Source organism: Myotis myotis, unplaced genomic scaffold (assembly GCF_014108235.1).
Source record: "Myotis myotis isolate mMyoMyo1 unplaced genomic scaffold, mMyoMyo1.p scaffold_m19_p_19, whole genome shotgun sequence".
In the NCBI taxonomy this organism is placed as follows: Eukaryota; Metazoa; Chordata; class Mammalia; order Chiroptera; family Vespertilionidae; genus Myotis; species Myotis myotis.
The window spans coordinates 27576931-27720115 of NW_023416323.1; the positions used below are offsets into that span (position 1 = coordinate 27576931).

Genomic DNA, 143185 nt, shown 5'->3' on the forward strand with positions numbered 1-143185 from the left:
CTGAACCTCTGATAAAAGACTCTTGTTTTTGTTTGTTTTGCTTGTTCTGTTCCTACCCTGACTCTGAACCTAGATTTTGCATTTCTGCCTACCTTCTCCAAAGGCCCGTGGTGCCCCTTTACAAACATGTTTAGCTCAAGCTGCGTTCTCCCAGCTGCATGAATGCTGATCAGTCAGACTCTACCCTGCCCTAATTTGTTCATTATAATAGGGGAGGCAACAACATAAACAGATAATTATAATATCGGAGAAAGGCCATGTTAAAGGTGATGAGAGAGTACCCAAGAGGGGCACGAAGCCTCTTTGGAGGGAAGAAAATGACACAGGATCCTGCTCTGGAAGAGGTGATTCCTAAGCCAGAACTAGCCACCAGGGTACCAGGTACAACCTCCAAAGGAGCCAAAGTCATCTTGCATTTGAAATTAAATTTTCATGTAATTTTATCTCGCTAATCCTCATTCTATGGGAAGTCCAATGTCTTCCTCCAGATTTTCCCAAATTCCTAGGTGGTAGTGGCTTGTAGTCCAGTTCCTACTGTACATTTTTTTTTTTGGTTTGTTTATTAATCCTGACCCTAGGTTATTCCCCTCTCCCCCCACGGCTTTTCAGAGAGAGTGAAAGGGAGGGGGAGAGACAGAGAGAAACATCACTGGTTGCCCCCAGAACGTGCTCCACACGGGGCCAGGAATCAAACCTACAACCTGACCAGTATCAAACTCACAGTCCATGGGCTCTAACAATGAGCCAAACCAGCTAAGGCCCTACTGTACATTTGATGTCAGGGTCATTGAATTTCCTTTAGCCTGTCCCTTCCCACTAGTCTGTACCAATCCAACTGTGGCACATGGTACTACACAAGTACTTGGCACTTGGTTTGTGTGAACCACTTTTGCAGGGTCTTGGTATGAATACCTGGAATTTTGGAGAAATAGGGGTTTCACATCACCATATTCTTGCCCTTTCTCAGTTTTCTGTAACTTCTTTTTTAAAAAATTAAATATATTTTTTTTGATTTCAGAAAGGAAGGGAAAGGGAGAGATAGAAACATCAATGATGAGAGAGAATCATTGACTGGCTGCCTCCTGCACGCCCCCTACTAGGGATCGAGCCTGCATCCTGGGCATGTACCCTGACCTGGAATCGAACCGTGATAGGTCAACACTCAACCACTGAGCAACACTGGCCGCGCTGTAACTTCTTGCCTTTTTTTTTTTTTGCAGCCCTTCCCTTAGACTCCTCCCCCAGCAACAGGGTTTTCTACCCTCTCCATTGCTTCAGCCTGCCTCCGTATACCCAATGTGCATGTCCATTGTACTTTAGTGTTCTCTCTTCTAGCAGAGGCTTTTAAATTTCAGTATTTTCCTCCTTCCTCTTCCACTTGTTTCTGAAGAGATATCTTTCCTCATCACCTCCCAACAGGGTAGGGTCATCCCACAAATAGCTATTACACACCAACTGTGTGCCTTGCTCTGTTTCAGAGGCATTAGGGATACAGCAGGAAACAAAGAGGTCCCTTGCCCCTCACAAGGTCAGTATTGTTTCTACTATTTCCCTCTATTTTTCCAAGGAAGTAAAACATAGTTAATAGATATCTGCTCAATGAAAGTTTTCATCTCTCCTTACTCCAGTTCATCAACCCACTGCTCCCGTTTAGTGTCCACTCCTGCTGCTAGAACTTGGGAAGGCTATTTTTAAAGCTAACATTTATTGTGCTCTTTTCACTAGCTTTTCAAAGTGCTTTATATTCATTCTTTTATTTAATCCTCACAAAAATCCAATTAATAATATTATTTTTGTTTTACGAATGAATAAACAGGAGCTTAAAGCCTTTCATTTTCTTGCCCCATAACTGGTCTATACCTATGGAAATCCTACCCTCCCTTCATACCCAATCCTGAATCACGTGATCTTTCCCACTGTGAAATTCTACATCGCTCTAGCCTAATTTACTATCTACATTAAATATATTTTTCTGACTGTTGATTATAAGCTCTTAAGGGTTCATCTTCAGATCCATTCTGTTGCTTGCAAAATAAAACATCAGTGTGTGTGTGTGTGTGTGTGTGTGTATATATATATATATATATATATATATATATATATATATATATAATCTCTTTGAATTTAAATTAAATAATCAGAGCAAATGGCGTATCCAAAAAAGAAGTTAAAGGTCACTTAAATTATCTATATCTACTGGAAAATTCAGAATAGTGTCCTGGATAAAACCAGAATTTTGAAATAATTTTGAATACTATGTAATAACTGTATGGTGTGAAGCAACATGGCCCTGGACTATTTGGGGCTAATCTGCACTAATGTAGGAATAAAATAATATTGCAGAAGTTACAGAACTAAAAACAGGAATTAGCCAAAGGCAGTGGTTATCTGTACATGTGTCTAGTTTTCTTCTTTTTGTCCTATGACAGTGAAGCTGTGACAAAATGTTTTGTCAAGAAGAGTCACCAAGATCTCCCATAGAATTCCACTAAAGGTGAGGGCTACAGAGATTACAGGTGTCTGGTCTATTTCCTTTGATAAAGCTAAAGTCTCTCTCTTTCTCCTTCATACCACATAATCAATATTTATTTTATGTATCTATAGATAGATAGGTACATAGAAATAGATAGCACCAATGCTTAGTATAGGTGAAGATATGAGAAAATAAAAATAAAACAAGAAAAGACAGAGTTAGATACTGGAACAGAAGCGTGTAAAAGGAAGTGGAAGAATACGGACAGAGGACTTTAATAAAGAAAATATAGTTAATTTTTACTGAGCCTATTACTCATTTATAAAACTCCACAACTTTGTCTCATTGATTTTCACTGGTCATTGGGTCACCTATTTGCTGGCTGGTGTTTTGATTCCTTTTTTAAAATATTTCTTTATTCAGCTGTTTTGAACCTCTGTAATTTTGTGTTATGTGTTGCATGAATCAAATGCCAGATTGAGCAATGTTTTCATTATGAAAATGTGCTTAAAACAGTCTCGAAAAGGTTATAAATTGTATATGGTCAGACATCAACATGTCTCAACCATAAAGATGATGACCACTCTGAGGGGTACTCAGAACTTTCCAGCAACAGTTTTCAGATTACTCGGCCTTCAGAGTGATGGATAGTTTCCATGTGTCCCTCCAGATCTACTCTGCATCTGTCTCCACTATGCTCTATGTTAAGGAAGCTGACCTCTATCGACTGTATCAGCTCTCCCCTTACCTCTGGCTTCTAGTTGGTTGAGCTAAAGGGGATCAGTGGGAGGGTGAAGCTCTGCTCCCTTTGTGTAGGTCACTTGAGGGTCACTTTGATTGAAAGTCACAATTCCTTCCAAGATGTCCTCTACACAACTCTCTTCCTTCTCACCTATAAGCCTATGGGGTGGTGACAGCTTCCCTGTTTTGTTACTACCTCCAGGACACTGTACTCTCCCTTGCTATTACCTGCACCACTGCCTATACCTTTATAAGTGGGTGCTTTAGTATACCCTCCTTGAATTCTTACTCTGATATGAAAGCTGTTTCTTGCTGGGATCCTGACTGAAATACTGAGGTACTTATCTAAAATGAATTCTTACTAACTTTCTACTTGGTCCTCTATTTCAATCAGAACAGTCTGATTGCTTATATATCTAACCCAACTCATATTATTGTTTCTTTCTCGAAAGCCTTCAGATTTTTCCCTTCCAATCCAGGTTTATCAATATCTTATGACCCAAGTAAAAAGTCACTACCTTCTCATTACCTAATTCCAAAGAAAAATTACCATCACTATTCAAATGCTACTACTCAAGACACTTGAGCCCATCATCACTAGACACCTATATCTTTAGTTGTTTTTTATACGGATGAATGTTTGCATTTGTTCTCTCCAATGAGACTTTAAGTTCCAAAGACTCCATCTCTTACTCTTAGATTCATAAATTAATTCACTAAAGAGTTTTTATATCAACTGTGTACCAGACACTGTTCTTGGATTCAGGAACAGAGCAGTGAATACAACAGACAAAAATCGCTTCCTTCCTGAGCTTACACTCTATAGGAAATAACAAATGATATAAAGATAAATAGAGATTTTAGTATATTAGAAAATAAGGCTAAGGAGAAAAAATAAATCAGAGAAAACAGAAAAATCTCTGGTGGGGCAGTACTGAAATTGTAGGGAGGGTGGTCAGGGAAGATGTCCCTGAGATTATTGCTAAATAGAGGACAACCATGAAGATAGTCAGAGGATGAGCCATGTAGATAGTCAGGCACAGGAAATAGCCGATGCAAAGATTCTGTGGCAGGGCCATCCTGTTCAATGATCAGAAGGAGGTCTGAGTGAATAGTGGAAGATGAGGTCAGAGAGGCATCAGGTCTTAGTGGTATTCACATAGTAGTTGTTCAACAAATTCAGACCATTTTGAAATTGGGGGGAAATGGTTTGAAAGAATGATCAGGATGAGGAAAACCAAAGTGATGAAAAAAACCCCCCAGAAGATATCATAAACAATCATTGGGATAGAGATCTCTTCTATTCCTGTTTTAAAGCTTCATTTACTTCAAGCACCTGTCCCTCCTGCTGTCTCCTTTCTCTACCAGTGTGAAAGGTGAAAGCACACTAGAGTATGGATTATCAGTAAAACACCCCATGATATATTTTTAAAATAACAGTTTCTATCAAAGTAGAATACTCAGAAGAAAAATACCAACCCAACAGAAAAATAGGTAAAGTGCATGACCAGAATCTTTTTTTTTCCAAATAAAAAAAATCTTGACTAAAAGAATAGTAGGTATAAAGCCCAAAGATTGAAGCGTGCTTGGCATACTTAAGAAAGAGCAGGGAGGCTGGTGTACTAGTAGCTGAAGTGCAGTGAGTAAGGAGAAGAGCAGTAAAAATGAGTTCAGAGAGGTAGCCAGGGGCTATATCATGTTGGGCCATGTAGAGCCAGGCAGGCCATGTAAGGACTTATATTTTATTCCAAGAGTGATGAGGAATCATAGAAGGATTTTGAGCTGATAATGACATCTGCTTCTCATTATAAAAGGCCAACTCTGGCTACTGTGTGGGGGAAAAGAGCATAGGGGAGGCAAACAGAGATGCCAGTTAGGAGGTATTATAGTATCTAGGTGAGAAATGATGGTGGCTTGACCGAGGATGGTAGCAATGGAGATGGTAGGGAGAATCAGAATCAGGATACATTTTGTTGGTGAATTAAAACTTGCTGATAAATTAGAAGTAGGTGTGAATGAGAGGAGTCAAGGGTGACAGATTTTTGGCCCCATTTACTAAGGTAGGGAGTACTTATTACACTTGTAATTTGACAACAACTTGTGTGATTTTTAGACTCAATGATTTTCACAACTAGGGGTAATTTTGCCTCCCCTCCCCACAGGGACTTTTAACAGTGTCTGGAGAAATTTTTGGTTGCCTGCTCAGGCTACTATAACAAAATACCGTAGACTGGGTAGCTTAAACAACATAAATTTATTTCTCACAGGAGGTTGGGAGGTCCAAGATCAAGGTACTAGCAGATTTGGTGTCTGGTGAGGACCTATTTCCTAGCTGGTAGAGAGTCAATTTCTTATCATGTACTCACATGAGCATAACTTGGTATGTGTTCATGGAGAGATATCATTCTTTTATACTTTTTATAAGGGCACCAATCCCATCATGAGGGTCCTGTCTTAATGACCTAATTTAAACCTAAATACCCTTAAAGGTCCCACCTCCAAATATGCTCACCTTGGGGGGTGGGCACAAATATTCAGCCCATAATAGATGCTCTGCTGGCATCTACTAGGTGGAGGTCAGGGATGCTGCTAAATATCCTACAATGCATAGGGTAGCCCCCTACAATAAAGAATTATCTATCTGCATGTTAGTCTATATTTCTGTACATAGTATTCATTATGTACACTTTTGAACCATGTACTAGTATGTTTTATCTCAACTAAATTGTCATACCTCGATAAAGTGTTCCTTGTGTTGCACAATTCTTGTATCTCTTACAGCACATATGCAGTACCTTTTGTATAGAATGAGCTTAACTGATATGTATTGTCTGATTATATCAATGAAAATAAAGTCATATTTTTTAAAGGTAAATTAGGTATAATAAAGGATCAGTGTTGTGAAACTCAGAATCCTTGAAGCACATCAACGAGTGCTTGATGTGATTCATAAATTTACAAGTCTTCATCTTCCTAATTTTTTTCAGTATTACAAACAAACAAAAATAAATCAAGATCCAATTTTTTCCTGTTTAAATTTCTAGTTTTCCTTCAGCATTGTTTTTATTTATTTAATTGTGCTAGTCTTATATTTCAGGTATATTAGGTAGAAAGACCTCTGAGGGCTAGCTTATGATACTGCCCACTCTCTGTAACAATTTTTCTAAGGAAAACTGGCTCAAAATCACTTCAAAATAAAATTTTGGGACACCATGTCTTTGAAAACAAGCTTCCTGTACACAATCTGTATTCATAGTGTCGAGCTCAATGCAAATGTGAATGCTGGTTGACTCAAATGTAAAATGAGGAGTAAATCTTTTATAGACACATTCCTTCTTAGTAAAGGTGCATGTGAAATATGTCTATTCCTAAATCATTCCTAAGTCAGGCAGGATGTGAATGCCATAGTGCTTTAAGCTTCCTCTCGTTCGCAGCTGCCCACACAGCCCCTCCTGGTCTGAGGAGCACATTCTCAGTAATCACTACACTCTGCCAGTGTACATGGATTTCAGCCTGCGTTTTGTTTCATTACGACAGCATCTTGTTTCAATAAAGGCTGGCTCTCAGGCTTCTTGTGGCTTTTATTCCAAGCTGAGGATGCATGCTTACAAGCTGCCTGTCTCTTTGCGTTTAGCTGGAAGTGTTCACAGCCCCTCCCCCACCAGCCTTTCCACTGTTTCTTGCTACTACTTTTATTCAATTCAACACTTGAGGGGACTGCAGATGAAATGCCTCTGAATCTAAATTGCCAGCAATGGAAATAACAAGCTATTTTGACTTCCCCTTCTTCCACCCACACTTTTTGAATCGGAGTCTGGGAGCACACAGCTGCTCTATCTCTGTCTCTTGGGCTTAGTGGTATAGCGGCTTTTCTAGGCTGGAAAATAAAAGTACAATCTCAAACTAAAAGCCATTAGGAAAAATATTTGGTGAGAGAAAGAAAGAAATGGGTATGCATAAGCTTATAGGGCAGATACAAATGCGGCAAAATACATGCTGTAGAGCAAGAAATCAGAATTCACACCACACAGCGAAGTTGTCACCTTGGAGATTATACACTAACTCCACCAGCACTAATCGCGGCTAAAGCATTTTTGAAATTTCTCTTATAGAATTGCTCTCAGTGTCAGCATACAAGATATATGAGAAAACAAGACTCTTAACACCTCATTTTTAAAGATCCTAGACAGTATTACTCAGTTTAGTCACTCACCATGTTAAAAGGCTTCTCTATGAATGGATTTTTACCAAATGATATATTATCAAATTCTCCGTCAAAGAAGAGAAACTTAACATTGATGAAATTAAAACATGTGATGCAGAGGCTAATGAAAAAGCCTACTGTGTGCCAGTGGGTAGTAGCCACAGAAAGTAGCAGTATTCCCATTTTTGAGTGAAGAAAACTGGCTTATCAGAGGTTCAGTGACTTGTCCAGGTTCACACAGCCAATACATGGGTAAGGGGATTTACCCGTTTATCTATTTTCCTGCTCAGAAATGCAGGAAAATACCACCTCTATCTCCAAGGACTCCTGGGAGCAGAACTACTCCTCTAGGGAAGGCTTCTAGAGTGCCAAGGAGAACCCAGCAACTCCAGTACCAAGGCTCCAGAAATGGCTGCCTAGGTGGGCATGGCTTCAATGTCAAGGTGGTGCCAGAGACCCAAGAGCTCCTTTACCAGGTACAGAGGCAGAAAGAGCAACAGATGAAGCAGCAGACACCTCTGCCCAAGGGACCCAATAACTATGACTAGTATAAAAAAGTCCAGGACCCTAGTTATACCCTTTCAGGTAGGATGCCTCCTTCCCCATCTCAGGATGCTAGGCTGAAAAACAGAGACCCTTTTATTCCTGAACAGGAGAATGAATGTTTCATGCCATATAATAAAGGGCACTTTCCTAGGGGGAAAATGTGTGTGTGTGTTGAGTGTGAGTGTTTGTGTGTGTGGTGGTATTTTAAAGTCTTTGTCCAACAAGGCTATTAAATCAATATTATTTAAAATTAAAATTTATGTTCAAAATTTTATTTCTTATTTTCTTAGCTATTTTTTGCTTGCAAGGTTTTCTGAGGAGGGCCTTTTTTAACTGTTTCTTTTCTTCTCTCTTTTCCCAACCTCCTTCCTGTCTAATAGTTTGTAGTTAACTTCAGAAAACTCCTCAGGGCCCCAAGTCCAAAACGAACACTTAAATTTGGGGTTGAGGACCCCTGTATCACAGTCATATTGGAAACATGAGTCACTGAGCCAGTGAGAAGATTCGTTTATTTTCGGGTTCTGAGATTGTCTGCCCACCTTAGCCCCTGTTTCAGAAATCCAGCTTGGCTCCTGCTTCCCACCCCCTTCCTCACCTCTAGGGGCTGGCCTCCCAGTCAGCGTTTCCATATCCAGAGCCCTCCATTCATGGTTTCATCCCTTCTCACCACTCACTAATTTGAGTTTTTGTTTCATTTCTTGGCCTCAGAGGTATTTATTTCATTTATGAATGCAAACATATCTCTTATGTTTTCTTTTGATAACTAATTGTTGCTTTGATAACTAATTGTAGGGGGGGAGGTATGGGATTGTTCAAAATATGAACCCATAGAGCCATCATGACCAGAATTTTCCCCACAAACTTGTCTTCAGAGAATTCCTTCAGGCATCTCAAATTTAACATGTCTATGATTAAATTCATTATCTTTTCTCACCAAAACTTGCTTCTCTATATTTACTGTATCTTGATGAATGGTATACCTCCAATTAGAAGGGAAGCTTCATTCTTGATTCTTCCCTCTCCCTCCCTCATCATTTCAAACCTGTCACCCAAATCTATAGATGCCATTTCAACAGCAACTCCTGAATCCATTGATCCTATCTGACTCCACTTTAGTTTAGGAATTTATCATCCCTCTCTTCTGAGTGTCACTATATTCTCCTTGCCACCAATGTCTTTCCATTTAAGTTCATCTTTCAACTGTTTCCATATTTATTTAAACAAACAAACAAACAAACACCCCTAAATCTCTTTAAAAACTTCAACTGTCTATTAACCTAGAGAATAAAGTTCAAAATTGTTAGGAGGAGTGATGGTGGAAGGGTAGGTGGGGGCAGAATGTATGACGATGGGATATACTGCGTGGCTGAAGTATAGTGTTTAGAATGAATGAGAAATGGTATGTATGTTTATTCTATCTATATACATAAAAGCCTAAGCAACCATTACCACCAAATGACTGGAACAACCGGTCGACCAATCGCTATGACGCGCACTGACCACCAGGGGGAAGACACTCAACACAGGAGCTGCCCCCTGGTGGTCAGTGTGCTCCCACAGCCAACCTCCCACGGTCGGCCAACCGCCTGCAGTCCCTCCCCTTGGCTAGCCAACCTCCCACAACCCCCACCCCCTGTCTCTCCCCCAAGCCAGCAGGCCCCTATTGGCCTGCTGCCTGCCTGCGGCAGTGGTGGCACAGTGGTGAGGGAAGGAGGAGGGGGGAGGCTGGGAAGCGGGCCTGCGGCCTGCCCAGAGACCATTGCCTCCTCTCCTGACCCCGCTGAGGCCTTTGGGCCCCAATCGGTCCGGCCCCGGATCCTAGGGACCCTACCTGTGCACAAATTTCGGGCCTCTAATTCCTATATCATAGCAAAAAGTATCCTTATGAATGGAGAGATGTAACTGTCTATGGATGGTGTGCTTGTTACTCTGGTTATTCCCAGATGCGTCTTTGTTCTTCTCCTCTAGTTCGATGCCTGAGAGGCTGCCCTTTATTGGCTGCATCATCTGGACTTCCTTGTGCACTGGAAGCACCAGCAGGAGATGGGAGGATAGGAGGAGATCTGGGTATTTATTCCTCCAACTCCATCCTTGTTTGCTATTGTTCTGGTTCTGTTTTCCCACCTAACAATGCTTCTTCTATGCTTAGCTCTCTAGGAGCATTCTTCCCTTTGCCCCTTCAGGCTTAGAGGTGGGTGGTAATGACTCCCATTCTAATTAGTCACTGAGTACCTCATCATTCCTTCTTTTCTTTTCTTTTTTAAAATAAATTTTTATTGATTTCAGAGAAGAAGGGAGAGGGAGAGAGAGAGAGATAGAAACATCAATGATGAGAGAGAATCATTGACCAGCGGCCTCCTGCATGACCCTGACTAGAGAACGAGCCCAAAACCTGGGCATATGCCCTAACTGAGAATGAAACTGACCTTCTGGTTCATAGGTCAACATTCAACCACTGAGCCAAACCAGCCATGCCTCACCATTCCTTCTTGATTCCTTTAACTCTGCCCAAACCTCTATATCACATATCTATTACATTATTTTTAGATAAACCCATTTCCTGCTATCCTTGATAAAGATGGTAAGTGTGAAATATATTTCACTGAGAAATAAGCAAACATTCATTTAAACAAAAACAAGAAGAAACAAATATTCTCAAAAACACAATATCTTACATTTTTAGGAGTAAAGATTATCGTCTACTTTAATAAGCATTCAGACATTACAGTCCAGGAGTAAGGATATGGATTTATTGCTCTAAATCTAGCTCTGAAAGAAAAATTGGTGGGTCACTATTTAAATAATCTGACATTTCTTATAGTCTTGCTGCCTTTCCAAATGGGTGGCTATAAAATTTGGGAAGTTATTTAAAAATAGTCCATTTTAGAAGCAATATAATTGCGCCTGCTTAATTGATCATATCTCAGCCTTTTTAATTGACAACATGCCTATCCATGAGTCATAATTAATAAATTCACAGTGCTGAAAGTATGACACAACACACCAGCACGCTGGGAAAAAAACCAGTCCCTGCTCATTTTTTCATCTAGACAGAGAGGCCCTTCTGACATATGCTTTTTCTTCTCTAACCTCCTTTCCAAAGTCAGGGCACATTCTGCTTCTCCCATAGTGGTTTAAAAATGACACATTGGGACGTCTCTACAGGCTGAAGTATGAGCCAATTTCTAGGAACTGAAAAACATTGCCAAAAAAGAAAGAAAGAAAGAAAAAAGAAAGACACAGAGAGCAGTAGCGCTACAAATTCAAATTATCTCTGGATACTGTCACTGGAAAATAATGACTTGCATTCTGTGCAGCAACCAGGAAGCAATGTTGTGTGACTTTTCCCTACTCAGCCCCCATTCCTCACAATCCCCTTCTGCCAACAACCCAAATTTCATTCACATCTAACGCTGGAAAAAGTATGCGGTGACGAGATGGGGGGGAGTAAGTATTGGAATCATGTTCTTTGTTGGGTAAATCTGCAAGCTCTAGCTGTTTCCATTTGAATGGCATTTCATTTTGCCCCGCTCCGTGTTTGCTGATGGTTTATGCTGTCTAGCAAAGCTTTGATTAAACATTCTAATTTCAGCTAAGCTTTTTCTTTTCTGCAGGGCAAGCCCTTGTCCTGAAAGCATAGAAATGTGGTCAAAAGGAAAACAACAGAGTTGGGGAATTGAAGGGAAGGAGTTAGGAAACTTATAGGAATTACAAGTTTGGTGAATTTAGCCAGCATAATGCTATATTCATCAGGCATCTATTTGGATACCTGTTTTACTAATTTCTTACACTCCATGATTCATATATGCAAAACACTAAAATCTTCACCTATAAAAGCTATTTTTCATATTATTTATATTTTCCCACTAGACACAAAGGTATTCTGTGTTGGCTCAAAATAAGGATGCCTTTGCCTACCAGTTTTCTTTTTATTTGCTTCATGTGGGCAGAAAAACAGAACTTGCTTACTTCTCCACAATATAATTTCTGACTTTGCTTTAAATATGATACATGTTTAGCCAGGTCCTCCCAATTCATTAACTATTATCACTTAATTTTAAATCTTTTTTAGATACATTTTTATTGATTTCAGAGAGGAATAAGAGAGGGAGAGATAGATAGAAACATCAATGATGAGAAAGAATCATTGATTGGCTGCCTCCTGCACATTCTACACTGGGGAGGGAGCCTGCAATGTGGGCATATGCCTGACCAGGAATCGAACAATGACCTCCTGGTTCATATAGATACACGCTCAACCACCGAGCCATGCCGGCCGGGCTATTATCACTTAATTTTAAATGATTATAAGAAATCTGAAAAAGCTAACTATTTAGCAGCATATGTGTATGTGTTAGTAGTATTTATGGGTATATACATACATCTATATCTCCACAATTATTTATAACGTTGATATATAAGCACATTTACCATATTGTTCATTATGGAAAAAATAGAGGCCCAGTGCATGAAATTCATGCACTGGTAGGGTCCCCAGAGGCTGTCAGCTGCTGGCCGGGGCCTCCCTTCCCCAGCTGCTGGTCAGGGCTTCCTTCATTCTGCACTGCCCCCTGGTGGTCAGTGCATGTCATAGCGAGTGATCAAACTCCTGGTTGGTCGAACTCCTGAAGGGACACTTTGCATATTAGGCTTTTATATATATATAGAAGGCTAGAAGCCCAGTGTACAAATTCGTGCACAGGTGGGATCCGGCTGGCCTGCCCTGATCAGGACCAATCAGGCTGGGCTGGCCAGGGGGAGGGGACACGTAAGGTTGGCTGGCTGGCCCCACCCCCTGGTCAAACTCCTGGCTGAGGGGACAATTTGCATATTAGCCTTTTATTATACAGGATATACAGAATAATTCAACAAACATTTTTGTACTTACTGTTAAAGTTTGAGGTATCATTATGTTATATCCCTCATCCTCTCTATCCAAGTTCTGAGTTAATTGAGAGAGACAAAAAATTCAGGTGAATAGAAATAAAATCTGCTGTGTAATCAATAAGTCTTTGTTGGAGGATATGGCCTGGGTGATGCAGTAATACACAACACACCTTCCCTTCCAAATCCTAAAAACCAAATAAGAGAGACAAAGAGGAAGATAAGGCTCTAAATAGTGGCTTATTTCTCATGAGTTTGGAAAAGACGGCTTGGATGCAGAGCAATAATAGGCTTAGGCACCTGTACCCAGGTGGACACTTTCCCCTGGTCTTCAACATTAACACTTATTTTGTAGCCAACAGCAGACCAGAGCACGATGTCTCTGCAGAAGAGATCCCAGGAAGATGAGGGTGGGGCTAAGTTGGGAATGTACAGTTCCTTTCTAAACACATCAATGAAATGTGTTTGAAGAGTGCATGTCCTCTCCTTCTGAGAGAGAACAAAGGGGTGTGGCGAAAAGTGAAGCTTGTTTATGGGAAAATTCTTCCTCTGGGAAACCAGAGAAGCAGAGGGAAATTGTTACCCACTCAGCACTCAGCTTAAAAAAAAAAAATCTTATCATCTTGTCATATTTTATTCACCTTTTTTATTGATACCGTTGAAGCCCTCTGTGTAGCCTTCCATGATCTCATTCATTTCTCCCTCCCTCTCCACTGGTGACCACTATAGTGCCTCATCTTATTAGATAGTAGAGGGTTGGTGCACAAATTCGTGCACAGGTGGGGTCCATTGGCCTGGCCAGCGATCAGGCCGATCGGGACAGGCCAGCCAGGGGAGGGACCATGAGAGATTGGCTGGCTGTGGGAAGTTAGCTGTGGGAGCACACCAACCACCAGGGGGCAGCTCCTGCATTGAGCATGTGCCCCCTGGTGGTCAGTGCGCATCATAGCTACCAGCTGGTCGTCAGGGTGTAACGGTTCCCTAAGCTTTTATATATATAGATAAATAGATTTTAAGTTCAGCTTGTTCTTTTTTTTTTTTTCTTAAATATATTTTATTGATTTTTTACAGAGAGGAAGGGAGAGAGATAGAGAGTTAGAAACATCGATGAGAGAGAAACATCGATCAGCTGCCTCCTGCACATCTCCCACTGGGGATGTGCCCGCAACCCAGGCACATGCCCCTGACCGGAATCGAACCTGGGACCCTTCAGTCTGCAGGCCGACGCTCTATCCACTGAGCCAAACCGGTCTCAGCTTTTTTTTATTTTTTATTTTTTTATTTTTATTTTTATTTTTTATTTTTTTTTCAGCTTGTCCTTTTATGGTTGTGTAGTGAGCTTTGTAGTTGTGCTATCTTTCTTGAATCTTACCTAATAATAGACAAACATGTAAATTAACCGTCCCTCCACTACACTCACCAGCCAATCAGGAGAGTATGCAAATTAACCCAACAAAGATGGTGGTTAATTTGTATACATAGGTGCGAAGCGAAGACTGAAGACGGCTCTGGCCGGAGCAGTGAAGACTGAAGGCTCCGGTTGGAGCAAAGGCCTGGGTCCCGGGTGCCGGAGGAAAACTGGTGCTGGCAGCCAGGGGAAGGGAAGGCCTATTGCACGAATCTCTTCATGCAATGGGCCTCTAGTGTTAGTATAAATGAGAATAAAATTCTATTTTTTTTTTTATTATTTCTCCCCAACACCATTATATTCTGGCATTATTTTTTTCTGTTGCGGTAACTGTTGGAAGTCTAAATTATCTTTCCTTTTTAATGTAATCTATCTTTTCTCTGTAGTAGCTTTTAAGGTTCTTGATCCATTATAATGTGACTTGATGTGATTTTATATTTATTTATCCTGTTCACTATTTAAAGTGCAATTTAAATGTGAAGGCCATTGACTTTTGAATTCTTGGAATTTGTAGATGATCCCCTCTTCAAATATAGTATTATCCTTCTTTCCATCTACTCATTTCCTGTGGATGAATTTTTAGATGTGGCTTAGAGCCTCTCAATATATCCTCTATATCTTAACTATTTTTATTTGTGTGTTATTTCTTTGTCTTCCTGTGAATTTCTCACCACTGTCCCCCATCTGGCTAATTATTTCTTTGGCAGGCATAAAGTAGCTTTTACTTCATTTATTCAGTTTTTTAAATTTTCATGTATAAGTATTAATATGTTATTCTAGTTCTAATGCAGAATAAATTTTAAAAGATAATCATTCTAGGGTCATTATTCTGAGTTTGAGGAGAAATGTGCATTCCAGGATGCATGGATAGAGCTCATCTCTTATAATGCATCGATTATATTGTAAGATGCAACTGGGTAGGTATGTCATATCTTACCTAATAAGCCCTGTATTGTTTATTCCTACGATACATTATAAGAATAATGTACTTATAATGCTAATAACTTTGGCTATTATTTTTCTTTAATGGTCTTAGTTCACAGCTCTCTAAGGAGATGAGAGGTATTTTGTGATTGTTGAAAAAGAACAGCAACAAAACAATTGTATTATCAAAATAATATATGCAAGGATGTCTGGAGTCAGTTTTCATGATTCAATACATTAAGGAGGGATGGATAATGAGTACATTTTATATATTTCAAATACAAACAAAAGACAGCTAAATAGGCACTCTACTGAATTTCTCCCAAACAAATGACTTCAAAAGCCATCCAAAACATGTAATTCTTTTTTAAAAGGGGAAATGTACAGGAAATGGTAAGAGATTATAATCAAAGATCTTTAATGGAGAATATCTGGCATTGTAATATAGTACTTACTATGAAAGTTACAATGGTGAATTTAAAGTAAGTTTAAGTTAATGATTATTCCACATTGGGTGATTAAATGAGGTTGGTTTGAAATGGTAAAGCTTATGATTAGCTCATTTTAATTTATTAATTCTTTTTCATCTGAACTGATTAGCTATGGAAATGTTTTCCTTTCCCCTTAGGAATAGGCAAACATTTATTAAAAGAGAAGAAAAAGCTAATAGTCATAAACCTTCTAATTAATATAGCATCTGCACTACCTCTTCAAATATAATATTCCAGAAAAACAATTAGAAAATGAGTAAGACAACATAAAATTCCTCTGGATTCTTGTAGACCAGCGATTTTCAACTGGTGTGCCACAAGAATTTTTAAAACATACAATACCTGACTATTTAGTCAGGGATGCTGACTTTTTTTCCCTTAGAGCAGCGATTCTCAATCTGTGGGTTGCGACCCCTTTGGGGGTCAAACAACCCTTTCACAGGGGTCGCCTAAGACCATCGGAAAACAGATATATAATTACATATTTTTTTGTGACTAATCACTATGCTTTAATTATGTTCAATTTGTAACAATGAAATTGGGGGTCACCACAACATGAGGAACTGTATTAGAGGGTCGCAGCATTAGGAAGGTTGAGAACCACTGCCTTAGAGTATCAAATAAAAAATAACAGCAGCAAATATAAAAATAGCCATCTGGTGTGAATGAATCAAAATTATACTTATTTTTTTTTGTCAGATCAACAAAAAACATATTTTTTGGTGTGCTGCAGAATGTTAGTAATTAGTTTATGTGTACCATGAGATGAAAAAGGTTGAAAATTGCTGTTATGGACCATCAACAAGTTGCTCAGGCTTTAGCATTTGACATTATTAATCAGCTATCTCTTTAAATAAAGATCTCTTCCTCCTGCCACCTATTGTTTTTTTTTTTTAATTTTTAGTTCTTTCTACTCAGTTTGCTGTCTCTTTCATGTTCTCATTCAAAGTATTAACCTGTTCTCAAGAATTCAAATATTGTTTCTTTCTGATAAGCATCTGCTTAATTAGTCCTGATACTATTCTAAAAATGTCCATTTCAGAAGTCCGATGTGCTATCCATTCTATATTTCTGTCTACCAAACAGTCATATTCAGTTATTCATGAGAAATTCAATTATAATATGTTTAAAGTTTATTCCAAAGGAATGCTTATGGAAGACCTAACTCTATCTTGGTCACTGTCCTGGGTGCTGGGCCTATAAAAATCATGTGGCATAAGGAACTTAGATATAATGGGGGAGAGAGACCCATGAACAAGTAGTTAGGGATACAGTGTGATGAAGGCTGAGAATAGAGAAATGTGCACAGTGTGCTCTGGGTGCCCAATGAAGTAGGCTAATCCCCTAAGATTCCTCCTTTCTTACTTTTACTCATTGGCGCTCAAAACACTACAATCATCTTTAACTCACTTTTTCTATATTCCATATTATTAAGTTAGTTACCAAATCCCATTTGTGATTCTTCCAAAACTCTCATAGAAATACTTTCCCCCTCTATCCTCTACTCCTTGCTGTCCCCATTGCCACTGCTCTAGTCCAGTCTCTCTCAATTTCCCATTAACTTGACTCCCTGTTTAAATCTCTCCTGATAAAAATTTTCCAGTATTAAGATGCACTTTCATCAATTAATTGTATTTCTTATTGAACCAAGGTTTACTACCTAATAGCTATAAGCCTTACTCAAGTTGTTGAACTTCTCTAAGCCTCTTTTCCTCATCTGCACAATAGACTGCATCTCAAAGTTTAGTTTTCAAAACTAGGTGTAAGTATGAAAAAACAGTGCTTAGCACATAGTAAATGTAGCTCGGTACACCTATGACATTGTAATAAATTTATAACCTTTTTACTTTGTAGTTTTTTTTACCTTCTCTCCCCATATTAAACCATATGCTCCTTGAAGGCAGGGATTAAATGTTATTTGTCTTCAGAAATGACTTGTGAACCACTTTTTCCTTGGCCTATGATTTGTCATCCAATAGGAGTTGACAGACTCCTGTTTGATTCACAGTTGATGGGGACAAAAAGCACCAGAGCTCAATTAAAATGAGACTTGAAAGATACTGGGTATCACTAAAATCTATGGAATTATGTATTAAATGGTCCCCAAAGAATCAGCTATTTCAAAAATTAAAAATTATTACAAAGAACTTAATACATCATGTTATATCATATATCACACACCATAAAAATGTCAGGAGTAGCTTTATTGTACATTACTGTATTTCTTGATGGTGATCTATCTGAACAAAGTAGGCTTGCTGAATTTAAACATGGGTAATAAAGCTCACACTCTAAAAAATGCTTAAAATATGAAAGAGAACTGGGGTGGTGGTGGAGAATTACTTGGGAGAATGCAGTTAGGGGATTTTTGAATCTCAACAGTTTACAATTCCTTTCACAGCCCATAAATGATTTAACAGTAATACAGAGTGCCCAGAAGTAAATATTTCCATTTCTGTCACTGTACAACTTATAATAAGTAACCAGATCCAATGGTGAATGATTATATTGTTATGATACATGCTGATCTTATCTTTTTTTCTTTTTTGTTTTGGTTAGACTTCTAATGCCTTGGAGCCTTGACAAATCATTAAGCAAGTCACATCAGCTGATGCTGGCTTGAACAGCTGCAATGTAACTTGCAAAGGCCAATTCATCAAAACTCTTAGGATCACACAAACAAGGGAAAAATACCAAGGGACCTCCCCTTTATCTTTCTGGCTATTGGTGTTCCATGGGAAGGGAAGAAAACAACATGAACAGGATTTAAATGCTCTGTTTTGACAGGTTATTAAGATTCCAACCATAACCTGTCTGCTCCTGATCAAGCCAAGTCCAGACACGTAGTAGACTATCTCTAAAGCAGTTACACATACATAGAAAACAAAAAATGTTGGAAAAGAAGAAAAAGTAGAAAAATCAGGCCAACATGAATAATTTGGTAGAGTTGTGGGGATTTGAAACCAAGACACATGCTAGTGTCACAGGGTGTATCAGTGTAGTTGACTGGCACAAAATTTCCTGCACAGAATTTAGATTCTGGTGGCTTAAACGCTGTCAATCTCATCTTGTTCTACTATGTAATCGATAGTTCCAACTGAGACCTCAATGGGAGGCCTGGTTCTTATCCTCTGAAATTAGAGCTCACCATATGTATGAGATTTCTCCCATGGGGCCAGCTCTGATACAGGCAGTGGGGCACCAACTCTGACTTGTCTAAGGTTCTTTAGAAATATTCTTCTAATACTACTAGTTTCACTGTGGTGGCACAGGCTTGGGTTCTTGTTTCACACCCTTCTCCCCAAGGCTGAATTTAACATTCCTCACTCTCATGAAAAAAGATTTCTATTGGACAATTAGATGGCTAGTATGTCTTCTACCACATTTTGTTCAAAGTAGACTCATAGGAGCAGGTGTGAACCCTTTTCTTCTATACCCTGGATGTTGTGGTGGGGTTGAATCTACTATAGTACTTGTTCAGGGATGCTGATCTTCAAAAGCATTTGACAACTGTTATTAGGCACTCCACCTTAAATTTCCTTAATCCATCTTGTAGCACAATTAGAAATCTCTTGAAAGTGACACAAGGAAGTGCTTTGTTGAATGGAAAGGGAGCCAATCAAGTTGCTTTCCCTTTCAGAAAAGTGGCTTTTCTAAGAGTTTGACAGGATTTGGAGAAGAGGTATGAGTGGAGTGATTTTTTTCCATATTAGGATTAAGTGATTTTTCCCACATTAGCATTTGCAAGTTATAAAGCTCCAACAGAACAAACATATTGTACATACTGAAAATTTCCTAAACCACATGGAGCAGAAATTGAATTTTCAACCTATTTTTTATATGTAAACTATTTGGTTGTCAGGTTTCTGTTTTGTTTTACTTTGGTCTTTTCTTTTGAGAGTTAGATTTAGACCACCCTGAAGGCAAGGGTTAAAACATTTTCCCTCCTCTCCAGGGAATGAAGATGAGGCAGTTTTGCTTCTACAAAGTTCTTACTTGTCCTTAAGGAAGAAGAAACCAGTTCACTGTTGTGGAAATTTAGTTGTTCAAGGCTCTATTTCTGACTGTTTTTCTGTTCTTTAAGAACTATTGTGAAAGAAAAGAAGAGAACTTCTGGAGAGAAAAGAGAGATAAAGAAAGGAAGCAGTAAAAAGTAAAAAGTAAAAAGGTTAAAGAAAGGTAAACCACCCCCAAAGACCCCAAACCAGGAGAGTGGTTTGAGGATGGGCCACTGCCCAGGAGTTGCCAGGGGAAGGTCGAAGACAGGCCCCACAGAGGCACACTGCAAACTCCCAGAACTCCCTTGGATCAGAATCTTGTCTTCAAATTGTCCAGTTTCTAGCTTGAACTTGCTGGATGACCAGCTAGTCACCTGGGGAATGGGCCCAATGCCTCACTGGTGCTATAGTCTTTGTTCTGACACAATTTGCCTACTTCATGAGGACATCTCTGTATAGTAGCCCCCCAGGACACTGGGTACGCAGAATGGGGCAGAGTGGAGGAAAAGTCTTGGATATTAAATATTAGAAATGGACCTATTCACTAAACCCGTTTTCTTTTACTCAATCATATAATTAAGGATTCAAAAAACAGTTAAGAGTAAGCTAGATAAATAGATCAATATAAGGAGCCCAAAGACAGACCCAAGCATATATGGGAACTTGGTATTTGAAAGAAGTGAGTTCACAAATCTTTGAGTGGAAGAATAGATTATTCAATAAATGGGTTTGGACAACTGTCCATTCCTATGGGGAAAAATAGATTTCTTACCTCAACATCCACAGAGTATTTCCCAAATGGACTAATGAACTAAAGGAAAAAACAAATTCAAATTACTAGGCTTACTTTAAGGTAAGAAAGGCTTTCTTAAATAAAACAAACAAAAAAATTGAAAATCATCAAAATTTCTAGAAAACAATTTTTTTAAAGTTGCTAAATCCGTTATAGAATAGAAGATATTTCCACCCTGAATGAAAAGATAAAGGCTTGGTACTAGAGCATGTGTATATTTTTATCTCCTATACATCAATGAGTGGAGAAAACAAGCCACTAATAGAACAATGGCAAAGGAAATAGAACAGCAGCTCACAGAAGAATAAGTCTGCTTATCTAATAAGCATATTCCAAAAAATGTTTTCACTGGTTAAACAATAATGTGATACCATTCTAATCCTGATGGTCAGAAATTTAAATGTCAGACAATGTCAAATATGGGTAAGAAAGTGGGGACTCCGTGTATCTCTGGTGAGAGTGTAAATTGGTACAACCACTTTGGAATGCACATGGCAATACCAAAAACATTTGGAAATGCACATCCATATAATAAGCTATTCCTTTTTAGAATATATGTCTGAGAGAAACTTTCATGTATGTTTAGAAGGAGACATGTACATGTACGTTTATTGTAACATTGATTGATACTAGACATTTGAAAATAATCCAAGAATCCAAAAAGGAAAAAATTGTATGATGAAATTTTATATTGCAATGACAAAGAGGTCAGGCCACTGCCTATGGATATGTCTAAAAACTAATATTAAGAAGCAAGAAGCAAAATAAGAGAGTATATTACATATGCAATATTTTAAAACATACCAAATAATTTATGCATTGCTTATGGATTGCATATGAATGTATGTTGAGATCTGAAAGAAGAATCTGAAGTACAGACTTGAAGAAAATTGTGGTAGTTGCCTCAGGAGAGTGAGAAAAAGAGAACTAGCGGGATGGTAGTTATGGAGACTTTAGTTTTATGCTTAATATTTTCTTTTTTAATGTGGAATATAAGTAATTGCTATATTATTCTATGTACTTTTCTGTATTTCAACATTTCTTACCCTAGAGCCTAATATGCTACTTTGAGAGAGGTTCGCTTTGACTTCCCGACGTGTTGATGCAGACCTGTAAAGGAAGAGGAAACATGGAGTGCAAAGTAAATGTGAGACGCTCTAAAGATGCCACTCCAACTATTTTATAGTAAAACTAGAGGCCCAATGCATGAAATTCATGCAAGAGTAGACCTTCCTTCCCCCAGCTGCTGGCACCAGCTTTCCGCTGGCACCCGGGACCCAGGCTTCCCCCTCAGCCCTGGCTTCGTCCAGAAGGTCATCTGGAAGGACATCTGGTCTAATTAGCATATTATGCTTTTATTATTATAGATGGTTTCTTAAGCAATTTTTTTTTTTGAGAATAGTTTTACTCTTGCCATTCTGTTATGTGAATAGAACAATGAAATTAAAGAGACTCTGTTCTGAAGGAGGACCTGAGAGATCATTATAAAATAATTTTACAGATGAGAAAACAAAAGCCCAGAGACCTGCTGAGGGTAATTCTACTTGTTAGTAATCAAGTCAGGACAAAAACTCCTAGACCACACTGGAATGTTACATAAACCGTCTTTTCCGAACTATCATCTTTATTCATCTTTCCTCCCTCCTACCCTCCTACCCCCCCTCACCCTGATAGAATTCTACTCCTCCTCTATTACTATACTTATTACAGTTGGGTTGGTGTTATTTATTTATGTCTATTTTTCTTACTAGAACATGAACTTTTACTCCTAGAAGTCCAAGGCAACTTCTGATTTATCTTTATAGTTTTGCACATAGTAGGTAATCGATAAATAGTTGTTAAATATTCTAACTTGGTTATTATATTTATGGTATTACCAGCTTGGTATAAAGGACAATATATTTAAAGGAATTTAGCACTTAGATTTGTTATAACTCTAATAATAAAGCAACAGAACTATTTAATATCGAATCTTCATTTTAGAGATCACTCGATTCAGGGAGCTGAGCCATAACATCTCTGCCATGTTTTTTGATATATACATTACAGGAAAGACGTGTCTCAAGCAGCTGAACTTGCCTTATCACCCTAATGGTGTGTGACTCAATGGAGCACAGGCAGGCTTTCTTAGAGGGGTGAACATGAGTGACCCTAGTTCTCCTAGAATCATCTTAATCTTGTATTTCTTAACATTCAGCCCCTGCAGCTGATGCATGTTTAAAAGATTTTCACTCACACTGTTTTGCCAAAGTGATAGATTTTATTCACCAGCTGGAATTTTCATGTGTTCTGTAGCTTCCTACAGCTTTCCACTGGGCTTGGTTCTCTCTGCTTCCCTCTATTAGTAATGACTCTGGAATAATGGGAAAGGGCTCAAATTCAAGCTGTACAGCAATTTAAATATCACTCTTTATAGTTTTCTCTCTCACATTTCTACACCATCCTGTCTGCTAATATTAACACCACAGCTTGAGGCAGGCGCAGACCAATTTGCCTTTATGGATTCTTTGACCCCTAAATGTCCTTGCTCTGTTTCTAAGCCATTCCAACACAAGCCTGGTGTTTGCACTACAAGCCTATATCTACTTATATCCTATATATAAGCAAGTAAACAGAGCAACCTTTTCTTTATTCCTCATATAAAGCAGACTGTACAAATTATAAATATACATAGATCTCTGCTTTCTTTTAGTAATTCACAAAAAATCTACATATTTAGAAAACATGTGAAGTAAAAGATTGGATTTTTTTATTGAATGACAACATCAGGCTCTGGGAATGAACTTGATACAACTTATTGAAATCACTGTGGTTGACATATATGAAAAAAATTGAACTCCTAGTGAGGTCTTTATGAAATCAGTTATGTTTTTAACATTGTGTAAATATTACTTTTGTTGAAGGGATTACCAGGGAACAGTAAAAAGAAGAACATTTTAAACTGGATACCTTCTTCTACCTTCTCAGCACCAAATGAATGACTAATTAAATCTGTTATATGAAAACGTCATAGCAGATGATGCTTCCCATTAACAAGTACATAATCCTATATAATAAAGAGCTAATATGCTAATTAGACAGAACAGCAGAACGACTGCTGTCAGGAACTTCCGGACGAAGCCGAAGCCCTGAAGGCAGAGCCCCTTGCACGAATTTCATGCATCGGGCCTCTAGTGAAATAATAAACACGCTGAAGCGAAAGACATAAGAGACTTCAGATCAGTTGTGCAGTAAGCAATCTATCTCAGGACTCAGAGGTCAACCAATGGGAAAGCTGTCTGCATGAGAGAAAAATAGATCAGTTAACAGAACAGAAAATCCAGAAATAGATAATAATATATGTGAGAATTTAACATATGAAAAATTTGTAGCTCAATTTGGTGGTGGTGGTGGGGGGTGTGTAATATACTTTACTTAAGTAATAGTGTTAGCATAGTTCACATATTGATCTATGAGCATGAAGAAAAATGCAGAAAGACACATTGCAAGTTGCTTGGAATGTGGACGTGGAACATAAGGCAGGAGCTGGGGGAGAATAGGAAAAAAGGAAAATAATAAATCATTAAGCAAACTTAGCATGCATGATTTATACCATATATACATACATATATACATTTACATTTTAGTATGATTGTATTAGAATATATAGAGAAAAACAGATGGGAGTGAGGAAGAGATGTACTGACTTATAAGAATCTCTATGCTCTATAAAATGAAGAAAGCAAGTTGAAGATTGACATCTATAATTTGATTCTGTTTAGCTAAAACCAAACAGACACACTGTATAAGTCAGGGTTTGATCAGAGAAGCAGAACTTCTAGGAGTCATATAGAAAAAGGAACTTATTATAGGAATTTGACCTCACTCAAGGTCAAGGTTAGAGCTGATTAAACAGTTTAGATATGACTATTGCTTCTGCGCCCAGCGTTTAGCCTGAAGTCTTCAGGGCAGGCTGTTGGAAGTGGAAGATGGACATGAATTGAAATGTCATTCCAAAGGTAAATTGGAAACTAGGAGGACAAGCTGGAACCCAGCTCTTTCATTTCTTCCAAACCTCTGACTTCAATGATGTGGGCAACCTGCAGAGAAGCCGATGCCCTTGGTCATGAAGTGGTACATGCAGCTGACCCAAGAGTAGGAGAAGCTGAAGGAGGAGGTCCTGTGGAGCTGGTGAATCTGTGAACCGGCTGCTTTCTGATGCCAAGGTGAGCCAGCAGATCCCCCAAAACATGGATAAGCTGCTACATTACCTGACCCTGTACCAACCTTCCCAATCTAATTGTTGCTGATGTTTCATTGCTGCCTTCCAAATCTCATGCAAATTTCTCTGTGGCCAATCCTAGCTCAGAACCATGCAGGGAAGGCAATTCTGAGGAAAGGAATTCTGGTAAATGTAACCACCATATTACACACACACACACACACACACACACACACACACACACACACACACACACACCCTATGTAAGTACACGTATACCTTTATGTTGGTATGAATAAGGAGAAAAGCCTGGAAAGATATACCCCAAGCTGTCAAGCCTGTTTTCATCAGAAAGATGGTATTGGAGGGTTGTGGCCAGAGTTTAAATAAAAGATAGTATGCAGCTATTATAAGGAACAGATAGGTCTCTATGTACACATATGGAAAGGCATCCAATGTTATGATGTTAGTGGAAAAAGAATTAATATCTAAAAAGTAATCTAATCTATGGAAAAATAACCCAATATGTGTGGAGACACAAATTTAGATCACTTACTAGCTCTATGACCTTTAGCAAGTTATTTAATCTACACACCTTATTTTTCTTATTTGTGAAATGGATATAGTAATATTAATGATAGTATCTGGATTACAGAGTTATTGTGAAGATTAAATGAGATCTTTATAGTGCCTTGAATGGTGTTTGACAAATAGCAAATGCTCAATAATACTAGTAATCATTATCATTATTTTGGTTACTTCTATCATTATTAATATATCTGAATGGAAATAACTTGCTTCCTTCTCAGACCCTATCAACTCAATTCTATCCTTTCAAATCAAGGAGAAAAGGAGGAAGGGAAGGGGATTTGATTTACAGAGCTGCCCCAGAAGTTTGTCACTGGCCTATGGGTCAGTGAGTTGTAACCCTGGATAGTCATTAAAAGGATGTCAATGGAGAAAAGACACAAGGTCAAGCAATGCTTATACGGAAAAAAGCCTGGGATTGAGACAGGCAGTCCTGGCTGTGTGAGTGAGAGAGAGAGACAGAGGGGGAGAGAGAGAGAGAGAAAGAGATTGAGAGAGACTGTGCTCATGTGTTAGCACAAACATATGCTTGTGTATAGATTGGAAAGAACCAATACAACAACTGAGAATGCATGCATATAAGGAAACACTTAAAAATCCTGCAACGGCAAGTCAGAGTGCTATATATTATTTTATATTCTCTAATCTTCATATGAGAGGTAAAACAAGGGACTGCCAACATACTCATTTATGTACCCTGAGACCTGTAATTTATTTCATCGTATTTGATGCTAGAGGGAAACATTTATTTATTTAAAATTACTCAGAATATAGCAAAAAGCTATTCTGCAGGTATGAAATGTGTCTAAACTGCAAAAGAAGAACACAAAAATAAACTGCAAAAGAAGAAAACAAAAAATAAACAAATAAAAAACCCTCTTCACTTCTGATACACAGTGAAAGCAACATGAGGCTTCTTTTGTTTCTAGTGTCTGCTGGAGGAAATGAAACAATGGGGCATGAACACAGTTCTCAACCCTTTTTTCTATGGGGGCTCACGTGGCTGACTAATGTTCCCTAGCACAATGCTCTTCTAAACGTAATTCCCAGCACACTGGCCATTACTTCATCTCATTCATTGCCACCCAAGAGAGCATTTCAGGATATAAATGAGTGAGTCTGACATTGGAAGAGAATAACCTTGGAGACATTCAATTTTTTAATTAAAAAATGTAATGCATGAATATAATCTCATTGTAAAAGACTAAAATAATAAGAAAATATATCCAATACATTTCTGTACTAGCTCTCACTCTCACACTTCCCTTTTACAGAGAGAATTTTAAAAATTATTAACAATTTGGTGTATATCCTTTAAATGTTAAATTTAAAGTGATATACATTTATATGTGTTTATCTACATATCTATATTTGTATCTATATCAATATCTCCATACATATTGGATTATTTTCCCACAAATAAGACTTACATTTTAGATTTTTTTGTGATTTTCTTTATTCTGCTTAACATCATAACATTGAGGCATCTTTCCATCTGGGTACCTACAGACCCATCTTGTTTTTAATAACAAAGCATTGTATTGCATAAAAACACCACATATTATTTAATCTCTCCCCAGTTAGTAGATATTTATTTTTTATTACTAAAAACGAAGTTGCACAGAGCATACCTCCTCATCCTGTATAGGTATTTTTGTGCACAAATGTATTTATTAGGAATAGATACTGACTGGGAAGGGGGAGAAGCACAGTGGAGGGGGTTAATGGGGGGAAAAGGGTATGTCTGTAATATTTTCAACAATAAAGATAAATTTAAAAAAGAATAGATACCCAGAAGCAGAATTGCTGGGTCAGAGAATATCAATATTTTAGTAGTATTTATTTTAGTATTTAGTTAAATGAAAAATTTCCTGAAAAGTTGGTACTAATATACACTCACTCCAATGGTGTATTTTTCATGCATTCATAAAGGGTTTATGCAGTGGCTGCTTACTTACCTACCTAATTACATACCCAGCACCTATCTAACATGTGGAGGAAAAAAGAACAGGTCAAGAAGTAAGACCTGGTTACATATTTAAATTAGGTGGTACAGTACCTTACAGAAAAAGTAATCTCTGAGAAAAACCTGAAGGAACTACTGTAGCAACCAACACAGGTATCTGAGGGGAAATGATTTGTAGAGGGAACAGCAGGTAAAAGTAACTGAGGTAGAAGATAGCTGGTGAGTACTAGGAAAAGCTAGGAGGTCAGCATGGAAGAACTGGAGTGAGCAGGGAAGGGAGTGGGAGGGAGAGGTAATGGGTATATGAGAGTATCTATCCATCTCCTCAAGCTATTTTTAATACCAAGAGTTGGCCAGTCTAGTGGCAAATAATCACTTTCTTTTTTCACATTGCATTCTTCCTAATTGCTAATGAGATGGAGAATCTTTTCACATGTATATTGGCCGATTTAGTTCTTATTCTACATTTGTCTTCTCATATTGTTTTCTCATTTTGATTGGATTGTCTCTTATTGATTTTTAGGATCTCTTTATATATTCTGAGTATTAATCCTTTTTTAATTATACATGTTGCAAATATTTTCTCCCAGATTGTCTCAATTCTTATGAAATCCAACTTGTACATTTCATTTATGACTTCTGGGTATTGTTTTTAGCTTAAGGAGAACTTCCCCACCATAAAAAAGAGAAATGTTTTACTCTAGTCTCTTCTGATAATTTTATAAAATTGCTGTTCATTATGTTTAGCTCTTTAATCCATTTGGAATTTATATTTATTTATTTATTTTTTAATTAAATCTTTATTGTTCAGATTATTACATTTGTTCCTCTTTTTCCCCCCATAACTCCCCTCCTCCCAGTTCCCGCCCCACCCTCCGCCCTCACTCCCCACCCACTGTCCTCATCCATAGGTGCACGATTTTTGTCCAGTCTCTTCCCGCATCTCCCACACCTCTTTCCCCCCCAAGAATAGTCAGTCCATTCCCTTTCTATGTCCCTGATTCTATTATAATCACCAGTTCATTCTGTTCATTAGATTATTTATTCACTTGATTCTTAGATTCACTTGTTGATAGATGCATATTTATTGTTCATAATTTGTATCTTTACCTTTTTCTTCCTCTTCCTCTTAAAGGATACCTTTCAGCATTTCATATAATCCTGGTTTGGTGGTGATGAACTCCTTTAGCTTTTCCTTATCTGTGAAGCTCTTTATCTGACCTTCAATTCTGAATGATAGCTTTGCTGGATAAAGTAATCTTGGTTGTAGGTTCTTGGTATTCATCACTTTGAATATTTCTTGCCACTCCCTTCTGGCCTGCAAAGTTTCTGTTGAGAAATCAGCTGACAGTCGTATGGGTACTCCCTTGTAGGTAACTGAGTTTCTTTCTCTTGCTGCTTTTAAGATTCTCTCTTTGTCTTTTGCTCTTGGCATTTTAATTATGATGTGTCTTGGTGTGGTCCTCTTTGGATTCCTTTTGTTTGGGGTTCTCCGTGCTTCTTGGACCTGTAAATCCATTTCTTTCACCAGGTGGGGAAAGTTTTCTGTCATTATTTCTTCAAGTAGGTTTTCAATATCTTGCTCTCTCTCATCTTCTTGCACCCCTATAATTCTGATGTTGGTACGCTTGAAGCTGTCCCAGAGGCTCCTTACACTATCCTCGCATTTTTGGATTCTTTTTTCATTCCGCCCCTCCGGTTGGGTGTTTTTTGCTTCCTCGCATTTCCAATCATTGACTTGATTCTTGCGCTCCTCTGGTCTGCTGTCGGGAGTCTGTATAATATTCGTTATTTCAGTCCGTGTATGCTTAATTTCTAGTTGGTTCCCCATCATAACATCGAGGGTGTCATTAGTTTTCTTGTAGATCTCATTAAGTTTATCGGCGGCTTCTAGACAGTTCTTGAGAGACCTTAAAAGTGTGGTTCTGAATTCTATATCTTCCATTGACAATTTTGTCCTGTTTCTTTGTCTCTGCATTTTGTTATGCTTTCTTGGTGCACCCCCTTAGTGGTCTTTGTGCACAGTCTTGTTGTTAAGCCTTGATTGTTGTAGCTAATACCAGGGAGGGTTTGACCTCCAGGCCAAGTGGCTATGAGAATCAGCTGTGTCTGCAGTGAGAGAACTTCTGTCCTCTAGGGAGGTGCTAATCTAGCCTTTGCCTGAGGCTATCTGGCAAATGCCTCTGTGCAGGGCTTGGGCGGGGTGTGTCGCACAGGATCAACAGGGTGGGCCGGAGAGAGCAGTTATGGCGGCTCTCAGTCCTGTCCCCAGGGGCTCTGCCTCTCTGAGTCCCAGCAACCGCTGCAAACCTCGGAGAGAAAGCTGCACTCGCTCTGACCGAAGCCAGACAGTCCCGCTTCTCCCGCCTGAGTCTGGGTCCCCAAAGACTCGCCCGTATCTGGAGCTCCGAGTCTGCGACTCCCTCCCGATTGAAAACGCCAACCGTGCCCTCCGCCGCCAGCCTGCTCCGCGCACTCCGCACCTCAGAATTTGACTTCAGCACTGCGCCTCCTCTGAGTGTCCGTATGCGTTTCTCTTTCCTCCTAGTTGTAGGACTTCCACTCAGCCAGCGTTCCTGTGGTTCTGGGTGATGTCCGTTCCGTCTTTTAGTTTCACTTTTGAAGTAGTTGTTCAAGGCAGCAAACTCCGGCGTTAACCTATGCCACCATCTTGGTTCTCCTCTGGAATTTATATTTATGAATGTTACAGCTAAGGTATGATCCTATATCTAAGATATGCAAATATATTATTTTTACTTCCCTTTCTGATTTAAAATACAAAATTTATTATATTAAAATCTGATATATATTAATCTGTTTCCGGACTCTCTGTTCTGTTCTATTACTTTATTTTACTGTCAATACCATCCTGTTTCAATTATTTAAGTTTTATAATATATCTAGATATCTGACATGAATCACATTTTTTCATCATCTTTAAAAAATATTCCTGGAAATTCCATTTCAGATGAATCTCAGAATTGGCTTATCAAGGCCCATTTTACTGGGATTTCATTTAAATGTATAGATTAATTTGGAGAGAATCATTATAGGTAAAATATTGAGTGTTCTTATCTAGAGAACAGATAGAATATCTTTCCATTTGTTTAAATTTTCAGGAAATGTTTACAACTTTGTTCCATGTAGGTCTTGCATATTTCTTGTTAGGTTTATTCTTAGTTTTCTGCTTTGTGTTGCTGTTTTGAATAGGTTTTTATTTTCTACTATCTTGATTTAACTTTATTAGATGAGCCCAGCAAACAAACAATGAAACAAAACCGGATAAAACCCTGTAGTAAATAAAGGCACAAGGGTAGTTTACTCTGATTGTGGTCATTTAATAATCTATTGCCAGTAATAGAGCATCTGAATTGATTCCCTCATCAGAACAATCTCTGGGATATGACAAATCAAAGAGACTACCTTTAGCCTTTGTTTGGGGACACTTATTTACTTGGGGAGAAGGCAATTAGGCCAAGCCCTGAGGCTCATATATGTTCAATCACCCTGGAATCTGAGAAGAACAAAGAAAAGTGTTTGAGACTTCACCTTCTGTCAAAATTCAGTGCTGCTGTTTTATTTTGACTTTGTTTTATTTCAGGCCCTTATTTTATACAACTAAAGATTTTTAAATTATGCAATAATTTATGAACATAGAAAAGCACATAAAATAGTATGACCTTAATTTAATATAGCTCTGTTTAATAGCTGTTAACTGCCAACGTTGGTTCAGATCTCTTTTCTTTTGTTTTTATTAGTTTTGAGGGAAAAAATACTACAAATTAAGCTAAAGCTCCAACTCCTTCTCTTTCCATCCATTCTGATGTTGGTGTGTTTTACTCTTAGGCACATTTTAAATATTTGTATGAGTTTAATGTACATCTCTAAGTTATATTTATTAACTTGTATGTTTTTAACATTTACAAAGTTGGTATCATAACATTGGAGCTTTTTGTAACTTGATATTGTGGGCTTTTGAAGTTCATCCTTGTTGACAAAGTTGCTCATAATACTTTTGTTTATATCCACTGGTCAGACTTAGTCAATCTAGTCACATGGCTATAGCTATAGCCATAATTATTAATATTATGGCTAGTGGTCAAGGAAACTGAGAAATGTAGCTTTTATTCCCGGCAACCATGAGACTGGCTAAAAACCAGGGTTTGTATTTCTAGGGAAGAAAAGACGAACTAGTAGTAGAATACAGCTAGCCATCTTTGCCAAACACCTTTAATTTCAATGTGTATAATGGTTTTCTGATATATGCCTTTATTGGGTTAAGATGTTTATTTTTTTCTTTTTCTCGACTTGCAAAAGGATTTTTAAAATTGCTTTTAATTAGGAACAGGTGTTAATTGCTTTTTTGGGCATCCTTTAAGATGATTATATGGGTTTTCTACTTTAATCTGATATTGTAATATATTAAATTAATAGGTTTCCTAATGTTAAACTATCCTTGCATTCCAGACATAAATTTTAATCAATCAATAACTTGAATCTTATCTGTTAGAAATACATTATTTTATTTCAAAACAATGCAGTTATTTAGGATTTTAATATATGTTCACAGATTAAATTAGTTTATTCTGTTGTTATTTATTATCTATAATAATAAAAGTGTAATATGCTAATTAGACCAGATGTCCTTTCTTCTGGAAAAAGCTGCAGCAGGCGGCAGGAGGGGGACGAGGCAGAGGTGGCCGCTGCCGCAACAGGGGCCAAAGCCCTTGCATGAGTTTCATGCATTGGGCCTATAGTTATTTATATGGCTTTATAATCAAGATTATGCCAGCCATGTAGAATTAGTTTTCCACTCTTTTTATATTTTGGAAAATTTATTTAACCTAAGAATTATCTCTTCAAGTTTTAATATAATTTACCCATAGTACCAGATGTATGGATTTTTAAAAAAAATATTTTTATTGATTCCAGAGAGGAAGGGAGAGGGAGAGAGAGATAGAAACATCAATGATGAGAGAGAATCATTGATAAGCTGCCTCCTGCATGCCCCACATTGGGGATCAAGCCCACAACCTGGACATATGCCCTGGCCAGGAATCAAACCGCAACCTGCTGGCCCAACCACTGAACCATGCTGGCTGGGCTGAAAATATACTTAAAAAAATTAATTGGGGGAGATACAACTTTTTAATTTAATTTGGCAGCATCATTGTCTTCATTAAATATTTTCCAAATCTATCAGGTGCTTAAAATTTATTATAGAAATAAACAAAAAAGGCACATTCTTTGTTCTCAAGGAGTTTTCAGATGAAGAGAGAATAAGCATGGACATATTTATATTAAAATAGGATATGGTCTATGATAACCAATAGGTGCTTAAGTATTTCCCTCCTCTCTGTTTTATTATTGCTAGCCTTTGGGGAAGGAACGGTGGAGGAAGTGGCTTGAGTAAAAGGAGTGGCTAAATTCAGCAGAATGAAATAAATACAAGATACAGAGGCAGCATGAGGAGGACAGAACAGAGATTTGGATAGAGATGGCATTGTAGGAAAGGTGATTGTCATAGTTTGCTTTAGCTGAAAGAAGCCTTGGAAAGTGAAGCCCTTCCTTTGGAGATGAGCAAACGGGCTCAGAGAGGTGCAGTGACATGCTCAAGGTCAACCAGAGTTTATAGTAGATCCAGGACTAGAACTGGGTCTCCTCATTCTCTTCTGATGTTCATTTTACTGTCCTACGTGGCTTATCATAGTTGCATTCTGGAAGCAACTGGTAATTTCCCGTTTAGTCATACTTGCTTTATAAGGTCACTTACGTCCTACTCTAGCTTTATAAAATAAATATATCAGCTATCACCTGGGATGACACCCAATGCCCTAGAGACGCTGCCCCCATAGCCTTTCTCAGAGAATCCATCTCCACCTTTCTGTCTTAAAACCCTCTCGGCAGAGCCCAGGCCCCCTTCTTTGCTGGAGGCTATAATAATGAGACATGGTAGGGTGCGCTTGAAACCTCGACACTCTTGATATCATTTCTGTGAGGAAAAAAAATATGTTCCCAGTTCCAAATCATCAAATTAAACTTTCTCCAAAAAGCCAAATACTTGGGAACTTTCTATAAATTTATCTGAGCATGTAATTTTTTCTGTTCTGAAGAGAAATGATCTGTGCCACTTAAATCTGAAATTGTAACTAAATGTACACAGAATTATACACAATTCTACAGAGGTTCTGGTAAAAACTGAATTCTTTAATTGTTACAGTAGATCTCATCCATAATTCTCCAAGTTAAAAAGAATGGAAGAAAGTGTCTCATCATCTGGAAAATGGGCAGAATATATGAGAAAGTAAATGAAATCCTACAGTGGAAAAGGCTCTTGTGACAGTGTCTTGATGCTACAGTTCTTTGTTGAAATGTTTGTTTTTTTCCCCATGTGGCTTCTCTAACAGAAAATGGGCAACTTGGATACCAAGTTTAAGTCCACAAAGAAAATTCAAATTAACACTACACCAAATATAGCATTTCAAACATCATCTCTGGGTATTTTTACCAGGATATTCTATGTTCAAAAATATTTTTGAAATGTTTATATGTGCCCAATACTGTGCAGTGGGGAATATAAAAAACAGAATAACAATGGAAGATAGCACATTTTATAGGGATAATTGCAAGGCATGGGATATAAGTAGTATAGAAATTCAGAATCAAGAAATAGGACTGGTCAGAACAAGAAATGTTTCCTATAAAAATAACTTAAGCCACACCTTGAAGGATAGGTAGATTTCGTACAAATGGAGAGAAGTAAAGACCAGAGCTGATGTTGCAGTACAGAGGCACCAGCATTCATTGTATGACTGGTGAATCCATTCTGAATGGTCACTGTATCTATCAAGTGAGTTGTTAGAAATTCTGAAGATCACCCCAGCAGGCACCCTAATATATAAAAACCCTGGGTCTGTCACATCCCCAACGACTAGGAGGCTCCACCAACCGTAAGTCAGTCCTGCAGTCAGCGCTGGGTTGCCGTGGTGACCCAGGACTGACTGCTATGGCTGCAGGCAGGGTGACCTAGCACTGACTGCTGAGGGGGCTGCGAATCAGGCCCAGAGAGAGGTCTGAAGAGAGAAGCATGGTCTGATCCGTAGCCTCTGTGGCAGCTATTGATCAGCACTTGCCTCTCTCTTTAGCTCCGGGCCTGGTCAGCAGCTGCACCTTCATTTCTCTCCAGGCCTCCACCAGGGCTGCTGATCAGTCCTGCCTTTCTAATCAGGCCCCGTTGATAGGCCCAGAGACGCTGACTGGCATAGAAACTGACCAATCAGAACCAAATCTGGGTCAACTGTGAGGAGCCAATGGCTGCCTAGGAGGCGAAGCTTTTTGCTGACTGGCATAGAAATCGACCAATCAGAACCAAATTGGCTGGCACTGGAGGGCAGTTGGGGGCGAGATCAGGCCTGCAGGGGAGGGCAGTTGGGGGTGAGATCAGGCCAGCAAGTGAGGGCTTTTAGGGGTGATTAGGCAGGCAGAGGCAGTTAGGGGTGATCAGGCTGGCAGGGAAGGGCAGTTGGGGGTGAGATCAGGCTGGCAGGGGAGGGCAATTGGGGGTGATATCATGCTGGCAGGGGAGGGCAGTTGGGGGCGAGATCAGGCCGGCAGGGGAGGGCAGTTGGGGTTGACCAGGTTGGCAGGGGAGGGCAGTTGGGGGCAATTAGGCCGGCAGGGGAGCAATTAGGTGTTAATCAGGCCGGCAGGGGAGTGGTTAGGGGGTGATCAGGCTGGCAGGCAGAAGGGGTTAGGGGCAATCAGGCAGGCAGGCAGGCAGGCGAGTGGTTAGGAACCAGAAGTCCTGGATTGTAAGAGGGATGTCTGACTGCCGTTTAGACCCGATCCCAGTCGGACATCCCCCGAGGGATCCCAGATTGGAGAGGGTGAAGGCTGGGCTGAGGGACACCTCCTCCAGTGCACAAATTTTGTGCACCAGGCCTCTAGTCCTATATAATCCTATATAATAAAGAACTAATATGCTAATTAGACCTGATGGGGAAACGACCTTCCAGAACAACCAGTGGGCAGGACCATGAGGCAGCAGGCCATGAGCGTTGAGCCCCTTGTAGGAATTTCGTGCATCAGGCCTCTAGTTCCTAAATATAAATATGGAAGTGCCTATTGGGAAGTCAAGGTGCTGTTCGACTTGCCCATGCCATCAAAAGGTAACAATTAAATGGATCAGAAATAGAGATTTGTTTTTGATTGTTGCTGTGTTTCGCTCTTAAACTTCATTATCATATAGCCATATTATCAAACTAACAAACACACTCAGTGGGTATAGATTATAATTATTATGCTTTACCAGAACAAGAACTGTCACTTATAACACTCGGATCCAATTCCAATCCCTTCACAATACAAACTTTAAAGCAATCTCATCAAGAAATAGCAGACCTGGTCGGTCTTCTCTAGCAGGTACTTCTGCTATTTCACCTTTTCAAGTAAGTAGCCTCAGGGACATGGAAACAATTTTCAGCAGTGATTTGTTATGATATTGAATACACATCTCAATACCCTCATAGACAGGAAAGGAGGGTCTGATTCATCAACACTTTTCTTTAGGTCAGCAAACACTGAGGGAACAATTAGACTGTTTATAAAGCCTTGATACCTAGAATAGTGCAAAGTCAATTTAAAAAATATATTGAATATGTGAGCTTTTCCAAATTGTCATCAACAGTTATGACAAGCTATTAAAGAAGCTATTGTAGAGGGCTGAAGGAACAGCTGATTTCAAAACAGTAAATCAAGTCTTGGTCAAGAGCGCTGATGAAAAGAGAACAGGATTCTTGCTGTGTTTATGAGTGGCTCAAGACAGCTTTAATACACATCAATCACAGGTAGGCAGCATGCACTGGTCAGGGCCCCGACTCTCAGTGTGACCTTTTGTGAGTCACCAGACAGCTCTCAGGCTCGGTTACTCAGTAGAAAACAAAGCTGAAGAGCAAAATCCTCGATGGAAAAACAGGCACTGCATCGCTAATGAGATTTCCTGGGGAAATAAATTCCTCACCTCTACAACCTCTGCTCCCTGACACTCTCCACTCTAGACCGCCACATCCCCACACATTCAAGAGAAGGTGGACAAAGTGAAGTGCTTGAGGCACAAGACTGTGTTATAATCTCAGCTTCAGAAGAGTCTGTCAGGAAGAATTCACTGTGCTTACTTAAAATAGAAAAGCCAGGGAGAAATGGTCACACTACCTTGTTTTAGAAATGAAAGCACTGGCTTTGGGTTTGAAATCTCTCAACTGGCTAGGGTTTGCTTAGACATCTTCAGGCTGGCCAAGAAATCTCTCCCTTTCAGTTGGTTCTAAATAGTTTATCACCGTATAACCAGTATTTTGAAATATTTCCACCTCTCTAGGCAAAAGCATTCATTATTGTAAAACTTTTTTTCTAAAATCATAGTAGTAGAGGTGCATGAATGTGCAACTGTGATTGTGGATGAAACAAAGTTAGGAAGAGTGTAACTAGAATAGCACCTTCTTAGAAGGGTAGTAAAACAGGCCGAGGGTGGGCCTGGTGTTTGGAAATGCCACCAATGCTGTCCACCTCTACGACTTCCTGGTGCAGCAGGCCACCTGCTGAAGAAGGAAGCTCAGGAGAAGCTCGTCAGACCCTATGACCCTGGCGAATGAGGCTGTAATTTTGCTTTTAAGATTGTTCGTCCTTTGGAAGTTGCAGGACACACACAAGTGTCCATCTGGCACACAAGTGTCTCCTTTCTGAGGCTAGCACCATTGCAAAGGTTCCAAAAGACAGAACACTACTGAATCAGTCAGTCTATTTTAGGGTCTTGTAGGAGAAGCTGACGATATCACAGCTCCTAGGCAGGCTGCCGCCCCAGAGCCTCAGTCGTAACTAATGGGGGTTTAAAAGGGAGATCAGAAAATATCATGCAGATAAAATACAGAGATAGAAGAAAAGACCATAACCTCAATCTGCAAAATGTAATAGCTTTGTCAAAATAAAAGCCAAAGCTAAACTCTCCCGCTGCTGCATACCTCCTAGCTCGAGGGAACTATTCAAGCAGAGAGGCATTTTCTATTAGCACAAACTCCAAGTGCAGCAGGGAGAAACTCAGCCATAATATCTGCACAATGGCTCCTCCATGCAAACACCATTCCAGTAATGGGAAATTTTAATGATGTAAAGCAGCAAGGTCACACGATATGTCCAGGCAGCCCCTGGAAAGACACTGCCTCGGCAGATATTACAGAGGAGAGCTCAGAATTGCTCTTGGTTCATTAGGCTTTGCCTGAGGGTTTTTTCCCCTCCACTATTAACTACAAACAAGGTTGAGGTTCTTGTTACTCAGTTCCTTGTATGCAATGCAAAGAGGTGAAGGGCAGGGTTTGTAAATATGAAAAGGCAGACAGCTTAGACGTGTTTTTACAATACTTGAAATATTCTCTGCATCACCTTAAATATATGAAAATTGCAAAAGCCTTATCAATGTTGCAGTATTTTTTTCCTAACAGAATTAACTTTTTATCTACTCATGTATAGATAAAAGTACTATCTACACATAAATATACACACTTGGGGTGGATTGATTCCCTTCCCTCCATATAGCACCACCACATCTTCTTATACTCTGCCTCCTTCTCCCAGCTTTATGACCCCATTGAGATCGCTCTTACTGTTTTCTTCCTCGTTACATTTTGATATTTCAAAGCATGGCCTGGATCTCACTCCCATCTCCCCACTCCACATTATTAATGAATTGGAAAGCAGACATCATTAGTTTTCGGAGACCATTTCTTTTAAAATTTACAGACCCCTTCATCTGAATCTCCAGAGACAGTCTGCTGTTCTCATCTTAGAATCTTATTAGCATCATATCTTCTGTATCCTGCCATGCAAACTGCATGGCTATGCACTTTCTAGCACTTGACCCTTTTGCGGACGGAATTAATTTACTCTTTGAAGATGCAGCAGCATGCTGTTGTGCTTGTTAAAGAAAGAAAAGCCAAGCAAGGAGATGGCAAAGCAAACAAAGGAAATTCCTGGTTTAAAAGCAAACTCCTGTAAAGCAAGTTAGATGAAGACTGGGCAGGAGAAACTAATAGCTAGTAACTACTAATAGAAACAGGCAAATTAGCTGGTTAGCAGGCATTGTTGAGAATTTCTACATCCCAATTACTAATAAGCATTGGAACAAGATGACAGAAATTAGTTTGTACTAGTACCTTTTATTCTTAGCTCTTTGGTTTAATATGGCCCTGGTCAGCATTAGAAGATAACCCAAGCAAATAATTCTGATTAGGTCAGATACCTATTTTGTCTCCTGAAATCTTTCACACTCATTTACACAGTGTTCGCTGTGCACCAGGTAATGGTGTAGATGCAGGACATATAATAGTGAGTAGGACAACTTAGTTTCCAGTGAAGGAGTGAAAAAGTAGAAAATAAACAGACAAAAATGTAACTTCAGGTAGCTATAAGTGGTGCTATGAAGAAAAAGGAAGCCATGTAAAAGAATAGAGAGTGTTAAGAATTATGTGAAAGGGTGATCTATTACTTAGGAATTGACATTCAAGCTAAGGCTTTAATGATGAAAGGAGCATGCCCTCTGAAGGTGTTGGGGATGAGTCTTCCAGACAGAATGTAAAGGCCTTGAGACCAGAAGAAGCTTGGCATATTTTTAAAAATTTAACTAGAGCAGATGTGGCTGGTGTGGGAGAAATAAGCAGTGGCCAGGAGAAGTAGACTCCATGGTAAAGGGTCTGAATTTTATCCTAACCATGGTGGAAGCAATCAAAGGTTACATATTTATGTTTTAAGATGACTCCTGCTGTTTTATAAATAATAGACTCAGGGATGGAGATAGGGTAGCAGAATGAAAGCAAGGGCACCAGATAAAAAATTATCAGAGATAATTTTTAACAAGAAATTATTATGGTGTCTTGGACTTAAGGTGGTAGCAGTAAAGGTTGCGAGAGGTGGAGGGATTCAGGATATATTTCGAAGAACAGAGCTATGGGACGTGTTGACAAATTGGATGAAGGTGTGAATGGCTGTGTCTGACTGAGAGGCAGAAGATGGCAGAAAGAACAGATTGAAGATGAAATAAAAAGCTTGATTTTGACCAGGTTAAATTTGAGATGAACATGAGATATCAAAGACTAGATAGGCTAGGGCTCATAGGACAGGTCTAGAATTAAGATACACATTTTGTAATCACAAACTTACAGATATGACTTCAAGCCATGTCACTATTTGAGATCACCATAGGAGTGAGTTTAGACAGAGAAAGGGCCGAAAGATGTCTTTGGAGCATTCTAAGAAACAGATCAGGAAGAGAAAAAGGAGGCATTAAATGAGCCTGAAAAATAGTAGCCAATGCTACAGGATAATAAACAGAAACCACCACCCTTGCCACCACCACCACCTAAAATGCCATTAAAAAAGGAGGGAGTAATCAACTGTATAAAATACCACTAAAAGTTTGAGTCAAATGAGAACTGAGAATTGGTTATATGATTTGGTAAGCTGGAGGTCACTGGTCACTCTGACAAGGATTTCAATGGAGTGATAAGAAGAAAATTTGGTTAAAGTGAGTAACAGACAAAATGGGGGGTTGTGGTAAAAGACAAACAAAACAAAACGAAACTGTGTCAGCTAGTACAGACAACTCTACTTGTGACTTTTCTCAGAAAGGAAAGCAGAGAAATGAAGTGGTAGTTGGAGGGTTATAGTGGGATGAAGGAAGGCTTTAAGTTGGGAGCAACCACAGCATATTTGTTCACCATCAAGAACGATCCTAACAGAAAAGGAAAAGGATGATATGTAAAAGAGAATGTATAATTGTAGGAACCATGGCATTGAATAAAGAAGGAATGAGATCCAATTCCCAAGTCAAGGCATTGGCTTGAGATAGGAGCAGGGACATGCTATTCATTGTAATAGAAGAGAAGTTAGAGATTATAGTGGTAGATTTGGTTATGGGAGGAACCAGTTCTCTTCTGGTGGTTTCTAATTTCTCAGAGTGACTGAGTAATACGAAGGGTGATTTAAGATTTGTTGTAAAAAATTTTTTAAATGAGAATACTCAGGATGATTGTGTTTTCCCCTAGCCACATTTAGCTGGTAAGGCAAGGGTTGAAAGTTGGTTTTGTTGGATTTACTAACAGTGGGTTTACCAGCAAGCATAATAAGAGAAAGAGGGGCAAGTGGGTATACAGCAGAATGATTACAGTAATGGGTCATAGAATATAATATTTATGATGTGAGAATTGGTAGTATGAACAAGGTGAATATGAGGCTAAATCAATTGATGGGTGGGTACAGTGGTTTGAAGAATTGTTGGCACATGGATATTTACGTTTGAGTGAGCGGAAAACATTTTTTTTTAAATGGGGCTCTTATATCTAGATTTTAGAAAGTATGGGGGGTATCTGAGAAAGTACAGAGAAAAAGATTAGTGGAAGTGAGGAAGTCAAGGAATTATGCAGATGCTGAAGGTTGAGAGGTGTGATGGTGGAGAGGAATACAGTGAGCCAGGTGCTGACAACATAAATTACTTACCCAGGAAATTGAGCAAATGACCATAAAAAGGGAAAGACAGCAGGTAACACAGTCTATTGACAACTGATTCCAAATAATGGGTTTTTGAGAAAGAGAAAGAGAAAGAGAAAAAGAAAGAGAAAGAGAAAGAGAAAGAGAAAGAGAAAGAGGAAGAGGAAGAAGATGAGGAAGAGAAAGAGAAAGAGAAAGAGAAAGAGAAAGAGAAAGAGAAAGAGAGAAAGAGGAAGAGAATGAGAAAGAGACAGAGACTGAATGGAGCAATGAGGAAAAATAAGGACATCTATCCCTTCTGAAGACCTGAGGATATGTGGAAAAAAGCAGCTACCTCATGACAGGGCAAGAGGAGAAGCAGTCTTAAGGAAAAGGGAGCAAGAAGTTGAGATAAATATTTTTAAGATGAGTAATAAAATAGGAATTTTTTTTCTGATGACAAACTATGAGTTCCAGAAAATATAATAGGAGGGTTTTGTGGGAACAGAAAGGGACGGGAAACTAGGTCAGGTTCGGGGTATATGGGGCCACATAGGGATAAGTGTACGGGTTGTGATGACTTTAGTGCTGCACTGTTCAATGCAGTAGCCACTAGTCATGTGTGCCTGTTGAGCTCTTGAAATGTGCCTGGTCAGAATTAAGATGTGCTACAAATATAAAACACACTGGATTTTGAAGACTAAGTAAGAAAAAAACAAAACAAATCTCATTAATATTTTTACATTGATTCAATGCTGAAGTAATATTTTAGACATATTGGGTTAAAGAAATGTCATTAAAATTAATGTCACTTTTAAAAACCTTAAAAGTGGCTACCAGAGAATTTTAAATTACACTTATAACTTGCATTATATTCCCATTGGACAGTGTTGGCTTAGCAGCTTTCATTTCAGATGGTGACCTGAACAGGAATGTTAGCCATGCTAAGATTAGATCTGATAGCTTCCTAGGGCAAGGTAGGCCATTGGTTCCAGTTTGGGCTATCCTCTTGGGAGTGGTCTTTTCTACCATTAGAGTATGTCCCTGGACCAGAAGCACTGGTATGACCTAGGAGCCTGTTAGAAATGTAAAATCTCAGGCTTTTACTGAATCAGAACCTATAACTTAACAAGATCCCTGGGTGAGTCTTACGCACATTGAAGTTTGAGAACCAATATTAGTTGAGGTATTCTTTAGTGGTGAGGCTGATGAAGTTGAGGCTAGTGAAGGAAGAAGGTACTTGGAACACCTTTCTGGGTGTGAAAAGGTCTTACCAGTGGGGTAATTTCTAGGATGGAAGAGAAGCAGTAAGTCTCGAATATGAAGCACTCTCTAATAAAGTAGCAGGTAGCCGCACTTGAAATGTGGCTGCTCCGAAGAGAAGTATTGTAAGCGTAAGATACACCCCGAGTCTTGAAGTCTTAGTGTGAAAAAATGAATGTAAAATGTCTTGATAATAAATATTTCATATTAATAACATGTTGAAAGGATAACATTCTGGATACGTTGGGTTAAATAAAACATATTGTTAAAATTAACTTTGCCTGTTTGTTTTGTAAGTGTAGCTATGAGAAAATTTGGCATTCCTGAGGCTCACATTACATTCCTCTTGGAGAGCGCTGCTTCGGACCACATTGGAGAGTAGTCTCCACGATGGTCTTGTACAGGTAGACTCTGGAGCAGGGGCTGGCAAACTACGATCCACAAGCCAAATCCGGCCCACCACCTGCTTTTGTAAATAAAAGTTATCTGTGATATAGCCATGTTCAATCTTTTCCATTGTCCACAGCTACAGTCATGCTACAACAACAGAGTTGAGTAGTTGTGACAGAGACTATATGGTTCATAAAGCCTACAATGTTTATTATCTGGCTCTTTGATGGAAAAGTTGCCGAACCTCTGCTGTAGAAGGAAGATGGAGATCTTACTGTTTTCTATTTCATGATAGTCCAGGATTCATATTCAGAGTGGAAGAAGCTTTTATTTACAGAAAGTTTGGCTATATCTAGAAAAATATTCTTATGACCTGATAAGTTGAAAATTTTATAATTGTGTATTTAATTGCACTATTTTTTTTTGTATTATTGAAACCATAATTCTGTTCTCATTTTAAGTATTTTTAATAGGGAACACTTTTTAGAATTTATGAAGTTTCATTTATTAGTTAGGATTCTAATTGTATCCAGATGCTATGAAGATTTTAGTCATTTAAGTTGGTTTATTTTCCTTTTATTCTCCTATTACACATTGAGGAATCACTTAGTAATATGGTACCAAATGCTAGAAGTGCACAGTAACTTTGCGTATGATGAAACTTGACACAGATTCAAATTAATTCTTTGAGTGTTAATGATGTGCTCCTACACAATATAGGAAATAAACTTATCAAAATTATTGCTTACCATTATTATTCTTTCATTTCCATTCCTATTGTAACACCCTAGTTTAGAGCTTTAATAAGTCCTGTATATTATGACAACATCCTTCCCAAATGACTTTCTCTTTCTTAACTTTATTTTCCTCCCTATTCTGTTCTCCTTGTCACTTTTAGACTAATTTTTAAAACACTACTTTAATCTCTAAACTTCTCTTCTCAAGAACCCTCAGGACCTACTGAATTAAAAAACTCCTTTGTTAGATTTATAAACTGTTACTAGACAATCTTATAATCTTATTTCCTATTAATAATTCAATTCTAGAGCATTTCCAAATTGTGATACAGACTCAGATTTCTCAGACTGGTTCACCCTTTTACATTCCTCCATAATAAATTTGGTTCAGGTTAATGTCTTCAGTCCAGATTATAACAATCACCTAATAACAGGTTTCACTGTCTGTGCTCACTTAATCCAGGGTCCATATAACTGCTTGGGGACTTTCCTAAATCATAATTCTCCCTATGCTTTGCCTCATGTTAATAAGAAAAATAAAAGAAAAAGAAAAATCATACTAATGTAGAAGATTATTAAAGAGGGTGAATGGAAGGTATTCTTGATGAGCTCTTTTCAAAGGTAATCAACAAATAAAAAGAAGCCCTTCAAAGATAAGCAGCAAAAAAGCCAAAAAAATCTATGAAAAAAATGGAGAAATTTTGAGGGGTCGATAAAATCAATCCAGTTATTAACAGTAGTGAAGGCTGTTGGGGCAGACTGAAGTCTGGAGAAGCCCCATACACACCACCAGCTTAGCTGACATAATAATTCTCCCTTTATCCCAAATTTTGTTGTGACAGCAACCCCTGAGGGTTCTTGAGAAGTTTAGAGATTAAAGTAGTGTTTTAAAAATTAGTCTAAAAGAATAAAGAATTAGATCTTAAAAGAATAAAGAATTTGAATATTCTACATTTTTGAGGTGTCTAGAACCTGGAACCTAGTGCAGCTAAATACAAAGATGAATGGGAATTAGCTAAAACTGTAGGCCAAAACCTTTTAAGCTCAATACTGATAAGATAAAGAAAATTAATTTCTCAGTAGAGGTATCTGGGAGATTGAGCATTGGGCTATCCAAGATGAAATTAATCTTGATTAAAGCTGTAACTCAGTCATAGATTAATTTGACTTTGCATGAAGTTTGAATTGTCACCTCTTCACCTTAGATGGCAGATATAGAAAGAGTTCACGCTTTGAGGGAAAAAGCCAAATGAAACAAAACAAAATATACTTCAGTCTCTATCCTTCTATTCACAATATCTGGCATGTAAAAAAAATATCATGTAAAGAATCAAGAAAGCATGATGCATGATCAAGAGAAAAAACATCATCAATAAGAAGATCCACAGATACTTTAGATAGTGCAATTAGCAGACCAGGACTTTAAAATTAATATAAATATGTTAAAAAATTTAGACAATCTGAACAAAATTCGTGAACAGAAAGGTAATCTCAATAGAGAAATTGAGAAGAGTATCATTGATTCATGCAACAATATCTAACAGTCTCATACATATGTAATTAAAATCCCAGAAGGGAAACAATGATAAGAATTATGGTTGACTTTTCATAAAAAAAAAGTGAAAACCAGGAGAAAAATGGAATGACATTTTAAAAGTGCAGGAAAAAATTATCAGTCTAGAATCTAACCTTCAAAATAAAGGCAAAATAAAGATATTTTCAGATACACTAAAGCTGAGATAATCTGTCCATAGCATACTAACACTATAAGAAATGTTGAGGAAAGTTTGCTTGCCCCTAAGTTCAGAAATAAAGTTTGCTTTCAGGGCAGTTACAGTGTCAATTCACATTTACCTCTCTGGCTATAAGTTTCTAGCTCATTTCTGAACCCTGTAAATTTTATCATTTTTTTTTCCTGGAAGGTAATCTATGTATTCCAAAGGAAATTTATTCTCTTTTATTTAGCATTTCCAGATGTTTATAGCAGGAATGATTTTAGGTGATCTACTCTATCACACTGCCAGAATCAGAAATCCTTTCAGCCTGTACTTTATTTTCTACTACTCTATTTTTGATTCATAGGTCAGAATCCATATATGCGAAGGGCCAACTTAGGTCACATGTGCATTTTTAAAAAAAATATTTTTTTTTTATTGATTTCAGAGAGAAAGGGAGAGGGAGAAAGATAGAAATATCAATGATGAGAGAACCACTGATCGGCTGCCTCCTGCACGCCCCCTATGGGGGATCGAGCCCGCAACCTGGGCATGTGCCCTTGACCAGAATTGAACCCAGGACCCTTTAGTCTGCAGGCTGATGCTCTATTCACTGAGCCAAACCGGCTAGGGCCATATGTACATTTTTGACTGCAGGGTTAGTGGGCACCTCCAACCCCCATGTTGTTTAAGGGTAAACTGTACATCCAAGCCCATATCCTCTACTCTGATTAGGCTTTTTTCCCCCTTTCTAGACCATTAATAGGCATTGTTCTTTAATAATTCTGTGCCTTTGTTTATGCTATTTTGCTGACCTGGAATGCTCACCCTCTCCATTGCCTACGCTAATTTTAGTCTTTAAATGTCCACTTAAGCTTCATTTCTTCCATGATGCTTCTTATTTCTCAGGTCATCACTGACTTCTCTCTTCTCCAAATCTCCTAGAATTATAGTCTGTACTTGGTCCTAAATTACATGTGGTCCTTGATTATTTACTTTTGTTTCTTTTGTCTTATTTCACACTCAGTTTCAGGAAATTAAATGTGAAGAATTATGATATCCTTATGCTTATTAAAGCACCAAAAATACCTAAAATAGTTAATGTGTTATGATTCCTATAATGTGCTAATTATAATTAATAAAAATATAACAAATCTATAATTTATGCAGACCTCTACTTTGAGAATATATAAAATAAGACTTTTTCCTGTTAAATATTCAAGGTAATTGTCTGTACTAAATCGAACGTTATGCCATACATTTCTGCTGAATAAAATTCTACAATAAAATTCCATTTATTACTCTTTATAGTAAATATTATGTTGCAAGCCTTTCAAAGGAAAGTCTACATTACTTTATAGGTGGAAAGTATAGACTTTTCACCTTTTAAAATTTTGGAATCAGCAAAATATCTGAGAAAGAGAAAAGCTAAATAAAAAGGCAATATACAGTTATACTGTGATGTGATTTTTCCTTAGATAACTGATATGTTAACAAGTTTACATTGTAGATATCCCAAGTTTTTTAATTCTTGTAGAAATTAAAACCTGGAAATTATCAGTAATTGCATTTATTTTATTGGAAATTTTAAAATAAGACTTGCCATGCATAGCAATATAGTGATTGGTGAGGTAATTTCATCTCCTAAAATGAGGATCTTAAATTCAAAGAAAAGTTGTGTTGTCCCCATAGCACCAGAACATTTCCACTTTTGTGTAATCCACGCTGATATTTGCAGTTAGATTCATTCATAGGGGATTAATCAGTTTTGGAACAGCCAGTGCTCATGCCAGATATAGACTGGCAGGAAGCTGATGAGGCAGCACAATGAATGATCTACCATAAAGGCCATGGGCAAGAGGTGGCCATTAGTCTAGAGCTCAGTAATGCACTCTTCAAGTACATTACTCACCAATCCATCAGGCAAGCTGCTATAGGACTGAGAGATTCCAGCACTTTTAAATCTGTAATGCGATGGCTGCCAGCCTGCTCTACATGCCCTAGGTTACAAGGGCACAGTAGTGTGGGAGGAAAGCAATTCATTTGGTGTCATAGCCAGTATTTTTTCTATTCTTTCTTCTGTGTGTACTTAAGAAATGGACCTTCCATTACCCACAGATTAATAGCAGAGAGAATGCTCTGGTGTCTCTATTAGCATTAACTACTGGCAGACACTTTCCCAGTATCTAATTGGCATAATTTTTATTAGCAAAAATGAGAAAAACTTGTATAGAAAAATATATGTTGTTTTTTTATTCCAAAATACATCTACATAAATTTTCTACTAAAATAAACTATCAAAACAAATCCAACTTAGTAAATAAAAGCCACAGAAACATAAATATGCCAACATTTTGATGTAAATCAAGAATGGCTCCCCCCCTCCCCGCCCTTCTATCCAGGCAGCATTTACCAGATTTAAAGGCTCTCTATGTATATGCTATAATTATAATGGCAAGTGAGTGTTCAGGCAAGGAAAGTGATAATGTTTACTAATGATAAATTTCCCCTACCTGTAATTAACAAATGTATGCAATTAAATAAACTACAGGCATAGACAAAGAGAGAGGTCATAAGTTTAACTTAATTATGGAAGCCTTATTATTTATCCTGAGATTACTTTCTACTTTTTTAGCGTTTCAATGTCTTTTATAATGATAGTAGATGTGATTATAATTTTGAATGTTCTTGCTTGGTAATATGAAATGTTGGTAAATCTGTGTTCCAATTTTCTTAAGTAACGCATAAGTTTTAAAGGTGAAAAGCATTGCTCAAGAGCATGCAGTAAGTGTAGTGAAAGGAAGGGGGAGGCATTATCTCAGCAGCAGTGATGTCCTGATTCCAGCTAAGCACCGAACAAAGTCTCTGTGGGGTTACTTGGCGACAAACTGATGAGAAAGTAGGGAATTAGGAATTCTTGCTGTAATCTGCTCCTTCTGATAGAGGTGTCTATCATGTCAGACCATGACCTATACTAGTGCTTTCTTAGCCAGTGCATGAAAACCAGTCACACAGATTCAAATACACTTAGATCATAATAATAGATAATATTCATTTAGCATGTACTAAATAGGAGAAACTATTCCAAGTTCTTTACATTTAGTAACTAATTTAATCCTCACAACAGCCCTTTGAGGTCATTATAAACTTTTAGAGATGAGAAAGTACAGAGAGTAAGTTTACAAAATTATTTGAATCCAGGCAATCTTGCTCCAAAGTATGGATTCTTGATCACTTTATAGTGCTTCCCATTCCCTTTTGAAAGGTCCCACATCTAGACTGTTATATTCAGGAGGTCTGGCATGGGGTGCAGGCATCACATTCTTAAAAGCTCCACAGGCAGTTCTGATGCACAGCAGGGACAAGATGCACAGGTCTAGTTTAGTTATATAGCTTGTCCTTCCTATAGTATGGCTCACAGGATTGGGCTCATACTCTTGTTTTATACCCCAGGAAATGCTTTGATGTATCATACTGTCATGTGCAACATGCTATCAAACCATGTCCTAAATGGAGTTTGGATGGGATAGTCCTGCTCTCCTCTGTTTTGGTTATATCTCACTTGGAACACAAGGTTGTTCAAACATCATAGACAGACAAAATTCATCAACGAATACTACAGTTATGGGGAATGAACTATGTAAAATAACAACTAGTTTAAGACGCCAAGGATAGAGAGGAACCAAGATGGCAGTGTAGGTAAAAGCCTGTACCCGCTGCCTCCCACGACCACATCAAAATTATAATATACAGAATAACCATCATCTAGAACCACTGGAAAGCTGGCTGAATGGAAGTCCTACAGTAGAGAAGTAAAGAAGAAAGCACACAGAGACTGGTAGGAAATGCGGAAATGTGGAATGGGCTGGTCTGACACCCACATGTGCTGCTTTTTTAATTGGGAGAGAGATCGTTGGAGGCTACCCGTGAGGAGCAAGGGGTCCCAGCCCCACACCAGACCCCCAGCCCAGGCTCCCAAAGCTTGGAAAAGAAGTTCCCGTAACTATGGGCTATAAAAACCAGTGTGGATTGTGGCTTAGTGACACAGAGGCTGCTGGAGACCCATTTGTTCCTCTTAAAAGGCTGGCACCATGAACTGAACTTACAAGGTCTTGCTTCCTCTGGGCTCTAGCTCCAGGGTGAGGCTCTGGGGGATACAGGCATACAGGAGGAGGAACTGGATTGTCTGGCATCAGGGCAGGAACTTGGGGACAGCTTTCTCCCAGATGGAGGTGCTGCAGGGATCATTGCTCCTAAGCTGAGACCTCCCTAATTGCAGGGCTGACGGGCAGCCATTTCTGTTTGCTCTGCCCTGGTGATTCTCTAAAACCCCACCTCATCCAATTTGCAACCCCACCCAAGCTGAGTGAAGCGGCTTATGCATATGAATGGCCTGTCCTTGCTCAGGCTAAAATCTCTCAAATAAGCTGCAGCTGGGTCAGGGAGCCCCAAACCTATCAATAAAAGGCCCAAGACCTGGCATCAGCACCAGCTTGCTCTGCTTCACAGCTGGGCTTTGCCTGGGCACTTCCAAACCCGATACAAAGAGAGGAATCTGCAGATCTCTCTGTAGCTCCTGCTGGGTGGCCCCAGGCAGTGGCTGATTTTGCACTTCTCAGGAGGCCCCAGAGCCAGTTTACCCAGTGGACAGCTTCAGACTATACCATACCAGATTACAGCTTTACACATCCATAAGCAACACACTCAAGGGGCAGACTCAGTGAGCACCAAAGCCTCAATGAAGCAAGTCATGCTCCATAAGGGTGTCTCCTGCATAGCAGCTCTTCCACTGTAGTTTCAGCTGGTCCTCACAGCCAATTGGCCTGGAGGTCACTTCCTCCAAGGGGTGCATTTAGAGTTCCCAGCACAGGTGACTGGGGAGGCTGAGCCACTGGGCCCTATAGGACACCTACTACACAAGGCCACTCTACCAACTCAAGGAAACATAGCAGCTCTACCAAATACATAGAAACAAACACAGGGAAGCAGCCAAAATGTGAAGACAAAGAAACACGTCACAAATGAAAGAAATTGAAGAAAGCAAACTACTGGATATAGAGTTCAAAACCATGGTTAAAAGGTTACTCAAGAATCTTCTAGAAACCTCTAAGGGACTTAGTGAGACTTTCAAGGATCTTAGTGAGAATGCCAATAAATAAATAAATTAATTAATAAATTAATTAATTAATTAATTTTTTTTAAAAAAGGAAAAGGACCAGTCAGAAATTAAGCATACACTGACTGAAATAAAGAATAATATACAGGGAGTCAACAGTAGAGGATTCCGAGAATCAAATCAGTGATTTGAAATATGAGGAAGCAAAAAAACACCCAACCAGAAGAGCAAAAAGAAAAATGAATCCAAAATTATGAAGATAATGTAAAGAGCCTCTGGGACACCTTTAAGTGTACCTATATTCATATTATGGGGGTCCCAGAAGAAGAGAGAAAGAGCAAGATACTGAAAACCTATTTTAAGAAATAATGATAGAAAACTTCCCCTACTTGGTAAAAGAAATAGACTTACAAGTCCAGGAAGTGCAGAGAGTCTCAAACAATAGGAATCCAAAGAGAACCACACCAAGACACACCATGATTAAAATGCCAAGGGCTAAAGACAAAGAGAGAATCTTAAAAGAAGCAAGAGAAAAGCAGTTACCTACAAGGGAATGGCCATACGACTGTCAGCTGATTTCTCAACAGAAACTTTGAGGCCAGAAGGGAGTGGCAAGAAATATTCAAAGTGATGAATAGCAAGGACCTACAACCAAGATTACTCTACCCAGCAAAGCTATCATTTAGAATTGAAGGTCAGATAAAGTGCTCCACAGACCAGAAAAAGCTAAAGGAGTTCATCAACCACCAAACCAGTATTATATGAAATGTTGAAGGGTAATCTTTAAGATGAGGAAGAAGAAGAAAAAGATAAAAAATATGAACAACAAAATGGCAACAAATACATACCTATCAATTGAATCTAAAAATAAAAATAAATGCATAAGAAATCTAATGAAGAGAATAAACTGGTGAATAACATAGAATCAGAAGCATGGAAATGGAACAGAAGGATGATTCTCAGTGGAAAGAGGGATGGGGGGGTGGGAAGAGATTAAACAAAGATCTTATGTGCATATATGCATTACCTATGGACAAACACAATAGCGTGACTAAGGCCTGGGATGGGACAGGAACTGGGTGGAGGGGGGTCATGGGGGGAGGGAAGAGAGACATCTGTAATAATCACAAAAATAAAGATTAAAAAAATAAATTATAAGCTCAAAAAAAAAAGAAAAGAAAAGAAAAAGAAGCCAAGGATAATGTTTCATAAGAAGAAATGACTTGGGAACAGGTATGATGACCATATTCAAATATCTAGAAAGCTATCACCTCAGAGAGAAATAAGACTTGTGCCAAAGCCCTGAAGCATATAATTAGACTCTGTGAATGGAAGTTAAAGGAAGACAGACTGTAGTGTCTAATGGAAGAAAGAATTTTCAAAGATAGAACTGATTACTACAGAAAGTTCTTAGTTCCTTGTTACTATCGGTGGAAGTGATATTTGGTGGAACTATTAAAGAGGTTCAATCATTGCCTATAATTGGTTAGAACCTCATTTTGGGGTTAACTACCACCTCAAAAGTCTTATTCTGCATGTATCATGGCACAGGCTGGGCTGATATGCAGCTGATACAATGAGTATAGTTTTAGCAGTTAACATCAGTATCAGTTCTGATGTCCATGCATATGTCGGGGATTCATATTTTTAAATATTGCCTCTGGGGTATGGGCATTCACTCAACTAAACAATCATATTTCTAGTATATGCCTAGGCACTAAAAGAAACAAAAGTAAATGACACATGGTCTCTAACCCTAAATCTAGTGGGATATATATATATATATATATATATATATATATATATATTACATTTAGATTGAACCATATAATGTTGCTTATATTTAATGATCTTTGATTATTAAAATAATTTAACATGGTTGAACATAATACAATTGATAGGTGTTATCATAGAAATATGTAAAAAGGCTTTGAGAACACAGATGAGCGAGTTATTAATTCTGTCTGAGAAATCCAATGGGGAGGATGGGATTCATAAGAGATTTTTTAAAAAAATGGAGATAATAATTGCCCTGGCTGGGTTGCTCAGTGATTAGATCATTGGTCTGTGGACCAAAGGTTTGTGAGTTCAATTCCTGGTCAAGGACATGTTGTGTGAGGGCAACCAATCAATGTCTCTCTCACTTTGATGTTTCTCTCTCTCTTTCTCCCCCACTCCTCCCTCCCCTCTACTCTCTCTATAAAGATAAATGGAAAAAGTATCCCCAGGTGAGGATTAAATAAAAAGGAGATAATATTTGAGTGATACTAAAAGAATAAGCAAAAAATTTTCAGGTAAATAACAAACTTCCAGGAAGATAGGGCAGAATGACAAAATGGGTGGAGAAATGGAAGGCAATTATAATTTAGGATCAAAAGGTCAGTGTTTCCCCATAGTACTTATAAACTATAACAAGTGATATTCTTTCCCCCTACCCCCACCTCATCTTTCTGTATCCTTTATATACTTTACTGGGTGGCTTCTGGATATTTATCAACACCAAAATACTAGGAAGGCTAAAATAGGTATTAGTGTAGCATACACCTTCTCCTATAAACATAGATTTTATGATGTTGAGATCAGAGAATGCATATAATTAGGCCAAGGAGCATATGAGGTAATGGTTATGTGCATGAGTATTATAGACAGGCTGGCTGTGGCTTCCAATATCAGCTCCATCACTTGCTAATAGTGGGCTATGGGTAAATTATTTAGCCTCTTGGTGCCTCATTTTCTTCATCTATAAAATGCATATACAGGTGTAATAGATCTTTTATCTTTCAACTGGCATGTGCCTATTTCCTTTGTTAGAAAAACAAAAGTGACCTTACTGTATGATCTCAATACATATCTGGGAAATATAAAATGTTAAAAGATCATTTTTTGGTACATTTTTTTTCCCTTCAAGTAAGTTTTATTCCTATTTTTAACAAAGTGGGACATATGCCAGCTCTCAAGAAGGAAACCTGCTCTATGAAGTTTCTGGACTACCTTAACACTAGACAAATCAGCTCTTCCAATACCACATCCAGTTAAGTCAGTTCTTATGAGTAGCCCAGGGATTTTTTTCTAGGGGGAAAAAACTTCCTTCAACCAAACAACTAAATATTCTGAATAAAAGATTTACAACATCCTTTTAAATATATAGCTGCTCTCACAATAAAGCAAAGAAAATCCTTAGAGGCCAGGAACTAAGCAGAAGCATGAATCCAGAGAGGTAAACATGCTAAAGCCAGCAGCTGCCCTGAGGGCATCTGCCAATCCCTAGAAACCCAGAGCTTCTTATTTGAGAAGTTGGAATGGACACCCCACCTTAAAATCAGGATTCTGGGAGATACACCTTCGGTGAAAGAATGAACTAGAAATTCTGCCCGGCAATAGGAGAAACAATAAATCCTCTGTCCAGCCTTGGCTATGGTTGGAAGAAACAACAAGTCTGTCATCTTAGTATTCTTAATAGGGAAACATACAATTTATAATCCAAACAGGAAATCTTTTGAGAGTGGAAAAAGCTAATTATTAATAACTACACCAAGACAAAGGGCATTTTAACTAGGACTGTCTTGGGCAAACCAGAATATATGAGCACCCAATTCATTACCATAGGTTAGCAGTCGTGTAGGTATTGGGAATGAAATTACATGATCTATATGGGCTAAAAAATATTAAAGTTGAGAAATTAAAGTAATCCTTGGTTGATAGTTCTTTCTAGGTACCTAGCAAGAGAAAATTCAAATCCATTCTAGGAAAATACATACTCAACTTTGGCCTCTTAGAATTTGCTCAGAAAAACTCCCAGTCTACATGATCATAAAATGAAAAATAAAAAGAAAAATCACAAAATGCATGAGAAAACAAGATACTACAGCAACAATCAACAGAAATAACAGAGAAAAATCTGATGTAGAAAAGTTATATTTCAAATATTATAATTACATACTTGAGAATATTAAACATATATTTAATATGTGTAAACAAATAAAGGAGGCAATGGAAACATAGGCCAGATAGATATAAGGTAATACAAACTATGACCAAACAGATTTTTACAAAAGATTCAACTAGATTGTTTATGGAAAAATAAATAATTAAAATATAAAATTCAATGGACATATACAACATCAGATTTGACATTGATTGAAGAGAGAATATGTGAACTAGAAGATAAAACTAAAGAAATTAGCCAAAATAATGCACAGAAAGATACAGAGATGGGAAAGTTGAGAAAGAAATTATATGTGGACAATCATTTATATATAGCTTTAGGTGTGATAAAACCTAAACATTCAAGGAGATAATTACTAAGAAATTTCAAGGAATACATAAATCTTTAGAATCAGAAAGTATAACTATCCTGAGAAGGATAAATATAAAGAAATTCACACATATGTTTTACCTCACCAGAGTGAAACTAAAACACCAAATATGATGAGTTCTTAAGAGCAAGGTGAATGAATGAAACGACACTGATTTCTGAGTTCTCAACTGCAGCAAAGGAAAACGGAAACCAGAAATAGAATATATTTAAATTACCAAGAGAAAATAATTTGCAAACTAAAATTGCCTTCTGAGGAAATTATCTTTTAGGATATGGCTAAAATAAAGACATTTCAGACAAAAATTGAGAGTATTGAGAGCAACTGACCCTCACTGAAGAATTCTTCAGGGCTATATCTCAGGAAGAAGGTAAATGAAACAAGGTATGTGGGGCAATAAGAAATGGCAAGCAAAAACAAGCAATCAAAAAAGGAATATATTAGATATGTGTATATCTAAACCAACACCGCTATATGCAATTATAAAATTAGGTCTTTAGTTCAGGGAATAGTGGAGTAAATGATATCAGGCAAATCTTTCTACAGATAATAATGATAACTTTTGGGAATATATATATCTGTCTCTATATACTTATGGACATTAATATAAAAATTAAAATTATCAACTGAAAAAAATCATCAAATTGTATAGTACTTAAGATGTACATTTCACTGTATATAAATATTAGCTAAAAAAGAAATATAAACTATTAAATTCCAATTAGTGGGCTTGCTTTTTGCAATGATATGAGTTAGCAATTTGAAACTAACTTCTGAGAATTCTAGGCTAGAGCAAATGAGTATACATATTGAAGATAACAAAAGCCAAATTTTTCACTGTTAAAGAAGGGAGTTACAAATATGAAAAGAGAGAAGACTAGAATGTAACTTATAATGTTGAACTGGAATTTGATAAATATAAGCAGTTTTGATAGAAAAATAAGTATATAGGTGTATATATGTGTATATGTAAAATATAAACTCTAGAAATATTAAAACGTATTTCCTCTCTCTACCAGTTGAGAGAACCTTGGTACAATGACACGCCAGTATCAATGAACACACTTAGTGTACTTGTGTGTTCAAAATTCTACTGTCCACTAAAAGCAATTAGGCTCCATGGAAAAAAACACTAATTTTAGACTGGAGTAACTATAAGATGATCCTGAACATTTTTGCTCCAGCAAGTGAAGAAATGCTCAAAGAATAGTGGGGACACATCAAAAAGACACAGGCATGTTTAAAGGGCCTCTATTTGACAAATCTGGGGTAAGTTGTTATGTCAAAATAAATAATGATAATAATGGATTATAACCTATAGACTAAAATACTAGTATATCCATTAGTCCATTCTTGTCCTATCCAATTCATGCTGCTGTAACAAATTACCATAGTCTGGATAGAAACAACAAATATTTTTCTAACAATTCTGAAGGCTGAAAAGTCCAAGATCAAGGTGCTGGTAGCTCTGGTATGTAGTGAGAGTCAACTTCCTGGTTTGTACATCTCCACAAGCAGAGAGTCTAGCGCTCTTTTCTTAAAAGGATGCTCACTAACATCATAAGGATCCTTCCCAAAGCACTACCTCCAAATACCATCCTGTTGGGAATCAGGGTTTCAACATATGAATTCAAGGCAGGGGGAAAAACATACAATCCATAACAATACTGATATAAACAAATAAACAAACATAAGGGAGAAGGGAAATGGCTTCCTTACATGAAAATGGCAACCAATAAAAAAAATGGTGGAGTTAGATAATCATTTATGGTTGCTTAAACTAGTCATTGAAAGTTTGATGAAGAATGAGTATTTTTATAGTCTCAAAGTATCTATCTGTACATTATTTGTTAATCACAAAGAAAAAAGCAGTAACATATTGTGGAGAGACCTGGCAGATACAACCTTAGCTAAGTGATTTAACTCATCATCCCCAATATTAGAGCAAACCAATATCACAAGTCTCCAAATGTGATTTATTGAGGTGGATTCACCATCAATTCTGTGCTATTTCTGCCCCAAATACCTACTCTGAATCTAGTCATGAGCAATCTTTACACAAGCCCAAATTGAGGGGCTTTCTATAAATTTAACTGGCCTTCAAAAATGTCAAGGTCAAGGAGACAAAAAAAGTCTGAAGACTGGTCCAGATTAAATATGCATAGAGACATAGTAACTAAATGCCATTTATAATATGGATTGGATCCTGGACTGGGTAGTTGGGGGGATGATTATGAGGACATGATTGGAAAAACTCACAAATATGAATATGGGCTATCTATCTATATAAAAGCCTAAGCATCCAGAACCGGAACAACTGGAACAACTGGTGGCTATGATGTGCACTGACCACCAGGGGGCAGACGCTCAGCTTAGTGCAGGAGCTGCCCCATGGTGGTCAGTGTGCTCCCACAGCCAACCTCCCCCAGACAACCAACCTCCTGCGGTCCCTCTTCCTGGCTGGCAGGCCCCGATTGCCTGATCATGGCCGGCCCCTGGGCTGGGATAGAGAACTGGGGGGTGGGTGGCGGCAGATGTGGCCCCTTTCCCAGGAAGGCCAAGGGCCGGATCTGTTCTCAGGGCCCTTCCCCTCCCCATGGCTGACAGGCCCTGATTGGCAGTGAGAGAGGGGAAGCGGGGAACCACATGGTTCCGGGGTGCTGACGATGGTGGCGGCGGCGGCAGCGGCTGGAGTTCGTTCCTTCGGTGCCCGGACCGGCGACTGTCGCCTCCTCTCCGGCCCAGCCCTGATCGCCCTGGCCCCAATCAGCCCTGATCACTGGCCAGGCCTAGGGACCCTACCTGGGCATGAATTTCATGCACTGGGACTCTAGCAGCATAATAACATTGTATAGTGGTAAACGTTCAGATATGGATACTTGTACTTTGCTTTTGTAAGAGAATTCTTGTTCTTAGGAAATGCACATTGAAGTACTTAGTGGTCAAGGGGAATATGTTGCCAATTTTCCAATTAGTCTTGAATGGGGGTAGGAGGTGGGAAACTGGGAGATAAAGAGAGAGAATGATAAACCAAGTAAGGCAAAATGTAAACAACTGAAGAATCTGGGTAGAGCATATATGGAAATTCTTTGTATAATTTCTCCAAATTTTATGTTAGTTTGAAATTATATTAAAGGTTATAAAAATGTCCAACTTCTATGATTAAAAAATAAGACAGGACTAAGACACCAAGCAACAATGCCTAAAATATAAAGCCACAGAAAGATAGATGGAATTCTTAAGATATTTAATAAATCCCTAAAACTTAATAAGGAAAACCAAACAGAATTGAAAAAATGAACATAAGAAATAAGCTGGTACTTCATAGAATTAAAAATTCAAGTGGTCTATAAACTTAAATAGATGCTCATCCTACCAGAAATTAGAGAAGTGTGGGAAAGTGTATGGAAAGTGGAAGACAACACTTGTTGTAATATTCTTTATCATATTTTGTCAAAAGACCACCGTTTTTAGCTAGACATATAGCCACTTGGAATAAAGATCTCATTTTCCAGTAACTCTTATAGCTATGTGATTAAGATAGGGCTAACAGGCTATAAAATAGATACAGATTGCTCTAGTTCTAGAAAATGCTCTTATAAATATCAGGTAAAGGAAGCATGAACTTCCTTGCCTCTTCCTTTTCCTCAGGGGTTGAATGCAAACATGATGGCTAGAGATGAAGCAGCCTCCTTATACCATGAGGTGAAAACCACAAGTTGTAGAACCTGTTGTAGAAAGGAGACTTGAACCCCAATGATCCTGGAACCACTACATTGTACTCTATTGCTTACCTCGATACCTAATCTACATGAAGAGAAATAAACTTTCAATTGTTGTTTAAGCCACTGTTATTCATGCTTCTTTCTTTGTTTTTGTCAGTCATAGCCAAGCCCAATTTGAAATAAAACATGAAGAAGTAAAAACTGCTGATGGGAGTGTGGAATAGTATACCCACTTTGGAAAACAATTTGGCATTATCCAGTAAAGTTGAAGATGGAAATATCCTATGGTTCAGGAATGCTGCTCCTGGATATATATCCTAGAGAAATTTGCACATAGGCCTTGGGAGACATAAACAAGAATTTCAGAGCAGCACTGTTTTGTTTTGGAGAGAGAGAGAGAGAGAGAGAGAGAGAGAGAGAGAGAGAGAGAGAGCGCGCGAGTGAGCCAGCCTCTGGTATGTGCCCTGAATGGGGACTGAACCCACAACCTAGGTATGTGCCCTGACCAGGAATCGAACCCACCTTTTGGTGTATAGGATGAAGCTTCAACCAACCGAGGCACCCGGGCAGGCAGAGAAGCACTGGTTTTAATGACAAACTGGATAAAAAAAGCTATCCATGTGTGTGAAAATTGATAAAGTATATTCTACAGTGGAATATTATTCAACAGCAAAATGAATTAAAAAAAACCTGCATAAATCAATGACAATCTCAAAAACAAAGTTGACTAAAAGAGTCAAGTCACTAAAAAATACATCAGTATAACATTACATTAAAATAAAAAACTATACTGTATTTACCTGAGTAGAAAAACCTCTGGGTACCAAAACCAGAAATAACTTAAAATATCGGTGTTAAGTGTTGAGAAAGAGGATGACTTCAATGTCTAGACTGGCACTATTCAATAGTATTTTCTACATTGACAGAAATATTCTATATCTGCACTGTCAAATATAGTAATTGCTAGCTACACATAGCCTTTAAGCACGTAAAATATGGTTAGTATAACTGAGAAACTAAAATTTAAATTTAGTTTAATTTTAATTAATTTATTAAATAACCACATATGGCTAATGGCTACTGGTCATTATAGCTCTACACAATAAATCTTTCTACAAGTATGATAGTTTGCCAATTCTTTGCTTATATTTTTGGTATGTAACTCAAAAAGAGTTCAAAGAAAAATGACATTGCTATAATAAATCTCTTCCTATTTCCATCTATTTACTTATGTAAACAGGTTTTTTTAAGGCTTACATCAACAACAACAAAATATTGGTTCAGTCGAGTCAGTAGGATTCACATACAGACACATGAATCGAGGGGAAAAAAGTCCCATACATCTCATTAATAGATGTGTTTTTGATAAAAATATACTTTTTTGTTTAATAATTACTTATCAAAACTTGGGTATTATATTTAAGTTGTTTTGATCAATTGTGTACAAAAAATAATTATAATGTCTATTCGATAATTTTAATGCCCAGAGCAGAAGATTCCCAAACTTTCTCAGTTCATGGGGCCCTTAGTGTTACAGTAGTTTTCCCAGGTCTCCTAGGCTAAAAAGAAAGTCCCATCTTAATAGTAGTAGTTCAGGTCATGCCCAACAGATGTCACTGTGTTTCTCTCAAAAATTTAAAATATCCTGCAGTGCCCCTGTGAGTTGACTACAATGCCCCGGAGTACCTTGATGCACAGTTTAACATCCATGGACCTAGAGGCTTTTGAGTATAGAAAATGAAACAACTGGCGAATATGGATAAAGGCTATACAGGACTCTCTTGTACTTCCAATATTTAGGAGAAGTTTTCAAGAGTTGCTTAACTAATGGAAAACATACAGGACATACAGAAAAAAAGATTTTAAGAATTTACAAAGATTATAACTAATTTTGGGGCAAGTTAGTAGTGAATGGTATAACTACTTAGGGCCCCAAAAATACATTTTGAAGTTTAGATTAAATATCCTACAAAAGAAATGGAGAGATATGCACATATATAAATATACCAGTGCATATAACAAGGAAAAGATTTTAACTGGTATAGGTGTAAAAAGTTGTATTTAATTTAGAAAATAAGCCTCTTCCAGCTCACATCCCATCTTCCCACATTGAAGGCTGTGGTCACATATTGGGAAAACTGTCTGATTAGCTATTCCTTGTTGATTGACTACATCTGCTAAGAAAATAGATCCACACTGGGAAGGTTTAACTGAATGAGAGACTAAAAGAGGCAGAGAAAGAGAGATGTGCTGTGGAGTGGCAAAAGTAAGTACAATGACTTGAAGATAATGTTAAAGAGGGTTTAGGAGGAAGTCCTAGTTGGTTTGGCTCAGTGGATAGAGGGTTAGCCCAGTGATGGCGAGCCTTTTGAGCTCGGCGTGTCAGCATTTTGAAAAACCCTAACTTAACTCTGGTGCCATGTCACATATAGAAATTTTTTCATATTTACAACCATAGTAAAACAAAGACTTATATTTTTGATATTTATTTTATATATTGTAATACCATTTAACAAAGAAAAATCAACCAAAAAAATGAGTTCGCTTGTCACCTCTCACACACGTGTCATAGGTTCGCCATCACTGGCCGGTTAGCCTGTGGACTGAAGGGTTCCTAGTTCGAATCAGGTCAAGTGCATGTATCAAGCTTGCAGGCTCGATCCTTGGGCCCAGTAGGGGTGTGTGCGGGAGGTAACCAATTGATGTGTCTCTCTCACATCGATGTTTCTGTCTCTCTGTCTCTCCTCCTCTCTTCTGCTCTCTCTAAAAATCAATGAAAAAATATCCTCAGGTGAGGATTAACAACAACAAGAACAAGAGGGTTTAGGAGGAAGGATATACTAGTAAGGTTACTACACGCTTCTTAGAATCTTCAATAAAATGAGGATAGGTACATTTTCTATGTTATATTTATAAATTTATTTTCTGTCTGGCATTTTCCATAAATAGTCCCTATCTATAGTTTAAATCAGTTTACAGAAAAACAAGTTCCTCAAGAATAAGAGACACGGTAGTATAAAGTCATGTCAAAATAAAATATCTCTAGCTAAACAGATACATGTATTTTGAATAAAATATTAAGATAGTTTATTCACTATTCAACTCATCCATTTTTTATAAAAAACTTGGCAGATTTTGAAGAGAATAGATGTCTTGGTTTGCTTATTACTGTTCTATATTATGAGAGACTGTTCCATGACAAACTAAAGAAAATTTTCCACGATCAACGAGGATATTCAAGAAAGCAGAAGTTCCCACCTTTAAAAGAAGGCCTATATGGAAATAATTTTTCCCTAATTACACTGAACATTTTAAGAGACCAGCACTTATGTACTCTCAAAGACTAGCCCTTCTTTATCCAAATTTGGTATTTCCCCCTACTCTCTTAATTTTTTAAAAGAAATGTAGACAATTAGCTCTTCCTTCAGTTCCTCATCAGTACAAAGGGGACAGTAACAGTCATTGCACTGAGTTGTGGCAGTAAAGATACTGTCTGAGAAAGCCCTGTACGATCCTGAAATGTCATACTATGTAAACCATTGAAGTCATTTCTCCTCATTCTCTCTTACTTTACCTTAAGCAAAACACTGTGTCTTCAGGTTCTTAGAACAGACTGAAGTTCCACTTCGATAGATATTTTTAGGTGAATTTATGGCATTGTGGGTTAAATGAGAACTTGGAGATTAAACAATTCCTTCCAACTCTCTATCTCACTAGTTCATTTCATATAATTTTGGGAATTTCCCAAGGCTATATTCCAAGTTTTTCACTCCTTTGACACTTCCTTTCTGAAGGTTCTAGGGTAGTCTTATGGCTTCAGATACTATCAAGTTTGGGTTATCATACACCCATCTACAAATACATTCCTTACCTTCTCTCCTGTTCCCTATCCACCACTGTTCATAAAACATTTTAATTTAAATACTGCCACAACTTCTGAAATATAATAAAAAAACAAGTCCACCTTCCCCAAGAGCTGTTGCTACAACTTTTCCCACAATTATCAACATCTTCAGTGTTTCCAGGCTCAAACCTTGGTATCATTTTCTTTTTTCCTACTTCTATTTAGATCTACAATTATAAATTCTGCTAATCATTTCTTTGTAATACCTTTGAGATTCACATTTCCATCAAAATCCACAACCCCACTCCCAGTTCCAAATTTCTCCACTTCCCAGCTCTCTGGCCTTAACTAATCCATGTGTAGATTATTACAATGGTTTATTAGGAATTCTCATCATCCGATTTTTCCACATCAATCAAATATTGAGAGCATTTGTACAATACTATTTATTCTTCAGCTCAAGTATCCACAGTGGCTACCTATTCCTAAGTCCATCATTCAAGGTACTTCATCTCTGGAACCACAATTTTATTAAACACAAATTTACTTCCATAAAAGATATCCTACTTCAACTGCTCTACTGGTGTGCTATCCTCATTTGACTTTCCTTACCTTCCGTCCTTTCTGGTCTGCCATAAGGATAATACTGTCAAAAGAACATCCTCATCACTATGAGGAGATTGGGAGATCATTCAAAGGAAGGAAAACTTCTGCAGATGATCATTTGTTCTACAATTAAAAAAAAAATAAAGAACACTGGATTTTATTTTGGCTTGGTAGCCTAGAATTTAACTTTATACCACCACTAGAGGCCCGGTGCACAAATTCATGTACCAGTGGAGTCCCTTGGCCTGTGGGATCAGGCTGAAACCAGCTCTCTAACATCCCGTGAGGGGTCCCAGATTGCAAGAGGGTGCAGGCCAGGCTGAGAGACCCCATCAATGCACTATCAGGGCCAAGGAAAGACGCAGGAGGTTGGCCAGCTGGGGAGGGACCGTTGGAGGGCTCCAGAATGTGTCCGGCCCTGTCTCGTTCAGTCTGGATTGGCGGATTCCAGCAGCAAGCTAACCTACCGGTCAGAGCATCTGCCCCCTGGTGGTCAGTGCATGTCATAGCGAGCCGTTGAGTGGCCTTAGCATATCATTAGCATATTATGTTTTGATTGGTTGAATGGCCAACCAGTAGACCAGGCACTTAGCTTATTAGGCTTTTATTATAGAAAATTATCTTTGATTTGTAGAGATTCATAGTCTTTATCCTCTTCAAAATCCAGTTAGAAGGTTAACTTTAGAAATCTCCCGTGGGCTGACAGCACACAAATTAAATATGCCCTCTATTCAGTATATTTGCTCTTTATTTAGAATTCTTTTGGTATGCAGTTGTTGATATAGGTTAGTATATACTTTTGAGTACATACATGCTTGTTTTATTATATGTATATATACACATTTCTTATCATCAGACTAAGACAAAATAATGTTATATTCCTCTTAATTTCCAAGTTAAATGCCTCTATTTCATTCTTCTCTCCTAGGGATGCTCATTTTGCTTAAACTCCAAAACCTCTAGGAATGGTTATTTAAATATATTTTTATCGATTTCAGAGAGGAAGGGAGAGGGACAGATAGAAATATCAATATGAGAATCATTTATTGGCTGCCTCCTGCACACCCCACACTGGGGATCAAGCCCACAAACCAGGCATATACCCTGATGGGGAATCGAACCGTGACCTCTGGTTCATAGTTCTATGCTCAACCACTGAGCCAAGCTGGATGGGCTAGTGATGCTTATTTAAATTTACAGTCTGATAACCATCCTCTGGTTAGTTAACTAAGGAGATGTATTCTTCTCAGCTGTTACTAATATCACTGGTACAAGACATGCCTACTGAAACAAAGAGAGCTCTGCAGCCCCAACACAGCATTGGTTGCAACTGTTAAAATATTCTGCTGCCACACTTCTTGTTCAGTACTGGATGGGCCATAATTGGACATGGCTGTCCATTGAAAACCTGGCCACCTGCCCAGTGCAAGCCTACCTAGCTATGAACCAGTGAGTACCTTCCAACTGAAGTAGCTCAGCTGCACTTAACCACCTTTTTGTGACTTTGGCTCAGACTCAAGTCTTCATGTACTACTAGACTAGGCTCAGGTCTTTTGAGGCTGGAACACACACACAGACACAAATATTTTTTCTCTAAGGCTGCTTGTAGTACCAGAATAAATTTGAAAAGATTTCCAGACTCAGCTACTATTGTGACTAATACAACTCTCTTTTGAATATCTGCTCCAAGAGCAAAAGAAATGTCCCCTGTTGTTTTCAAAAACCAACCCCATTTTCTGCTCCAGGATAGGTAAGAAGTGCTTTAAGAGAAGACCTTGCCTTGTTACATATATATCTAGCTAGTGTGAGGGATCAGGCAATCAATTTATTCTCTCTTCTTTGTACAGTCCCCACTGTGATTGGTACTGGTACAGGCTCGTTTGTTTGACCAAGTCCCTAATCTCAACATCCTTTGCCCATCTCTATTATAAGGGCTGGAAAAACCAAGCACAACATTTCCCCCACTATCTGAATGTAGAGCATTCCTATGAAACCTTTTACAAACTGAAATGGCATTAAGTGAAGTGATTACCATTAATTTATATGGAAAATTTTTTGAGTGTTCCCAGACCCCCAAAATAACCTAACAAAACATACCAAATAACACATAAAACCTAAAATAATGCTAACATATTAAAAGAATGATATCATTCATATATATACATATATATGTATATATATATACATATATATGTGTGTATATATATATATATATATATATATATATATACACACACACACACACACACACATACACACTATGCTTTGTACACCTATCAATTCACTCAAACAATAGACTTTCCAGTTATTCATTACTGAATAGCGACTAATAGAGACCACTTTGCTGCTAGGACCAATAACTATGGCAGCTTTTAAGAGTCTCTCAGTGTGCAAACAGTATGCATGGTGGACACAGGCAAGTACAAATGTCTTAATTTTGTTCCTTATATATTTTAGATATTAACTCTTTAACTGGCATATGCAAATATTTTCTCCCATTTTGTAGGTTGCCTTTTCATTTATTGTTAAACAGCTGTTAATTGCTTCCTTTGCTGTGAAACAGCTTTTCAGTTTGATGTAGTGACACTTATTTTTTGTTTTGTTGCCTGGGCTTTTGGTGTCATTAAAAAAAATAAATAATTGCCAACACCAATGTCAGGAGCCTTTTCTCTTTGTTCTAGGAGTTTTAAGTTTTCAGGTCTTATGTTAAGTATCTAATCCATTTCCAGGTAATTTTTGTCTATGGAGAAAGATAAGGGTTCAATTTCATTCTTTTGCATGTGGATATCTAGTTTCTCAAATGCCATTTATTGAAGAGACTATTCTTTATCCTTATGTGTTCTAGGCACCCCTGCCAGAGATTAGTTGACCATCTATATGTGGGTTTATTTGTGGGTTCTACAATCTGTTCCATTGATCTTTTTTAAGCCAGTGCCATTGTCTTTCTCTCTTTTTTAAAAAAATCCTCACCTGAGGATATATTTTCATTGATTTTAGAAAGGGAGAGAGAAAAATCGATGTGAGAGAAACATCGATCGGTTGCCTCCAGTATGTGCCCTGAATGAGAATCGAACTCATGACCTTTTGGTGTATGGGATGAGGTTCCAACTAAACCACCTGGCCAGGCACCAGTGCCATACTCTTAGTTACTATAGCTTTGTAATATAATTTAAAATTAGAAAGTCTGAGGCCTCCAGATTTTTCTTTTTCAAGATTTTTTTGACTAGTTGTTTTTTTATATACTTCTATGAAAAATGCCACTGGTATTTTGATAGGGATTGCATTGAATCTGTAGATTGCTATGGATTCTATAACAATATTAACACTTCCAATTCATAAACATAGGTTATCTTTACACTTATTTATGGCTTCTTCAACTTATTTCATCAATGTCTTATAGTTTTCAGTATACACCTCCTAAGTTAAATTTACTCCCAAGTATTGAAGATTGAGAGAACCTGTTGTCAGTGGAGGTGTACTATATATTTATACCTATACTAGAGGCCTGATGCATGAAGATTCATGCAAGAATAGGCCTTCCTTCCCCTGGCTGCTGGCACTGCCTTCGCTCTGGCCCAGAGCTGCCTTTCCGCCTTTGCTCCGGTCCAGAGCTGCCTTTCTGCCTTCGCTCCGGCCTGGAGCTGCCTTTCTGCCTTGGCTCAGGCCAGAGCCACCTTTGCCTCTCGCCTTGTCGTGTCAATTTGCATATTCCCTCCTTATTGGCTGTGGGCACTGCCATCTTTGTCGCAAATTTACAGTAAATTTGCATATTCCATCTTTATTAGATAGGATCCTATATAATAAAGAGGTAATATGCAAATTAACCCTCACACCATCAAAAGATGGCTGCCTACGACCAGGCCGGCAGGGGGGTTAGTGAGGAATGACCAAACAACTGAATAAGCAGGCTGTGGGGGGCGACCAGGCCGGTGGGGGAGCCATGAGGGGAAACCAGGCCAGCAGGGGGGCAGTTGGGGGCGACCAGGTTGGCAGGGGGGCAGTAAGAGGTGACCAGGCTGGCAGGGGGGCAGTTAGGGGCAACCAGATTGGTGGGGGAGGGTGCAGTTTGGGGGGACCAGGCCAGCAGGGTGGGTGACCAGGCCGGCAGGGGGGCAGTGAGGGGTGACTAGGCTGGTGGGGAGGCAGTTGGGGGCGACCAGGCTGGCATGGGGGCAGTTAGGGGCAACCAGGCAGGCAGGCAGGTGAGCGATTAGGAGCCAGCGGTCCAGGATTGTGAGAGGGATGTCTGACTGCCTGTTTAGGCCCGATTCCCAGGATCGGGCCTAAACCAGCAGCCAGACATCTCCCAAGGGGTCCCGGATTGGAAAGGGCGCAGGCCGGGCTGAGGGGACACCTCCCCGACCCCAGTGCACAAATTTCATGCACTGGGCCTCTAGTGTCCCCTCAGCCTGGCCTGCGCCTCTTGCAGTCCGGGACCCCTTGCAGACATCCCTCTCATAATCCAGGATCCCTCACTCCTTACTGCCCGCCTGCTCACTGCTGCTTAGTACTTGGATCGCTGCTCCTCAGCACTGCCGCAGAGGTGGGAGATGCTCCCGCCACCACTCACTAGCCGTGAGCCTGGCTTCTAGCTGAACAACGCTCTCCCTGTGGGAGCGCACTGACTACCCGGGGGCAGGTCCTGCATTGTGTATACACACACACACCTGGGTAAGTATATATTTTTCTTTTTAAATCTTTAAAACAGCAGTTCTCAACCTGTGGGTCGCGACCCCTTTGGAGGTCGAACGACCCTTTTACAGGGGTCGCCTAAGACCATCGGAAAACACATATATAATTACATATTGTTTTTGTGATTAATCACTATGCTTTAATTATGTTCAATTTGTAACAATGAAATTGGGGGTCACCACAACATGAGGAATTGTTAAAGGGTTGCAGCATTAGAGGTTGGAAACTACTGCTTTAAAAGAATATTATTTAATGAAAATATAAGAACACAACTGTTGGCATGAGTATAGGTGTACTTTATCTTCTATATATATAAAAGGCTAACATGCAAAGTATCCCCACGGGAGTTTGATTGGAAGACTGGGAGTTCTATCATTTGCTATGATGTGCGCTGACCACCAGGGGGCAGCGCAGAATGAAGGAAGGCCCCAGCTGGCAGCCGGCAGCCGCTAGGGACCTTACCTGTGCACGAATTTCATGCACTGGGCCTCTAGTATGAAAATATTATCACAAAGAAAAACATGGCAAATGGAAATAGACTGCTGCGAAGCTCTATATAAAAACAACAACACAGCTTCATTGAGATATAATTCACCCATTTAAATCATATAATTCAATGGCTTTAATTACATTCACGGCAGGGTGGCATAAGACATTTTTGAAAATAGAGAACCCTAATATTAAATTTGAAGTTTTTTCAGTGCCATGATATAAACAATGTGCTCCAATTCACCCCTTCAAATCTTCCCCAAAATTGGCCTAGGAAACATAGATTATGTATTGATTATAATTTATAGTTACAAAGTTAATTCCATTTCTATCGCATCTCCTAATAATCTATACTTAAAAATTTAGGCATTCAGAATTTTAAAAATCTTAAACATGAAAACACAGTAAAGGACAGAATGAAGTTTCTATAATAAGAACCTACACAGGATGAATTAATATGTATAAAAATTTCTCAACCAAAATGGGAATTTTTTGAAATAACATAGTTTGAACCTGACCAGCAATCTGAATAACCATTGCTTGCTGACAAGCATTACAAATGGGAACTAGATGGATATAGAGTATATTTTCTATAGAAGACAATACTACTCCCAGATGGCAATTTGGCAGACGAGAAGAGTTATGGCTGGTGCATCAAAGGTGTTAAAATAAACTCAATGTTTATCAAATACATTTTACTTAGGAGACAATGCTGCATAGAGCAATGTTTCTCAAATGTAAGAAATACACTGACCCTTTAAAATGAAATCACACAGAATCTTCATGTTATAATATTACATATGCACAAATATAAAATCATAAAATTAGGTATAATGCATTTTCTTAAGCTCCTTCAACTATAAAATTAAAACATTTACAAATTAAAAATCCAAAAATATTTAAATAAAAATAATTGAATGATTTTATTAAAGTTAAGTCACTAATATTGGGTTTAATATAGAGTGATATTTCTTTATTTCTGGTCCTCTATTTACTGTGTTTGTGTATTTTTAAATTTTAATATTATTAATGTGGACACTGTCTCTTTACAGAAATGTTGAATAAAATAAACTTAATGTTCACTGAGCTAAACTATAGATTTCTGTACTTTAATATATGTAAGTTAAACCTTAATTTCATTTTTTTTCAGTTTAAACGCTTTGTTTGATAGCCCAGTGTGACCATCTAGTTCCCGCCCCCAAAGCACAATTTAAAATTGTCACAGAATTTTCTTTTTTATAGCATTTATTACCTTTTAACATATTATATAATTAACCTCTGTTTATTATCTACCCCCATAAGAATGTAAACTCATTAAGGCAGCAAATCCCCCCCTCCCCCCCGCCCCATAATGTATCTCCCGTAAGTGCCTAAAATAGCATGCAGCTCATCATAAGCACTCAGTAAATATGTTGAAAAAAAATGACAAATTTGTCATAAAATGACATCTGGGGCACCTCGATCTTTCAGGATTCCCAGATTGAGAAATATTGGCATGGAGGAAAAGCTTTGGCTTAGAAGTCAAAGAGACCTGAGTTTGAATCCATATCTTAGCTATTATCTCTTACTCTTCTGTTCACTAGCTGCATAAATTTGGTCAAATACTTAAATTCAGGGAGTCATTGTTTTTTCTTTAATAAAATGTAAAGTCTGTTAAAAATGAGGTAAATGATTAGTACATAAAATACCAGCATATATGAAGATCATCAGTATTATTAGTACTAGAGATGTTATAGGAACAAATAAAACTATACATTTTATGATTGTCCCTTCCTTATCTTATTCATAAAAAGGTAAAATAAATGAATAAATGGAATAAATGAAAAGGCAAAAAGAAATAGGATGTAAAACTTTCATTAAAACAACTGCATGAAAATACCGGAAAACATTTTCATGATCTTTTGTCAGATGTTGAAAGAGCTTGGCTATAATAGGGCTGCAAAATAAGCCAAAAAAAAAAAAAAAAAAAAAAAGAATAAATAAGAAAACAGAACTAGATGAAATACAGGAAATAAAATAAAGATCACCTTGTGGCCCCAGCTGCAAATGAGTGGTTTTTCTCCCTGAGCAGTTAGTACTCTTTATCTTCCCACCTTCTTCCTACTTGGCTCATCAGGAACTCTAACCCTCAGGCCAACCCTGAAGGAAGAATTAACCTACTTACTGAACCCTTAGGCAGTGTGCATGGCCAGGAAACTGGGTATTTGGGGAACACCAAGGTAATCTCAGCATTTTATTGCAATATCGCACAACCACTGAAGGAAGATGTTTAAAGTAATTTACCATAATAAGAAAAAGTAGTGTAAACGTATTCCTTGGTTTCAGTTTTTCTGTCAAATGGATTTCTCAAAATTCTTTGGAATTGCAAATGGACTGAAGACCTGTTTCAGGTAAACATTATCTATTTTGTAAAGGGAGAATAAAAGATTACTTGGCTTCAGGCCAGAGATATTTCATTAATATTCACAGTTCGGCACAAAATAAGCAATTTTGGATGACTAAATTCAGTCTTAACCCAAACCATGTTCCAATAATGCAAACAGGTATTGGTAGATTAAAATGGGTTTGCCCTCTAACATTCTTAATAAGCTAAAAAATAATTAAATGTGAAATATGCTCCTGAAAATAACTTGAGTGTTAACAGCCAAGCAAACACAGGCCCACAAACTTTCTCTTGCCCTTGTCACCTAGTTCTGCCAGTGTTGCTAGTTCAACTAATGATCTTCTTTCATGCCAATGTGCAGTAGAGATGATGTTAACCAATCTCCACTTAGTGGATTCACTATACTGCCCTGAACTCTTTATTCTCTCTATAAAAACATGATTAATATACACCTTGCTGAAGGTTCATGCCTAACAAGCTCTACTGTAGTATGTATGGCCAGGTACTTCTTCCTCCAGTTAAGCACAAGCTTACTAAAGATCATTTGTGTTTATGGTTTATGCCCATGGTACTTGTTACATTTATTACATACTCTAGTTAACCATATATAAGCTGACGAAATAAATATTAGTGCAAAAAAGAATACTGTGCCCTGTATAAACAACAGCAACAAACTAAGCTGAATGTTCTAAAAGGATTCCATAAAGAAGTCACTAAAAATTAACCTGGATTAGGTGTGGGTGACACTGGAAAAGTTTAGAAGAATAACTGTAAATATTTAAAAGTATTCTGTATTGAAACTGTTTCAAAATGAAATACAAATAAGATAATACATCATGCATTAAGGGTGTGGCTTTGGTGAGAGCACCAAGAACACCATTCAGTAACCTATTTCAAAAGACCTTGGCAGCTTTACATCTAAGAATTGGTGGATGAATATTGTTTTGTTGAAAATACAGTAAAATGCTTAAGTACTAACACTTTTATTAGTTCCAGCTATAACCAACATTTTTTGTTAACTGCCCAATTACTGGTCCCAATGTATCAGTTAAGAGAGTTATACTCTATTAATCTTCTTGTTGTTGTTTATTTTTATTTATTATTTTTTACTTTATTAATCTTGATTGTTTCTCTTCAGTCTCAGAATTCTGGACACTTCAGATTATAAGCTTCCCCATCACCCTTAAATTCTACTGGAAAGCATCTGCTAAATGATATTAGTCGTTAGAACCTAAGGATTTCTAGCTGATTTTAAAATTTAATGTAATATTTCAGAGTAAGTAATAACAAGAAATACAACTACTCAAGAGGGATACTGTAATTAGCAGTTAGAGAAGCAAGAGTAACTAGACTCACCAAAAACACAACTTTGAAAGGCAGAGGAGAAGGAAGGACGAGTGTTCAAAAAACAGAAACAGTAAATTGAAATAAGAAAACAATTTAAAGTAACACCAAAGGATGATGGATGTAAATCAATCCTTAAGACACAATTTTAATTATTGGTTATAGTGAACAGGTTCATCAACTGGAAAATTATTATTATTTGAACTATATTTGAACTATAATGTATCCAGTGTGGAATTCTATGCAGTAGTTAACAGTAGTTAACAATGAGGCAGGTATGCAGACATAGACAAGAAAATATTCCAGTGCTTTAATATTGAGTAAAAACTGAAAGATGCTGAAAAATATGATCCCATTTTTGTTCAACATTTTGCATAGGTCATTGTACATACAGAGAAAGTCTTAAAGAACATACAGAAAGCTGTCAGCAATTGTTACCCTAGAGCAGGGCACGCCAGTAACTTTTGCTGGCACGCGAAACCCTCTCTTATAATCTTCCATTTACAATTTTTTTCTTAATATCGACTTTTTTATTTTTCAGATAAATTCAGTGTAGGTGCATCTTAGATAAATAAATAATTTTATATAACAAGTTATCTTAAAGACCATAGACATGATTGACGAGAGAGGGGAAGAGCAATTTCTGTGCCTCTGCCGTAACTCTCCCAGCCTTCCTAGATCCTACCAGTGTTTTGGTTTCATCCACATACACTTGTGAATCTTTGTTCTCAGTGATGAATTTTGTTAAGTCTCATAATAGGAGTAGCCTGACGGATGAAAGTGGTAGCTCGTGCATATCTCTGAAGGTCACGAAATATAAACCTGATGTAAAATCTCTGTCATCAGTGATGCAGCAGCAAAAGTCCCACTGATAATATCAAACGGAGTCATAAAGTTTTCTGTCGGACTATCAGTGTACATGTATACATTAAAAAATAAACATATTTTTCATCATCATATACTGTGTTTTTGTCACTTGAATGAATTTTATTATTTCTTCAAGGTTCTTCACATATGTACACCTTAAGAGATATCAAGTAGGCATAACATGTTCTAAAAAAATTAGGGTTGGCACGCAGAAGAATTTTGAGTCAGAGATTTTGCTGGTTTTGGCATGCACTCACAAAAAGGTTGCCCACCCCTGCCCTAGAGAGTGGCAGTGAGGACAGAGCATACTTTGTCTTTTCACATTTCTATAGGGCTCATTGTCTTACAAAAATGTTTTGTTACTTTCTAAGTAAATACTAAAGACTCAGCTTTGGAAAAAAGCAAGGTGAACAATGTAAACACACAAAACTGGTGGCAAAAGCTACTTTATATCTCAGTTTAAACACCTGGGATATTGTTAATGTTTATAAATTTATATGACTTCTGCTGTGATAGTGGAAAACCAGTATAAGATGCCTTTTCCAAAATGAAATGACTACAAAAGCCTAAAAGAAACTAATGACATCAACATTGATAACTACATCTCAACTCTGCTTATATGTCTTTTTGCTTTATGCTATGGGGATTTCCTTTCACATTACTGATCTCGTCAGTGACATGTCATTTTATCAATTCTATTGAATATTCTGTTTTGACTGTCATGCCTTTTAACCTTTAAGAAATCTTTCCTGCTCTGATTTTTCCTTCCAATGGAAGCCTCTTGTGTTCTCTCTCTGAATTTAAGGGTTCAAACTAAAGTTTTAAGTTTTCTGTTTCTTGCATCATCTACCGTCCTCTGTGGTCAAAAATTCATTATTCTCATTTTATTCTTTCAGATGCATTTTGCTGACTTTCCTCATATTCTAGTGGTCATCAAGGATTTCTTGTATTTGGGTCATCTGTTTCTCCAGCACAAACTCCTCTGTCCTCCATTAGCTGGCTGGCTACCACCTCCGATTAAATGGAAAAGTCATGCTTTTCCATAAACGGACAGCAATAGATAAAGGAAGATTTTGCAACGTGCTGACGGGCACTTGTGTATGTAGGAAGCCCTCAGTTTATTTATAGAGCATCTCCTAGTCATGGTTTTAGTGCAAGGACAAATCCTTCACTGAAGTGTCTGTACAGGAGGAAGGGGTTGCCCCTAGTATAATTATATGCTTAGTGGCTTACTGTAAAGCACATACCTGTGTTACCACTATCCAGGTGAAAAAAATAGAATCTTGATAGTTACAGAAAAACATCCCAAGTGCTATGTTCCAATATGTCTTCCCTGGTCACCAGAGAAAACAGATACCTTGATTTTTAGGTTATCTAGTTACCCGCTTCTCCTAGTAAATTTAACACCTAAGTATGCATTACTAAAAACTATACTTCAGTGAAACAAGATGTATTATAGAAACATGATTAATCAATTAATATCACAAAAGGAAACTTCAAAACAATGAGTACTGCCAGAGACAAAAAAAAAATGTATCATAACTAGAGGCCCAGTGCAGAAAACCTGTGCACTGGTAGGGTCCCTAGTGGTTGGTGGCAGCTGGCTGGGGCCTTCCTCCCTTCCCCCGGCCACCTGTCACCGCTGGCTGGGGCCTCCTGCCCTTTACCTGGCCGCCTGCCGCTAGCCAGGGCCTCCTTCCCTTCCCCGAGCTGGTCGCACCACCTGGTCAAATTCCCAGAAGAACTCTTGGTCCAGGGGACAATTTATATACTACACTTTTATTATATAGGACTAGAGGCCCGGTGCATGAATTCGTACACAAGTGGGGTCCAGCCAGCTGGCCCGATTGGGGGGAGGGGATGCGGAAGGTTAGCTAGCTGGCCTTGATCGAGGTGGGGGGAAAGTTTGGGGGTAGAGCCAGCCAGGGGGTGGGGATCTCAGGCAGTTGGTGGGCCAGTCCCACCCCCTGGTTGAACTCCAGTCAAACTCCCAGTTGAGGGGACAATTTGCATATTACCCTTTTATTATATAGGATGATAAGAGGTTAAATTCACTAAGAATGCATTGTCCTAAATGTGTATGCATCTAATAACAAAACTACAAAGTACAGAAAACAAAAGTGACAGAAATAAAGACAAATAAAAAAGTGCCCAGTCATAATTGAAGATTTTAAACATTCTTTCTTCACTTGATAGGACAGCAAATCAGAAAAGATATAGACGTGAAAAACTATTAACTTGACTTTACACATAAGAACTGCAGAATACACACATACACACACACATAATTTAAATGTATATGGACTATGTACTATTTCATTGGGCTTTAATTTCCATTTTCTTAACTAATGAGCATAAACATACTTTCATATGTTTACTGGCTACTTGCCTATTGTTGTAGATACTATTGGGGTTCTGCCTTTAGGAAACCCTACCTATGCGGAAGGTTAGCTAGCTGGCTGCTACCAGTATAGATGAAGAGTCTAGAAAATGTCCTAGAGTCTGGCAGGATGTAGTAGTGCAAATGTTAAGACTTTTACTTGTGTTAATGGGGATGTAATAAGGTGGAAAGAAATGTACTAGCCTGTGTAATTCTCTGGCATTTCTGGGCAATGATAGAGTTAAGTATTAGGACTATGGAACTGGGTGGTTATTTTGAAGCACCACTGATTTTTTGAAGAAAGAGAATGACAGACTTAGGTCAGTTAAACACTCATTTGAAGAAAAAAAAAAATCAAAGGACAGCCCTGGATGGGTGAATCAGATAACTGGAGCATTGACTTGTACACCAAAAAGGTTGTGGGTTCAATTTCCAGTGAGGGCATATAATCTAGGTTTTCGGTTCAATCCCGTGAGGTCACATAGGGGAGGCAACCAATTGATGTTTCTTTTTTGCATTGATGTTTCTCTATCTGTTTTTCTCCCCCTCACTCTCTCTCTAAAATCAATAAACACATCCTTGGGTGAGGAGAAAAAAAAAAAAAGCAGAGGGCAGCCATGATTTAAAATTAGGAATGTGACCTAATTATAAGTGTGGAAGAGCTAAAGAGAAGGATGATTTATCAACCTGCTCAAGTCTTCTATGCCAAAGTCATGGCCCTGAAAGAGAAGTGGGACCATGAGCCTTGGGATGAGGATATTAGGGTTGATGCTACTGAGAATTATGAACACTCAGATTACCCTCAATCCTTTGGGCCTGTGGAAGGGACCCATTTCCACATTTTAGGAGATAAGAACTCCACCTTGCTTGATGAACAGAAGTTTCAAATGAAGCAGGTGCCTTATAATACTTTCCTTTTTCAGATCCTGACCTCACTTCACCTACTGGGCACCAAAGAAGTAATTAATCAAATCTCAGTATCTTCTCATGTTGGGACTGCTGAGGGAGGACAAAGATTTAATGCTAATAGAAGAAAGAGAATGATAGAGTCCTAGCCCATGGCTAATAAGTGCCATAGGCACTGGCAGAATATGCCTGGGAGTAGATCCTAAGGGTGCTGGGCCAGGAAAATGGAATTTAAAGTTCCTTATCAGGGGATTTCTCCCACTACTCAGATTAGTAAATGCCCTGAGAAAAGGATCTTGGAGTCAGTTTTTAGTACAGATGTGGGTGGTTCTTGGAAACCTGAAAAGAGCTTTGTGAAACAAGATGTATTATGGAAACATGGCCCACATTATAAAAGTAGAGAGATAATAACTGGTGCTATAAACTATTCAGGAAGTAAAAACCTCAAAGAAGTGAGTATGCTGGAGTGGAAATCTATATCTATCTAATAAAGATGGCATATGCAAAATATATATATAATATCCTGTTTAATAATAGACAAACATGGTAATTGACTGTACCTTTGCTATGCCGCCCATTGGCTAATCAACACGATCTGCAAATTAACTGCCAACAAAGATGGCGGCTAATTTGCATACTGCAGGCAGGGTAGGACAGCACCACCACCCCTCCCCCACCAGTGCACAAATTTTTGTGCACCGGGCCTCTATTATATATATTAAAGTATAATATGCAAATCAGATGGCGGAACGACCAGTCGCTATGACGCACACTAACCACCAGAGGGCAGGTGCTCAACGCAGATTCCCCCAGCCCGCAGGCCCCAATTGGCCGGCTGGTCGCCCCACAGAGGGTGACCAGCTGTGGGGGTTGGAGCTGGTGAGCAGGCGGAAACAGCCAATCTCTAATTGCTCAATGGGAAATGGAGAACCGGGTGGCGGACAGATGCAGTGGCACCAGGCCAAGGTGGGTGTGAGCTGGCAGGGCCCCAATCGCCCAGCCAGTTGCCCCACACACAGAGGGTGACCAGCGTCAGCAGCGGGGGGCAGGGCCGGCTCCTGGGAGCCAGGGAAGATCGGCCCTGATTGCAGGCCAGGCCTAGGGAACTTACCCCTGTACAAATTTCATGTGCCGGGCCTCTAGTGTTATATAAAACCAAAACCTAGCTTATTATGTTCCCTGGAAGGATTTGGATGATGCTTCATTTACCAGCATCATTGAATAGCTTAGTAGTGACTGTTCTCTGTAAGTGGGAACTTTAAAGGTGATGGTGTCACAGAAATGGAATTCCTTCTTTAAATGTAGATGATATAATTCAATAGCAGAGGTTAGGTAGTAGCAATTAATTATCAGGGGAATGGTGGAAATAAGTATTATGGGCCAGGCACCCACTGGTTGTCATTCAAAATTTTTTAAAAATGGAAGTGGGTCCCTTCCACAGGCCCAAAGTATTGAGGTTAATTTGGGTGTTTAAAATTCTCAATTGCATCAACCCTAATATCCTCATCCCAAGGCAGCAAGCTTTGAATGACAACTAATGGGTGCCTGACACACAGGGATTTATGGAGATAAATGGCTCAGAGAACTTGATGTTACTAGAAGCAATACAGATGGGTAATCAATAAAGATGAATATATATAACACATATTCAAAAGGGATCAATATTGGATAAGTAGATAAAGGTAGCTACTTCAATGGAAATAATCCCATGCTCAGTTTCTAGACCAGAGCCAGTTCTCATATCCAGAATGTGTCAATTGTGAGTGCTAGGGTTCACTGTGGGCACAGATAGCAGAGAATACAGTAGTGGCTCACTTCAACTTTCTGGGATCTGGTTCTATGAGCTCTGAAATATACTGTCTTATATTAATACTAGGGGCCCACTGCACGAATTTGTGCACCTTGAAAGGAACAGTGTGCTGTGAGGCTGTGGTGGGCACAGGGGTGGGTCTCAGCCCATCCTCTGCACCCCCGCCTGGCCGCTCCCACTGCAGCTCCTGGTTCCCTGTCTGTCGGCAGTCTCACTCCCGCTGCCACAGCTCCCATGCACTGATGGTGCCGGCCCTGCTCCATGATGCGGAGCGATTGGGGCTGGTGCCAGCAACAGGTATGAGAGGCGGCTGCTGCCCTGACTGCCCCTCAGGAGCAGGGGGAGGTGGAGAAGCCCTGAGGGGCAGCAGGTGCGAGTGGGGCTGGTGCCGGTTGCAGGTGGAAGTGCCTGGTGGGACCACGGTGCATGGGAGCAAAGAATTTTCAGTAACCACCAGAGGCTCATCCTGATGACAATGACTAGTGCCCCGCCTTGGTCTGGCGCCCCCACTCAACTGCTCCACCATCCTGTCACAGCCGATGCCCACAATGTTCCACACTCTGCTGCCTGCTGCTGACGCCAGCCATGTTCTGCACACGCCCCCTGGTGGTCAGCACACATCATAGCGACTGGTTGTTCCATCGTTCGGTTTATTTGCATATTAGGGTTACACACACACACACACACACACACACACACACACACACACACACTAGAGGCCTGGTGCATAGATTCGTGCATTGGTGGGGTCCCTCAGCATAGTCTGTGGGGATCGGGCTGAAACTGGCAGTCCAATGCCGCTTGCCACTCCTGCTCATCCCAGCCCCGCTGCACCTGCTGCCACTGCCGCCTGGTAGGCTTGCTGCCGCTCTGTTGTGGTCTCTGGTCTGGTGCCCGCTGGTCAGCTGAGCAGCACTCCTGCTATGGAAGCACAATGACCAACAGGGGGCAGCTCCTGTGTTGAGTGTCTTCCCCCTTGTGGTTAGTGCACGTCACAGCTACCGGTTGACGAGTCGTCGGGTCACTTAGTCATATATATATATATATATGTGTGTGTGTGTATATATATATATATATATATATATATATATATATATATATATATATAGATGGAGGCCTGGTGCACAAAATTAGTGCAGGGGGGGGTTCCCTCAGCACGGCCTGCAACCTCTGGCAATCCGGGACCCCTCCGGGCCCCTAGAGGATCGGGCCTAAACCGGCAGTCAGACATCTCTCTCGCAATCTGGGACCGCTGGCTCCTAACCGCTCACCTGCCTGCCTGATCACCCCTAACCGCCTCTGTCTGCCTGCCTGATCGCCCCTAACTGCTAGGCTGCCTGCCTGATCGCCCCTAACCGCCTCTGCCTCGGCCCCTGCGACTTCGTCTGGGAGGTCGTATGGAAGGACATCTGGAATGACGTCTGGAAGGTTGTTCAGCTGTCTGGTCTAATTAGCATATTACACTTTTATTATTATATACTAGAGGCCCAGTGCGCAAAATTGCATGCAGTAGCCCGCCGTTGCTCGCCGACTTGCTGCCTGCCTTGCTGCAATCTGAGACTGTGGGCTGCGGGGGAGGGACTGAGAGGTGGTCAATTCACCTCATGGTGACTGGTCAAGTAGTCATTCTGGTTGTGATTCTTATGGCCTCTGGCCTTTTATTATATAGGATATCCACTTCAGCTTTCATTTGATTAGTGTTAATGTGGTATATCTATTCCAATCCTGTAATTTTAAAACTATTTACCTTTAAATATTTATATTTAAAGTGGTTTTGTTGTGTGGAGCATATATTTGGGTCTGTTTTCTACACAATCTGACAACTGCTGCCTTTTAATTAGGGTATTTAGGCCATTTACATTTAATGTTATTATTGAAGATGACATTTAAGTCTACTATCTTGCTATTTGCTATGGATTAATTGGGAATTTTTGATAATTCATTTTCTTACTTATGTTAGCTTACTAACTATAACTGTTGTGTCATTTTTGCTTTATGCAAGGTTTATAGTGTACAACTTTAACTTATCACTGTCTACTGTTGTGACATTATGCCACTTAATATATAGTATTAAAACCTTATAACAGAATTATTTCATTTCTCCATGTTCTTCATTAGCTTTTATGTCATGGGTTTTACTTTTACATATTATACATTGTTATAATACTTTGCTTTAAATAGTCAATTAATTGTAAATACATTTAAGTAATGAACAAGTTAGAAAAATTTACCAACATAATTAGCATTTCAAAGCCTTTTCATCATTTTCCATTTGCTTAAAGAGTTTCCTTTATCATTTTTTGTAGTGTAGGTGTGCTAATGATGAATTCTTTCAGCATTTGTACATGTGAAAATGTTTGTATTTCACCTTTGCTTCTGAATGCTATTATTGCTGTTATAGAATTTCAGTTTAAGCTTTTTCTTTTCTTCAATACTTTAAAGATGTTTCTCCACTGTCTTTGGGCTTGCATTGATTCCAGCAAGAAACCTGTCATTTTCATCTTTGTTCCTCTGTACATAATGCCTTCTTTTCTCTCACTGCTTTTAAAACACTGGTAAAATTACTGATTTTATAAAAGCAAATTGTTTATGATGTACCTTAGTGTAGTTTCCTTTGTGTTTCTTGTGCTTGGGATTCACTGAGATATTTGGACCTATTGACTTATATTTTTCACCAAATTTGGAACAATTTCAGCTATTTCTTTGACTATATTTTTTGTCCCCCTTCTATCTATCCTTCAAGGGCTTCACTTATACATGTATTAGGTCACATGAAGTTGTCCCACTGATGCCCTGTTCATTATTTTTCTGTTATTTTAGGTAATTTCAATTAATATGTCTGTAAACGAATAATCTCTTCTTCTGAAATATCTAATCTGTCACTACTTTCCTCACAGGCATTCTTCATCTCAGACAAGGAAGTTTGTCTCTACAAGTTCAATGAAAGTATTTTAAAAAATCTTCCACATCTCTGTTTAATATGTTCTTAATTTCTTCCAGCTTTTTGAATATATGGAATTCAGTTGTGATAGCTTTAATGTCTTCTTAAGTAAAATCCTTTAAGGTCTTCATCTACTAATTCTATATTCTGTGTACTTTTTGGATGGGTTTAGATTAATTTTTCTCCTCATTATGGGTTACAAATATTTTGTCCCAGGCTTTAGCTTATTCTTTCACTTATTAAAAGTGTCATTACAATAGAAAAAATGTTCTGTTTTGCTAAAGTCCAACTTATCTTTTTTGTTTATGATTCAGTTTCTTTCTCCCTATCTATAAAATCTCTTACATAGCCCCAGGTAACATATACTTCATTTTTTCCTCCAGAACTTTTTCTTTTTTTTAAATAATATATTTTATTGATTTTTTACAGAGAGGAAGGGAGAGGGATAGAGAGTTAGAAACATTGATGAGAGAGAAACATCGATCAGCTGCCTCCTGCACACTCCCCACTGGGGACGTGCCCGCAACCAAGGTACATGCCCTTGATTGGAATCGAACCTGGGACCCTGAGTCCGCAGGCCGAAGCTCTATCCACTGAGCCAAACCAGTCAGGGCACCCCCAGAACTTTTATAGTTAGGTTTTTAAAAAAATTTTGTTTCAATATCCATTTAAAATTAAAATTTATATAATAAAATTGGTAAATATATTCATTTGGCTCCAATACCATGTATTAAAAAGACTAAACTCTCTTTAATGGATTGTTTTGACCACTTGTCAAAATATTGTGTGTTTATATCTGGGTTGTCTATTCTGTTCCATTAATCTTTAAGTCTAGCCTTATATCATTATCACACTGTTTTGATTACTATGGCTCATATTTTTCTACATCTATTAAACTGATCTTTTAAAATTTGGTGATACGGTGAATCAAATTGATTTTAGAATGTTGAACCAACCTTCCATTCTTGGAATAAACATGAGTTGGTCATCCTTTTATATATTATTCAATTCAATTTGCTAATATTTTGTTAAGGATTTTTGGGTTTATATTTATGAGTTATTGGTCTGTAGTTCTCTGCTCTTATATTGTCTTTGTCTGGTTTTGGCATCAGAGTAATGCTGAACTCCTGAATTGAGTTGGAAAGTGTTCCTTCCTTTTCTATTCCTAAAAGAGATTGTTTAGGACTGGCATGATTTCTTCCTTAAATGTTTGTAGAACTTGCCAGTGAAGACATCTGGACTGGATGTTTTCTTTATAGAAAGGTATTTTAACTACAAATTCAATTTCTTTAACAGATAGAAAACTATGTAGGTTATTTCCTTTTGGATAAATATTGGTAGCTCATCTTCCAAGGAATCTTTTCATTTCATTTAGGTTATTAAATTTATTGACAACGTTGTTATTTACTTATCCTTTAATATCCACTTAATATCTGGAAGATCTTTAGTGATGCTTCCTCTTTCATTTCTACTTGTGATAATTTATGTCCTCTCACTTTTTCTCTTGTTCAGTCTGGTAAGATGTTTACAAATTTTTGTATTCTTTGCAAAGAACCAGTTTTTGGGTATATTGATTTCCCCTACTGTTTCAATTTCATTGGTTTATCTTGATTATTTCTTTTATTCTTCTTACTTTGGGTTTAATTTATTATCTTATGACAATAAGATTATTGAATCAAAACCTTTTTTTGGTTTCTAAAATAAGGCATTATAGCTTATTTCTACATAAGTACTTTTTTAGCTGTATCTTAAAAATTTTGTTTTTATTGTCATTCAACTAAAAATTTTTTTCTTATTATTTATTTAAAACATTTTTTAAATTGTGCAAATACTAAATCAGCTAGAATGCCAGTAAACAGGCATAAGTCATGTTTCCCCTGGGCAAACTAGATATACAGGCACTGTTGAGCTGATCCAGAGTAAAAAGTATTTTCTAATTTCCCTGTAACTGCCTCTTTGATCCATGCGCTATCTAGAAATATGTTTAATTTAAAAAAATTTGGGATTTCCAGATATCTTTCTGTTATTAATTACTAGTTCAGTTTGTTTGTGGTCAGAGAATATAATTTTTCTGAATTCAATCCTTTCAGATTTATTGAGTTTGTTTTGTTGTTTTTTTAATCAGAAAGTGGTCTATCTTTGTGACAGTTCCATGTGTCCTTTTAAAAAATTGGTATTCGCCCTAGCTGGTTTGGCTCAGTGGATACAGCATCCGTCTGTGGACTGAAGGGTCCCAGGTTCGATTCTGGCTAAGGGCACATGCCCAGGTTGTGAGCTCAATCCCCAGTGGGGGGCCTGCAGGAGTCAGCAAATCAATGATTCTCTCTCATCATTGATGTTTCTATCTCTCTCTCCCTCTCCCTTCCTCTCTGAAATCAATAAAAATATATTTAAAAAATGGTATTCCTCTCTTGTTGGGTGGAGTGTTCTTATTTTTATTTTCTTAAATGGCTATAAGTTTTTGACAATAAAACTTCACAAAAAGAAGGAATATGTCACTTTAGATTCAGAATTCTGATGGTTCAATGTATGAGTTTGAAAGATCAAAAGTTATTTTGTAAGAAGTATTATAATAGTAAATAGTTCTCGATATGAACTTCATCAAATATATGTACATACAATTAACAAAGACATAAGAGACCAAACACCTGCAATTAAATGCAGATAATGAAAGTTACCTTTGTACATGCTTACCTCCAAATCTGTCCCTAGTATGATCCAATGACCCATTGTCTATACTTGTTTAGTCACATTGGTTTGATTTTAATCCTTCCAAGTAGCCATGATCTGTTCTTGCCTCAGGATTTACTGAAGATATTCTCTATATGGAAAATACTTTCTCCCTCTTTCTGTCCAATTTGTCTTCGACTTTCAGAATTAACCTTGAAGTCACTTTTTCAGAAAGCCTTTCCTGACATGCCTTCAAAGATGAGGTCCTCAGATGTACATTTTAATGACACCCTGTACCTGTTTTACACTGACATTTTGTGACTGAAATAAAAAATATAAAGTCAGATTAGGTCATATTATCAAAGATGTTAATACTTCTCAAAAGGTTCAGAATCAGTGATTCAACTAAACTGACTACCTTCAGAAGAATATTGAATACAAAGGTCTTTCACATTACATATCTAATAATAAATCCAAGGGCACACACAAAACCAACAAAAATGGGAAATCCCACTTTTCTGCTTTTATAGAGCCAGGCAAATGGATAAGTTGTATATTTCTCTAAGACATTCCTTACTTTAGAAAGGAATATCCATATACAAAGATCAAGTTTGGCTCAAATAACTTTTCTTTTCCAAATTAAAGGTAAAAAGTGATGCTTTAGCAGTGGTTCTTAACCTTCTGGCCCTTTAAATACAGTTCCTCATGTTGTGACCCAACCATAAAATTATTTTCGTTGCTACTTCATAACTGTAATGTTGCTACTGTTATGAATCATAATGTAAATATCTGATATGCAGGATGGTCTTAGGCGACCCCTGTGAAAGGGTCCTTCGACCGCCAAAGGGGTCGCAACCCACAGGTTGAGAACTGCTGCTTTAGAGTCTAATAGTTTCTTACAAACTTTTTTGGCAAAGTATTTGGGAGAAGAGAGTGAGAGGAAAATCTTCATCGTTTATGAACATTTGGAAACTTAATTTATTTTAAATAGCAATTGACAATATTATTAGGGAGCTTTTTTAGAAAAATATACAGATTTCCTGGCAATGGAGTTGGAAGAGCTGTCTTCTCCAGGTCTCTCAGGCTCACTTTGTAAATTATGTGACACACTTTTAGACAGACACTGGTACTCATAAATTATACAGCTCATTTGCATATTCCAGTCATGAGACATTATGCAAAGTGACATGATTTGCATAATGGATTCCTCTTGTCGCTTCACTTGCTGCCTGCTTTTAAAAAACAAAATGAAATAAAATGAACGCATGAAAAGGTGAAAGCATCAAGTTTCCAGGCTTGTCCATCTCCTTCCCAACTAGAGTATAATTGCTTTCATTTCTTACAGGGGTTTGGGATGAAGGGCGGCAGAAAGCAAAAATCTACACATACAAACGAAAAACCTAACAGCTTTCATATGAATTTTGGTCTTAATTACAATGTATCTATTTTTTAATTGAAATCCTTTACCATAAATACCCTATCTGAGTCAAAGGGAATAGAAACAAAAAAACCCCCAAGATATAGAGAAAGAAACTATGGAACTTTTTCTTTAAGAAAAGCACCTTTGCCTCTTATATTTAGGGAAGGAGTAATTCCTCTTGTAACTAAAAAAAAAAAAAAAAAAAAAAAAAAAAAAAAAAAAGCACCAGGTATTTTCTTACTATTGGAAAAAAACATATTATGGATGAGATAAATGGTCTGGGGGAGGGATTTTCTCCCCTCCCCATTAGAACTTCTGAAGGGTTTTCTGTTTTTAAAGAGGAAGGCAGAAGAAAGGGCTGTGCTTTGATTATTTAAAAAAATATATATAGAAAGGCTAAATATACTGTAAGGATGAGACAGTACCACGTCGACTTCTATCGGCTCTACTCCAATGAGCAGGCAACATTCCCTCAGCAGTTGCTAGTTTTGCTGCGGGCTTTCCCTGCCCCCCTGCACCAGTGCGAGAGGCAGAGTGTGCCAAGCGGCTGGCGTCTGTACCCTGTGGGAAAAGTTAACTGTAATTCTTCGGCTTTTAAAATCAATTAACCCGTGTGTTAATTAACGTCAAGTCGACGGGAGGAGGAGGAGAAGAAGGGGAGGGAGGGAAGAAAGAAAAAAGCTGCAAGGGCGGATGGCAGAAGAGTTGGCACAGTGCCATCCATTCAGGGGCAACGCCACAGTTTCGTGCGATAGCAGCAGCGGGTATATGTTACGGGGGCCCTGAATGCGGGCCAGGCAGTGCGGTAAAGCCAGGGGAGATTATCCAGACCCCGGGAGCGAACAGCAAGCAGCAACCGAAGGCGCAAGTATCAGGATTACAGCCTAGGCTGCTCCAACTATGAGCCCTTCCTCGGACCCAGGACTCGGCTACTTGGGGTTTGGGGGTCTTCCACACCCAAGAGGCACAAAGCTGACTTTAATCACTTTTTTCCTTTAAACTTGATTCTGCCGCAGTGGAGCCAGCACAGTGGATGCTTTCACACCCAGCGAGACAAAGGCCGTCGTCTCCGCCATGACACTGTTCCGTTCCAAGCAGAGGCCGGGATCCTGGACTCCTTAAAAAATCAAAAAGAAACAAGGAAAACAAACAACAAATACAGCAACGAACAGAAAAAAATTAACAACCACCAAAATCGTATGCCCGTTTTCCCATGCCAGGGGTGATCTGGGCATCTGTTGCAACAGAAGGCGCTTGTGTGGGGCTATTTTTTTTTTTTTTTGGCAAGCAGTTGGCTTGTTTGCGATTCAACTTTGTTTACAATTAACTTTAAAAACACCATTCAGCCCAGTCAACAACAAACAAAGAGGAAAAGCAGACATCGGAAGAGAAATGCCATAGGAAGCGGCTTGAATGCATGCCACAGCCGGTGCCACTTGCCATTTGGAAAACCTCAGGGAAAGATGCCAATTCTATAGCTCGGAAAGAAGGGAGCATAAAGGTCTACAAACAGAAATCATAAGGAAGGAATACCGCTTGTATAATCCTGGATTGCAATTGCACACAGCTTCTGCTGGGAGGAAAGAGGCAATATTTAAATGGAGATATTAGATGGGTATAAATGAAAAGACAGGCACTTATTGATTGCAAATAGAAACGTGTAAGGTTGTATGTGTATATAAATACATATATTTTCAGAAAAATTAAACGTTTAGATATGTATATATTTTTTGTGTTATAGGTATAGCTATGTGTGTAGGTGTATATGTTTAAGCATATACACACATATGTGGGATGTATGCATGTGTGAGAAAAGGAGAGGAAGACAGAGGAGAGGCAAGGAAATGTGTCTATGTGCATGTATGTGTGTGCATACCTCCCACTTTTTGACCCAGGTATACACAGAAGACAAAATAAAAATCATACTCCAGCAGCAAGCAGGCAGTCAGAGATTTATCTACATTCACTGCTATCACCAGGGAGATGAATGGGGCCGATCTGAAGCCCTTTTACAAGATCCACTATGGGAGTGAAGGAGGAGGAGGCATGCTACACAGACATGCACAAACTTGAAGGCAGATGGATTTGGAAGGTGCTACTTAGGAAACCCTGGTGGCATAACGCAAGGGAGAAGAAGGGAAAAGAGGCCGGTCTCTGTCTATGTTTTAGTCGTTTGTTAAAAAAAATCTGAAAAAGGGTTTCAGGAAACGGCTGGTACTTACGTTGTCGGCGTTGCTGTGGATCTTGAAAGGTGTTCTGTTGGCACCGGGCGCTGAGCCAGGGGCAGGCGCTGGAAACAAAAGGGAGAGACAAAAAAAAAAAAATAAAGTCATTCAATGGGAATATTAATTGCTGCTCTTGTGGATTTTACAAAACACACAAACTGTTTTCTTTTTCTTTCTTTTTTTAAAAAAACATGTGGATTGGCGCGTGTCCCTTTCGCATGGAATATACAAGTAGTATGGGATTTACAGCCCAGTACGGGACTCAGGATTAACCGGGCTGGCATCTTTTTGGCATATTCTTCCTTTTAATGAATGAGCTTTCGCTGTTAATGAGGAATAATCGTTTGGCTAATGAGCTTTGAAACATTAAGAGAAAAGAGGTTTTTTTCGTTAATCGCTCTGGTGCGACTGCATGGATGGATTACAAAAGACAGCAATAGGAATGCAGTACAAAGGGGGGGAACCTCTCCTGGAGTGGGAAAAGCACCGAGATGGGTGATATGTCCCTGCATCTTTCCTTCCTTCTCTCTTTCACCCTCTGCCAACTGCTATGGGTTTCCATAACTCCGCAATCAAAGTGGATGGTCGGGAAGGATTATTACAAAGAGTGAAGCCTCTGCTGTTAATGTCTCCAGTGTTTAATAATCATACAGTAGAATGGTTTTATGCATATTTCATTTGCATATCATTAAACCGTGTTAGCGAGGGGCATTCAGAGCCAGGAGAAGTACAAAGTTGGGGAGAGAGGGAAGGAAAAAAGGTCCCTATGATGCTTATCTTCAAACGGGGATGTGTTCCATGATCTGTCTTCTACTTTTTCTAAAATCATTATGACTTGGAAACCTTTGAAGTTGGATACAACCTTGGATTCTTCTAATTCCTGCAGAGCGGTATATTTTTAAAAACAGCAGAAATGTTCCTGCACTAGACAATTAAAGGAATATAAACTCCAGTGGGTTGAAACTAGTAGCTCTTTGGGGAATGCAGTGTCAGAGGCTTCTACAAATACCAACACACACACACAAATAATAAAGAGCATCATATTAAAGGAAAACGAAGACAAGAAATATTAACATGTGGATTACATTTGTTTCTTTTGGGGGGTAGTGAACTAACGAGAATGAAGAAGCATCGGTAATTTATTCCTTCTTTAATGAACAGTCACCTTTTTGTATGTGTTTGTTTTTGTCGTTTCTTTTCGAAAAGTGATGTTGTCACTTTCGAAGCGATTAGTCAATTATTTTGTAGCTCTGATCTTTTTTCTTCTGTATCCGACAGGAGAGAAAGGTGGTGGTTAGGGAATACGCGTGTTATTGGGGGGATTTGTGGGGAGAGAAGGAATACAGTGAGTTCTTTGTATATCTAATACATGCACAACATATTAATTGAGAGCTTTTAAAGCTCCCTCAATAGGCTATTTCATTCCTGGTAAAACAGCAGCTGGTTAGACACTGTTGGTGACTCTTCAGATATCATTTTAAGTTTTTTTGTTCTGTTGCTGTTGTCTTGTTTTTCCTCAATCAAGAATGAGAATATAATGTCACCCCTTCTTTTGAGTCTCTTCTCTCCTCCATCATCTTCCTCACTCCTACTTTCCAAACTGTAAAACAATGTTGATTTAATATTGAATCCTGGTGCACAGTCTAACTGGCACAACTTGATTTGGAAATGAGGTGCTGTTTTATATTTAAATTATCTCCCTTATCCTCCAAAGCTTTGTCTCGGCTATGAATATTCAGATGAGGCATGATGTGATTACACTGTACAATTACTCCTATCCATGGTGGTGGCGGGCTGCTTGGGAGACAGAGAGCCAGACAGCCTCCAAGCCAACACAGTTTGTTTTCGGTCGGTGTTTTTCCTATCTCCTTGGCACTGCGGCACATGCAGATGTCGCTGTTGTTCTTTATAAAGCCCTAATGATATGCAAAGCATAACGACTCAGTTTGGATGGAAAGCATCAACGAAATATTATGGATGTCTTTAAGAAAGGGGAAGAGAAAATCCTGACTGAAGGAATGTCCACATAAATTATTTTTATTTAAATGAATTCAAAGGATGGGGTGAGGGCAAGTCAGAAGGAGTCACATGGAAAACATGCATAATATTAATATGCATAAAGAGTTCTCACCGAGGACAAGCAGCTCCTCACTACAGCTCATGGGACAAACTGGTTCATTAGGAAATAGCTCAGAGTGGCTACAGCATTTTTCTATTTCATTTTTTCCTTATTTTAAATGAAGAGTCAGACAGATGTGTTTTCTTTGCATGGCAGCCTCGAGATGGATCCAATTTGTGAAATTTGCTGCCCAAACGGCATTTCTAATGGAAACGAAACTACACAAGGGCACGGATATGGAAGGGAGGAGAGACGAGAGGATATATGAAGAGGAGTATATTCAGAGCCACAGCATAATATTTTGTAGTACAGGAGGCTTTCAGAAACCATCTGTGCTTCATTAGTCTCAGATGGGGGCTCCTACTGCAGGGAGCTATCAGTGTTTACCAAGATGAGCACCGAACCAGGCCTTTTGAGGTCTGAGGCTGAGGAAAGCAGCGGCAACTTGGTGCCTGCCCCCCACTCCCCAGCTGTCTACAGCCTGGAAGCCAAAAGCACAGCTACTCCTAATATGGGGATGCAGTAGAGTGCCTCCTGGTCCAGGTATTTGTGACAGAGGGAATTCTTGGTGCTATCATACTATATACTAGTATTGCTAAAAAGCAGATGGAATCGTCCAGGTGCTTAAGCAGGCCTGACAATGCTCATGCCAGTTATTTCTTGGAGTAAAGATACTGTGGTTTTCTAACACTTTCAGAATGTTGAAATTACCAGCGTGGATTAGTGCATGTTTACGATAAACAGAGATGAACTAACAGTGAATGAGCCTATTGGGTAAAATCAGAACTGATAGAAATACTTGGAATATTACTCAGGGCCTCAAAGGATTAATAGAGAAAACCAAAACAAGGAGCAGCAGTCAGAAAAAAAGATGAAAGAGATTTCATTACGTCTCTTGGTCAGGTGGACATAGTTCAAATTACTTTAATAACACAGGTTAAAACTGTTTTATATTTCTGTTGAAATTACTGAAAGACAAAGATTGTTTTGCTTTGGTATGTGTACCTGCACAAATGTCTACTTGATGGCATAATACTGACCTGGAACTGGTCTCTTTATATATGAGCGTATAAGCATGTTCTAAATTCTGCCACTCTCTACCTGTTAAACTCTAAAACTTCCACTTATGAGTCTCCTTTATAAATACACACACACACATTTTTCAACTTACATGATTCTCAGCTGGTACAGTATAACAAACTACAGAGTACAATGAATAAATTATGTGGAGAATGGCTATTTAATCTGAATCTGAATCAGGCCTTTAACCTCTCATCTTTCTGACCCGTTGACAGAATTATGGCTATTAAATATTGAAACATATAAAGAATTTAGCACAGTATTTGCACATAACAAACACTAAATTATGTATTTTATTATTGCTATATTATTATTATTTCAGTGATTTGGTTAGTATTTTAAGGAAATAAGGAAAAGAAAATAACATTTAACCTCTACTTCTACTACTAAATAGTGATACAGGTAAAAGGTTTATTAGGAAAACGTTAAATAGATATGTATGGTGGATAGATTATGAATTATCAATAATTAAAAGTCAAACTACAGCTCATATTAATGCAGTTCATAACAGAGCCAAGAAAGGGTTCCTTTAAAAGTGTATGTGTAATTCTGAGATGATGATCGTGTTGCATGATATCTATAGTCTGATAAGAGAGTTCTATCATGGTTTGCGTAGAGGGCTATGGTAATTGATGGGTGCTTATTATTTACGATGTTGACAGGGTAATGCCAACTTTCAGTCATTTTTTAAAACAATAAGTTATATTTTTGAATATGTAATGCATTAACTATTTTCAATTGTCAATAATTTAAATTATTAGAAAGCAAAGTTTCCTTCCTTCCCCTATTCTAGCCATGATTTTCTAACCTCACCCCCAAACTGGTAATCACTGTTACTGGTTTCTTATTTATCCTTTCAGATACTACTATATTAGACCTAGATATTAATAAGACATTAATATATTTCCCTCTATTTTTTTATACAAATGATATTTTCTTAAAGTTTCATTAGAATTTTCTGCAAGTGCAATAGTTTCATCTGTGAATAGATAGCCTAACATCTTCATTTTCAGTAATCATATCCATTCATTTTTTTCTTTACCTTGCTTTACTGCATTGATGAGGACATCTAGTACAATGCTGAATAGAAGTGGTGAGTGCTGAGACTAGATGTTTTTGCTTTGTTTTCCATCTTAGGGAACATCATTACTTGTTCCTGAACTTAGGGGAGACATACTTCAGTCTTTCATCACTAAGAAAGATGCCTTTTATCAAGCAGATAAGGTTTCCTTCTATTTCTCGTTGCTAAGATTTAAAAAAAATAATGGTTGTTAAATTTTGTCAAATGCCTTTTTTTTGGTTTTTTTTGTTTTTAAAAAAAACAACACAATCACAACTCAAAAGTTGTAAGCATGATGAATTATAATGACTGACTTTTATATGTTAAACCAACCTTGTAATCATGGGACAAACCCCACTTGGTCATTGATGTCTGTATTTTTTTTTATACATTGCAATATTTGACCTGCTAATATTTTGGAAAACATTTTTGAATCCATGTTCATGAGAGATATTGATTTATTATTTTCTTTGGTTTTTGAGAGAGAGAGAGAGAGAGAGAAAACACAACACATTGATTTATTGTTCCACTTATTCATGTATTCACTGGTTGATTCTTGTATGAGCCCTGACCTGGGATCGAACCCGCAACCTTGGCATATGGGGATAACACTCTAACCAACTGAACTACCTGGTTAGGACCTATAATTTTCTTTTCTTGAAATGATTTTGTTAGGTAATGTTATCAGGGTCTTGCTGGCTTTATGGAACAAATTGGATACGGTCCCCTCCTGTATACTCTGGGAAAGTTTGTGTAAAATTGTTATTATTTTGTCCTTAAACGTTGGATAGAATACACCAGTGAAGCTTTCAGGCCTAGAAATTATGGGAAATTTTTCAATTATAAATTTGATTTTTAAGAAAATGATCTAGAACTCAGATGTTCAATTTCTTGTGCTAAGTTTGGTAAGCTGTGCTTTTCAAGAAATTTGTTGAAAAGCGGATAAGGTTTCCTTCTATTTCTCATTGCTAAGATTTAAAAAAAATAATGGTTGTTAAATTTTGTCAAATGCCTTTTTTGTTGTTGTTTTTTAAAAAACAACACAATCACAACTCAAAAGTTGTAAGCATGATGAATTATAATGACTGACTTTTATATGCCTTTTATCAAAACATTGTTACCAAATTGATAGGAACAAAGCTGTTCATAATATTGTATTTTTATCCTATTTTTGTCTGCTAAAACTTTAGTAATATCTCTTTCACTTGTGATTTTTTTCTTGATCAGTCTTTTAACAATCAACTTTATTAATCTTTCCAAAGAATCAACTTCTGTATGATTTTCTTTTGATTTCTACTCTTAATTTTATAATTTCTTTTACTTACTTTGGGTTTAATTTACTTCCCTTTATCTAGATTCACAAGGACAAATCTTAGCTAATCAATTTTATACTTTTCTTTTCAAATATAGATGTGTAGAACTATACATCTCCCTCTGAAGTCTGCTTTCATTGCATCCCATATACTTTCATGGATGTGTATTCATTATTATTTACTTGAGATTTTTACAAGACCAGTGCTCTAACCCCTGAGCTATGGAGCCTTAGCCTACTTGAGATTTTTTAAAAAAAATCTCTTATAATTTCTTTTTGGACACATGTTATTTAGAAGTATGCTGTTTAATTTCCAAGTATTGTTATTTTCTAGGAATCTTATTACTGTGAATTTCTAGGTATCTTATTACTATGAATTTCTACCACTGTGTTCAGGTGATATATTCTGTATAATTTTAACTCAGGACCTGTTTTATGGTCCAACATGTAGTGTACTTTTTAAAAATCTTATGTGCATGAGAAGAATGCATATTGTACCACTGTTCATTTCCTGTGTAAAACAGTTGATTTCTATTTATTTTCTGTTCTTATTGTTTTCTTCTTTCTACTTCCTTTATGTTGCCTTTTTTATTTTATTTCTAATTTCTTAAGCATTTATTTGTATCATTGATTTTTAGCCTCTTTTTCTTTGTAAACATTCATTTAAAGGCTATCCATGTTCCTCTAGGCATAGCTTTAGATATAACCCCCGGGTTTTCATGTCATATTTTCTTTATCATGTGGTTCAAAATATTTTCTAATTTACACCATACTTTCCTCTTTGGCCTATAGGTTATTTATAAGTATATGGCTTAAATTCCGCATCTTTAGAGATTCCCCCAAATTTTAGTTATCTTATTGTCATTTACTTTTAGCTTCTTGTTATTGCTTTCCAGATCTCTATGGTCACAGTGTATTCTGAATGATTTAACTCTCTTGACTGTTTTTGAGAATTGTCTTCTGGGCAATTTTGGTAAATGTCCACTTGAAAAGAATGAATCCTGCCATTGTTAGGCACAGTGTTCTACATAAAACTAAGTTACATTGGATAATTATGTTGTTTAATTCACTTACATTCTTATTAATGTTTTGTCTGATTGTGCACTTGTTTTATTGGTTACCACAAGGGAGATATGCTAAAGTCTTACAATATGATGTGAATTTGTGTGCATAGTTTTTTAGTTTTGTCAATTTTAGCTTCATATATTTTGTTGCTATGTTATTAAATGCATACAGATTAAGAATTATATTCTGTTGGACTGAACTTTTAATAATTATGGTACATACATCTTTATCTCTTCCCTTAAAATTTACTTTGTCTAACATTAATACAGTTGTTCTAGTTGTATTTTGGTATAATGGGATTATAGTTCATTTTATTACTTTCAACCTATTTTGTTTTTGAGATTTTATCTTTTATCCAATCTGACAATTCTCTTTTAACTGCAGAGTCAATTTATATTTAATATTTAAAATTACATACATAGCCCCTTATTTGTTTCCTATTTGTTCTATGTTCTTTTATTCCTCTCTTTTGCATTCCTTAAGATTAACTGTATTTTTATTCAATTTTCTTTTTATTAGCTTATTCATTTTTATTTTACTATTAAATGTTGCCCTAAATATTACAACACGCAACACTATCCTGGCTTACTACAATCTATTTATTATAATTTGTTACTTTTACCACTTCTTAAATACGAGAAAACTTTAAATTATTCTTTTTGCTTACCCTGCCACCTTTTATGTTATTGTTAAAGCGTCTTTTATTGTTCATATATTTTAAACCTCAAAATATTTTTTTATTTTTTTATTGTGCAGTCAAGATTCATTTACACTTCTCTCCATTTATAGTTTGTGCATTGTTCTTTGTTCCTCCCTCCACTTCCATGTTTCCTTCTGGGATCACTTCATTTCTATCTAAATAACTCCCTTTGGTATTTCTTTTAAGTCAGGTCTGCTGCTGCTAACGTCTCTATTTTTGTCTATAAAATTATCTCATCTTCAGTTTCGAATGATATTTTCACTGAGTATAGAATTCTAGATTGTCAGTTATTTTCTTTTAGCATTTTAAAGATGTCATTCCATTGGCTTTGGCCTCCATCATTTCTGTTGAGAAGTCAGCTGGAAGTCTTACTATTGCTTGTATGAAATAATGTCTTTCTTTACCCTCATTTAAGCCACAGATACCCCCAGCAGGATAAACATAAAGGAAAGCACACCGAGGCACATCTGCCTTGTCCTGTTTCTTGATATTCCTGGAAAGTATTGAATGGGTGTAAGACATTGAGTGTGGAAATTTTAAAGGCTCTCCATGGTGACATTTTAGTCTGAAAAAAAAATGTACCCTATCATTTGGGAGGTGGTAGGGTAGAACAAGGACAGGCCACCTCAATTCAAAAAGAGAGGAAATCAATTTAAACCTAGATTGTAATCTTTGTAATACTCGGATTACATCTCGTGCACCTCATCTCCTACGTCCCATTTCCTTGACAGATTATGAACTGTGATTTTGTCTTCCCAGCACTGTAATGCTGAAAGCTCCATTTGGCTTTCAGCAGCTTTCTGCTCAACTTCTTTGCCTCTTATCCTAGGCAAGAAAAACAGGAAGTCTGAGATATACTCTGATTATAGAATCCCTCTGAAATAATGCCATGAAAAAATGAAGTGAGAACATTTGTTCTTTGTGAAGCTGTTTTTATTCCTACTGATCAAAATTCCCTTTTCTAATGCCTACAAAAATAACTTCTGTTTTTAAAATTAACACAACATTTTTGAAAACTGGGAATGATTTTTCCTCTTATTCAGGTTTCTGGCACCTGTCCTAATCTGCATAGTCTCTCAAAAACATCTGCACTTCTTCAAGCTCAACTGCAGATGTAGCTCTTCAAACTCAACTGCAAATTCGCATAGTACTTTTGATGTAATATATCTGAGACAGGGGATTTGAATTCTAATAATTAGTTGTTCTATTTTAATCTCTTTCCCTGATCTTGGGCTACAATTCCCACTAAAAATATTGTTCTTGTCCTTCCTTATCTGAAGGCCATTCTTATTGACAGAGAAGACAGAGAAAAAGAATTTGAAAAAATAATTCATTCTCTCTCCTTCCATCCCTCTTACTCTCTCTTAGTAATTTCTTCTTCTTTTTAATCCTTACTCGAGGACATGCTTATTGATATTATTTTTTTCAAAGATTTTTATTGACTTTTAGAGAGAGAAAAGGAGAGGGAGAAAGAAACACTGATTGGCTGCCTCCTACACACCCTCTACCAGGGATTGAGCTTGCATCCTGGGCATGTGCTCTGATTGAGAATTGAACCGACAACCTTTTGGTGCATGGGTCAACACCCAACCAACTGAGCCACATCAAATAGGGCCATGCTTATTGATTTTAGAGAGAGAGAGAGAGAAACATTAATGTTTGAACCCGCAATCTAGGTATGTGCCCTGACTGGGAACTGAAACTGCAACCTATTGGTGTACGGGACAATGCTCCAACCAACTGAGCCACACTGGCGAGGGCCCCAGTAATTTCTTAACAAAACATTGAAATCCTGCAAGTCTCTCTGTTTTACGTTTCCCTAGAAACAATCCCCAAATTCTCTCTCTTATATGCCCCTCATATCTTTTATATGCAATCATTATTAACTAAACAATGAGATCATATTGCTCTTGTTTACTTATCTCCTCCTCCTCCCCCCACAATTTCTTTATTTTATTCATCAATTACTAAGTTCTTACCAAAATATTTACTATGTACCAGATATAGTGAAACAACAGATGCACTCTTGCCTTAAAGACTGGTTTGCAAAATAGCAATATGCCAATTACATTACAATGTGCTATGCGTTAAGGACAATTTTAGTATTATTTTGGAGGGCCTCCTATTTTTCCTTAAGTTATTTTTTAGAGATAATATCCATAAAGTTATATTATCTTTAATATGAATATTTTATAATCTCCCTTTCTGAAGTCTAGGATAACATTATCCAAAAGAACTTTCTGCAACTATAGAAATGTGATGTCTAATAGCGTAGCCACTAGCTAGTATAACTGAAAACTGAACCTTTAATTTTATTTAATTTTAATTAAAGAGGCTAACTCATTGGACAGGTAGCTATAGGGCATATGTCTAATTATGTTCAATATTCACCATTCCAGGCTACTTTAGGCTCTAAGATTAAATGACTACTTTCTTCCAGGGTTATAATTTTTTCTACCTCTCTGAGAAATTCTCACTTGATCAAAATTAGGTTCATATGATTAGTTTCCCTATCATTTCTCCCATTTACCAAGGAAGCAAATTATTAGCAAGGCAATATTAGCAAGGCAAAACATGAATACATCAGAAATTTTACTTTTAGTAGAATAAGATTTTTGGATGTGTATTTGAATAGTTGACTCCATATGATCATTATTATATCATGAGTTTGTACATCTTTTAGGATCTGAATCAGGATTGTGAAGTATCTATTCTTTATTTGATCACTCAAATTGTAGAATATCCACCCTAAACAATTACTTCTAATCCCTAGTTTTATGCTTACCCAGATGCTTTTCATCATGTTTCCACTCAAATTCTGCCCCCCACTGACATACTGATCATTAATGAATGTCATGTCTAGAGTAAGGAATGTAGTTTGTGATCACAGAAAAAATTGCAACCAAGTGGCAATTAACTCAGGAATTAATAACATGACTTTTAACTCATTATCACAGTGCTTATCTGTGCTTCTTTATATGTGCAGGTAGATACATACATAATACATGTATTTCATGAAAGCAGAAATACTATTTACCAAAAGGTTAAAATAAATGGTTAGTATAATTAATAAATACAGTATAAAGAATTTAGTCTTATGAAGTGCAGGATGTCCTATATTAAGAATGAATTGCCAAAGAAGATTTAGAAATTTATATTGTGTTTAAAAAAAGAAGAAAAATACTATTTTAAGAGATAATTAGATTTTTAGGCTGTCTGAAAGTGAATGAGAGGTAATACAAAAATATATATCCTCTCATAATCTTTCAAATCTGAGTATTGTTCATGTTTATATATGTGTTCACTGCATACATGAAATATATGAACTGATTTATGGATGCTTAAAATTTTTTCTAACAAAATATATCCATTTTTTAGTGGACATTGATGTGTAAGAATAATAATTCAGGCTTTGGATTAACATAAACCTAGAGATTTTGTAATGTGTAGCTTTAGTTATAAATGGTTTCTGACCTCAAAAATAAGTTAGCAGGTTTTCCATAGTGTCTTTTTGGCAATTATTTCAAGAGATTATAGGTGTCAATCAACAATATGTAAGACCCCCCTTCTTTAGAAACTTTAATGCTAAAAAATTCAAGATTCAAAATAGATAATTAGGAAATTAGTCACATTATAAACTAATTATTGTTACAGGCTTCACCAGAAATAAGCTCTTTTATACGTTTAAAATAGTATGTTTTTAAAATTGAAAAATTTACTTTCAAATTTTCAGAAAAACTTTTCTTACATAGAACAAGATGTACTTATATTTGGGATAAAGAATGTCATAATTACTGACGAGGTTATATAAAAGTGCTTCAAATCATTACTACTTTAATTATACCTTATATAAGTCTAGGATTTTCCCATGTACAAAGCACCTTCACATACACTGTATCTTTTAAAAGAAAGGTATCATAAGAACAGAAACTGCTGCTAGTTTTTTTCTATGAATAATGGCACTTTTAAAATGGAAAGAGAAACTATGCCTATTATTTTACAATATAAAAACAGCACTTTCTAAAAAAAAATTGCTGAGCTTCTCAAAGGCAATGTGGCAAAGAACAGGCTTTGGAATCAGTAAGACTCAGTTGGAATCTTAGTTTTATTTACTTACTAGCTATGTGACCTTGTGTAACCTACTTAACCTGTGTACGCTTCATTCTCCTCATCTGTGAATTAGAAATTCTGACCTAATAGAGTCATAAGATTAAGGAAAAATAATTTAATATCCTAAAGCAATATCTAGTATATAGAAGAAACTCAATCAATTACGATAATAGTAATAATAATAATGTTACTGCTATAATTAAAATTATCTATCCTTTCTCGTTGACCTTCATAACATTTCAATAAAACTTACATGCAAAGGAAATAATTAGATATGAGACAATGACTGGTCCTATATCATAGATCAAGTCAGGAAAATAGGTAGAAGTAAAAGTCTAAATTATATAGTACAACTAGGGAAAATGGAACTCATTAGGAAATCTCAGATTACACCTACACAGGCTTGAATTTATGATGTTTAAATAGGGTAAAAGTTTATTAAGAACATCACAGGCTATTTTCTTTTAGGAAGAAAAAAATGGAAGCACATTTGTGATGTGAATGCCAAATAAAAATGGAAAGATATCTGTGAAATAAGAAACAGTATATAAAATGGGGCAGTGTGCAGGGAACTTGTGGCTGGAATAATTTGACTTGTGTAAGCAAATTAGCTTGCTGAGATTGATCATATGGATTATAAAAACAAGGATAAAAGCTTGACCTACAGTTTTGCATAAAAATTCTCTGCTTCAGAGGAAAAGATCCTAATGAGTCTCCTCATAAATGTGTGCTGTCAGTTAAACAAGGAGCCTCAATATAGTGTTTCTTGCTTAAAGCAATCCATCGTGATTTTATATTAATGACCAAAATTATATATCCTATTTACATAAAATAGCTACCATCTTTGCATTAACAACATTCACTCATTTTAACTTTTTAAAAATATATTTTTATTGATTTCAGAGAGAGGAAGGGAGAGGGAGAGAGAGACTGAAACATCAATGATGAGAGAGAATCACTGATCGGCTGCCTCCTGCACGCCCCCTACTGGGCATTGAGACCACAACCTGGGCATGTGCCCCTGACTAGAATCGAACCCAGGACCTTTCAGTCTGCAGGCTGATGCTCTATCCATTAAGACAAACTGGCTAGGGCTGATTTTTTTTTTTTCTTGAAGTTTAGATAGAGTGAAACATTTAGACAAAGAATTAACATTACTTGAAGGCCCATTTTTTTAGGTGTTTGTATAAACTATATAATTTTTATTATGCCCACATTATAGATAAGAAAGATTAGGTGATAAGCCTAAAGTAATTGCTAATACATAGTGGAAGTAGAATGTAAATCAAGATGTTTAAACTAGTAAACAAATGTTCTACCTTCATTCTCCTCATGCTTTTTCCAGATCAAATATAGTGGATTTTAGCAGAAAATTTAGAATGTATGCTAAGTGAAAGGCAGCTTGGTAAAGAGATACAGAACTGAGTTGGCGCCATGGGATAATACGCATACTTGATTAGTGGTAGGCACTAAAGAAACATTATTTGTTCTGGCATTCCCCAATTCATCCTCTCTGCCCTCCCCTAAGGGAGTTCAGAATTGTTAGGGGTTTATAAATTATAATGAAATATCATAGAAAAATAATAGTAGCTTGCTTGAAGACATCCAAACAGCTGTGTAGGGCACAAAATAAACACTCCATAAATGCCTGACTTATCCAATTAAAAAAAATGAGACATTAAACATTGAAAACCATTTCACGACACAGAAAGCAAATCAGCCAACATTCAAAAATAAAAAACACAGTTATAAAGAAGATGAGAACATTAAAGTGTTAGTATATTATCTCCTGACTATGTTTTATGATTCCCCTAAACAAAGGATGTCCAAGAAAAGAGGGAACCATATTTGCTTATTGTAATCATTCGTTTAGTCTACAGATTTAAAGGCTGTTTTGAACATGGGGTCTGTAGAGAAGGGTGATTGCTCTCTGCTACAGTCCCAAAGTCCATCTTCTTTCCCTCATAAATTTGCAGCTTGGTAGGGGTGAGGGTGAGGGAAGAGTTATGCTGTTCTCTCAGGAGCAAGGGGCTGTTTTCCTGCCTGTCATTCTACCAACCTCCCAGAATAAATTGCTACTTAGAAAGGGAAAGTCAAACATTTATGAAACATATTGCTATTTGGAAAAAAATAAGAATTGTTTTTGCAAATAGTAGCACTATTAAGAGAGGGAAGAGAGAATACCATCAGTCATTTTACATTAAATATAAGCAGTTTATTAAAGAATTAAATATTTATAGACTATAAAGCAAGGCAGGCGATGAGTCCCAAACAGCTTGCTGAGAAGTACATTATAAAACAATGAGTCTGTCAGTGATTGATAAAGAATGGAGAGTGCAAATGCTTTAGAAAATCCCTAAGTTAGCTATGAATTTCAAGACTAGCAAAATAGGACACGGTAGCCAGTAATGTCACACCAACTCAAGATGTTGTATATGCTAAAGGCTTTCAGTGAACAAAATGTATAGTTTCACTCTGATCCTTCCATCACTATCTAATATAGGGAAAAGGTTTGCAAAGTACACACAACTCTTGGGCAAGAACTTTATGGGTGCTCAGTTCCAAATTAATAATGTTAGATCTATATACCCACCTACCTTACCTCAGTTTTTCTGACTGTTTTCTTATTTAATAAATAAGGCCACAGATTTTTAAAGAAAGTTACCACTCCCTTCCTTACAGAATTATATAGACATCAGCTCACCTAATCTAATCCCCTTAGTTGAGACATAAAGTGGTTAAGTGATTCATCCAAGTTCACACAGCTATTTAAAAACAGAATCAGGATTAAACCTTGGGTTTCCTACCTCCTAAATCAATATTCTTTCCATAGCATCACCTTCATTTCCTAATCTCTTTAAAAATTACAAATCTGAGCTCTTTCTGTTCATCAGATCATTCCCCAGTTAGAAATTATGAATTCTTTATCACATAAAATTATCTTTCAGCCCAGTTTGGAAAATGGTTTTGTGAAGAGAGAAAAAAAGCTTTAACTGGATAAAACTTTAGTAAAATTATTCTCTGAGAAAAACGGAGAATATAATCTGCCCATCCAAAGTCATTCTAGAGTTTGAGATAACAGGATGCTATTAAAGAAATATTGGCTCTTTCTTGGATAAATTGATGATATGACATTCTTTTATAAACTAACTAGCTGAGAGGGTGAATTACTTTTTGTCCTTTATGAGAATAGTCGAGACCTTAAAGGTGTTCATAAATTTAAATGCTGGAGGAAGTCATCTTTTCTTGACTATGTGAGAGTCGTAAGTGCCTCTATGTTCTGGATATACTAATTTGGAATTCTATCCTTTCTATTCTCTGGCTTCAAATTTAAAGAGTCATTTGGTTTCTACATAATTGAATTTGAAGTTCCACTTGCTGTCTGCAAATTGGATAGCAGACACATTGTGAGTCAAGTAAAATTATGGATCAAATCCTTTGTGCCTGTATGGAAGCTAAATCACTAGGTGGTTTGTTTTTTAAAAACTGAACAACTGCCCTAACCGGTTTGGCTCAGTGGATAGAGCGTCAGCCTGCGGACTCAAGGGTCCCAGGTTCGATTCCGGTCAAGGGCATGTACCTCGGTTGCGGGCACAACCCCAGTAGGGAGTGTGCAGGAGGCAGCTGATCGATGTTTCTAACTCTCTATCCCTCTCCCTTCCTCTCTGTATAAAATCAATAAAATATATTTTTTAAAAAACAAACAAACAAAAAACTGAACAACTGATGCCCCTGCTCATAACCCCACTTTTTAAAGTTAGTAATACCTGAATTTCTATGAAATTATATCACACAGAGAAAACCCACGTGAATAGATGCTTTCTTCATAGAGTAAGAGTCTTCATGAGAAAGCATATCGACTATTTTTGGTACATAAATTCCCTCATTTCCCCCATTTTCATCAAAACAGAAAAACAGCTACTTGACGTGCTGAAGGCCTAGGAGGGATGGGGACAGGGTGGAGGAAACAAAGATGGGGGGAAATAGGGGACATCTACAATAGAGTCAACAAGAATTTAAAAGAACCCCAGCTATTTGTATCTCAAAATGCACACTTAGTTGGTATTGTAATTGCACACTTAGTTGGTATTGTAATTGTAACTAAAAGCAATGCTTGGTTAATGGTTGGGTATAACTTTACCTTTCAAGTAGAAATAAAGATATTCATATATTAAAGCAAATCACTAGAAAATAACAAAAGCCACTGTTCCCTGAGGAGTCAGAATCCTAGTAAATTTTCAGTTTGGCAACTGTGTAAGTGTTATTTTATAGTTTTCCTTAATTTTCAATGGGGGAAAAGCAAGTATGATTAAGTTCATTTAATCACTGCAAAATTTAACAAGGCAAAATCTAATGGCTTTTAAAAAAATCAAGGTCAAAGATAAGAAGGGTATTACTTTATGACTCACATAGTAATAAACCACAGTGTTAAGTTCCCTAACAATCCTCTTATAAATTAAAAATTTACTGCAGAAAATAACAGCTAAAAGCTGTTTGTAATTTGATACTGTTGTGAAAGAATTTATTAGGACTCAGTTTCGGTATTTCCACATTTCCAAGCCACAAGGGCAACTAGTATTTATTTGTATGGTACATGATATATAAACCCAACATAAGTAAAGGATTGAAAATCAGTAATGTTAACAACTTGAATATAAGGTATAAAGATTCATTATGAAAGATGCTGTTAATGAAGACAATAAATAAGTAGGTTTAAGAGCCAATTTCTTGTGGCTTAAGATTTTCAACTTAATTTGACAAATATAAATTCACTTCTGTGAAAATAAAAAACATAAACTAAAACTATAATTCTGAAGGCTATCATGAGCTCTCAAAGCCAGTTGTTAATAACTGGATAAGCCAAATGTCCATAGACAACTGAACACCATACATATAATTTTCTTTTTCTATTTGTTTTCTTCATTTTATCTTTTAAGGTAAGGCTATTTTGCTTGTTTGTCTCTAGAAAAAATTAGATATCGGGATAAAACAACAGTTTCTGAAAAATGACCACTAATGGCAGGTTTCTCTCTGTAAACTGAAATGGAAGTCACTGTCTCATTCTCAAGAGGGGTCTCAGAAAAAATGATAGCTTTAAGGCTGATAATTCCCATGTACACATGGTAAGAAGGGACAAGCTGTGCTTTATAGAGTTAATCCTCAGGGAAATATATGGCTCCTCAGGCAATGTTTGCAAACAGTGAACAATAGGTTCCACGGAGTGAGTGTATCAGCCAGTGAGTGTATGTGTAAAGTGAGCACCAGCATGGGATTAACAGTTTGTGAATGATGGTGTCACAAAACTTTTGTGTGTGTGTGATTATTTATTTTAAATACACCAAAATTTGTAAAATACTAAGAAAGAGAGAAATAACACCTGACATAAAGGATTTTTAAAACTATCTTAATTATTGGTATACGATGTATAATGAGGAAAGCATAATTTAAGGAATTTGATACAAATGACAACAAAAAATGATATAACTGTTATACAGATGATTATTATTGTGGCTATTCTTATTAAGAAGAAAACAAGCCACTTTTCATAATCTCCACTGCTAGTATCAGGGTTTGCCTGGATTGTTGCAATAATTCCTAACTGGGCTCCCTGTTCATGCTCTTGACTTCCTCTAGGTTTGTTTGTTTGTTTTTAACATAACAGCCATAGGAATCTGTTCATGTCATTCCTCTGCTTAAAAACCACCAGTGAGATGTTCACTCATCTCATTCATAGTGAAAAACAAAGGTTTTACAGAGCTCTATACAATCAGGCCCTCCATTGCCTCAATGATCTCACATACTCTTCCTCTCTCCCTTTCATGCTCTGTTCCTCCATGCTGGCCTCCTCAAACTTGCCAGGCACACTCCTATCGCATAGCCTTTGCGTGTGCCATGTCTGCTTTCTGGTATACCACTCGTTGGTTTACTCTTCCCCTCCTTCAATGTCACCTCAATGACGCCTTCCCTTCATACCCTATTTTAAATCGGCAACACTCCCGATCTCAGTATTATTCCATATTCTTCGTTGCTTTCTTTTCTCCAGAATACTTAACTAACAGAAATATGACTTACTTATCAAATTTACCCCTTTTCTCCTAACTAGGAGATCAACTACACAAGGTCAGGAATTTTGTCTATTTTTTTACTGCTGGGTTCCTTGGTGTTAGGCTGTACCTAGCATATAACACTCACTAGAAAACTACTGGTTTAATCAATGGAAGTCACTGTAGATTTAAGTATCTGAAGTTAGAAGACTGCCAAAGCTCAGTTTTTGTCTTAACCATAACCTCCTTGTAAAACTTCAATTTCTTTTCTATTAAAATGGGAAAAATTGTAATTCCCACCTGCAGTGTTCTTGTGAGCCGTTAAACTAGTCAGGGGTGGGCAAACTTTTTGACTCGAGGGCCACAATGGGTTCTTAAACTGGACTGAGGGCCGGAACAAAAGCATGGATGGAGTGTTTGTGTAAACTAATATAAATTCAAAGTAAACATCATTACATAAAAGGGTACGGTCTTTTTTTTTTTTTTTTTTTTTTAGTTTTATTCATTTCAAATGGGCCGGATCCGGCCCGCGGGCCATAGTTTGCCCACGGCTGAACTAGATGGTTCATCAAAAAGCACTTTACAACTTTCTTGGATGACCAGTGGAGTTTCTGGTATCAGATTTTCCTCATGTTCATGTTCTGCTTGGTTCCCCCTCTATAAACTTTAGTCCAGAACGTTCCTCCAGACAGAATGCTGGGATGATTGTGAAAAAGCTGGACATAGTATATGAAACAACTGGTTGTAGACACTGGACAAAGTCAGGACAGAGATAAGGAAATAGATAAGGCAACCCCCCATCTTTCTGTCTGGAGGCGCTTTCCAGACCACAGCCTAGGGAGGGGAACCAAATGAAGCATGGCAGTTTCATGTAGTTGAGGAAACAGAAACAAAGTTTAGGGAAGCCGATGTGCCTGGGAATTATGCAGAGCACCTACGAGGTGGGAGATCCAATGAGAAAGAAACCCAAAATTCTGCTCAATTTTCTTTTTGGTCTCAGAACCCCTTTATTTACTTAAAAATTAAGAACTTCAGGAGAAGCAACTAAGATGGCGGCATAGGTAAACACCGGGAAATTGTCGCCTCACACAACAATTGAAAATTACCGCAAAGGACTGAGCAAACATCATCCAGAACAACAGGAAGGCTGGCTGAGTGTAAATTCTACAACTAGAAGGAAAGAAAAGCACGCTGAGAGCCAGAGGCGCTGCGGAGGTAAAGTGCAGAGGTACGGCGGCTCGCGCGCGCGCGAGGAAATGGGGTAGCACCTGAGGACGCGGCTGTCTTTTTGAATCACAGGCTCCTGACTGCTCTGAACTCCGGTTCCGAGAAGTCTCTGGGGACCCAGGTCTCATACGGGGAGAGGCTGGTCTGTCCAGCAGCGGGCGAACTTGAGGGAGGCTTTCCCTCAGAGGTGCTTGCAGCCGTTACCGGGACACTGAGACGCACGACTCCGGGCGGAGAATCGGCCATAGCTGCTTTCTCCGCCCTTTGACTCCCTGAGACCCCGCCCCACCCAGGCTGCAGCAGAGGCTTTTGCATGTGAATGTACCTAACTGCAGCCGAACCAGGCAGACCCTGAACTTCCAAGAGAAGGCCCAAGGCCCTGCAGCGGCTTGCATTGATTCACAGCTGAGCCTCTTCGTGGCTCCTGCTGTGTGGCCTCAGGCAGAGGCTGAATTAGCACCTCCTTAGATCCAGGAGCCACTGTACCCAGTGGTCAGAGGGGGTCCATCCAGACTGCAACTCCTCAGATCCATAAGGGACACACTCAGGGAGCAGACTCAGTGAGCACCAAAGCCCCACTGAAGCAAGTCTTGCCCCAGAAGGGTGTCTTCAGCACAGAAGTTCTCCCACTTTAGACACAGCTGATTCTCACAGCCAATTGGCCTGGAGGTCAATTCCTCCCAGTGATTCTACAACAACCAAGGCACCAAGAGTGCACCAAGAGTGTCCACCCCAGGTAACTGGGGAGGCTGAGCTACTGGGCCCTACAGGACACCTGGCGCACAGGGCCACTCTATCAACACAGGGAAGCTGCCAAAATGCGGAGACAAAGAAACAGGTCACAAATGGCAGAAATGGAGGAAAGCAAACGATTGGATATAGAGTTCAAGGCCACGTTTATAAGGTTTTTCAAGAATTTTATGGAAACCGCCGATAAATTTAATGAATCCCTCAATAAGTATAGTGAGACCATGGAGGACATGAAAAAGGACCAACTAGAAATTAAGCATACACTGACTGAAATAAAGAATAATTTACAGAGATCCAGCAGCAGACAAGAGGATCTCAAGAATCAAGTCAAAGATTTGAAATACAAAGAAACAAAAAATACCCAACCGAAAAAGAAAAAAGAAAAGAGATTCCAAAAATATGAAGATAGTGTAAGGAACCTCTGGGACAACTTCAAGCGTACCAACATCAGAATTATAGGGGTACCAGAAGGAGAGAGAGGGCAAGATATTGAAAACCTTTTTGAAGAAATAATGACAGAAAACTTCCCCTACCTGGTGAAAGAAATGGACTTACAAGTCCAGGAAGCGCAGAGGACCCCAGACAAAAGGAATCCAAGGAGGACCACACCAAGACACATCATAATTAAAATGCCAAGAGCAAAAGATAGAGAATCTTAAAAGCAGCAAGAGAAAGACAGTCAGTTACCTACAAGGGAGTACCCATACGACTGTCAGCTGATTTCTCAACAGAAACCATGCAGGCCAGAAGAGACTGGCAAGAAATATTCAAAGTGATGAATAGCAAGAACCTGCAACCAAGATTACTTTATCCAGCAAAGCTATCATTCAGAATAGAAGGTCAGATAAAGAGCTTCATGGATAAGAAAAAGCTAAAGGAGTTCATCACCACCAAACCAGCATTATATGAAATGCTGAAAGGTATTCTTTAAGAAGAGGAAGAAGAAAAAGGAACTCTTACCATTTGCCACAGCATGGATGGAACTGGAGAGCAGATAAATACCACATGATCTCACTCATTTGTGGAATATAATGAACAACATAAGCTGATGAACAAGGACTGATCCAGAGACGGAGAGGCATTGATTGGACTGTCGGGACTTGGAGGGAAGGTAGGGGAGGGTGGGGGTAAGGGGGAAAGATCAACCAAAGGACTTATATGCAAGCATATAGGCCTAATCAATGGACATGGACAACGGGGGGGTGAGGGCATGAGCGGGGGCGGGGGGGGGTGGGGGGTAGAGGGTAACGTGGGGACAAGGACACATATGTAATATCTTAATCAATAAAAAATATATTAAAAAAAAAAGAACTTCAGAAAGATTTTATTTATGTGGATTATCTACCAATATTTGATTTATTCAAAGTTAAAATGTAAATTTCTAAAATATTCATAATTTTATCAATTTAAACAAAAGCTATATATATAACATATTTTTGTAAAAAGTGCACTTTATAAAAATAAAAAAAATAGTTATAGTAGTAGCACTGTTTTACTTTTTTTGTAATTATCTTTATTTTAGAGCATAAGAGAAGACATTTAAATTTTTGTATTAGCTTCTCAGTCCAATTTGTTGTAATATTACATGTCATGTAGCCTCTAGAAAACTCCACTGTACACGACTGCGTAAATGAAAGTAGAAAGGCAAATAACATGCTAGTATAATTATAAAAATAGTTTTGAACTCATGGATCCGGATATATTATAAAGTATTTTTAAACATACAGACTCCTGAAAGATAGCAAGGACTCCCAAGGGATTCTGGCCCACACTTTCTGCCCAAAAGTCTTTGGCCACATACTAAGCTGCATATGTGTATGGTGAAACTCCTCGTAGTACCAGGAAAAGAACTGCCAGGAAACTGTAAACTCAACAATTTTTAGAGCTCACGCAAGATGAGAAGATATCCAAATTCTGACCAGCTAGTATGAAGAGACTTGCCCATGCAAGACATTTATTAAAGCTCTCAGAAAGCTCATGCCTTAGCTAGTAGTGGGATAAGCTTAACTTTTGAGTAAAAGATACTTCCAGTGGTTCTCAACCTTCCAAATGGTGCGACCCTTTAATACAGTTCCTCATGTTGTGGTGACCCCCAATTCCAGTGTTACAAATTGAACATAATTAAAGCATAGTGATTAATCACAAAAACAATATGTAATTATATATGTGTTTTTCGATGGTCTTAGGCGACCCCTGTGAAAGGGTCGCGACCCACAGGTTGAGAACCGCTGCAGACTGACCAAAGCAGCCTTTAAAAACAATTCTCAAAAGCATAAAACTGACCAATAAGTAATTTAGCTGCCTGATAATACAAGTTCAACACACTTTAACAGAAGGCAATAAAATCTAGACTCAATAGCATAATACTCATTCTATTAAAAAAATAACACTATATATGCAAAGAAACAGGAAAATATGATTCAATACTTGGAGAAAAATCAGTCATCAGAAGAAGACTTAGAAACAACTGAGATGATGGCAAAACTTTAAAACAGCTATTATTAATGTGTGCAAAGACATAAAGAAAAACCATGAATATAATGAATGATGGGACAAATGGAAGCTATCATAAAGAACCAAATGGAAATTCTAGAGTTGAAAGATACCATATTTAAAATGAAAAACTCACTAGGATGGGCTTAAAAGCAGGTTAACTGAAGACACGGCAGTAGAAACTATCCAAACTGAAGCACAAAGAGAAAAAGGATATAAGAAAAAATGAACAGAGACTCAATAGCAATTGGACAGTATCAACTGATCTAATATATATGTGATTAGTATCCCTGGAAAAGGGATAGGAGCATAAAAATATGTTTGCAGTAATACTGGCTGAAAATTTTCTATAATTGATAAAAAGTATAAAGCCATAGATTTAAGAAGCTCAATTTAAGCAAGATAAATCCAAAAAGAACTGTATCAAGGCAAACATAATTGAGTTGTTGAAAAGTGAAATAATAAGTTCAAAAGTATCTAGAAGAAAAAGATACATTATAGAAAAGTAAATAAAGACAGTAACAATTCCTGATTTCTCTTTAAAAACAATTAAGCCATAAAAAATGAAATATCTTTAATGTGCTAGGGGGTGGGGCGTAAACTTAAGACTTATATATTAAGCAAAAATAAACTTTGAATATGAAAGTGAAATAAAGACATTTGCAGACAAACAAAAGCTAAGAAATTTCATTCTCAAAAGACCTAAACTAAAACAAACAAACTGTTACAGCAAGTTCTTCAGAAGGGAACAGGATAGCACATGGAAACATGAATCTATGGGGGGGGGGGGGCAGGGGGTACAAAAATAGTTTAAAATGTAGAAGACTAGTTAGAGCAATAATCAAGCAAGCTATGGCCAAATCTACCTGTTTTGAAAAATAAAGTTTCAGTGGAAAACAGCCAACCTCATTCCTTTATGTATTGTGTATGACTGGTGGCTGAACTGCAACCATGTGGCTTACCAAGCAAAACATATGTACTATCTTGACCTTTATAGAAAGTGTTTGCTAATCCTCATTTTAAAGCAAAAATAATATCATTATATTGTGAGGTCTGTAAACACGTAGAAGTAAAATATTTGATAATAGTAGCACAAAGTTTAGAAAGGGGAAATAGAAATGTACTGTTGTGTAAAAACAGTTCTAATATACAGGAAGTAGAAAATTATTATTTCACAATAAATTGTAAGGAGTTAAGATGTATATTATAACTACAAAGCAATCACTAAGAAATTAAATATATAGGTTTGGCTAATGAGACAACACAGGGAATAAAGTAGAAGTATTCAAGTAATCTAAGACAAGGCAGGGAAAAAGGAAAGAAAAACAGATGAGACAAAGAGAAAAATTAAAGGGTAGTTGATTTAAACCACCTATATTGATACTGTAAAATAAATTAATGTAATATAAATTAAATGTGAAAGATTAAACAATTGAAAGTCAGAGATTGTCAGAATGAATAAAAAAGCAAAACTTTATTGCTATCTACAACAGACAATTTAAATACAAAGATATAGATTTAAAAGTGGAAGGATTGAAAAATACATAGCATTCATAAACAAATCATGAGAAAAATAACATGGCTATATTAATTATCAGACAAAATAAAATCAGGATAAATAATATTATCAGAGACAAACAGGAGCATTTCATAGTGATAAAAGGGTAAATTAATCAAAAAGAAATAAAAATCCTAAATATGTATGAACTTAATAACAGAGTCTCAAAATACAGGATGGAAAAATTGATAGGCATGAAATGAGAAACAGATACATCCGCAAGTATAAATTCATGATTTCCACACTCTGAATATATAGATAGAACAAGTAGATTTAAAGTTAGCAAGGATATAGAAGAATAAAAAAGCACTAGAAACACAGAGGTGCTCAATAAATATTAGCTGTTATAACTGTATTATACATCATTAATTATAGCTAATAAACATTTAAAATGTGATAGAAACACCTGTTACCTATATAAATGTAATAGGAGCCACTTATTACAATGGTTTAGGTACACAAATTCCTAAAGAAGTAAATAGTCTATCAAAAGAAAAGCTACACCACATGTGGGGCTGCAAATACTAGTATCACTGAGTGACAGAGATGTCTCCAATAATACAGCCTATATAAAATTACAAAAGCATAACTTACATATGATGCTTTTATAATACCTGTGGTGATGGCACACAATTTTATAAGCCATATTTGCAAAAACAGTTCTCATGTTTATAGATTAGAGATTATTGCAGCATGGTTTCTTACTCCAATGATGACAATCAGAATTTCAATACTCAATTCTTTAATGATACATAATTTACATACAGTAGAATTTTTCCTCTTTTTTGATTTTTATTTTTGACAAATAATATTGTATATATTGTAAGGTTTATAAGTGTTTTGATATCGTATACATTCCAAGATGATTACTACAATGAAACTAATATACTGATCACCTCCCACAACTACCATTTGTGTATGTGTGTGTGTAGTGAGAATACTTGATATCTACTCTTACAGCATATTTCAAATAGTGATCATGCTGTACATGAAGTCACCAGACTTGCTAGTTTTCATCTTATAACAAAGTTTGTACCTTTTGGTCAGTATCTCCCCTTTTCCTTCACCCCCTGGCCTCGGGTAACCATCATTCTACTCTGTTACTATGAGTTTGATTTTTTTTATTCCATTATAACTGAGATTATTTGATAATTGTCTTTCTGTATCTAGTTTATTTCACTTAGTAAAATGCCCCCTTCCTAAGTGTACAGTTCTATAACTTTTGACAAATATATTGAGTCATGAAACCACCATCACAACCAAGTATAGCATATTTCCTTCACCCCTAAAAGTTCCTCATGCCCTTATACAATCAATCCCCCCCACTTTCAGCTTTTGATGACTGTTGATATGTTTTTGTCTCTACAGTTTTGCTTTTTTCAAGTTTTCACATCTTTTGTGTCAATACTAAGAAATGGGGATTTCTAGGTCATCCGTTAAAATGTGTGCTCAACTTTACAACTATCAAATTATTTTCAAAAAAGACTGTATCATTTTGTGCTGGCCAGGTGGCTCAGTTGGTTGTAGCCTCATCTCGTGCACCAGGAGGTTGCGGGTTCCATTCCTGGTCAGGACACATACCTAGGTTACAGATTCAATAAACCCTACAGCAATCACTACACAAAAAAAGAGGTATGATTATTAAGTCAGTAGTGGAAATAAAATGGGGAGCCCTAAATGAATACTCAATCCAATAGAAAACAGTATAATATAATATGGGGGAGAAGAAACAAGGGAAAACTAACTGCAGTATGCTAGATGTAAACCAATCTTAGTCACAGACAACATGATACAAGGTCAATATACAGAAACCAGTTACAGTTTATTTCTCTATAGTAGCAATGAAAATTTGGAAATTGAAATAAAAAAATACCATCCACAGTAGCACCAAAACCCATGAAATAAGAAGAATTTAACAAAAAGTGTATGATTTTTATACTGAAAATTATAAGATTGCTGAGGAAAATTAAAGAAGACCAAGCTAAATATAGAGATACATCATATGTATTGACTGGAATATTCAATATTATTAAGATGTCAGATGCCCCCAGGTTTTCCTATAGATTTAGTGCCATTCCAATAAGAATTCCAGCATTCTTTTCAAACAGAGAAACTGATAAATTTAGTTGGAAAGCAAAGGAACGAAAGAAGAACAAAGCTAGAGGGCTTGTCCTTCGACTTACAGACTCATATATAAAGCTATAAGAATATAGTTTTGGAATTTACATATAGTTATATTTACAGATCAATAGAACAGAATAGAGTACAGAAAGAGACCCTCAGATATATGTTCAACTGATAATTAACGAAGGTGCCAAGTTGATTCAAATGGGGAAACAAATGTACTGAAAAAATTGGGCATCTATATGTAAAAAGAGCGGGGGGAGAGGGGGGTAGGGAAGTGGAGGGGAACATAAACCTTGACCTATAAATTGTACCTATACAATCATTTCTCAAAATGGAGTGAGTGAACTATAAAATATATACAGGAATATGTAGAAGAAAATCTTTGTGACTTCGTATTAGGCAAAGATTTCCTTAAAGGGAAACAAAGACACTAACCATCAAAGGAAAACACTGATGAATTGGATCTCATCAAAATTTTTAAAGCCCTAACCGGTTTGGCTCAGTGGATAGAGCGTCGGCCTGTGGACTGAAGGGTCCCAGGTTCGATTCCGGTCAAGGGCATGTACCTTGGTTGTGGGCACATCCCCAGTAGGTGGTGTGCAGGAGGCAGCTGATCGATGTTTCTAACTCTCTATCCCTCTCCCTTCCTCTCTGTAAAAAATCAATAAAATATATTTTTTTAAAAATTTAAAACTTGCTCTTCAAAATGTTAAGAGGAAAAAGACAAGCTACAAACTGAGAAAATCTTTTCAAAACACAATGCTACTAGTAATAAAGGACTTCTATTCAAAGCATACGAAACCTCTCACAGTGCAACAATGAAAAGAAAACAAATTTTTAAATGGGGAAAAGATTTGAACAAACATTTCATCAAAGTAGATATTCAGATGGAAAATAAATAAAAGGGAAAATGTTCAACATTATTAATCCTTAGGGAAATGTCAATTAAAACCACAATGAGATACCACTACTACATCTAATAAAATGTCTAAAATCTTTTTTCAAACCATGACAAACCTAATTGCTGGAAGGAAGTGGAAAAACTGGAACTGCCATACATTGCTGATGGAAAAGCAAAATGGTACATTCCTTTTAATGGTACATTCCTTTTAATGGTATATTCCTTTTTTTAAGAAAAGGAATGTACCTTTTTTTTGTTTTTACCATAAGACACATTTTTATTGATTGTAGAGCAAGAGGAAGGGAGAAAGAGAAAAACATTGATTGGTTGCCTTCCCCAATGTACCCCACCTGGGGAATGAACCTGCAACCTAGGTATGTGCTCTGACCAGGAATCAAACCCACAACTTTCTGGTGTATGGGCTGATGTTCCAATCAACTGAGCCACACCGGTCAGGGCTCTAAAGTTTCTGGATATCTAAAGATCTAGAATACTGCCATTCTTTTATCAGTGATATTACTTTTACTCTCATGTGACAATATTTATTATTTTCTGGCCAGCTTTTTTGGTACAGGTGATTCAGTTGAGAGTAATACTAGACACAGTTCCCACTCCAGTAGTTTAATAGACCTTAATCAAATAATTATAAGGGTAAATTGTCAAAAATTACATAAGTGGTTTAAAGAACATTATAAGGATCTATAAAAGCATAGGATATTACACTGGTAATTCTTATTTTACTTTAGTCATTTGCAGCTGAAAGGACTTGTGTGCAATAAGGATGATTGGTAACCTTACTACAATGCCCTAAAACATGCTGTGCCAGAGATAAATTTAATTCCCCAAAGGATTTAGTGGCTCAGGTTGGATTTTTAGATCAGAATATACCTGACAAAAATATTTAGTATTCCAGATATTTAAGGCATTTTATTATTATGAATTAAATACCAAGCTGAATAACAAAGACATTTTGAGTTTTCAAGTCAGTCTGGAGATTGGAAGGTCTTGAATAAAGTTCTTTAAGGCACATAGAAGTTAAATAATTTGCTCACACATAGGAAGTAGGAACTCAAGTTGATCTAACACTAAAGCCAAATCTTTTCATTGCTATGGTTTGCCGCTTCTCAACTGTAACTATCATTAGTAATGTGTCAACTTATTTCTATTATGGGTAGACATTTAAATGTCAATTGTTTACATATATTCAAAATTTTTGTTAGAAAGACTGAGTTAATAACTTTTAGGTAGATTATACTCATTCCAGTAGCCTTATAATATGGTGTATTAAGAAAGGGAAAATGAAAATGTAAGAGAAATAAAAGGAAAAAAAAGAGAAAAAGATTATAAGGCAAAAGATGTTTAGAGATTATGTTCCTTTCATGGACTACACTAGAATGAAATAAAAAGAATGGGGATTAGAATAGTAAGCAAAGAGGTTGCTTCAAATTAAATTCCAAAAAAAGGTAAAGGTTTTCATTTATAGTGGAGGAAAAGAGCTTAGGGAGGATTAAAAAATGTTACTTTAGGTTTAATTTCAGCTTTTTTTAAAAAAAAATTAAGAGGAGAAAAAACATATTTCATTTTTTCAGAAATAAAGTACTGATTTTTTTTCTATTCACCTAATGTAGAAAAGAATATTGACATAAACAGAAACAATATTTAATTTTAAAACAAAATAAAAGAATAGATGTCACCTTTAATTCATATAGAAAGGAGAGATGTAATTGAGATTATTAATTTCTAAGAAATGCAGGCTTCATGGAAAATTCTAAGAATGTGTTTTAAGAGACATAGTATTGTAATATTGGTATTGATTGTGATTTTCTAGGCGTTTGGGGAGACTAGATCTTTAAAAAAGGTTAAATGCTGTCCCCCCACTCCAGCTCCTCAAATCTCCATTACCAAGTCAGGCTCTGATACCAGTAAGAAAGACCTTATCTTGCAACCTGCTGAAGAGCGCCCTCTAGTGCTGTCTTGCAAATAAAATGTGCTCATATCAATTTCGTCAGTACCCCCCATCCCCACCCCGACCTCAATTGTTTTACTTACATTGGGCCTTAGGTTTTCTTTGGCACCTTAGGCAAGAGAGAAAGGTAAGTGATGCTTTTGAACAATTTTTGGCTTATAATGCCATCTAAGCAAGACTATCAAAATATATTACAGAGTGAGGTGTTTGTTTTTTTAAAAAATAGCTTTATGAAAGAAGATATATCTATTTTTTAAATAACATCCTTTTTGTTTAAAGGCTACTTTTAAAAAACAGGAGTTTGTTTTCTAAGAAAAAAGTTAGCACTGACAATAATTGCCTCTCTTGGCCTCTCAATCTCTGAAAACTTATCTACTTAGGCTGGTGGTATCCTAAGAGGCAATTTTTTAAAAACGTAGTTGTGTTGAACTTTCTCTTTCTGGTGACACAGTAAAAATTTTGTTCATGCTTAATCAAAATCCAAAAGAGAGAACACAGAAAAACAAATTGCCTTACTATAAGTTGAATGCATCTTTAAATTCCAAGAAAAAGAAAGCATGATATATTCCAAAAGGCAGCATTCAATAATGGTAATATATTCCTTTAAACAGTTTTGACACCAGCACAAAGAACTTTCAAGGAGTAAAGGAAGTCAGTGTTTTTTTTTTTTTTTTTTTTTTTGTTTGTTTTTTTTTTTTTTTTTTTTTTTTTTTTTTTTTTAATTTTTTTTGGTTTATGTTTTACAAAGGGTATTACATATGTGTCCATTTTATCCCCCCGCCCTAGACAGTCCCCTAGCCTCCCCTATCCCCCAATGTCTTATGTCCACTGGTTATGCTTATATGCATGCATACAAGTCCTTTAGTTGATCTCTTACCCCCCTACCTCCTGCCCCGCAACCCTCCCCGGCCTTCCTGCTGCAGTTTGACAATCTGTTTGAGGCAGCTCTGCCTCTGTATCTATTATTGTTCAAAAGTTTATAATGGTCTCTATTATCCATGAATGAGTGAGATCATGTGGTATTTTTCCTTCATTGACTGGCTTATTTCACTTAGCATAATGCTCTCCAGTTCCATCCATGACGTTGCAAATGGTAAGAGTTCCTTCCTTTTTAGAGCAGCATAGTATTCCATCCTGTAGATGTACCACAGTTTTCTAATCCATTCATCTACTGATGGGCACTTAGGCTGTTTCCAGATCTTAGCTATGGTGAATTGTGCTGCTATGAACATAGGGGTGCATATATCCTTTCTGATTGGTGTTTCTGGTTTCTTGGGATATATTCCTAGAAGTGGGATCACAGGGTCAAATGGGAGTTCCATTTTCAGTTTTTTAAGGAAACTCCATACTGTCTTCCATAGTGGCTGCACCAGTCTGCATTCCCACCAGCAGTGCACAAGTGTTCCTTTTTCTCCACATCCTCTCCAGCACTTGTCGTTTGTTGATTTGTTGATGATAGCCAGTCTGACAGGTGTGAGATGGTACCTCATTGTTGTTTTGATTTGCATCTCTCGGATGATTAGTGACTTTGAGCATGTTTTCATATGTCTCTTGGCTTTCTGAATGTCCTCTTTTGAAAGGTGTCTATTTAGGTCCTTTGCCCATTTTTTGATTGGATTGTTTATCTTCCTTTTGTTAAGTTGTATGAGTTCCCTATAAATTTTGGAGATTAGGCCCTTATCAGATATGACATTGGCAAATATGTTTTCTCACACAGTGGGTTTTCTCGTTGTTTTGTTGATGGTTTCTTTTGCTGTGCAGAAGCTTTTTACTTTGATGTAGTCCCATTTGTTCATTTTCTCTTTCGTTTCAAGTGCCCTAGGAGCTATATCAGTGAAGAAATTGCTTCGGCATATGTCTGAGATTTTGTTGCCTTTGGATTCTTCTAGAATTTTTATGGTTTCCTGTCGTACATTTAAGTCCTTTATCCATTTTGAGTTTATTTTTGTGTATGGTGTAAGTTGGTGGTCTAGTTTCATTTTCTTGCATATATCTGTCCAATTTTCCCAACACCATTTATTGAAGAGACTATTGGCTCCATTGTATGTTCTTGCCTCCTTTGTCAAATATTAATTGAGCATATTGGTTCGGGCCGATTTCTGGGCTCTCTATTCTATTCCATTGATCTATATGCCTATTCTTGTGCCAGTACCAGGCAGTTTTGAGAACAGTGGCTTTGTAATACATCTTGATATCTGGTATTGAGATCCCACCTACTTTGGTCTTTTTCAGGATTGCTGCAGCTATTCGGGGTCTTTTTTTATTCCAGATGAATTTTTGGAGAGTTCATTCTAGATCTCTGAAGTATGCCATTGGTATTTTAATGGGAAGTGCATTGAATTTATAGATTGCTTTGGGTAGTATGGACATTTTAATGATGTTGATTCTACCAATCCATGAACACGGTATGTTCTTCCATCTGTTTATGTCTTCCTCTATATCATTTTTCAACGTCCTGTAGTTTTCTGAGTAGAGGTCTTTTACCTCTTTAGTTAAGTTTATTCCTAGGTAGCTTAATTTTTTTGGTGCGATGGTAAACGGGATTGTTTTTATAATCTCTCTTTCTGAAAGTTCACTATTGGTGTATAGAAATGCCTCGGATTTCTTGGGGTTAATTTTGTATCCTGCTACATTGCCAAATTCATGTATTAAGTCCAGTAGCTTTTTGATGGAGTCTCTAGGGTTTTGTATGTATAATATCATGTCGTCTGCAAATAAGGACAGTTTTACTTCCTCTTTTCCAATTTGGATGCCTTTTATTTCTTCTTCTTGCCGAATTGCAATGGCTAACACTTCCAGTACTATGTTGAAGAGGAGTGGTGAGAGGGGGCATCCCTGTCTTGTTCCTGTTCTTAGGGGGAATGGTGTTAGTTTTTGTCCATTGAGTATGATGTTGGCTGTGGGCCTGTCATATATGGCTTTTATTATGTTGAGGTATGATCCTTCTACTCCTACCTTGCTGAGAGCTTTTATCAAAAATGGGTGTTGAATTTTGTCAAATGCTTTTTCTGCATCAATTGATATGACCATGTGGTTTTTTTCTTTCAATTTGTTTATGTGATGTATCACGTTTATTGATTTGCGGATATTGTACCATCCTTGCATCCCTGGGATAAATCCTACTTGGTCATGGTGTATGATCTTTCTGATGTACTGCTGGATCCGATTTGCTAAGATTTTGTTGAGGATTTTGGCATCTATGTTCATGAGGGATATTGGCCTGTAATTCTCTTTCATTGTGTTGTCTTTACCTGGTTTTGGTATTAGGGTGATGCTGGCTTCATAGAATGAGCTTGGAAGTGTTCCTTCCTCTTGAATTTTTTGTAGTAGTCTGAGGAGGATAGGTTTCAGTTCTTCCTTGAATGTTTGGTAAAACTCCCCTGTGAAGCCGTCTGGTCCTGGGCTTTTGTTTGCTGGAAGCTTTTTGATGACTGCTTCAATTTCTTCCATAGTTATTGGCCTGTTGAGATTTTTAGATTCTTCCTGATTGAGTTTTGGAATGTTGTATTTTTCTAGGAATTTGTCCATTTCCTCCAGGTTGTCTAGTTTGTTGGAGTAGAGCCGTCCATAGTATTTTTTAACAATCATTTGTATTTCTGTGGGGTCTGTTGTTATTTCGCCTCTATCGTTTCTGATTTTGTTTATTTGGGTCCTCTCTCTTTGCTTCTTGGTGAGTCTGGCTAGAGGTTTGTCAATCTTGTTTATCCTTTCAAAGAACCAGCTCTTGGTTTCATTGATTTTCTGTATTGTTTTTTTGGTCTCTATGTCATTTATTTCTGCTCTAATCTTTATTATCTCCTTCCTTCTGCTCACTCTGGGGTTTTCTTGTTGCTCTCTTTCTAATTCTTTGAGTTGTAGAGTTAGATGATTTACTACCATTTTTTCTTGTTTTTTTGAGATAGGCCTGTAGAGCTATAAACTTCCCTCTCAGGACTGCTTTCATTGTGTCCCATAGGTTTTGGATTGTTGTGTTTTCATTGTCATTAGTTTCCAGGATGTTTCGAATTTCTTCTTTGATTTCATTGGTAACCCAATCAATATTTAATAGCATGCTATTCAGCTTCCAGGTGTTTGAGTATTTTGGGTTGTTTTTATTGTAGTTTATTTCTAATATTATGCCATCGTGGTCTGCGAAGACGCTTTTTATGATTTCAATCTTCTTGAATTTGGGGATACTTTGCTTGTGACCCAATATATGGTCTATTTTTGAATATGTCCTATGAGCATTTGAGTAGAATGTATATTCCCTGGCTTTCGGGTGAAGTGTTCTGAAGATGTCTATTAAGTCCATCTGATCTAGTGAGTCATTTAGGATTGCTGTATCTTTGCTGATTATTTGTCTAGAAGACTTATCCTGTGCTGTCAGTGGTGTATTAAAGTCCCCTACAATGATTGTATTGTTGTCGATCTCTCCTTTGATATCCTCCAGGAGTTTTTTTATGAATTTGGGTGCTCCTGCATTGGGTGCATATATGTTTACCAGGGTTATATCTTCTTGTTGTATTGATCCCTTTAGTATTATGAAGTGGCCTTCCTTATCTCTTGTTATGGCCTTCACTTTGAGGTCTATTTTGTCCGATATAAGTATTGCTACCCCAGCTTTCTTTTCCTTTCCATTTGCCTGAAAGATATTTTTCCATCCTTTCACTTTCAGTCTGTGTGAGTCCCTTCTAATGAGGTGGGTTTCTTGTAGACAGCAGATGTATGGGTCATGTTTTTTTATCCATTCAGCCACTTGATGTCTTTTGTTTGGAGCATTTAGTCCGTTTACGTTTAAAGTTATTATTGAAAGGTACTTGTTTGTAGGCATTTCTGTTTTTGTGTGGCTGTTTTCTTTCTGAGCTTTTTATTTCTTATTTTTATACCAGTCCCTTTAGCATTCCTTGCATTGCTGGCTTTGTGGTGATAAACTCCCTTAGCCTTTTTTTTGTCTGTGAAGCTTCTTATTTCCCCTTCAAGTTTGAATGATAGCCTTGCTGGATAGAGTATTCTTGGATTCAGTCCTTTGCTTTGCATCACTTTGTAAATTTCCGTCCATTCTTTTCTGGCCTGATGTGTTTCTGTTGAGAAATCATTTGACAATCTAATGGGAGATCCCTTGTATGTAACTTTCCGTCTCTCTCTTGCAGCCTGTAAGATTCTCTCTTTGTCCTGAACATTTGCCATGGTAATTATGATGTGTCTTGGTGTGGGTCTTTTTGGGTTCACCTTGTTTGGGACTCTCTGGGCTTGTGTGACTTTTTTCTTCCCCACCTCAGGGAAGTTTTCTGATATTATTTCTTCTAATAGGTTTTCTAATCCTTGTTCATCCTTCTGTTGTTCTGGTACCCCTATTATTCGTATGTTGTTTCGTTTCATGTTGTCCCAAAGCTCCCTTAGGCTCTCCTCCTGTCTTTTCATTTTTTTCTCCAATTGCAGTACGTTTTGGGTGTGTTTTGCTTCCTTGTCTTCTAAATCACTAATTCGGTCCTCCGCTTCTCCTAGTCTACTGTTGATACTTTCAATGGAGTTTTTCATTGCAGCTATATCACTCTTCATTTCTTCTTGGGTCTTACTTAAGTTGTTGATTTTTTCATCTGTTTCTTCTAGCTTCTTGGAGAGGTTGTCGATTTTTTCCTCCATCCGGTTTATGCACTCTAGGACCCTTATTCTGAATTCTTTTTCTGTCATGTTGCATGCCTCTGTATTACTTAGCTGCTTTTCTGGAGAGTCCTCCTTCTCTTTCCTTTGGGGGTTTCTTTGTCTACCCATGTTTGATCTCGCTGACATATCTAGACGTTGAGTCGTTCAGTGGCTGCTCCCTTGGTGGCAGTGACTCCTTGGTCTGTGGTTGCTCTTCGGGCGGTTGCGGTAGCAGCTGCTCTTCAGTTGGCAGCAGCTCCTCTGGTGGGTGCTGTTCACAGCTGTGGTGGCTCTTCTGGCTGGTGGAGCAAGGTTTCACGTACAGCTGCTGTTCCTCAGCAGAGGGTGTGGTGCTCAGGAGGTTGCTGTTGCTTGGATCTGCTGCGTTGATTTAAAGGCACAAAATACAACACAACAAGGCACCACGTACCAGGCACTATACACAAATATATTCACGATATGAATAACCCCAAATAAAGGTGACCACCTGAATTAAGAGAATTAGGGGATAAGGAAGAAGGAAGAGAAAAAGAGAAAAGAGAAAAAAGAAAAGAAAATTAGGGACCAAAAAAAGGAGTGCAAAAATGAAATTGGGAAAAAGGAGGGGGGAAAATAAAAGCGAGAAAAGAAAAGAAAAGAAAAAAAAAGAGCGAAAAGAGAGAATGAAGTGGAAGAGGGGAAGAGACTTTTTTATATGAGGAGAATACTCCTATAGAACAGCCATTAATCCCAACAAATTCCAGCAACAGCTCCCTGGAGATGAATGCAAACTAGAAACAACCAATAATATAACGATGAAAATAGAATGGAGAACACTAATCCCAAAATAAAATAAAGAGAAAATAAAATGGCACTTTAAAAAAAAATGGTAAAATGGTAGCAGTAATAATACTGGTTAAAAATAAGAAGGTAGTAATTAAAAGGGTAAAATCAGGTGATGGAAAAAAGAAGAAAAAAAAAAAGAAAAAAAAGAAGAAGAAAAGAAAAAAAAAAAAAAAAAAAAAAAAAAAAAAATTGGTTGGTTAGTTAAAAGGTGAAAAAAAAAAAAAAAAATATTGCAGTAGTGAAGGTCCTTCGGTTCTTCTATTCTTCAGTGTGGCTCGCCTTAGACCTGCCAGGTATTCAGGAGAGTGTTGAGTTTCCCTGCGATACACTGTTCCTCTGTGTTGTAAACCACAGTCCTTATTTTAAAGCAAGCCGCATTTGTTTCCCAGACTGCCTTATTTTGTGTTTAGCAAAGAGTCAGTTTGTGGGTCAGCCTCTGGGTGGCAGTGTTCTGGGGTTGGCCTCTGAGGCTACAGGGCCTCTCTGTCCAGTGGAAGTTCACTGCCCAGAGCTGGCTGCATAAGAGTTACCAGTGCTGTGTTGTTGCTGGGATTCTGTTTGTTTATTTTTAAAAAATGTATCTTTATTGTTGAAAGTATTATATATGTCCCCTATTTCCCTCCATTAACCCCCTCCACCTTGCACCCGCCCCCAGTCCTTCACTGCCTATTGTCTATGTTTTTTTTTTTAATTGAATCTTTATTGTTCAGATTATTACATTTGTTCCTCTTTTTTTTCCCCCCCATAACTCCCCTCCTCCCAGTTCCCGCCCCACCCTCCGCCTTCACTCCCCACCCACTGTCCTCATCCATAGGTGCACAATTTTTGTCCAGTCTCTTCCCGCATCTCCCACACCCCTTTCCCCCCCAGGAATAGTCAGTCCATTCCCTTTCTATGTCCCTGATTCTATTATAATCAACAGTTCATTCTGTTCATCAGATTATTCATTCACTTGATTCTTAGATTCACTTGTTGATAGATGCATATTTGTTGTTCATAATTTGTATCTTTACCTTTTTCTTCCTCTTCCTCTTCTTAAAGGATACCTTTCAGCATTTCATATAATCCTGGTTTGGTGGTGATGAACTCCTTTAGCTTTTCCTTATCTGTGAAGCTCTTTATCTGACCTTCAATTCTGAATGATAGCTTTGCTGGATAAAGTAATCTTGGTTGTAGGTTCTTGGTATTCATCACTTTGAATATTTCTTGCCACTCCCTTCTGGCCTGCAAAGTTTCTGTTGAGAAATCAGCTGACAGTCGTATGGGTATTCCCTTGTAGGTAACTGAGTTTCTTTCTCTTGCTGTCTTTAAGATTCTCTCTTTATCTTTTGCTCTTGGCATTTTAATTATGATGTGTCTTGGTGTGGTCCTCTTTGGATTCCTTTTGTTTGGGGTTCTCTGCGCTTCTTGGACCTGTAAGTCCATTTCTTTCACCAGGTGGGGGAAGTTTTCTGTCATTATTTCTTCAAATAGGTTTTCAATATCTTGCTCTCTCTCATCTTCTGGCACCCCTATAATTCTGATGTTGGTATGCTTGAAGCTGTCCCAGAGGCTCCTTACACTATCCTCGCATTTTTGGATTCTTTTTTCATTTTGCTTTTCCGGTTGGGTGTTTTTTGCTTCCTCGCATTTCAAATCATTGACTTGATTCTTGCGCTCCTCTGGTCTGCTGTCGGGAGTCTGTATAATATTCGTTATTTCAGTCCGTGTATGCTTAATTTCTAGTTGGTTCCCCAATATAACATCGAGGGTCTTATTAGTTTTCTTGTAGATCTCATTAAGTTTATCGGCGGCTTCTAAACAGTTCTTGAGAGACCTTAAAAGTGTGGTTCTGAACTCTATATCTTCCATTGACAATTTTGTCCTGTTTCTTTGTCTCCGCATTTTGTTATGCTTCCTTGGTGCACCCCCTAGTGGTCTGTGTTCGCAGTCTTATAGTTAAATCTTGATTGTTGTAGCTAATTCCAGGGAGGGTTTGACCTCCAGGCCAAGTGGCTATGAGAATCAGCTGTGTCAGCAGTGAGAGAACTTCTGTCCTCTAGGGAGGTGCTAATCTGGCGTTTGCCTGAGGCTATCCAGCAAATGCCTGTGTGCAGGGCTTGGGCGGGGCGTGTCGCACAGGATCAACAGGGTGGGCTGGAGAGAGCAGTTATGGCGGCTCTCAGTCCTGTCCCCAGGGGCTCTGCCTCTCTGAGTCCCAGCACCCGCTGCAAAGCTCAGAGAGAAAGCTGCACTCGCTCTGACCGAAGCCAGACAGTCCCGCTTCTCCCGTTTGAGTCTGGGTCCCTAAAGACTCGCCCGGATCTGGAGCTCAGAGTCTGCGACTCCCTCCCGATTGAAAACGCCAACCGTGCCCTCCGCCGCCAGCCCGCTCTGCGCACTCCGCACCTCAGAATTTGACTTCAGCACTGCGCCTCCTCTGAGTGTCCGTATGCGTTTCTCTTTCCTCCTAGTTGTAGGACTTCCACTCAGCCAGTGTTCCTGTGGTTCTGGGTGATGTCCCTTCCGTTTTTTGGTTTCACTTTTGAAGTAGTTGTTCAAAGCAGCAAACTCCGGCGTTAACCTATGCCGCCATCTTGGTTCTCCCGGGCTAACTATTGACCTCGGAAGTCAGTGTTTTAACCAAGAAATTTGAAACATGAGATTGGTAACTTCATAAACTAACCACTTCTTCATTTTGGGAGTAAATTTTTCCTAAACTTCTAGGAGAGTCTATGAACAATGAATTAAAGCCAGAGCACGAGAAAGATTAGGAAAAACTAAGTACTCAAAAAGCATATGCAAGCATATTAATGCATGTGTATGTGTGGTATGTCTATGTATGTGTGCGTATTTATGTATTGCTATTATTCTGTTTAATAATTAAAGCGAGGATCAATCAGACACGTGACCCAGACCATGGGTAAATATAAGTTCTCTGAAATTATGTTCCGGTGAATGAGGAAACCAAGAACACTGAAGGAAGAAGCAAAACTCACAGATCTAGTAGTTTCCTTTTTTTGTTGTTTAATATGTGTGTGTTTTTTTTTGGGGGGGGGGGAATGTTATTCTGTGTTGTGCACAATAAATAAGGTTAAATGTGCACAATGGATGAAAAAGGGGTTAAACAAAATACATAAAGCAATACCATTCCAAAAATATGCCACACAAGTAAAAGGGGACGTCCTAATATTTCTAGAATAGGACAACATTTAGAGATGAAATATTTTTGACCATGGCCTTCAAGTACTGTGTTATCTAAACCCTTGACTAGTGTCCAACTAGAACAGTGGTTCTAGCAAACTAATGACAGTAGTAGATAGAAAAATGGGTATAAAAGGGACTTGGAGTTAAAGACTCTGGGTTCTATTTCTGTTCCTGATACACCACTGACCATGACAAAATCAGGGATCTCCTCTGTGATTCAGTTTCTCTATCTAAAAGGTGCAGTAACTCTTGCCAGAAAACGCACAGGAGTGTTGATATGGGAGACTGCTAGTGTGACAATGTGCAGAGCTTATAGAAATTTTATTGTGCTATGAACACTTTTGGAAAAGATCCTACTCTTTTGCTACCCACAAAGTTTAAGAACAAAATGGATGTATAAAACATCAGGTTAAATTCTGCTTAACATCTTCATTTCCATTTATCTCGATAGTTTCAATGCATTATTTTTATTATCTGTTCTTAATATTTTTATATCCAAGAATTTCTAATTCCTCTTCTATCATATTTTCCTTATTTTTAGTTTTCTATTTACACAAAATGATGATTCATTCTTGTCTTGAATTTCTTTCTTTCCTCGTTACATTTATATTTATATGTATAAATCCTGGCTATTTCCTCCTGCCACTTATCTCTATCTTGTTCACTATAATAAAAGCAACCATAACAATAATACTAGCACTTATATGTGAACGTACTTTGTAAACAAACTGTAATTTCATCTTATGTATTTATTCAAGTTAATCTCAAACAGAAAAACTGTTGATGGTTTATATATCTTACTTATAAGCCTTTAAGCAGGGAAAATGTTCAATAATAGGAAAACGTTCACCCTGTCACTTTGAAAGAGTAATTAACTATTGGACATAGTAAACCAACAATAAATTGTATTATAGTTTTTCATAGGCTTCATAGCAAATAACAGTATGGATATTTCAGAAAAATTATCTAAATTATGAAATACACATTTACCCCAATTTGTAGAATATCTTACATTTACATTTTATACAACCTTGGGGTAAAAAAAAAAAGGTTTCACACCTATATTTTAACTCTATTACTTTTGGTTGAATAACAGTAGAAATCACTTAACAAATATAAAATATAGAAACTACTACCTCATTGTGCTCTTGGAATGATTAATTATGCTTTTACATCAGAACAAAGGCTATATGGTATTATTACTTTAATACAAGTAATTCATTGTAGCATGAAACAGCCATATATAGATCAAACAATAATCACTTACTATATATAAAATAAAACCCCCACTGAAAAATGAAGAAATGTCTCATTCTGTTCCTAATTAGTTTTTAATAAATGATACATAATAAATGGCAACATTCTAATTTATCACAGTTTAGGCATAGTCCTTGAATGGGGGATGGGAGTGTATGAACTCTGACAGCTGTTTACATAGCCTATGAAAACTTCTTTGTCAAAGGGCATTGTTTTCAAAGTTTAAAAAGGTGCCCGCTTACATAAGGTAGGTGATACGGCAAACAGGAAGTAGTCCTCATATTGCAGAAGGTTCCAATTGCAGATAAATAGTCTATCTGTTCTTGATCCACTTCTCTATAAACATCTATATCATTTACTATTTACTCTTGTTTTTAAATCACACACACACACACACACACACACACACACACACACACACACACGCACGCGCCCTCTCTCACCCCCACAGTTTTAGTGCAGTTAATGCCTAGAATAGGACTCAGCCCTTTTTATTTCACAGATGTGAGAGATACACTTACATTAATAGTTCTAATCTTTCTTTCTTCTTCCTTCCTTCCTTCCTTTCTTTCTCTTTCATTCTTTCCTTTCTTCTCTTCTTACTTGCTTTCTTCCTTCCTTCCTTCCTTCCTTCCTTCCTTCCTTTTTTAGTTATGATTTTTTTCAAGGCTGCATTTAGGTTACCTGACTTTAAATTTGACAAATCAGGCCTATATAATTTTTCATGGTATATTTCAATAGACTAGAAAACCTGGTGGTATTTAAGTTTGCTTTTAAGGATTCAGGTGGTATTTATTCTCCATACCTACTTCCTGCTTAAGTGCAACAGTGTATTTTAATGTTTTTTATTTTTCCTCAACTAGTAAAGATAAAGGGACACATTACAACCATAAGCATTTAAAGTACCTAACAGTGGTATTCTACTTACTGTAGGAGAATATTTGTGCTCTTTGTACTAAAAGTCTCATCTAGACTTGTGTGAGAAATAAAGCAGGCAAGAAGGCAGGTTTTATGACATAACAAACAAAATGGTCTAATGTGTCCCTTGAATGCACTCCTCCCGCCATGCTTGCATTAGCTGTATCCAGGCTTTTACATCATACTGCCTGCATGCATGCACCTCTGCATGCAAAGACAGTGACTCTAGTGCTTTCTATTTATTATCTTGGAATAAAAGAACCGGGAAGGAAAGCAATTGCTTCCCCTTAACAGGGTAGAATGAAATATACTGAGGCTGTAACCAACTATTTCTACATAATCACAGCTAACTCATTCTAAAGAAAATTTTATGTATTCTATAGAGAAATATTTTTTCCCATTGAAACACCCTACAAGCACCTTTGTTCTCAAACAGTATGATTTCCCTTTGTTAAAATGTTGAGTGAAGCTCCGCTATGACCAATTTGATTTAGGGGGCTTAATATTCTTAATCATCAGCACGAGTATACATCTTTCTATGCGTCCTTTATGAAATTAAACACACACACACACACACACACACACACACACACAGAATGTATCCTCTTTATAAAATGGACATTCATATAAAGCTAGACCATCTTCTATCATATATTGGATGCAAACCATTATATCCTTACAAAAATGTAGGTGTATCTTTATATAGTAAGTGTACTTACAGAATTATGCCTTAATACTCCTTCAAACAGCTCATGTGTTCAGATGCATGCGCGCGCGTGCACGCACACACACAAACACACACACACATGCACAACTCCATTTTTATAGTCACATTCATCTAACATTGCATAGTCTGGTTGGTATTTCTATATCTTTTCCTCCTTTAAAAATGTGACTAGCTATTTATACCCTAACAATTCTGGTACAGAGCTGATTTAGCATTTTTATTGGAATGTGAAAGCTCTTAAAAGAAGAAAAAAATCTAATCAGGCAGAAGAGATAGAAAACTTGCTGAATTTTCTCTCCCCTCTGCAAGACCCCCCTGAATCCTATCAAAAGCACATCTTCCATTCATTGCTTCCCAGTGTCATTATGACAAGCGGCTACAAATCAATAGCAGAGGGAAAGGCAGGACCAGCCCGCACTCACCAAGTGATAAAGATTCACTCTCAGCCCCGATTTGCTAATAGCCCATAATAGCAGCCATTGGCGCCCTGCATTAAATCATACATTTCACTCTGCGTTTATTATGGGATTTTTAAAACTCCTCACCAAATTGGATTTTCTCGATGGTCTCTAATTTCCACATTTATCATTTAAAATTAAACTCCTCTGTGGAGAGGGGGAATAGGGAAGGAGGAGAAGGTAGATATAGGCCAGAAAGTACTGTATATTTTCTTCTCACCCCCCTCTTTTTTTTTATGAAAACCCATAAATAATACCAGGTATCATAGCAAAAGCAGCAGAGTGCTTTTTTTTTTTTTTTTTTTTTTTAGCTGTAAAGAATTCCAGAAATCAGGCTGGAATGGTTTGTATGTGCTGGTCATATATAAAGCTGGTTTTAAAGAAAAGAAATTTGGTAAGAAAAATTCTTAGTAACATTACAAAAAAGGTGAATTGTAAAAGCAATAGAAAATAAGTTGTTACATTATGCAAATACTCTAAGGAACTGTAAAGAGAGTGTTCAGCAAGTACAGTATTCTAGCTTTAAAAAACTACATTTATCTTATTCCAAAGCTCAGTGACAGATGAAAAATTAAAATTTCTTTTATTGGTTTCTAATTATGTAACAGCTTGCATTACCTTCTATATATTCTCAGTTTAAAAAATTACTTTAAAATTTCATGGAATTCAGCAGCTAACTGCCTGTTGTCTGCTGCAGCAAGCCCTCAATTAAGTTCTTATATCTACTACAAATATCACTAGAACAATAGAATCTACCCATGAGTGGGAAATGAAATCACTATAAGTTCAATATAGTATATACTATGCCTTTTAAAATAAAAATTTTAAATATTTTTAGGTATGAAAATTAACTTTAAGGTCTATGGCATAAAATGAAAAGGCTATATTTTCTCAAGGCTGCATGGTTGGAACTTGGTATGATTTAGTTATAACTATAGTACTAGCAGGATCCAAAGATATCAGAAGGAAACTATCAGTCCATATTCAGAGATGCCTGAAAAGGCTAGAGATTTAATGAAACGTTGAATGATCCTTTGATTGTTTTTTTTCCTTTTGGAAATTTCCTCAGAAACAAAGTCCATCTATTATAGTTTCCTAATTGCAGCCAGCAACTTTGCTGTCCCCTCTGCACTTGGTGGTGCTCACGAATGTGGCTGACCCAGGCTACTGGTGCCCTGGCCAACCGTTATCTTGATCCTGCAGTTTGTTCCAGCTACCAGTCTCTTTAGGCAGCTCTTGTCCTTCCTCAGCCCAGATTTTGATGTAGGCTAGCTGACATCTTTCCTAACTATTTTGATCTTTTTTAAAATAAATATTTTTAATATTAAAAAGAGAAAGAGAAATTACATTTTAAGACAGAGTTTGGAAAGAAGTTAAAAACTCCAGCCATTTTATTATGTCATTTCATCTTCACAGGCCCTCTTTTGTTATGAGATTTTGTTTGTCACTGATATAATTACTTAAAACTTTTTCAGTGATTATTTTAAACATTTTTACCATTGATTGCTGTGCTTTTTCTATCATTCCCAACCCACACCCTGGTAGATACTGTAGTATGTACCTCTTCCTTTCCCTTTTTCAATAACATGTAATAGTTTCCCACTTTAATATAGTATTTAATTCAAGGAATATACATACTGAAAAATGTACAAATCAAAATGTAATATATGACTTTTCACTGATTGTACACACGTGTATAACCAGCATTCAGACTAAGAAGCGGAATATTTTACTAATGTTCCAGAAGCCATTCTTGTGCAGTCACTACCAACTACCCCAAGGGGAGCCTCTATCATGACTTCAAACAGCAAAGATTAATTCTGCTTATTTTTGAAGTTTATATAAATGGAATCATCTAACATGCACTACTTTGTGTCTAAATGTTTCACTCAAAATTATGTGAAATTAATTCACACTGCTGCATGTTAGTTGTGGTTTTTCATTCTTTTGCTGAGTAGAGGTCAGCAAACTAAGGCCAGTGGGCCAAATATGTTTTGGTATGATCCGTGAGATAAAAAAGATTTTTACATTTTTAAATGGTTAAAAAAATCAAAAGAGATAATATTCATGATATGAAAACTATATGAAATGTTAGTGGCCATAAGTAAAGTCCTTTTGTGTGTGGGGAAATATAGCTATGCACAACAACGACAGAGTCAAGTTGCTGGGGTAGAAACTTTTAGAGCATACAAAGTCTAGAACAGTTACTATGTGGCTCTTTATAAAAAAATGTTTAACAGCCTTTGCTATAAAGTGTTCCATTGTGTGACTAAACCACAATTCAGTCATCCATTTTACTGTTGAAGGATGGCTGTTTCTGGTACTGGGACATTATAAATATGTGCAATAAACATTCTAGAACATGTCTTTGGTGAACATGTATTTACCTAGGGGTGGAACTGCTGGGTAGAGGATATGCATATGTTTGTTTTTGTAGTTGTTGCCAAAGTTTTCCACAGTGGTTTTTATCAATTTATACTCCAACAAGCAGTGTATGAGAATTCCAATTGCTTTTTTCTTGCGAACTTTTAGTTTCCCTTATGTCTAATAAGATTGAGAGCATTTTTGCATATGTTTATTGCCATTTACGTATTTTCTTTTGTGAAGGCATCTATTTAAGTCTTTTGTCTACTTTTCTATTGGGTTATCTGACTTTTTCTGGCTGATTTGTAGGAGTTATATGTATATTATGGATATGTCATGTGTCAGATTGTTGTTTTTCATCTTTCAATCCTCACCTGCAGACACTTTTTCCATTGATTTTTAGAGAGAGTGGAAAGGAAGAAGGGAGGGGGGAGAGAGAGATAAAAGAGGGACAGAAACATCAATGTGAGAGAGACATTGATTAGTTGCCTCCTGCTTGTGCCCCAACCAGGGCCAGGGATCGAACCTGCAAGCCAGGTATGTGCCCTTGACTAGGTATTGAACCCAAGCCCCTTTGGTGCGCAGGCTGACTCTAACTACTGAGGAACACCGGCCAAGGCTGTCAGGTTATCTTTTGTAAATATTTTCTAGATTGTGGTATGCCTTTTATATCTTTTTAAGAGTATCCTTTTATATAATTCAATGAGTCTGTTTTTTCTTTGTAGTTAGCACTTTGTATTCTATTAAAGAAATATGGTCTATCCCAAAGACATGAAGATTGTAGATTCATTTGGATTTTTCATGTATACTAATATGTCATTTATGAATAATGACATTTTAAATTTCTTTTGTTCCAATACTACATGCTTTTGATTTCATTTTCTTGTACTAGCCAGTACCTCCAGTACAATACTAAACAGAAATGGTAACAACCATCTTTGTCTTGTTTTGAATAATTTATTGTGAATTTTGTTGATCCTCTTGCTCAGGTTAAAAAGTTTCTTTCTATGCCTAGTTTTTATTATGAATAGGTATTAAAGTTTATGAAAGATTAAAAAAAACCTACCAGGATGATCATGTGATTCTCTTTTTTTTTCCTGTTAATATGAAAATCAATGATACATTCATTGATTGATTTTGAAATGTTAAACCACCTATGTGCTCTTGGAATAAATTCTACTTGGTCATAATCCTATATAGTAAAAGCCTAATATGCAAATCGACATTGGAATGACCAGTTGCTATGATGCGCACTGACCACCAGGGGGCAGATGCTCAATGCAGGAGCTGCCCCGTGGTGGTCAGTGCACTCCCACAGGGGGAGCACCGCTCAGCCAGAAGCCAAGCTCACAGCTGGCAACTGCAGCAGCGGTGGCGGGAGCCTCTCCTGCCTCTGCAGCAGAGCTAAGGAGCAGCGAGCCGAGTGGTAAGGAGCAACGAGCAAGTGGGTGATAAGGAGTGAGGGGCCCCGGACTGCGAGAGGGCGCAGGCCGGGCTGAGGGGCTTCCCCTCGCAGTGCATGAATGTCGTGCACTGGGCCTCTAGTTTATAATAATTTTGATATGTTGCTGGATTCAATTTGCTTGCATCTGTTTAGAACTTTTATATCTATGTTCATGAAAATGATCAGTTTGTAATTTTCTTATAGTAATCTTTACGTTTTTAAAAACTGGTGAAATCACAAGAGCTATTTTTGACAAATTGCAAATTTTAGTGAAAATTAAAGCTGGTGTACTTTTATAATAATGGCATAGGGAACTCTGATACTTATGGGCTTTTCTTATTCTGTTCTAAGTTTCATGATTCACCAATACTTGTTCTAATATACAAGCTTTTGAAGATTCTTCTAAATTTTCTAAATTTTTTTTTTAAAATATATATTTTATTGATTTTTTACAGAGAGGAAGGGAGAGGGATAGAGAGTTAGAAACATCGATGAGAGAGAAACATCGGTCAGCTGCCTCCTGCACACTCCCTACTGGGGATGTGCCCGCAACCAAGGTACATGCCCTTGACCGGAATTGAACCTGGGACCTTTCAGTCCACAGGCCGATGCTCTATCCACTGAGCCAAACCGGTTAGGGCTAAATTTTCTAAATTTTATTTTACTCCTCTCTCTGGTGAATTCAAGAGTCCACAGTAAGGTATTTGTGTGTGTGTATGTGTGTGTGTGTGTGTTAATAATTACACATTAGGCTGCTGCTATTTGCAAAAACAGGTATTGTGGGAAGCTATAAGAAGTAGGAGATATATTCTCTGGCCTCAATGAGGTTTTTAATGTAATATGGCATCTTCTTTAATTTAATTTCTTCTTTTAAATTCATGAAGCTTTAAAAAATAACTTATATAATAGGGAAATAAGTTAATAAAAGAAAAATTAGAAATAAAGAAAAGCAGAAAGAAGATTCAAAATCACTCATAGCCCTACCAACAAACACAACTATTACTAACATTTAAATTTTGTTGTAAATTAGATCATCTTCCAAGTGTTCATTCTCATATTTTATTTACAGAAGATACCTCCACAGCTGGTATTTCCTATTAATTTCATCTGTGTATACATTTCCATTTTATGTTCTCAAAAATGTTTTAAAAGATAAATTTAGAAAATAGCTTTAATAATTTATATTATAAAACAATATTAAGATTGGGACAGTTTTTGAATGTGAAATGAAATTCTCTTCTCTTTCTCAATGATCAGATATGACACTGTACCATGGTTACCAACTCAGCAAGCTTCAATTACATGCGTGGTAGGTCGTGTACATTGGCATATCTCTACCTTTAAACTATCCTCATCTCTTATACAACAAATTAAGACATGGTAAAAATACTACTAAATTTATTGTATAACAAAATTGCTATCTTAGTGTTGATTAGCACAGTGGTTAAAGGCACAGGCTCTGATGCTAGGTGTCTGAGTTTGAAACCCGGCACTATCCACAGGTATATAATTTTCGCCAAGTTACTTACATTCTCTGTGCTTCAATAACCCATCTGTAAAATGGGGGAAAAATGGTAATGATTTCATATAATTGTTGTGAGGATTAAATAAGTTGAGACAAGTAAAGTACTGTTGGGCATATAGTAGGTGCTCAGTAAATATCAGCTTTGCATAGGCAAACTAAAGGGCTATTCATTTTAAATACATAAAAGGAGGAACTACATGTAGTTTCGTATTGACCTCCATCAGTTTGCTCTGATCAACATCCCTCTTCTATTCAAATTAAAGACTGTCTTTTTAAACTATTTAGTTCACCTTCATTCTCAGTGTCTTCTGTCTACTGTCATATTTTCTATCTAATTTCTGAAACAATAAAATATCATCTGCTTTAAGTGTGTTTATGGATAGGAAGAATTAACATTATTAAAAGGCCTACACTACCCAAACCAATCTATAGATTCAACACAATTCCTATCAAGATACCAATGGCATATTTCACAGAACTAGAACAAATACTCCAAAAATTTATATGGAACCACAAAAGACCCTGAACAGCCACAACAATCTTGAGAAAGAACAATAAAGTTGGAGGAATTAGGCTACCTGATATCAAACTATATTACAAGGCCATAATAATCAAAACAGCATGGTACTGGCATAAAAACAGACGTACAAATAAATGAAACTGAACAGAGAGTCCAGAAATAATCCACACCATTATGGTCAATTAATATTTGACAAAGGAGGCACAAACATACAATGGGGTAAAGATAGTCTATTCAATAAATGGTTTTGGCCAAAGACCTTGTATGCATATAAGCATAACCCATGGACACAGACAGTGTGGTGGTGAGGGCCTAGGGTGGGAGGGGTGTAGGTGGGCTGGAGGGGGTTGATGGGGTAAAAAAGGGGATATATATAATACTTTAAACAATAACGATTTAAAAAAAATAAAAATTTTTAAAAAATTAATAAAATCATTGCCTCCTCCCCAAAAGGTTTTTGGAAAACTGGACATATACATGCAAAAAATGATATTAGACCACCTTTTTATATCATATATAAGAAAAAACTCAAAATAGATTAAAGACTTAAATGTTAGACTCAAAACCATAAAAATCATAGAAGAAAACATAGGCAGCAAAATCTTGGACATTTCTTATAGCAATATCTTTTTCTGTTATATCTCCTTGGACAAGGGAAACAAAAGAAAAAATAAACAAATGGGACTACACCAAACTAAAAAATTTCTGCACAACAAAGGAAACCATCAATAAAATGAAAAGACAACTCACTAAACTGGAGAATATATAAGCCAATACCACTTGATTTAAGTTAATAAAAGCTGGAATTAACGAAATGAAGACAAGAGACATGTTATAACTGATAGCACTGTTAGGGTTTTCCTAGTCTTCTCTTTTGTTTGGTTAATCTAGAATTCACAGAGTACTGTTCAATTAAAGGATCAATTACAGAGCTGGCAATCTACACTAATAAAAGACAAACATGCAAATTGACCGTACCTTTGCTACGTCTCAAGCCATGCCCACCAGCCAATCAGAGCGACTATATGCAAATTAACCCAACCAAGATGGCGGCTGGCACTCATGGAGCTGGAGCAAGCAGGAGGCTTGGTTGCCCCAATGATGGAGGAAGCCAAGCTTCCTGCCTGCCACGGCCCTGGCTCTGAGCTCCACTCAAAGCAACAAAGTTTCAATTATAGAAGATAAATAAACCCCAGATACCTGCTTTCAGCCGGCTGTGGCCATAGAGCTGGAGCAAGCAGGAGGCTGGGTTGCCCCTGGTGATGGAGGAAGCCAAGCTTCCCTCCCACCTGCCCTGATGGGCTCTGAGCTCCTCTCAAGGCTACAAAGTTTCAATTATAGAAGGTAAATAAATCCCAGAATAAAAAAAGAAAACAGAAAAAAAGGAGAAGCTGGGAGCTTCCGTTGCCAGGGGTGGGGGATGGGGAGGCTTGGCCAGCCTGAAAAAGGCTCTCAGCCCCTCATCCAGGCTGGCCAGGCACCCCAGTGGGGACCCCCCCACCCTATAGGGAGTGTGGCCTGCCTGAAAACAGCCACCAGCCCCTTACCCAGGCTGACCAAACCTCTATGGGGTGAGGGTCCCCACTGGAGGGGGCTTGACCAGCCTGCAAATATCCATCAGCCCCTCACCCAGGCTGGCCAAACCTACATTGGGTGAGGGTCCCCACTGGGGGGGGCTTGACCAGCCTGCAAACAGCCATCAGCCCCTCACCCAGGCTGGCCAGGCACCCAAGGGGGGACCCCCACCCTGAAGGGGGTGTGACCAGCCTGCAAACACCCATCATCCCCTCATCCAGGCTGGCCAGGCACCCCAGCAGGACCCCCACCCTGATCTGGGACACCCTTCAGGGCAAGCCAGCTGGCCCCCACCCGTGCACCAGTCCTCTATCCTATATAATAAAAGGGTAATATGCAAACTGTCCCTAACAGCAGAAAGACTGGGAATGACTGGTCACTATGACACACACTGACCACCAGGGGGCAGACGCTCAATGCAGGAGCTGCCCCCTGGTGGTCAGTGCACTCCCACAGGTGGAGCTCTGCTTAGCCACAAGCCAGGCTGATGGCTGCCAGTACAGCGGTGGTGGTGAGAGCCTCTCCCGCCTCCTCAGCAGCACTAAGGATGTCATACTGCAGCTTAGGTCTGCTCCCCGCTGACAAGTGGGCTTCCCCCGAGGGCTCCCGGGCTACCAGAGGGATGTTTGATTGCCAGCTTAGGCCCAATTTCCCGGGGAGCGGGCCTAAGCCAGCAGGTGGTCATCCCCCAAGGGGTCCCAGACTGCGAGAGGGCACAGGCCAGGCTGAGGGACCCCTCCCCCAGTGCACAAATTTTTGTGCACCGGGCTTCTAGTAAAAGTTTAACAGTCTGAGTTACACAAATAAATATAGAAGAAATTAAAATGAACTTAAAAACCAGACTAGGGCACGAAAGAATTTAAGTCAAAAGTCATAATACAAATTCTAATCAGTTTGTTGGAGGTTGTGGAGCTTTGTCATCACAAGAGACTGGAGAGCTTAGAATAACTGGCTTCAGGTCTTAAAATCTGAGTCTGCAAGACTGTTTAACACTGCAGCAATTACAATTCAAGTATTACACAGTATGCGTTTATTTCTTTGCTAAACTGCAGCGTTATTTTGTAAGACATTAATTCTGTAAAACATTCAGATACAGTCAAGGTTATGGGTTCTCTCAGGATGGCTATATAAAAGGAGTTATAATAGGATAGGGAAGCTTTAATTATGGGCTGGGTCCTTGAACTCTGAGTACCAGCTTTAGACAATCACTCTTTCTGTAGATTCCACATAGTGGCCTCACCTACTTTTTTTCTTTTCTTCTTCTTTTTTTTTTTCTGTTTCAGAATCTGAAGTATCCTGTGGTTTATTGATTCTTCTAACCACACATTCTGCCACTAATGTTCATCACTTGTGTTTCTCCTGACTCCAGCCTCTTGAGGAGAATGAAAGGTGGAAAATGTGACACAATAGTCTCAAATTGGATGACTCAGTTTAAATACTGCACAGGAAAAAAGTGTCTTATATCACCACTAGAAACATTTTCCTTTCAAATGGAAGTGATCTTGAAACCAAGTTGAATCAAGCAAATAGGTAAAGAATTACTGAAGTACGTACTTTCAGAATATATTGTGGTGTGTCAGAAGATCAGTCATCTATAGGATGACAAAAAACTTTTATTCTAGTTTTTTATACTTGCTGATCTTATTCAAATTTTTTAGTCAGCAACAATCAATTTTCATCCAGCCCAAATATTGATACTGAGATATTAATCCTTTCCTATCCGTTAAGTTAGCCTTTTAAGTAAATATTTACAGACATTTTCTTCATTCAATATAAAATTCTCTTCAGGCACTAACATGTTATAAGCCATTCCTCTTCACACCCCTCCTCCCCCCACCTCCCAACAAGTCAATGATCTACCCCAAATTCTATCTCCTACCTCTAAAACGACTTACAGCATTTATTTCTATTGCGATCATATCCTTTTCATTACTTCATTGGTTTTGAAATACCTTGGTGGATTTTAACATTTTTAAGAAATACACACCCACACATTCCTTATAATATCACCCTGGAGAACAAGAGGCAGTATGGCATTTTTGTTAATTAAGAGTGGAGGCAATGAAGTCTGACTGCCTGGATTAGAATACAAACTCTGTCACTTAGTGGCTGTATAGTCTTGACTGATTTGCTGAACCTCTTTGTGTTTCACTTTCCTCATTAGTAAAATGGGAGATAATTATGACCCTATTTCGCAGGGTTGTGGAAAGGATTAAATAAATGAACATTTGAAAAATACAGTATAGTTAATATTTATTAGCACATAAATATTAACTATCATTATTTCATTAAAATTCCCCCAAATTATAAAGGAAAAGCCACTAATAAGCATCTTGCCTGCCAAAGTGACCCTTTTAAAACGTAAGTTATATCGGGTTCCTCCTTTGATCAAAATCCTTCAGTGGCTTCCTGTCTCATTCAAAGTCAAAGCCAAAGTCCTCGCCTTTACTTACCAGACCTTACTTGAGCTGGCCGCCCCAAGCCCCACCCCTCTGGCCTTATTTCCTATAATTCTTCATCTCCTTCACTCTAGCCTTCATTGGTCTCCTTGTCGTTCCTTGCATGTATCAAGTATACCTACCAGTACTTTCAAAGCCCTATAACCACTGCTCCCTCTAGCTGAAATATTCTTTCCCCAGAATCACAAGCCTCCCTCTCTTAGTTCAGATATCATCCCTGATCATTCATTATAAAAGAGCAATCACTCCCAGCCCTTGGCACTCTCTATCTCCTATACCTTGATTTATTTTTCTCTACAGCAGTTATCACCACCTAACATAAATGCCACAGATCTGTCTATTGGTGATAAAAGAATCTATAGAGCTTAACTGAATATGACTGCTTATTGAAAATTTGTCCTATTACCTTCTTGTGCTGGCTTGGAAAACTATGACATATATTAACAAAGTCCTTCAATTATTAAGATGAATCAGAATCTTCATAGAATCAGATTCTTTGTAATATATTGCATTAAATGATTCTTTCTTAGAGGAATCAAAAAAGGATTTGTGTGTGTATGTTTATGGCTTATATACTATCAAATTAGTAGCTCTCTCAATAGATAACAAACATTTGATAGACATACCTGTCCTGGTAGTGAACTTCAACAAAGAGAGCTTTCAATGTGAGAAAAACTAGGGATAAAAGGGAAAAGAGAACTGGCTTCTATAGGAAAATCCTGAAAATGTTACCTCCCCCATTTTTGGGGGGACAAACACACACCACGTCTTTAGGATTTTTATAGGCATAGAGACTTGGTTTAAATCGCTCGTGTGTGCCCTTTGACTTTAGAAAAGAGATCAATTGAAATAAAGGAATGTTCCTGCTTCTCACCAACAGATGAAAGGAAAAAAACATTAGACTATAGCATCACATCTAGGAAAATGAAAAGAGAGACCATTGGAACATAAAGAGAGAGAAACAGCAAAGGAGAAAACTTAGTAGTCATGTGAGGCTCAGCCTAACAGAGGTTTAAATTAAGCACTTATTAGCCAGCTACATAGGCAAAAACTGATTGTTACATACACTGACTGTCACTTTCTTTCACAGCTGTCTCTGATCATTTTTTACTACCCCTCTTTAAGATTTCTATTCCTAAAATAAGCTATATGTGGTTCCTGGGTCCATTAGCAAAATATTTTTTTCTGTTTAAAAAGGCTATCAAATATCTCAAACATACAAAGAAGTCAAAAGAATAACGACATTGGACATCTGTATAGCCACTATCTAGTTTTGTTAAATTTAATGCCTCCAAATTTGCTTAATTTATTTTAAAGAGACATTATAGTTACGGTTTAAGCCTTATGGGGAATCCTTCAACACCTCATTTCCCTCTCTTTTTTGCCTCCCTAGATGTAATTGTACCCTGAATTTGATGTCTATCATCCCCATGTATGCGTTGCATGTTTTTCATGTTTATATTAGTGATATCAGACTGCATATCTTTTGCATTAACATTTCATGCTCAACATTATGTTTTGGAAATTTTATTCCTAATTACACATATAGTTCAAGTTAATTTATTTTAATTGCTATATGGGTACCATTGAATGAATATTCCCAAATTTATTCATTCATTTTCTTATTGATGGACAATTACTCTTTCCCAATTTTTCATTATTATTAACAATGTAACAATGAACGTTAATTTTAACTTTCTTTTTGGACATATATTAGTTTCATGAAGGTACATATGAGCATTTTCAACTTTTCTAGATATTAACAAACTGCTCTTCAAAGTAACTGTACCAAATGTTTAAGGAGGAATTAACATCATTCTACACAATCTACCCCAGAAAAATGAAGAGGGAATATTTTTCAGCTCATGTTGTGAAGTAGGATTTACCCAGATTACAAACAAGACAAAGACAGTATCAGAATATTTTCCTTCTAAGATTTGGAAGAAGACAAAGATATCTGCTCTCATTGCTCTTATTTAACAGTGCTGGATGTTCTGTCCAGTGCAATAAGGCCAGAAAAGGAAATACATATATATTGGAAAGGAAGAATTAAAACTATTTACACATGACATGGTTATCTCTGTAGAAAACTTCAAGGTATCTACAAAAAAACTCCTAAAACTATTAGGTTCATTCAGCAAGATACAAAATAAACAAACTCATGGACACAGAAAACAGTGTGGCAATTGCCAGGGGCAGGGGCCGGGGGAGGGGCAGGGCAAGGACTGGGAGGTGGAGGAAGGTGTAGGTATAAGGAGGATAAATGGTGATGGAAGGAGGCTTGACTTGGGGTGGTAAGCCCACAATATAGTGTATAGCTGCTGTGCTGTGGATTTGTGAACCTAAAACCTGTATAATTTTGTTAACTAGTGTCACCCCAATGAATTAAATAAAATGGAAAAAAAGAGGAAACAATTAATTGTACTTCTATATACAATGAACACATAACAGAATAAAAATATATAATACCATTTAAAATAAGTTAAAAAAACTAAATACTTAGGAGAAAAATCTAAAACAACATATATAGGCTTATATGCTAGAAACTACATAATGATGATAAAAAAATCAAGGAAGATAAAAATAAATATAAATATACTATGTTCATAGAGTAGAAGACTCAAGAGAGTACAGATGCTAACTCTTCCCAAATTAATACATAGAGTTAACTATAAAATTCCTAGAGTTTTTATATAGACAAGATTATTCTAAAATTCATATAGAAAGGCAAAAACCTACAAGAGCTAAAACAGTTTTGGAAAAAAAAAAGAAGTGTGGGAATTAGTCTATCTGGTTTTAAGACTTATTTTATAGTTACAGCAATCAAGACTGTGCAGTATTTGTGGAAGAAGAGACATATAAATCAGTGGAAGAGAATAGGACCCAGATATTGATAGAGCCACACAATTATACACCCCCCCTAATTTTTTTCAAAGTTGCACATCAATTCAACCAATGGCAGTGGAGAGCAATTGGACATGCATAGACAGAAGAATCAACTTCAATCAAAGTTTCACACCTATAAAAATTCAAAATATACGACAGATTTAAATGTAAAATGTAACACTACAAACATTGTTTAGAAAAAGTCATGGGGGAAATATTCGAGATCTAGGGCTACAGAAAGAGTTCCTAGAGTTGATACCAAAAACACGAACCATGAAAAGAAAAATTGCTCAGATGAATCTGATCAAAATTTAAAACATTTCCTCTGCAAAAGACCTTGTTAAGAAGAAGAAGACAAACTACAGAAAGGAAGACAAATATCTTACAATGGATTTGTATCTAATTATGTAAAGAACTCAGTTAAAAAAGCAAATAATCTAATGATTACATGGGCAACAGACATGAAGAAACATTTCTCTCAAGAAGATTTATAGATGGCAAATAGCCCACAAAAAGATGTTCTGAATCATTAGCCATGAACCATTAAGAAAATGTAAATTAAAACCACAATAAGACATCACTATAACTGATCAGAATGGCAAAAGTAAAAAATGGCAACACCATGTAATGCTACTCAGCATGCAGAGAAACTGGATCACTCATACACTGCTAGTGAGAATATAAAATGGTACAGCAACTTTGGAAAATTGTCGGGCATTTTCCAGAACAAAAATATAGCATGCAATTACCATACAACACGGAAATTGCATTCAGGGCATTTATCACACCGAAATGAAGACTTACTTTAAACAAACAGGTACATGAGTATTTAGAGCAATGCAGTGAGTTGAATGATGGCTCCCCAAAAGATATGCCCATGTCCTAATGTCTGGAACCTGTGAATGTTCCCTTATTTGGAAGAAGGGTTTTTGCAGTTGTGATGAAGGATCTTGACATAAAGAGAACTTTCTGGATTGTCCTGGTGGGACCTAAATCCAAATGCAGTGTCTTTATAGGCGACACACAGAAGATATTTGACAGCAGAGAGGAAGTCAATGTTAAGACTGAGGCAGAGGGGGGATAAAATGGACACATATGTAATACCCTTTGTAATACTTTAAGCAATAAATTTAAAAAAAAATAAGTAAAAAAAAGAAAGAAAGAAAGAAAAAAAAAATAAAAGACTGAGGCAGAGACTAGAGTGATGTGGCTACAAGCTGAGGAAGCCAAAAACTGGAAAAGGCAAATGGATTCTCTCCCAGAGCTCTCAGAGGTAGTAAGGTCCTGCCAGATTTCAGACTCCGGGCCTTGGAGAACTGAGAAATTAAATCTCTATTGTTTTAAGCTCAAATTTGTGGTAATTTCTTATGGCAGCCACAAGAATCCAATATAAGCAGCTTTATTCAGAAATAGTTCAAAACCAAATAGCAGATTTCTTCAAAGAATAAATAGTTACACAAACTGTGGTACATCCAACCATTGCCTACTACTTGGCAATAAAATGGAAAGAACCACTGATACAAAAACCTGGATGAATCTCCAGAGAATTACCCTGAGTAAAAAATCAGCCAATCCCGAAAGATTTTATACCATATATTCTATCTATATAATATTCTTAAAATAAAAAATTATAGAAATGGAGAATAGATTAGTAATTGCTAGGAGTTAAGGAGGGCTGGAGGTAGGAGGGAAGTAGGTGTGACTTTAAAAGGCAACAAACATGAAAGATCCTCGTGGTCATGGAAATGTTCTATATTTCGACTGCATCAATGTCAATGTCCCAGTTGTGATATGGCACTATATAGTCTTGCAAGATATGACCACTGGGGAAAACTGAATAAAGAGGACTTGGGATCTTTTTATATTATTTATTGCAACTATATGTAAATCTACAATGATCTCAAAATCAAAAATTTAATTTAAAAAATAATCAACTTGGGTAGGGGAGAATAGAAAGTAAAAAATAAACAAACAAAAACCAAGCTAGAAGCATCAACATAAAGATGCTTTATGATCATCAATGTGCCTCAAAATAAAACTCAGTCAATTTAAAATTATAGTCTCCCTTTTGACAAAGAAGTGATTCATCATTTCTTATCAATGAAACAGCTTTGGTGTTAGAAGATTAATACCCCTTTTCCCTTTTTAGTCTTCTGTACTTTTCTGCAATATTAAGAAACAGAATAATCAGCATGCTATTATAAAATATCCTCCTTCCAAACTGCTTCAGACTCAGTTCTATGAACTGACACCATGGCTATTCTCTTTCTCTCAAAAATTATGCTTTTAACTTTTAATTTAATATTGAATTAGAAGAATGTTTCACCACACTTTATTTCTGT

The 143185-nt window shown here is 37.5% G+C and overlaps 1 long non-coding RNA gene across 1 annotated transcript; it reads right to left on the reverse strand.

Annotated features, from left to right (window-relative positions):
• Positions 1-20437: 20437 nt before the first annotated feature.
• On the reverse strand, positions 20438-83237 carry LOC118673974. The gene is made up of 4 exons (XR_004973544.1): positions 82945-83237; positions 62445-62561; positions 21509-21572; positions 20438-20480 (listed from the first exon to the last, which is right to left on the reverse strand). It is a non-coding gene; the product is annotated as an uncharacterized LOC118673974 (long non-coding RNA).
• Between the last annotated feature and the right edge of the window lie 59948 nt (positions 83238-143185).